The 144,179-nt window shown below is 42.7% G+C and overlaps 2 protein-coding genes across 3 annotated transcripts; one reads left to right on the forward strand and one right to left on the reverse strand.

Annotated features, from left to right (window-relative positions):
- The first annotated feature begins 667 nt into the window (after positions 1–667).
- Positions 668–83,825, forward strand: LOC115138295 (leucine zipper protein 1-like). Of its 2 annotated transcripts, none has more exons than XM_029674994.2 (5): positions 668–946; positions 30,171–30,269; positions 58,589–61,845; positions 74,554–74,834; positions 75,239–83,825. In XM_029674994.2, the coding sequence occupies exons 3-4, from the start codon at positions 58,828–58,830 to the stop codon at positions 74,791–74,793; spliced, it is 3,258 nt and encodes a 1,085-aa protein (XP_029530854.2). In that variant the 5' UTR covers positions 668–946; positions 30,171–30,269; positions 58,589–58,827; the 3' UTR covers positions 74,794–74,834; positions 75,239–83,825. The 2 variants fall into 2 exon arrangements, with proteins under 2 accessions (XP_029530854.2, XP_029530855.2); XM_029674995.2 differs by lacking the exon at positions 75,239–83,825 and adding an exon at positions 75,077–75,232.
- A 2,570-nt stretch (positions 83,826–86,395) lies between these two features.
- On the reverse strand, positions 86,396–117,960 carry LOC115138296 (lysine-specific histone demethylase 1A-like). Its single transcript, XM_029675000.2, is given in 22 exon segments — positions 86,396–87,480; positions 90,674–90,820; positions 91,109–91,236; positions 91,699–91,813; positions 92,931–93,118; positions 96,203–96,335; positions 101,422–101,533; positions 101,779–101,852; positions 104,369–104,503; positions 104,654–104,744; positions 104,907–105,049; positions 105,413–105,430; positions 106,556–106,650; positions 107,828–107,893; positions 107,896–107,908; positions 108,179–108,285; positions 111,841–112,012; positions 112,112–112,245; positions 112,370–112,535; positions 112,649–112,948; positions 113,526–113,577; positions 114,442–117,960. Coding segments are annotated over 21 exon segments (2,568 nt in total). The 5' UTR covers positions 113,571–113,577; positions 114,442–117,960; the 3' UTR covers positions 86,396–87,294.
- Between the last annotated feature and the right edge of the window lie 26,219 nt (positions 117,961–144,179).

Consider the following 144,179-nt stretch of genomic DNA (forward strand, 5'->3'; position numbering starts at 1 on the left):
TGGCCCCTATTGTCACATGCATACAGTGAGATACAGAGATGCACTTTGGCCTCTCTGGATAGTTGATTATATAAGTCTGTGGTGATGACAGTTATGGTCCTCTTTCTGGGTCCACATTGATTAGCACTGTACTGCTGCTTTTCCATTGACAGGACAGATAGGAACCAATACAGGGCCAGCCAATTATTTTGAAATGTGGTTGCCAAGCTGGGCAACCAGGTATCAGCATTTTGATTTCCCCCAAATTACCAGGTAGGTGGTTGCCAAAAAAAGTTGCAAGACCCATGGCAAAAAACCTATTCCTATTCCCAAAAGCATGAAATATATGAGTCTTTCATGAAAGGAGACTCATTCATTTGTAAATGATATGATATCCCATATTGTTCATTGACAGACCAAATTCATACACACGCTTTTTTCTGCAAAGTTCTCTGAAACTGATGCCTTCCTTTACATTCCTTCCACTTAGGTCTGTTGCTCTGTCATAATTTTGAAAGCAACGCAATGTGTTGAAACCTATGCACTAATATTCAAAGAGTCTCCTGTCTCATGTTCTTTTCCCTTTGAATTCGGCATGTTTCACTCTTTTATTCAGTTAGACTTCAGGAGAGGCGGGACTCTACAGCAGGGAAGGGCGTTCTTGTCACGGTCAGACCCTACTAGTCATGTAGGGGGTGTGGGTCCACCGGCGCAAAGGAAAACCCACATTTTTCATTGTTAGGGACACGGTGGAATGTGATGGTTTGATCCTACAGCGCAGGGAGTGGAGGGAAGAAACAACGAAGGCAGTTCAGGAGGAAAACAAACCCTGTCCCGCTGGTGTACCAGTAAAATCTGTGAAATAACTTGTGTTCAGTCTGGTTCAAACCTACAGTCATCTTGTCGGAACTCTTCGACACAAAGCGAATCAATTTGGGGACTATCGCAGATTTTTTTTCATGGCAAGGTAGGTGAACTAGTGTTTTGATAAATACAACTACTTGTATTACTAAATCAATGAACAAATGTAACGATGGCACTGCAACTTCCTGAGTTCGACATGGGCAGGCATACTCCGAACTGCGGCAAGTTTTTACCCCTCCTCCCCCCGATCTTCTGCCGCAGCTAAAACGAAGCCTCCATGAAACACCGGACTGCAGCTAAAAACTCGGGCCACGTTCAGTAGTCAAACGTGTGGAATGTTGCAGAATGAAATGTCACGAATAGAAGTGATGTGATTCCATATTATTCAAGTCCGAGAACATGTTTATACAGTGCTACATATTTCCAGATCCATGTATTTCAATATTTCTATCTGAACTTTCTACAACGTTGTGCCTTGCTGAGCAGCCAAGCTGGTTAAAAATGTGTAGGAGTTTGAAGTTCTCGTTTTAAGCGTTTGTAGATCACTGTAACTAAATGTAGCCTTTTATCATTGTTGTTACGAGTGGCTAGCACACTTACGTTCAGTGGGGATGTGCCACTCTGTGTGGAATGTTGGGGTTTCTGAACAGGAACATAAATATTTTCCTCGGAACAATGTATCATCCGGCTCAGGCGATTTCTTGAAATTAATTTGCAACACTAGTAGCCAGTCACCTTTCCACAATTCAAAAAATCCAACTGTCCACTTAAGGCAGCTACAGTCCACTGTCACTTTGAAGATTTAGTTCCCAGTATAGCCTAAAGTAGACAGTAAAATAAAAAAATTATAGGTCAACTGGTCTGAACAAGATTACATTTAAGTCATTTAGCAGACGCTCTTATCCAGAGCGACTTACAAATTGGTGCTTTCACCTTATGACATCCAGTGGAACAGCCACTTTACAATAGTGCATCTAGGTCTTTTAAGGGGGGGGAGAAGGATTACTTTATCAAGATGGCAGTAAAAGCCTGTTATCTATATTGACACTTGACTGACAATATTTTAGCTGGTTCCCAAGTATCCCAGTATTGGACTAAAGGAGCCTAATGTTACTTCTCAGTCCAAGGAGCTTACATGTTCTGTTATAAGGGGTGAATTGGCTCTGGAAGCCATAACAGCTAAATACTCCATCTAAACGTGAATCAATTCTCAATTGCGGCATGGTTCTAGAAACAGAAATCCCTTTACTTTCATATCACATCAAAATTTCACAAATGCAAAATACACACTTACTGTAAACTGTTTTAACACCGCAGCCAACATTATTTTTCAGTGACAACACTTTTGTGGCGTCTTGTCACCCCCCTACAGAAGAGCCTTTGTCCATTGACTTATGTGTAATGTAATGGAACTGAGTCATGATCAAGGGCTAGTTCCCAAGTAGACTATGTTGACAGCCATAATTGGAATGATCTTCAAAAACCTGACCTCTATGGATAAATCATCAAGTGTATTTAGGTCATTGCTCAAATTGTGAATACAGCAGGGAATGATCAGCCTGAAACATGATAGACAACTTTGAATTGCCTTGATTGATGGCAGGCGTCGTCCATTATTATTTGCATAGATCTACTTCACATGGGAAGGGAGCTTTCCAAAGATTCCACAAACTGGCTACAGTTACGATTTAACTTTACCAATAGAGTAAGCTGCACTAAGAGAGTAAGGTGGTGCCGACAGACATAGCAGCTCTGCTTCTAGCTCGTAAGCAACTTTGCAGTATTTTTTTGTGTGTGTGTGTTATTTCTTACATTATTAGTCCAGAATGTTTTTTTGTGTTATTACATACAGCCGGGAGGAACTTTTGGATATTAGAGCGGTGGTAACTCACCAGCATTATGACCAGGATTACGACTTTCCCGAATTGGATCCTTTGTTCGTACCCCCAAGGCAATTGAACTTATCCCAGAAACTGCTCCAAGACGCCACCGGCGGAGAAGAGGTATTCGGAGTGAACTTCTTGTCCGAATCAGGAGGCAAGCACACCATCCACTACTTCAGAGTATATTACTCACTAATGTTCAGTCTCTAGACAATAAAGTAGCCAAGCTCAGGGCGAGGATCTCCTTCGAGAGACTTCAGGAACTGTAACATACTCTGTTTCGCGGAATCATGGCTCTCTCGGGATTTACTGTCCCTGTCAATACATCGCGCAGACAGGAATAAACAACTCTCCGGGAAGTAGAAGGGTGGTGGTGTATGTTTCAGGATTAACTACTCATGGTGTGATTGTGATAACATACAGAAACTCAAATCCTTTTGTTCACCGACCTAAACACGGCAAAAAAAGAAATGTCCTTTCACTGTCAACTGTGTTTATTTTTAACAAACTTAACATTTGTAAATATTTGTATGAACATAAGATTTGACAACTGAGACATAAACTGAACAAGTTCCACAGACATGTGACTAACAGAAATAGAAAATTGTCCCTGAACAAAGGGGGGGTCAAAATCAAAAGTAACAGTCAGTATCTGGTGTGGCCCACAGCTGCATTAAGTACTGTAGTGCATCTCCTCCTCATGGACTGCACCCGATTTGCCCGTTTTTGCTGTGAGATGTTACCCCACTCTTCCACAAAGGCACCTGCAAGTTCCAGGACATTTCTGCGGGGGAATGGCACTAGCACTCACCCTCCGATCCAACAGGTCCCAGACGTGCTCAATAGGAATGAGATCCGGGCTCTTCGCTGGCCATGACAGAATACTGACATTCCTGTCTTGCAGGAAATCACGCACAGAATGAGCAGTATGGCTGGTGGCATTGTCATGCTGGAGGGTCATGCCAGGATGAGCCTGCAGGAAGGGTACCACATGAGGGAGGAGGATGTCTTTCCTGTAATGCACAGCATTGAGATTGCATGCAATGACACCAAGCTCAGTCCGATGATGCTGTGACACACCGCCCCAGACCATGATGGACCCTCCACCTCCAAATCGATCCCACTCCAGAGTACAGGCCTCGGTGTAACGCTCATTCCTTCGACGATAAACGCGAATCCGACCATCACACCTGGTGAGACAAAACCACGACTCGTCAGTGAAGAGCACTTTTTGCCAGTTCTGTCTGGTCCAGCGACGGTGGGTTTGTGCCTATAGGCAACGTTGTTTGCCGGTGATGTCTGGTGAGGACCTACCTTACAACAGGCCTACAAGTCCTCAGTCCAGCAGACAGTCTGAGCACTGATGGAGGGATTGTGCGTTCCTGGTGTAACTCGGGCAATTGTTGTTGCCATCCTGTACCTGTCCCGCAGGTGTGATGTACCGATCCTGTGCAGGTGTTTTTACACGTGGTCTGCCACTGCGAGGACGATCGGCTGTCCGTCCTGTCTCCCTGTAGCGCTCTCTCACAGTATGGACATTGCAATTTATTGCCCTGGCCACAGCTGCAGTCCCCATGCCTCCTTTCAGCATGGCTAAGGCACGTTCACACAGATGAACAGGGACCCTGTGCATCTTTCTTTTGGTGTTTTTCAGAGTCAGTAGAAAGGCCTCTTTTTAGTGTCCTAAGTTTTCAAAACTGTGACCTTAAAAGCCTACCGTCTGTAAGCTGTTAGTGTTTTAAGGACCGTTCCACAGGTGCATGTTCATTTATTGTTTATGGTTCATTAAACAAGCATGGGAAACTGTGTTTAAACCCTTTTACGGAAGATGAAGATCTGGGAAGTTACTTGGATTTTTACGGGTCCTGAAAATGGGAAGTTTATTTTTGTGCTGAGTTTAGAGTACCTCCCAATCAAATGCTGACCATATTACCTCCCAAGATAATTATCTTTGATTATAGTCACAGCCGTGTATATTCCCCTTCAAGCCGATACCACGACGGCACTCAAGGAACTACACTGGACTTTATGCGAACTGGAAACCACATATCCTGATACAACATTTATTGTAACTGAGGATTTAAGCAAAGCAAATTTGAGTGAAACGCTACCGAAGTTCTATCAACACATTGACTGTAGTACTCGTGCTGGTAAAATACTAGATCACTGATACTCCCCTTTCGAAATGCCTACAAGGCCCTCCCCCGCCCAACCTTCAGGAAATCAGATCACGACTCCATTTTGCTCCTCCCTTCCAATAGGCAGAAACTCAAACAGGAAGTACATGTGCTAAGATCTATTCAACGCTGGTCTGACCAATTTGGAATCTCTGCTTCAAGATTGTTTTGATTATGCGCACTGGGATATGTTCCATGTAGCCTCTGAGAATAACATTGACGTATACATGGACACGGTGACTGAGTTCATCAGGAAGTGTATAGGTGATGTTGTGTGGCAGGGTCTACAGACAATCAGGGATTACAAAGGGGAAACCAGACACGTCGCGGACACTGACTTCTTGCTCCAGGACAACCTAAACACCTTTGCCCGCTTTGATGATAACACAGTGCCACTGACGCGGCCCTCTCCCAAGGTCTGTGAAATCTCGTTCTCCGTGGCTGACATGAGTAAGACATTTAATCGTGTTAACCCTCACAAGGCTACCGGCCCAGACGGCATCCCTAGCCACGGCCTCAAAGCATGCGCATACCAGTTGGCTGGAGTGTTTGAATGTCTGTAATCTTTCCCTTTCCCAGTCTGCTGTCCCCACTTGCTTCGATATCTCCCCAATGGTTCCTGTACCCAAGAAAGCAAAGGTAACTGAACTAAATCACTATTGCTTCGTAGCACTTCTGTCATCATGAAGTGCTTTGAGAGGCTAGTTAACCTCTTGCCTCTAGTTGGGACGCTTGCGTCCCAACTAGAGCTCTGGAAATGCAAATGCGCTACGCTAAATGCTAATAGTATTAGTTAAAACTCAAAAGTTCATTAAAATACACATGCAGGGTATCAAATTAAAGCTACACTCGTTGTGAATCCAGGCAACAAGTCAGATTTTTAAAATGCTTTTCGGCGACAGCATGAGAAGCTATTATCTGATAGCATGCACCAATACACTACAACAGAAAAGCACAGCAGGGGACGTAAACAAAATAATTAGCATTTCGGCGTTACACAAACCGCACAATAAAATAGAAAACAGTCATTACCTTTCACCATCTTCTTTGTTGGCACTCCTAGATGTCCCATAAACACTATTGGGTCTTTATTTCGATTAAATCGGGCCATATAAAGCCAAGATATCGTTATATGTAGACTGTGTGATAAACGAAAAAAACAGCGATTTCACAACGTAACGTCATTTTTTAAAATTCAAAAAGTAGACGATAAACTTTCACAAATCACTTCGAAATACGTTTGTAATGCTACTTTAGGTATTAGTAAACGTTAATAAGCGATAAAAATCATCCATAGGCGATGTAGAAATCATTAGCTGTCGTCTTGGAAAAAATTTCAGGAGAGAGCTCTTCCGGAATGATCTGGGCGGAGACCGGAGGTAAGTCGTGCCCCTCTTTCGGTTCAACCAAGAATCAAAGAGGATTCAATTCACAAGACTCTAGACAACATGGGGATGCTGTGGGAGTTGAATGCTCGGTCTTATCTAATTCGGCTCACTGTTAACAATTGCTGGAAGTGGCGCAAGGATATTTATTTCCATTTTCTGTGATCAGGTTTTCCTGCGCTTTCCGATGTAACGCACGTTATGTAATAGCCACAGTCGTGATTTAACCAGTTTTAAAAACGTCCGAGGGTTTCCTATCCACACATTCTAACCATATGAACGTACTATATTCCTGGCATGAGTAGCAGGGCGCTGAAATGTTGCGCGATTTTTAACAAAATGTTCAAAAAAGTAGAGGGTCGACTGAAGAGGTTAAGGATCATATCAACTCTACCTTACCTGACACCCTAGACCCACTGCGATTTGCTTAACCCCAACCCTCAACTCATGAAGCTCGGGGCCCTGGGTCTGAACCCCACCCTGTGCAACTGGGTCCTGGACTTCCTGACTGGCCGCCCCCAGGTGTTGAAGGAGGGAAACAACACCTCCATTACGCTGATCCTCAACACAGTGGTCCCACAAGAGTGCGTGCTCAGCCCCCTCCTGTACTCCCTGTTCACCCATGACTCTGTGGCCACGCACGCCTTCAACTCAATCATCAAGTTTGCAGACTACACAACAGTAGTCTGATTACCAACAATGACAAGACAGCCTACAGGGAGGAGGTGAGGGCCCTATCAGAGTGGTGCCAGGGAAATAACCTCTCCCTGAACATCAACAAAATGAAGGCGCTGATCATGGACTTCAGGAAACAGCAGAGGGAGCACGCCCCTATCCACATCGACGGGACTGCTGTGGAGAATGTGGAAAGCTTCCAATTCCTCTGCATACTCATTACTGACAATCTGAAATGGTCCACCCACAAGGCCAAAAAGATCATCAAGGACATCAACCACCCGAGCCACGGCCTGTTCACCTCGCTATCATCCAGAAGGCGAGGTCAGTACAGGTGCATCAAAGCTGGGACCGAGAGACTGAAAAAGAGCTTCTATCTCAAGGCCATCAGACTAACCGGCTACCACCCGGTTACTCAGCCCTGCACCTTAGAGGCTGCTGTCCTATATACATAGACATGGAGTCACTGGCCACTTTAATAATGTTTACATACTACTTTACTCATCTCATACAGTTGAAGTCGGAAGTTTACATACTTAGGTTGGAGTCATTAACTTGTTTTTCCACAACTCCACAAATGTCTTGTTCACACTATAGTTTTGGCAAGTCGGTTAGGACATATACTTTGCATGACACCAGTCATTTTTCTAACAATTGTTTACAGACAGATTATTTCACGTAATTCACTGTATCACAATCCAGTGGGTCAGAAGTTTACATACACTGAGTTGACTGTGCCTTTAAACAGCTTGGAAAATTCCAGAAAATGATGGCTTTAGAATCTTCTGATAGGCTAATTGACATAATTTCAGTCAATTGGATGTGTACCTGGGGTTGTATTTCAAGGCCTACCTTCAAACTCAGTGCCTCTTTGCTTGACATCATGGGAAAGTCAAAAGAAATCAGCTAAGACCCCAGAAAAAAATTGTAGACCTCCACAAGTCTGGTTCATCCTTGGGAGCAATTTCCAAACGCCTCTGAAGGTACCACGTTCATCTGTACAAACAATAGTACGCAAGTATAAACACCATGGGACCACACAGCTGGCATACCACTCAGGAAGGAGATGTGTTCTGTCTCCTAGAGATGAATGTACTTTGGTGCGAAAAGTGCAAATCCATCCCAAAACAACAGCAAAGGACCATGTGAAGATGCTGGAGGAAACAGGTACAAAAGTATCTATATCCACAGTAAAACGAGTCCTATATCAACATAACCTGAAAGGCCAGACTATGGTTTGCAACTGCGCATGGGGACAAAGATGATACTTTATGGAGAAATGTCCTCTGGTCTGATGAAACAAAAATATAACTGTTTGGCCATAATTATCATCGTTATGTTTGGAGGAAAAAAGGGGGAGGCTTGCAAGCCGAAGAACACCATCCCAATCGTGAAGCATGGGGGTGGCAGCATCATGTTGTGGGGGTGCTTTGCTGCAGGAAGGACTGGTGCACTTCACAAAATAGATGGCATCATGAGGCAGGAAAATTATGTGGCTATATTGAAGCAACATCTCAAGAAGCTAAAGCTTGGTCGCAAATGGGTCTTCCAAATGGACAATGACCCCAAGCATACTTCCAAAGTTGTGGCAAAATGGCATAAGGACAACAAAGTCAAGGTATTGGAGTGGCCATCACAAAGCGATGGCCTCAATCCTATAGAACATTTGTGGGCTGAACTGAAAAAGCCTGTGCGAGCAAGGAGGCCTACAAACCTGACTCAGTTACACCAGCTCTGTCAGGAGGAATGGGACAAAATTCACCCAACTTATTGTGGGAAGCTTGTTGAAGGTTACCTGAAACGTTTGACCCAAGTTAAACCATTTAAAGGCAATGCTACCAAATACTTATTGAGTGTATGTAAACTTCTGACCCACTGGGAATGTGATGAAATAAATAATTCTCTCTACTATTATTCTGACATTTCACATTCTTAAAATAAAGTGGTGATCCTAACTGACCTGATGGGGAATTTTTACTTTGATGTCAGAAATTGTGAAAAACTGAGTTTAAATGTATTTGGCTAAGGTGTATGTAAACGTCTTACTTCAACTGTATGTACAGTGCAATTGGGAAGTATTCAGACCCCTTGACTTTTTCCACATTTTTGTTACGTTAAAGCCTTATTATACAATTGATTAAATACATTTTTTCCTCAATCTACACACACTACCCCATAATGACAAAGCAAAAACGGGTTTACAAAAATCTTGCAAATGTATTAAACAGATCCCTTATTTACCTAAGTGTTCAGACCCTTTGCAATGAGACTCGTAATTGAGCTCGGGCGCATTCTGTTTCCATTGATCATCCTTGATGTTTCTACAACTGGATTGGAGACCACCAAAATAAATCTGTAGCATTGACGGTTCCCTAGAACACAGTGGCCTCCATCATTTTTAAATTGATGAAGTTTGAAACCACCAAGACTCTTCCAAGAGCTGGCTGCCTGGCCAAACCAAGCAATCTGGGGAGAAGGGCATTGTTCAGGGAGGTAACCAAGAACCCAGTGGTCGCTCTGTATCAGCTCCAGAGTTCCTCTGTGGAGATGGGAGAACCTTCCAAAAGGACAACCATCTCTACAGCACTCCACCAATCAGGCTGCAGAGATGGTTAAAAGTATTCAGACCCCTTTATTTTTTTCCACATTTTAAGTTTCAGCCTTATTCTAAAATTGATTTAAAATGGTTATTTCCCCTCATCAATCTACACTCAATACCCCATAATAACAAAGCAAAAACAGGTTTTTAGAAGTGTCAGTATTTCGGGTTTTGTTGTTAACATTTTTGTACTTTGAAGCACATTTTAGCAGGAATTATAGCTTAGTCTTCTTGGGTATGATGCTACAAGCTTGTCATACCTGTATATGTGTTTCTACCATTCTTATCTGCAGATCCTCTCAAGCTCTGTCAGGTTGGATGGGGAGTGTTGCTTCACAGCTATTTTCAGGTCTCTCCAGAGATGTTCGATCGGGTTCAAGTCTGGGCTCTGGCTGGGACACTCAAGGACATTCAGAGACTTGTCCCGAAGCCACTCCAGCGTTGTCTTGGCTGTGTGCTTAGGGTTGTTGTCGTATTGGAAGGTGCACCTTTCCCCAATCTGAGGCCCTGAGGGCTCTGGAGCAGGTTTTTATCAAGGATCTCTATACTTTGCTCCGTTCATCTTTCCCTCGATCCTGACTAGTCTCCCAGTCCCTGCTGCTGAAAACATCCCCACAGCATGATGCTGCCACCACCATGCTTCACCGTAGGGATAGTGCCAGGTTTCCTCCAGACATGACGCTTAGCATTCAGTCCAAAGGGTGTTTAGGTGCCTTTTTGTCCAAGTGACAGCCCAAGTGGGCTGTCATTGCCTTTTTACTGAGGTGTGGCTTCCGTCTGGCCGCTCTACCATGAAGGTTGTAGACACATTTCAAGGATGATCAATGGACACAGGATGCACCTGAGACCAATTTTTAGTCTCATAGCAAAGGAATACTTATGTAAATAAGGTACTTCTGTTTTTTTATTTTATACATTTGCAAAAATGTCAACCTGTTTTTCGTTTTGTCACAATGGGGCATAGTGTGTAGATTGAGGAAAATACTAAATATTTAATTAATTTTAGAATAGGGCTGTGACGTTACAAAATGTGGGAAAAGGGAAGGGGTCTGAATACTTTCCGAATGCACTGTAGGCTACATATAACGAGTGTCAAAGGAATGAGGTGCAAAGCTGAGTCTGAACAGCAATGCTCCCCCAGCTGCAGTACAAGTAGCAGCAGTGGAATGGTAATCTGGAAGGTGGGGCCTGTAAAAAGAGAGTGAGGGAGAAAAATAGAGGGGACCTGCCTTGACCTGTTTCAGACATGAAGGCAATTCACTGATCGCTTTCCAGTAAGTCCCAGAGCCAGTTACCAACTCTGCTACTGCTTTCACCCCTTCTGATGGTGGGAACACAAGTACAATCAAGTTGGACTGGGAGAGGCACAGCTGCATGCATTGGAGGTTCACTGTATCTGCATATGGGGCAATGACCTATCCCTTTTGGTGTAAGTAGGAATTCAGAAGTACACAGGCATTAATGTTGTAGATACAAACCGCTTCCTACCTGGTAGACCTTACAGCCAAGGAAAAGGACATTTTGTGTCTTCATGCTAAACCATTGAGTTTACAATGCCAAAACAAAGCAACCTCTACACTTGAATTGCAATCCCTTCATATCCTGCCTGTGTGAACATTGGCTAAGTGAACATGTTTTAGTACTCTACTTGGCCAACTAGTGCTGTCCTGTTCCACCTCCCTTTTGGACTCTGTGCCAGTCTACTGTATCAAACTTTACTTTCACCTTTGACTGGTCACTTGGTAGGTCTCTGGTGTTTTTCCTTTGGCGTTGTGTCACTCTTTCAGTTGACTTTTTCTTAGTGTACATAACGTAGTGTGAAGACTATTGCTGAGAATTTGAATCCTTAGAGTTTACTATGTAGAATTGACTTTTTATGCTATAGAGTGAAAGAAAGCGACGGGGCAGAGTTTGTTCAGTGGCCAAGTGTGTCGCCCATGCAAAGTAATAATTTCCCTCTCTTTTTACGAGCTGGGTTTACACATGATTCGTTTTCCACTTGATGGAAGCATGCAATGAAATGGCATCTGCTGCCTTTGACTGAAACCAAAGGCTAATCATTATGGGTGTCCAATAAGTGTAATTATCAGACTTACTAGGCGGGCCTGAGGATTACGGAGTGGCTCAATGACTAGTGTGGGGATTAAATTGAAAATGGTGGTTTTCTGCCTTTTGGGCTTTTCAGACCACTTGGCACATTAAGGAGAAAGTGCTCTGGAGTTGGGGTATTATTGAACTGCCCTTAATTGTATAAGTCTAAAATTGTATTTTAGTGAAGTGCTTTCACTCCTAGAATGCTACCCCTCCCTGGGACGGCATAGTCAACGATACAGAGGATGTTTTTTTTTATGGTTCTCCCTGAAATAGCACAGATTAGTCATATTGAGTTTAATGAAGCACACAGCCCACATGTATTGTGATAATGTAATAATGGCCTGAGTATCCGGGACGGGCTCGTGTTGACGCTACACAGGCCAGCTGGACACTGCTGACTTAGCGCCGGCAAGGGGAATGGATTTATGCTTTTGACATTCCGTGTGTGTGTGTTAAGGAGGGTTATAAATGCCTCTATGGAATCTGCTAACACTGGTTTCGCCTGTTGGGCTTTGCCTTTTGGGTCTGTTTATTGGTGTTTTTCCCCCAATGGTGCCTCTATGTTCAGGACCCTGGGAAGTGTTAGTGGCCCTTAACCCTTTTCCTGCCAGCCGCACTTTTATCAGTGGCGGGTGGGTGACGGGGCTTGTCTCTGTGATTTCAGCTGGAGTTCAAACCACTTGTCTGTACTTTCTTGCAGCGCCGCTGATCGGTCTTCAGATCCTAGAGATTGAGAGTGTCAGTAAAGCGTTCCCAGTTCACACCGCTGTTCACTCACTCATTAAAGAACGCCCTTTGACCTACTGGGGCAGATCCGTTGTCACTCCAAAGATGTCACCCCGGGCAGAACTACGTTATATTTACCCTGTACTAATCTACAGTATATTCCTGTATAGGCCAGGGTGACTTTGGCACTGGCAAGACTGATTCAGAATAGTTTTTTAAAAGTTACTATACTTTGTTGTTACCAAACAAACCAGATATCATTTTAGTGTTACTTTCCATTTCCACTACAACACAGTGAACTAGCCTCTGGACACTGAAACCCAAGCCTGTGTCCATAGAGTCATGCAAAAGACTAATCAGGTATTTATCTCCTTTCCTCCCAGACCCCTTTATTCATTATGATATGAGAATAGGGCCGTTCCATTTAATTTCAATCACTTTTGGATTGAACCCCTTTAGATTTCAACAAAACTTAACCATACATATTTTCCCATGGTAGAATTGGTCAAAAAGTAACTTTGTGGGCTTGAATGCAAAACCATTTAAGAGATAGAGGTGCTCAAAGTTGTCCCATTTTTGCATTCCCCACCCAATCATCAGACATCCATGTCTTAATCGCTGGAAAATATAAACGGTTGAGTTTGATATAATTTAAAAGCTTACAAACAGGAGTCATAGAAATACATTACCTAAAGTATGTGGACACCGGCTCGCCGATCATCTTATTCCAAAACCATGGGCATTAATATGGAGTTGGTCCCCCCTTTGCTACTATAATAGCCCCCACTCTTCTGTGAAGGGTATCCACTAGATGTTGGATCAGGCAGTGATGTTGGGCGATTAGGTTTCGCTCGCAGTCAGCGTTCCAATTCATCCCAAAGGTGTTCAATGGGGTTGAGGTCAGGGTTCTGTGCAGGGCAGTCAAGTTCTTCCACAATGATCACGACACCATTTCGGTATAGACCTCTCTTTGTGCATGGGGGCATTGTCATGCTGAAACAGGAAAGGACCTTCCCCAAACTGTTGCCAGAAAGTTGGAAGCACATACAGTGGGGCAAGAAAGTATTTAGTCAGCCACCAATTGTGCAAGTTCTCCCACTTAAAAAGATGAGAGGCCTGTAATTTTCATAATAGGTACACTTCAACTATGACAGACAAAATGAGAAAAAAAAATCCAGAAAATTCACATGGTAGGATTTTAAATTAATTTATTTGCAAATTATGGTGGAAAATAAGTATTTGGTCAATAACAGAAGTTTATCTCAATACTTTGTCATTGCCAACAAAGGGTATATAACATTTTCTATAAGTCTTCACAAGGTTTTCACACACTGTTGCTGGTATTTTGGCCCATTCCTCCATGCAGATCTCCTCTAGAGCAGTGATGTTTTGGGGCTGTTGCTGGGCAACACGGACTTTCAACTCCCGCCAAAGATTTTCTATGGGGTTGAGATCTGGAGACTGGCTAGGCCACTCCAGGACCTTGAAATGCTTCTTACGAAGCCACTCCTTCGTTGCCCGGGCAGTGTGTTTGGGATCATTGTCATGCTGAAAGACTCAGCCATGTTTCATCTTCAATGCCCTTGCTGATGGAAGGAGGTTTTCACTCAAAATCTCACGATACATGGCCCCATTCATTCTTTCCTTTACACGGATCAGTTGTCTTGGTCCCTTTGCAGAAAAACAGCCCCAAAGCATTGTTTCCACCCCCATGCTTCACAGTAGGTATGGTGTTCTTTGGATGCAACTCAGCATTCTTTGTCCTCCAAACACGACGAGTTGAGTTTTTACCAAAAAGTTATATTTTGGTTTCATCTGACCATATGACATTCTCCCAATCTTCTTCTGGGTCATCCAAATGCTCTCTAGCAAACTTCAGACGGACCTGGACATGTACTGACTTAAGCAGGGGGACACGTCTGGCCCTGCAGGATTTGAGTCCCTGGCGGCGTAGTGTGTTACTGATGGTAGGCTTTGTTACTTTGGTCCCAGCTCTCTGCAGGTCATTCACTTGGTCCCCCCGTGTGGTTCTGGGATTTTTGCTCACCGTTCTTGTGATCATTTTGACCCCACGTGGTGAGATCTTGCGTGGAGCCCCAGATCGAGGGAGATTATCAGTGGTCTTGTATGTCTTCCATTTCCTAATAATTGCTCCCACAGTTGATTTCTTCAAACCACGCAGCTTATCTATTGCAGATTCAGTCTTCCCAGCCTGGTGCAGGTCTACAATTTTGTTTCTGGTGTCCTTTGACAACTCTTTGGTCTTGGCCATAGTGGAGTGTGACTGTTTGAGGTTGTGGACAGGTGTCTTTTATACTGATAACAAGTTCAAACAGGTGCCATTGATACAGGTAACGAGTGGAGGACAGAGGAGCCTCTTAAAGAAGTTGTTACAGGTCTGTGAGAGCCAGAAATCTTGCTTGTTTGTAGGTGACCAAATACTTATTTTCCACCATAATTTGCAAATAAATTCATTAAATCCTACAATGTGATTTTCTGGATTCTTTTTCTCTCATTTTGTCTGTCATAGTTGAAGTGTACCTATAATGAAAATTACAGGCCTCATCTTTTTAAGTGGGAGAACTTGCACAATTGGTGGTTGTCTAAATACTTTTTTGCCCCACTGTATGCTGTAGCTTTAAGATTTAGCCCGAACCAGGAAAAATAGCCCCAGACCATAATTCCTCCTCCACCAAACTTTACAGTTGGCACTATGTATTGGGGCAGGTAACGTTCTTTGAGACTTTCGAACAAAAACATGCAGGGCTTGACATTTACCTGTCAATCGACCTTTCCTTCATACAAGGATGTGACTGAAAATGTTGTTGTGGTGTTTGATGAAAACCATCATAATGTTTTTCTTTGGAGATTGCATGGCTCTGTGCTCGATGTTATACACCTGTCAGCAACGCGTGTGGCTGAAATAACTGAATCCACTCATTTGAAAGGGTGTCCACGTACTTTTGTATATACAGTTGAAGTCAAAAGTTTACATACACTTAGGTTGGAGTCATTAAAACACGTTTTTTCAACCACTCCACAAATTTCTTGTGAACAAACTATAGTTTTGGCAAGTTGGTTGGGGCATCTACTTTGTGCATGACACAAGTCATTTTTCCAACAATTGTTTCCAGACAGATTATTTCACTTATAATTCACAGTATCACAAATCCAGTGGGTCAGAAGTTCACATTGACTAAGTTGACTGTGCCTTTAAACAGTTTGGAAATTCCTGAAAATGATGGTTCTAGAAGCTTCTGATAGGCTAATTGACATCATTTGAGTCTAATGGAGATGTGGCTGTATTTCAATGCCTACCTTCAAACTCAGTGCCTCTTTGCTTGACATCATGGGAAAATCAAAAGAAATCAGCCAATACCTAGGAAAAACATTTTAGACCTCCACAAGTCTGGTTCATCCTTGGGAGCAGTTTCCAAACGCCTGAAGGTAGGACATTCATCTATACAAACAATAGTATGCAAGTATAAACACCATGGGACCACGCAGCCGTCATACCGCTCAGAAAGGAGACTCATTCTTTCTCCTAGAGATGAACGTACTTTGGTGCGAAAAGTGCAAATCAATCCCAGAACAATATATATTGATGCAACATCTCAAGACATCAGTAAGGAAGTTAAAGCTTGGTCGCAAATGGGTCTTCCAAATGGACAATGACCCCAGGCATACTTCCAAAGTTGTGGTAAAATGGCTTAAGGACAACCAAAGTCAAGGTATTGGAGTGGACATCACAAAGCCCTGACCTCAACCCTATAGAACATTTGTGGGCTGAACTGAAAAAGCGTGTGTGAGCAAGGAGGCCTACAAACCTGACTCAGTTACACCAGCTCTGTCAGGAGGAATGAGCCAAAATTCACCCAAATTATTGTGGGAAACTTGTGGAAGGCTCCCCGAAACGTTTGATTCTACCAAATACTAATTGAGTGTATGCAAACTTCTGACCCACTGGGAATGTGATGAAAGAAATAAAAGCTGAAATAGATCATTCTCTCTACTATTATTCTGACATTTCACATTCTTAAAATAAAGTGGTGATCCTAACTGACCTACAACAGGGAATTTTTACTAGTATTAAATGTCAGGAATTGTGAAAAACTGAGTTTAAATATATTTGGCTAAGGTGTATGTAAAACTTCCGACTTCAACTGTATAGTGTATAATTGATAGAATGGACATATCCCTTAGAACCATAGCAATTTAACTGGTACATGGAAATTGAATAGTAATGTTTACTTCTAATTACTACTACAAAGATGGCTGCCGGTCCACCCACTGTCAAATGTCAACTTAAAGGGGAATTTCTATTTTCTATATTTCAGTATGTTTCCTATGGAAGGTTGACAGTATAGATCTGATCTTCCCATCCAAGTCAACATTCTCCGATGTGTGGATCTCCAACCTTCTTTGTGCTACCTTTTTTGAAAGTTGACATTTTAAATTGTATTCCCATTTTAGTACATTTATCAGCCAAAACATGACACCCATCCTGTATTTAAGAGCATGCTGTGTCTCAACTGGTGGCGGATACAACACACACCTCAGATTTAAAATAGGATCTAAGCTACAACATATGCGGGGATAATTGACATTTAAAAAAAGATTTTTATAAAATAGGTTGACAACCTTGTTTGTAAGCTTTTAAATGACATCAAACTCAGAAGTGTATCTTTTCCAGTGATGAAGACATGGATGCCTCATGGTAGGGTGGGGTATGAAAATGGGTCAACTTTGAGCACTTCTATCTCCTAAATATTTTGGCATTCAGAAAAAGTTACTTTCTAACCACTTCTACCATGGACAAATATGTATAGAAAGTTTTTTGTTTGTTTGTTGTTCAAATCAAAACGGTTGCGGTCAAAAAGTCATTGAAATCAAATGGAACGACCCAATATTCCTGTGAGGGACACAATAGATTGCCTCTCGTGGTGTAGCTTTGCGTTGTGGCTTAATCTAGGTCGCCTGTCACTGTTGTCATGCTGTAGCATGTTTTTAAAGTTTAACAGGGCTGTGACGTAAGGCCCAGGGGGGACTTGAGTTTCATTTGGTGTAAGTTAATTTAGCCAACCCTGGAACTGAAACATTTTGGTTTGAGTATGCCACAAGCGGCGAGGTGTGTGTGTGTGTGGCAAGATAAAAGTTACAATACGGCTAAGGGGCCAACATGATTGAGTCGTGAGTGGCTTTGTGTTGGCATGTCCTTTTTGCTGTGACTTTGGCCTCGTTGGTGTTAAAGCATGCATGGGCTGCTCATTATTGGAAGTTCCGATTGGATCTGGCAAATCTCATTCAACTCACTGATGGGGGATTGGTGCTCACCCAAGCAGCAGGTGATTGTGGGTAGGGAGGGAAAGGACTCTTTGAGGAGCGACGAGCAGCGTTTTCTTGGTGGCCTGCTTTGATGGAGCACGTGGCTTTGTGACATCAGTTACTGTCAATATAGTCCGAGCTCTGGGACCACAAGGATCATGATGAATCAACAAGTTGATCTGACCAGTTGAGCAATTAACTATTTTCTCAATGTAAGTGGGGCGGCAGGTAGCCTGGTGGTTAGAGCGTTGGGCCAGTAACCGAAAGGTTAAATCCCAGAGCTGACAAGGTAAAAATATGTTGTTCTGCCCCTGAACAGGGCAGTTAACCCACTGTTCCTAGGCCGTCATTGTAAATAAGACTTTGTTCTTAACTGACTTGCCTAGTTAAATAAAGGTTTAATAAATAATAAAAAAAATATATAAATTTAAAAAAAATATATATATATATATATAAGTGCCTGTTCCTGGAATTCAACTGGATCAGAACTACTACATGTCAAGTTCCTCGTACACATTAGTGATGATGGGAGGGGTCGATAGTTACATTTCTGGATATTATTTTTGACTATATATCATATTGTTTTTACTATCACAAAAATTTTTGGAGCTAATTAGCTGTACCTGCACAAACTCTAGTAATTTATTTTCATAGCTGCTTCTCCTTTTTTAAATAGGGAGACGATTTGTTTTCTGCGCTTTTATTTCCATGACTGATCCAAACGCGTTTTCTCATGGCTCTCTTGTCCTACTGTGAGCAATATATTTGGAACATCGGATTGCAATAAAATCACAGTATCAAATCACAATACATATAGAATCGTGAGAATCACAATATATATCATATCAGCACCTAAAGTATAGCGATATTGTATTGTGAGGTCCCTAGCAATTCCCAGCCTTAGTATACATGTGGCTCTTTCTTACTCTTGTGACAAGCTAGCAACCCAGTATGTTAATACTAAGCTTTGGCAGATAACTGTTGTCCTTCCTTATAATTATGAGCAACCTCATGGCTCAAATAAAAGGCTCTATTTGAGTGTGCCCAATTGTAATAGTAAATAATGTATTGCCTTTATGTGACAGGCTGTCTGTCTGACTAAACTGTTAGCATTAGCTGGCTTTTGCTAAATTGACCTAAACCTACCTATCTCTCTGAGGGGGAAGGTAATAAACCACTTGAGCCAATAAATACTTCATTTTCACACCCTGCACTTTGTAGCCTTTCCGTTTCCCGTAGAAGGTGCCCTTGGGAAAATCTCTCCATGGCTTCCAAGTTTGTATTGTGAATCGATACAAGCTTTTGACAGAGCGTTAACGGCTAGCATAACAGGTGTGTTTCATGTGTTTGAATGTGGGGAATTGGTCAGAACAGAGATTGTAAAACATACCTTTCTGGATTATTTACCCATATGATCCAATAGCTGTAGGCCTACTGTTGCTTGGTCCTTCTTTTGGTCTCTACCTCCACCTCACTTGCTTGTTACTGTTTTTAGTGTAAGTTTTTTACGGCCTACTTTTTGGTCAGTACAAGGAGGCTACAGAAACATATTAAAAACATATTGCCTCAGATTTTTTTACTGAAGTTTCTCAGGTATCTTTTTTGGCACCTATATCTGAAATCGTTATGGATTATCCCAAAATTGAGGCTCACGCATCAGATTTAAAACACGTTTCGTTGCCCCAGTAGTTCATATTTATGGACCTCCAAAGCCTGCTATCCTCCATCATAGCCTAAATGAACCGACCTGTAAACCACGTGAAGGCATTTAGAAAGTAAGGTATGTTCAGAAGGGGGGTAAACTTTAATTTGGCCTGTTTCGCAATCCTCCATTTCTTTATCATTGAAACGGACACATTTTGTTGATCTTGCTGCAACACCAGAATAGAATGCGTTTCCTGCTTAGTTACATGATGACCCGTTTATGTTTGAGATTTTTCTGTGTTGGTGCATTTTAAAAGGGCAATAAAAAGCAAAACATTTCCCACCCATTATCTGCGGCTCCCGACGTGTCCCTTTCGGCTGTTTTTCACACGAGGAGTCCACCCTCCTTTTCAGCTTGTTCCAGTAGTATTTTTGGAAGTTATTGAAAATAGGAATCTGAACTGTTTATCCTTAAAAAGGATGTGTGGATAGAAACTTGTTATTAATGTCCTTAACATTGTGTGTAAGGTTGGGCGACATTACGATAGCATCGTCTATCGACTATGATTGACAGGCATCGTCTATCGATGGGGATGACATCGTGATGTGACAGGTGACTGTTCAGCCTATTTGAACTTGGCTGGCGCCCCACAATAAAGATTGGCGTCTCCCAGCACACAAGTGACACTCCAAGTAATTTGCCTAGTCCTATTTGCTATAGTCTATTTCAATAAATATGTGGTACAGAGGGGCGGCAGCGTAGCCTAGTGGTTAGAGCGTTGGACTAGTAACCGGAAGGTTGCGAGTTCAAACCCCCGAGCTGACAAGGTACAAATCTGTCGTTCTGCCCCTGAACAGGCAGTTAACCCACTGTTCCCAGGCCGTCATTGAAAATAAGAATGTGTTCTTAACTGACTTGCCTGGTTAAATAAAGGTAAAATATATATATTTTTTTAAAGAACACAATAGAGGAATGTAGGCCAGAAAGAATGGAGAATTCCACCAATGTCCAGTCAGATATCGTTTCTATCTGTCGGATGCATGGGCTTTAGGCAATAGTCTAAACCTATTATAACGGACACTCCTTAGCTACCTTGTGTTTGGCTGTAAAAATGTCATAACTTAGCCTATATTCCCTTCTCTCTCCATTCGAGAGGCTATATGAAGGCTATGCGTCATTGTTTTATTCATGGCTTTCTCCCGATCAAGTTCCATTCAAAATATTATTTGAATAGGCTATTACCAATCACAACTTTATAATACCTAGAACGAACAATATTATTTATTTTTCTATTTTATGAGACAATACCATTATTTAGTTCTGAAGATGGTAGACTACTTCTATCCAGCCCATGATGTCACTATGATAATGTTCCTCATCAAACAGTCACTGCTCCATGACTGTGTGCCTCAGACACACACACACACACAAACCTGCTCCATACTGAAGCTACTCCACCAGAAAGGAAAATTAGAAAAGAGATTTGTATTATTTGGGGCCTCTCTCACTAGAATTGTACAGTTTATACTCTGACCTAGAGCTGGGACGATAAACCGCAAATGATCGACACCGACCATACTGATCACTTATCAAAGGCATTTTCGCTGATGACGTTCATTACGATAAGTAGCCTGTACTAGAGAAATGTGAAGATTGATACGTTTGCTGATATGGGTGGTTGTTAATAGGACAATAGATGACTTCCACCATTAGTAGTTTTAAAGTATAATAATTTAAAAAACTGGTGCACAATGTTATAAAGTTATCGTTCTATTTGTTATCGCATCAATTCAGGCAATTTATCGCGATATGGATTTTTGTCCATATCACTCAGCTCTACACGGAGCACGATACCATTTTGAGTATTGTAATTGGTCTCTTTCAACTCCCGCACCATGGTATTTGAGCTAGACAAATGTTCCAAAGTATCTTTATTTTTTTACTTTTACGATATTTGGTCTCTTACTTTCTGCTGCCTTTTCGGGCGAGATGGTCCTCTGTTTTTAGTTCTCCGTGCCTGCTGTTGGCAGAGGGCAGGTCGGTCCAGCCTCGCCAGGAGTTCATCTGGGGGCTCGTGTTGGAGTTTGGTCTCTTACAGCGCTAGCTAGCTGCTGCTGTGCTTTCTTAGGAACTCTGAGAAGACATTGACAGCAAATGTGTGGTTGACTGACTTTGCCAGAGGTGCCTCGAGATTGTACTCGCGCTTCAAAATGTGTGAGGTGAGGATGGATGGTGATGGATAGGGAGAGACGTGGGTAAAATGTGTAATTTTCCGTTCTTGGCGGTTCCTCCTTAACTCGTTCCACGCCTTGCTGCTATGTTTAGTTTTTTAAAACTTTTTGGGCAGCTGCATTCTAGTCTTCACCAGCGGGAAAGAGGGAGGATTGGAGAGAAGAAGAGAGTGGGCTGTGATTAGTGTATTTGGTGTTTGAGAGCGTGAGAGGGCATCTGGTTAACAACCTGGAGCAACTATCAACCAACCCACCTCATTATAATTTAGCCACAGAGAGAGCCCTGCCTGCTATAGCCAAGTAAGCCCATATAAATAGAATCTGGTCATTTTATTTATGTGGCGTACAGTGCCTTCAGAAAGTATTCACACCATTTGATTTTATTAAAATTAATTGTAATTTTTTTGTCAACGATCTACACAAAATATTCTGTCAAAGTGGAGGAAACATTTTTACATTTGTAAAAAATGTATGAAAATTAGTCCCCTGAGTTAATACATGTTATAATCTCCTTTGGCAGTGATTACAGCTATGAGTCTTTCTGGCTAAGTTTCTAAGCGCTTTGCACACCTGGATTGTACTAAATTATTATTTTTAAAAAAATGTTCAAGCGCAGTCAAGTTTGTTGTCGATCATTGCCATTTTCAAGTCTTGCCATAGATTTTCAAGTAGATTTTAAGTCAACTGTAACTAGTCCACTCAGGAACATTCAATGTTGTCTTGGTAAGCAACTCCAGTGTATATTTGGCCTTGTGTTTTAGGTTATTGTCATGCTGAAAGGTGAATTTGTCTCCCAGTGTCTGTTGGAAAGCAGACTGAACCAGGTTTTCCTCTCGATTTTGACTGTGATAATCCATTTATTTTTATTCTGAAAAAACTTCCTAGTCCTTGCCGATGACAATCATAACATGATGCATGCACCACCATACTTGAAAATATGAAGTAGTATTCAGTGATGTGTTGGATTTGCGCCAAACATAACGCTTAGTGTTGAGGATAAAATGTTAATTTCTTAGCCTAGTTTTGTGCAGTTTTACTTTAGTGCCTTATTGCAAACAGGATGCATGTTCTGGAATATTTTTATTCTGTACAGGCTTCCTTCTTTTCACTCTGTCATTTAGGTTAGTATTGTGGATTAACTACACTGTTCTTATTCAGATTTTTTAAAACTGCAATGTTGGTTTTGGGCTTGTAAGTAAGCTTTTCACTGTAAGGTCTACCTACACCTGTTGTATTCGGCGCATGTGACTAATAAAATTTGATTTGTTGATCCATCCGCAGTTTTCTCCTATCGCAGCCATTAAACTCTGTAACCGTTTTAAAGTCACCATTGGCCTCATGGTGTAATCCCTGAACTGTTTCGTTCCTCTCCAGCAACTGAGTTAGGAAGGACACCTGTATCTTTATAGTGACTGAGTGTATTGATACACCATCCAAAGTGTAATTCATAACATCACCATGCTCAAAAGGATATTCAATGTCTGTTTTTATATATTTTTATCCATCTACCAGTAGGTGCCCTTTGCAAGGCATTGGAAAAACCTCCCTGGTTTTGTGGTTGAATCTGTGTTTGAAAGTAATTGTTCGACTGAGGGACCTTACAATTATCTGTATGTGTGGGGTACAGAGATAAGGTAGTCATTCAAAGATCATGTTAACCACTATTGTTGCACATAGAGGGAGTCCATGCAACATATGTGTCTTGTTAAGAACATTTTTACTCCTGATCTTTTTTAGGATTGCCGTAACAAATGTGTTGAATACTTATTGACGAAAGACATTTCAGCTTTTCATGGTTAATTAATTTGTAAAAATGAATTCCAATTTGACATGGGGTATTGTGTGTGGGTCCGTAACACAAAATCTCAATTTAATTGATTTTAAATTCAGGCTGTAACACAACAAAATGTGTAAAAAGTAAAGGGGTGTGAATACTTTCTGAAGACACTGTAAGCCAACAAAAGCCCCAGGTAAACATACCGTCTTGGTCTTACACCCACTCTTCCTCAGGTCCTCTCTGTTATCAGCCGAACGGGGAGCAAGAAGGAGGGAGAGCTGCTGGACTGCATGTTAATGAGTCCTCATTGAGTGATGTCACTCGGCCCCTGAGATAACAGCCGTGGCCTCCGTCCAGCCTTGGGGTCCAGGAAGAGGGGGTGTTTATGACCCGTTGGCTCACGTTGCCGTGGCAACCACCCTGCGTGATTTACACATCCCTATCAGGCCGTGTGTGTGTCAGTCGCACTGTAACACATGCGTGTGAAAGAGGGAGAAAGCGAGGGAGCGCTTCTGGACGCCGGCTTAGTCTGGCTGAATGACAGAAATCCCTCTTCTGGCCCGACCCTGCAGATAGAGAGAACGAAAGGGGGGAGAGAGAGCAGGAGGGTGGGAGAGGGATGACACAGACACCTGTATCAACATCCACCCCCATAACTGGTTTCATAAATCCACTGCCTCTGTTGGTTCGCAGGCAGGCAGTGCCATGGTTTGTGCTGGTTGCCTGGAGGGGGAGGGGGGGCAGAAGTAACAGAACACTGAGAAAGTACCTTCAAAGAAAATAGGGTGCTTTCCCTATTCTTGTCATTTGTAATACTCCTACTCCAGATCATGTATCCAAGTCTTCGGAGGCTAGCAAGGTGAAAGAGCAACTCTGCCACTTTTCTACCTCATTCATTATCTCCAGCGCCAAACCAATGTCTACCTAGAGTACCAGTCAAAAGTTTGGACACACCTACTCATTCTAGGGTTTTTCCTTTTCTTTTTACTATTTTCTACATTGTAGAATAAGTGAAGACATCAAAACTATGAAATAACACATGGAATCATGCAGTATCCAAAAAGTGTTAAACAAATCAAAATATATTTTATATTTTATATTATTCAAAGTAGCCACCCTTTGTCTTAATGACAGCTTTGCACACTCTTGGGATTCTCTCAACCAGCTTCATGAGGTAGTCACCTGGAATGCATTTCAATTAACGGGTGTGCCTTAACAAGTTCATTTGTGCAGTTTCTTTCCTTGCGTTTAAGCCAATCAGTTGTGTTGTGACAAGGTAGGTGTGGTATACAGAAGATAGCCCTATTTGGTAAAAGACCAAGTCCATATTGTGGCAAAAGCAGCTCAAATAAGCAAAGATAAATGACAGTCCATTACTTTAAGACATGAAGGTCATCAATGAGGAAAAGTGCAGTCGCAAAAACCATCAAGCGCTATGATGAACCTGGCTCTCATGAGGATCGCCGCAGGAAAGGAAGACCCAGAGTTACCTCTGCTGCAGAGGATACATTCATTAGCGTTACCAGCATCAGAAATTACAGCACAAATAAATGCTTCAGGGTTCAAGTAACAAACACATCTCAACATCACCTGTTCATAGGAGACTGCCTGAATCAGGCCTTCATGGTCAAATTTCTGCAAAGTAACCACCACTAAAGGTGGAAGAAGAAGAGACTTGTTTTGCTGGTGACACTGTCAGTGATTTATTTAGAATGTAAGGCACACGTAACCAGCATGGCTACCACAGCATTTTGCAGCGATACGCCATCCCATCTGGTTTGCGCTATCATTTGTTTTTCAACAGGACAATGACCCAACACACCTCCAGGCTGTGTAAGGGCTATTTGACAAAGAAGGAGAGATGGAGTGCTGCATCAGATGACCTGGCCTCCACAATCACCCGACCTCAACCCAATTGAGATGGTTTGGGATGAGTTAGACCGCAGAGTGACGGAAAAGCAGCCAACAAGTGCTCAGCACATGTGCGAACTCCACATATGCTGTTGGAAAAGCATTCCAAGTGAAGCTGGTTGAGAGAATGCCAAGAGTGGCTACTTTACTTTGAAGAATCTGAAATATATTTTGATTTGTTTACCACTTTTTTTGGCTACTACATGATACGACGTGCTTTTCATAGTATTGATGTCTTCACTATTTTTCTACAATGTAGAAAATAGAAGAAATAAAGAAAAACCCTTGAATGAGTAAGAAATTGTGATTTTCAAAACCTGCAATGAGTTTCTAGCCAGAGCGAGGGTATTTTCTTGCTCCCCACTTCACTGAGATCTCGTAGGGTTTGAAAATCGCTGTTAAAATGTTTAACTTTCGTTGATGTCATTGGGTAAAACATTGGTTTGGTGCTGGAGATGATGAATATGAGGTTGGAAAGTGGCAGAGTTGCTCTTTAAGGGTCTTGTACTGGCTCTAAAGGGCTGGGACGTTTCAGGTTGGTTTGAACGGACTGACACATCTTTCTTCTAGTCTGAATGTGAACTGTGTAGAACTAGCCTTGTCAATTATGTTTGCTGCTGGCTGGACAGGGACGACTCTTTTTGATGTGGTATGGCAATCCTGTGGGATAATGGATGTGGACCTGTATTTCTGTCGTTCTCCCTCCAGCACTGTAACGTAGAGCCTACATGTACAATCCCTGTACCCGTCTCTCTTCCACCTGGGATCGAACAGGCATCTTTCAAAATAAAATTCCTTCTCCAGATAATTTCTTGTGATTAGAAAATGTTCATGTTCTCCGGGTAAGGTATTTTCAGACGCTAGGGCTACCCAATCCCCTTTAACTCCCCCCTCAACTCCGAGGGTACTCCTATTTTCTTCTGACGCATAAGCATAAGCGCTAACGTGTATGGGTGGAAGCTTTCGTCAATGGCGTGCCCATACGTCGCTTTCCCCCCCCCCCCCCCTTCTGTGTTATTTTCGAGACGACTCATCTCGAACTCCATCAGCGCGTTGAAAAGGGCCAGCGTGTAACGAGTGGGTTGGGTTTCTGTCTTTCCAGCCAGCCCATTGCTTTTGAAACTCCTCATGCGAGCAGTCTCGCAGCGCAAGCTAAATAGCCATAAAAATAGAATGGTTGGTGAACCACACTTTTTTAGCTCTGTTTTAAATGAATATTTCGAAGCTGCTGGCTTGTTTTCAAGTCACAGGGTCTTGCTGTATCCAGGCGTTGGGGGACAGAAATAGGGCCGTCATCACTGTTTGATCCGTTCTCTCCAACTTCTCTGGTTGGAGTGCTGTGTTGACTTTGGCCCGTTCTGGCGAAGGGGTCTGCTGAGGCAACACATGGTCCATGTGTGAGGCATCACTCTCCCGCCATCTGGAGGGCCCTCATGCTTCCTCTCATATACCACTCCTTCATCCCCTTCTTTTTTCCCCCATGCCCATTGGTAGCTCACTCGCATCACGTCACATTTGCTGTTTAAGTTCCATATTGCGCTTAAACGTCCTACTTGACAGAGTTAAGTGTGAAGTCTCTGTTATAGGGTTGGTTTCCCATACACAGATTGAAGCCTTGTCCTGCACTACAAAGAAAAGTAATAGAGAATCCCAAAGAGTTGTGAGAGCATTTGAGTGTTTTCTCCACCGTCTTTCTAATAGGTTTCATGAAATGCTCACCATCGCCACTTTCCCTGTACAGTAGCCAACTTTCGTCATGTCACAAGGTGATTTACACAGTGTGTCGTTATGATTGTTTAATTGCACCTGCATACACCCATATTAGGATATGTCAGGCACTTCGTCGTCTGGCATTCCTGCCTCTCCCTCCCCGCCTCTGTGACATGGGCCTGCCTTTGTCCTGAGTAATAAGGCTACAGGAAGGCCTGGCTACCACGGTAGCTAGCTCCTGCCCCACAGGAATCCTTAACACTCCCAGACCTGACTAGCTCATTTGTGTTCTGGAATACCAGGCTTTTTTATGATCCAAAATTCTGGTATTTTTTGTGTGTGGTTCTGGATTTATTTGTCAAGCTGGCCCTCCTCCTCTTTGCTGTGAACTGAACAATGCCCTGTCATGGTTCTACACGTTGGATTCAGTTACTTAATTGAGCCACAGTTTGCTCATTCTCATTTTCCCACTGTGGCATGCTGCTATACTCAGCATCCTCGTTCCTTCCCTCGGTGACAGACATCTTTAATTTGACTGTGTTGGTGCCATTGATTACTTTGATAACTCACATCTGGCACGCAGAGGCATGTTTTTCCCCTCCCTGGTCAAACAAGGGCACAGTGACTGTTCACCCACCCACTTGGACCGACCAACTTTTTTGTAACTATCCCCTTTTCACATCCTCCCCTTTTTTCTTGATTTTTTTCCCCTTTCTCCGTCTCTCGCTCCCTCCTCCACTTTTCTCTCCCTTCATTTCCCTCTCCTCCCCTCATGCTGGTCTGAGGATGGGTGTGGATAGGTGGGCCCCAGCTCTCGGCCATGAAAGAATGCAGATAAAGTACTGTTTTATCTGCTCTCCCTCCGAGCTGGAGGTCTAAGAGACATCTGGTCCCCCAGACATGCCAAATACAAAATCCCTGAATGGGCAGCATTCCTTTATAAGAAAGCAATACCAATCAATTCTGAATTGTTGGTAAAGTCCAAGAAATACCTTTTCTTACCCAAGTTAGTCACCCTGTTGAGTGCATTGGCCTGGGGAATGTACTGTACGTATTTTGAAATGAATTGGAGCAGCAATAGCAGTAGGCTAGTATTACTGCTGTTGGTGATCACGATGTGAATTGAAAGTACTGTACTTTCATTTGTTGAGATTCGCTCTCTTCCCTATGTTTGGGCGTACAGTGCGGAAACAAAAGCCGAGCCTTTTGAAAGAGAAGAAGACTTGAGGGTTACTTTTCATCTTGGGATATTATAATAGCACATTACAACAAGCCCTTCAGGTTTTGAGTGAAATGAAGGAGCTCGCAGGCTGCTTGCCTTCGGGGCACATGACAGCTTTATCAATATGGTACAACATTGCTGTCCAACTTCCCTATCTGATGGAATGCAAATATACGAGCAGGAGGCATGCACTTGCGGTTTGTAAATCGCCTGCAAATGACATCTATTTGGTGTTCTATTTTTTTTCATGTTGTACTCCACCCTCCCGCCTTCGTACCTCCTTAGGGCGTCCTGTTCAGCATGTTTAATTTGGGCATTCCTTTACTTCGCTCGCAGACAAAACAACCCGAGAACTTTGAGTGTGCCACAGCCCCCCCCCCCCCCTAATCACTCGCAGGAAATGGGCTCCCGTGCAAACTATCCCCAGCGCAAAATAACCCTGCGTGTATTTTAAGGCCATGAAATGTTGAGTTAAGGAAATACTACATGATCTCTTCCCCCAACACACTTTCTTTCTCCCCTGCTCTCGTCCCCTTAGTACAGCCTTTCTCTGTATTTTACTTGTGCTTTAAGGCATTTCATTGGCGTAATCATGGAAAGGTACAATTTCAGAAGTAACTTGATGTACTTTCTCAAGCTGTCTTTCTGCTAGTGGTCGTAGTTTAAATTGTTAGGCAAATGGCGTAATAATACTCCCTACTATTCAGCTGACGTAGACGGGGGATGCATGTTTTTGCATGTAAAGGATGAGGGCCAAGGCCGCCTTCGAGAAGGATGTGGCTGATGTTCAGTTTACCATTTGGTTTTCAATGATTTAAGGGAAACCACACAGAGCGAGGAAAGGGCCACTTCACTTCAGAGTGTTTGGGGCTTGAAAATAATGTCGTCACGTCGTGCGAGCCTGTTTACTTCTTTATTTGGTTGTGAAATGGAGGGTTTGTCCCTGGTCAATGTTTGAGGTCTTTTGGGGTGTCTGAAATATCTGTAAGGACCTGCCAACGAACTGGGATCCGAAACATTGACGTTGTAGTAACAGGAGAGTCAATTGGTGGTTACATTTAGGTAAAAAGATGATGTACTTCAGCCATGACAATATCAACACTACAGTATACTTCTCTGAGGTCCTCGTTATCACTGTCTTGGCATAACCCACACTTTTGAGTAGAAATTCCATGTTGAGTCGAACATTGAGGCAACGTTGTGTGTAGTGATGGGGGAAAAAATGTATAGAGTTGCGTATCGCAATATATAATTTTTTGACAATATTATAACAATATTTGACTCCAGTATCGATTTGATATCGTTTAGACAATATCACAACATTATTTTTTTGCGCTAGTTGACTGTACCTGCACCAAAAGCAGTATTTTTTTCCTTCATAGCTTGTTTTCCTTTTTAAATATGGAGCCAATTTTGTTTTCAGCACTTTTATTTCTTTCTTTCATTGTCTGATCAAAACAAATGTTCTCATGGCTCTCTCTTGTCCCTCTGCAGCAGACCATATGGTGAGCAATATGTTTGGAACATCAAATTGCAACAACATGACAGTATTGAATCACAATACATATGGAATCGTGAGAATCGCAATATATATCGTATCGGCACCTAAGTATCATGATAATATTGTATTGTGAGGTCCCTGGCGATTCCCAGCTCTAGACATAGGGCCAGAATGGAATGAATGGAGCACTGTTGGGCCAGCCAAAAACAAGTTGTCTGGTCATGCATGAGACAATTGAGGCGCAACGAAATGTGACACATATCTGACCGACTTCTCAGACCACCTCGTAGCCAATATGCCTCAATATCAATGGTTAATTTTACACTGAAGGCATTGTCAGTTGACTGACCTTAAGTGTCAATACCAAGCACAACAATGGTGAAATGAAGCTATGAATCATTACTATGGTAGAATCATGAGAAACTCATAGTAATGTTTGTCCTCTGTGTTCTTCCTCTGGTTGTAGGGCTTGTGGATGGAGCTCCATAGTGAAACCATCTGGTGACCGACGGGCTGCATTTACCAGCTGCTTAGCACCCAACACAAGAGGATGTCTCCATAGAAAGTAAGTTTACGGTATGTTTGTTTTGAATGTCTTTGTCAAGGCCATGTTTACACATAAGCTTACAGTATCTATAGTTCAGTCTTTATATTATCATGTATTAGTGTGTGTGTGTGCGTGCGTGCCTGTCTGTCCGTCTGTAAACACCCTCTCAGGACCGTCTCTATCTAACCTTGACTGGTCTTTTTTGACATACTGTTTCATTCAAACTGTGACCGAATATCTCTATTTGACAGTCGCAGTTTGAGAGAAAGTCTACCTTTGACTGGCTGTTTCTTTCTAAAAAATTTTTTTTTTTTAAACTGACACTCTTGTGTGTGTTGTGTGCGCGTGCGTACGCTCCCATACTGTGTGTAATGGCAATGAGTCTGCATCCAGCTGCTCAGTTGAGAGGAAACGCAGAGAAAATGTGGTGGGGAAGGTTCCGGATTCCAAGGCTGTTCCTTACCTCTGAACCCTTTGTGAGCTGGTTTCCTGGTGGGCCAGGTCAGTGTTGCACTAAAGCTGGCGCCGCGTTTCCTTCCCTGTACCCATAGGTCAGCAAGGAATGGCAAACTCGCACATATACAGAGTGCACGCACAGAGTGCCGGCTCACCTGGAGGCCCTTGGTAACACCCTCCCAGTAATGTGCTCTCTCTGTCAAACTTACTCAGCACTGGGAGAAGCCAAATAAAATCACTGAGGCAGCCCAACTCTGATATTTGTTCCACTAATTTGTCTTTTGACCAATCACTTTTTTTTTTTAGCTGATCTGATTGGTCAAAATACCAATTAGTGGGGGAAAAATAAAAGAATTGGGGCTGCCTCTCTAAACGCAGCCTGACTGGTCAAGTCTAGTCAGGCTACAGCCACTGTCTTCAGCATGCTAGTAACTGTGCGGAGTGTCTGACTATTTTCTACCTGTTGTGAAATTATGAAGTATACAAAGGAGACAGTTTAATCCCATAGAGGCCTTTATTAATTAGTCTTCCGATTGAGGTTGTTGTCGTTATGGTTGGGTGGTATCCAGATTTTTATACCGTTGCTGGACCATACCGGGGTGTAAGGGCACTGCGTTCATCCACCTCTGGCCTGCTCGCCTCCCTACCACTGAGGAAGTACAGTTCCCGCTCAGCCCAGTCAAAACTGTTCGCTGCTCTGGCCCCCCAATGGTGGAACAAACTCCCTCACGACGCCAGGACAGCGGAGTCAATCACCACCTTCCGGAGACACCTGAAACCCCACCTCTTTAAGGAATACCTAGGATAGGATAAAGTAATCCTTCTCACCCCCCCCCCTTAAAAGATTTAGATGCACTATTGTAAAGTGGCTGCTCCACTGGATGTCATAAGGTGAATGCACCAATTTGTAAGTCGCTCTGGATAAGAGCGTCTGCTAAATGACTTAAATGTAAATGTAAGTATTACCAAATGTGCACACAAGGGGCACTATTTCTTTTTTTACCGCACAAAACAATTTAGGCAACGGAGATCTTGATCCAGGAAGGGATTGAATGTCTTTTGAGAAGCTTGATCTTGACATCAAGCCACTTAGCTAGCATGTTAGCAAACCAAATGCACAGCTGGAGCTCTGAGCTGGATATAATTTATTTGACACAGATTTTTTGCGGTATTGAAAGTCATACTGTCTGTATTTCGAAATACCCCGGTATATGGTATATCTCCCAAGCCTAGTTGCCATGGTAAAGGGCATAGACTGTATTTGAGTAAAGAGACTGTATGAATGTGATATGCTGTATCATATCTCCTAGTGGTAGAGGCTAAAGTGGCTATATCCCAACATATATTGTAATCAGCTATATTTTAAGATGGCTCTGACAGTAATGTGTCAATCAAGCTGTTTCTGTGTGTGTATCCTAGACACATTTATGAGGCTGTCTGTCTCTGTGGACTCGTAGCAGGTAAGCTGAAACCTTGAGTCCTCTCCTCCTCACTCTCTGTATGGTTCCACCCCTTTCCTCAGTTTATTTCCATGGGTTTATTACTGTATGTGTCATTAAATACCGCTGCATTATAGGCCAAGAGGGGGAGGGGGGTGAGGCTCCCGTCTCTGCTCTGTCGCAGCGGCAGAGCTACGCCAGCCAGTGTGACGTCTGTTCCCCATTCACCACCGACAGCATTACATTACTCCGCCTCTGTTTCTCTCCCTCTTCTTATCTTCCTCCCTCTTTCTCTCCATCTCCCCCTCTCTTTCTCACTCTCCTCTAGCCTGTGATGATGATGAGTGCAAGAGAGTGCTGCATTCCTGCTGCAGTGTTCCGGTCTGGCAAAGCCCTGTTCAGCATTCTGTGGGCTAACTCCCCACCGCGTTGTAGCTCACTCGCTCTCTCACATGCTGTCTCGCATGCTGTCTTCCCCCCTCTCACCACCACACTTAGTTACTCACCCCTCTCTCTCGGCCTCTCGCACAGGAGATGCAGTGAATCTGATGCGCCCACAGTGCCACCTTGCAGCCGCAGCGGGTATCTGATGCCAACACTCTGGCTGCCAGGCTGTGCCAACCGGGGAGGGCTGGCACCCAGACAGATTGACAAAAGACAGCGACGGAGAGAGGGAGGAAGAGGGTATATGTTAATCAACCTTAAAAAAAAACAAAGATTTTATTTGTCACATGTGCTGAATACAACAGCTGAATACAACCTTACTGTGAAATGCTTACTTACATGCCCTTAACCAACAGTGCAGTTCAAGAAATAGGGTTAAAAAAATATTTACTAAATAAACTAAAGTAAAACATTTAAATAAAAGTAACACGGTAAAATAACAATACCGAGGCTATATAGAGGGGGTACTGGTACCGAGTCGACGTGTGAGTTTACAGGTTAGTCGTACATGTAGGTAGGGGTAAAGTGACTATGCATAGATAATAAACAAGTAGCAGCAGTGTAAAAACAAAGGGGGGGGGTCAATATAAATAGTCTGGTTGCCCTTTGGTTAATTGTTCAGCAGTCTTATGGCTTGGGGGTAGAAGCTGTTAAGCAGCCTTTTGGACCTAGATGTGGGGCTCCAGTACCGCTTGCCGTGCAGTAGCAGAGCGAACAGTCTGACTTGGGGGACTGTAGTCTTGAACAATTTTTTGGGGTCTTCCTCTGACCCCTATAGATTTTATGGACACAGTATACATTAGTTATCTTGTTTTCAGTCCCAACCTTCAGCTCCACTCAACCCCTCCCATCTATCTCTTATTTCTATATGACATGTACAGTGCATTCGAAAAGTATTCAGACCCCTTGACTTTTTCCACATTTTGTTACGTTACAGCCTTATTCTAAAATCGATTAAATTGTTGTTTTTCCTCATCAATCTACACACAATAAATTGCAAATTTATAAAATATAAAACATTTAAATACCCATTTACATAAGTATTGAGACCCTTTACTCTGTACTTTGTTGAAGCACCTTTGGCAGCGATTACTGCCTCGTGTTTTCTTGGGTATGACACTTCAAGCTTGGCACACCTGTATTTGGGGAGTTTCTCCCATTCTTCTCTGCAGAATCTCTTGAGCTCTGTCAGGTTGGATGAGGAACATTGCTGCACAGCTATTTTCAGGTCTCTCCAGAGATGTTCGATCAGGTTCAAGTCTGGTCTTGGCTGTCTGAGGTCTGCCCCAGTCTGAGGTCTGAGCGCGTTGGAGCAGGTTTTTTTTATCAAGGAGCTTACTCTACTTTGCTCTGTTCATCTTTGTCTTGATCCTAACTAGTCTCCCAGTCCCCAACTAGTCTCCCATGATGCTGCCACCACCATGCTTCACCGTAGGGATGGTGCAAAAAGTTCTTTTTTTTTTACATCAAGATTGTATTATTTCAATTCATATGTTTCATACAATACATTTATGGAGATATCATTTTTTTATCCCCCCACCGGCAATCTGATAACATAAAATGTCAAATAAATGAATTAATCATGAGAATTCGTTTTTATTATTACATAGTAAATCTACTGAACAATATATCATAGTCTCAGAAAGAGGCTCAAATTATTGATACACATTCATGGATGTAAAGGCCCGTTGGTTAAGAGTTCAGAAATGTCCGCTGCTTCTTTTTTTCCCATGTGTCCAGAGTGGACACCTTGACCCTGTGGCATCCTGGCCCGTGGAGAGCTCCATTAAGTACCATTTCCTTTAAATGCGAGCAGCCATTGTTGCAATGGTTAACCGACAATCGTTTTCTTAGCTGCTGTGGTTCTTGACAACCACACTATCCGTTGGTGCGTTCTGACAAGCCCAAGTCAGTCATCACAAAGCAACATCACTATAGGATTTAATGGCAATATTTTATCTGTAAGTACAGAGTTGACATTGTTGACTTTCCCCCAGAATCCAACCACCTCCTGGCATTTCCGCAGCACATCCTGAAAAGTACCAACACACTGAAAAGTACCAAGGTCCCCTGTGGTGCAGAACTCACATAATGGCGATGGACTAATACCCACGTGATGCCTTTTTTGAGGTGTTAGATGGGTTCTATGGCATATTTTGTAATGAATGAATTAGTTCTTTGGGTTTCCAGATGATCCTAATATATTTTTTTCGAAACTGTCTCCCATTATTTGTCTGTCAGCAAGTGTAAAATCCTTTTCCCATACAGTGGATAAAGTTGATGGTTTTTGTGCTGCTAGAATTGACTGTAGATATCAAAATCAACTCTCTTTGAGGGCTGTCTGTTTGTTATAAGTTTGATCAATGGGTGTACTGCTTATTCTGCTCCCCGGGGGAACACACAGGCTTGCATGGATAGGCAGAGTTGAAGGTAAAGACTAAATGATGAACCTGGGACATTAAAACACTGGTGGATTTCACATTCACATTGAATATGTCTTTGAAAGTATAAATACCTTTCTTAGACCAAGAATCTGATATAACAGGTTTTTCACACACTAAGAATTATTTTAGGCCATATTGGAGAGTATGAATTCCATTTAAGTAGTTTTCCACACGTTTACTGAGTATGCTATAATGTGTCCAAACAATAATGCAAATATTTTTAGGAGTCAATTCAGAAAATAATAAATATTGTAATCTAATTGATGAAACGATTGACTCTTCTGTAGCACGCCAAGGAACAGAAGCCTCTGGGTTTAACCAGGTCTTCAGGAAATTCATCTGGAATGATGGGTGATAAAAGTTTAGATTAGTCCACGTGATGCTTTTGTTCTCTGTAGTGTTGCATATTTTAATCTGTGGTCTCTTTCTCCCCCAAATGAACTTCTTCATGACGGAGTCAAGTTTAGACCAATTGTCTATAGGAGGAGACAGAGGTAACATGGAACTCATAAAATTGATACGAGGGAGGACATTCATTTTAATAATTGAGATTCTAGGATGCAAAGAAGAGGCCATAGCGGACCATCTTTTTATGTCTTTTAGGATATTTTGAAAGGTTTCTAAGTAGTTCTTCCTGCAAGTAGTGTGATTAGAGGGGGATATAGTAATGCCTAAGTATATATTTGTTTCTTCATTGAGATCATGGGTGGTAGTTGCATGCTTCTCATATCTGAGTTAAGAGGTAGTAGAGCTGATTTTGTTTTTTCATGGTCTGAGAGTCCTTTAGGTGCCTTTTGGCAAATTCAAAGCAGGCTGTCGTGCCTTTTACTGAGGAGTGGCTTCCGTCAGACCACTCTACCATAAAAGACTGATTGGCGGAGTGCTGCAGAGATGGTTGTCCTTCTGGAAGGTTCTCCCATCTCCACAGAGGAACTCTGGAGCTCTGTCAGAGTGACCATCGGGTTCTTGGTCACCTCCCTGACCAATGCCCTTCTCCCCTGAATGCTCAGTTTGGCCCAGGAGGCCAGTTCTAGGAAGAGTTTTGGTGGTTCCAAACTTATTCCATTTAAGAATGATGGAGGCCACTGTGTTCTTGGGGACCTGCAATGGTGCAGAAATGCTTTGGTACCCTTCCCCAGATCTGTGCCTCGACACAATCCTGTCATGGAGCTCTACGGACAATTTCTTTGACCTCCTTGCTTTGTTTTTGCTCTGACATGTACTGTCAACTGGGGGACCTTATATAGACAGGGGTGTGCCATTCCAAATCATGTCCAATCAATTGAATTTACCACAGGTGGACTTCAAGTTGTAGAAACATCTCAAGGATGATCAATGGAAGCATTCGAGTCTCATAGCAAAGGTTCTGAGTACTTATGTACATTTTTCAAAGATATCTCAACCGGTTTTCGCTTTGTCATTGTGGGGTATTGTGTGTAGAATAATTTCATCAATTTTGTAATAAGGCTCTAACGTAACAATGTGGAAAAAGTCAAGGGGTCTGAATACTTTCCGAATGCACTGTACATGTCATATAGAAATAAGAGATAGATGGGAGGGGTTGAGTGGAGCTGAAGGGTGGGACTAAAATCAAGATAACTAATGTATACGGTGTCCATAAAATCTATATAGGTTCTGAACTTTTTGTGAAACAGTACAGTTAGAAATACACTACCGTTCAAAAGTTTGGGGTCATTTAGAAATGTCCTTGTTTTTGAAATAAAACACATTGTTTGTCCATTTAAAATAACATCAAATTGATCAGAAATACAGTGTAGACATTGTAATGTTGTAAATGACTATTGTAGCTGGAAACGGCAGATTTTTTTTTTAATGGGATATCTGCATAGGCATACAGAGGCCCGTTATCAGCAACCATCACTCCTGTGTTCCAATGGCACGTTGTGTCAGCTAATCTAAGTTTATAATTTTAAAAGGCTAATTGATCATTAGAAAACCCTTTTACAATTATGTTAGCACAGCTGAAAACTGTTGTTCTGATTAAAGAAGCAATAAAACTAGCCTTTAGACTAGTTGAGTAGCTGGAGCATCAGCATTTGTGGGTTCGATTACAGGCTCAAAATGGCCAGAAACAAAGAACTTTCTTCTGAAACTCGTTAGTCTATTATTTTTTTTAAGAAATGAAGGCTATTCCATGCAAGAAATTGCCAAGAAACTGAAGATCTCGTTCAACATTGTACTAATCCCTTCACAGAACAGCGCAAACTGTCTCTAACCAGAATAGAAAGAGGTGTGGGAGGCCCCGGTGCACAAATGAGCAAGAGCACAAGTACATTAGTGTCTAGTTTGAGAAACAGACACCTCGCAAGTCCTCAACTGGCAGCTTCATTAAATAATACCTGCAAAACACCGGTCTCAACGTCAACAGACAAGAGGCAGAGTCGCAAAGAGAAAGCCGGGGGGGGGGGGGTAGAGTTAGGGAAATAATTAAGGTAGAGATATACGGGTTGAATACTTATTTACTCAAAACATTTAAGCTTTTAATTTCAGAAAACACAATTCCACTTTGGCATTATGGGGTATTGCCTGTAGGACAGTGACACAAAATCTCAATTTAATCAATATTCTAGTCAGGCTGTAACACAGAAAAATGTGGAAAAAGTCCAGGAGTGTGAATACTATCTTCTTTCTAATGTTATCAACTTCATTTCTCAACTCCTAATGCTGAGGAAGTTATATTCATTGGAGCCAATTAAACTTACTAGAGTATCTGACATATGCTTTGAAAAAGCACCCACAAATAGGCTACCAGTGCGACAAGTGCCGCTGGCTGCTGGTAAGCTTTCTTCACTTGGACATACATGTTTGGCTAACCTTTTGTTTTAACAGCATACAGCATAAAGCCATTTTAATAAAAATGCTCAATAAGAAATCCACACAAATTAAAAACAAACATAACTCCATATCTAATTAAGACTAAATGGTATTCAGTATCCAGCATGTGCGTTTGCTGGTTTGCCTGGGAGTGAAAAGGTGGAAGGCCCCCGTATTAGAATGTCCTCTCACTGTCCTTGATGGTTATATTGCTGTATTGTATTGTCCCTGCCTTGTGTTGTGCTGTAACCTTGAGCTGGTATAACGATTTGAGCCTCAGTGCCAGTGTGCCTTCTCTGTAACCCCCCCCCCTCCATTGATGCTGACAGGCACATCTATTATGGCTGGTGGTGGTAGTGCCTGTGGAGGCTGATAGCAGAAATAGTGGGCTGATGGTGGGGGGGGGGGGTTGATGTTTGGAGGAGGTTGAGATTTCCGTGGTGGCTGGTGCTCACTCAAGTCCAACACAACTCTTAAAACATTTTTTTCTTTAATGTGTCCTAGTGTGTGTGTCAACGTAGACAACGTATGGAAGCAGTCAGTTAAGTGTCAGGAGACTTGGTGGTTCGTAAAGACTCACATCCATCATTGTGGGTCACCTAACTGATTAGCCCTCATCTCCTCTCTGGCCTAGTGGGAGAGGGGGAGGAGAGATTGGGGGATGGTAGGCGGAGGTAGAATCATAATGAGGTTGTTCTCTCTGTCCTTGAACGTGGATGGTAGTCAATAGAGGAGAGCAGAGATGATTCAGCTGCCTTGGATATAGAAAAGCAGTGGAACCGCTCACCATTTTTTAGGAATTTATTTATTTGACAAGGGTAGTGGACATTTAATCAACAACATTTCAGTCTTCACATCAAAAATAAATGTGCTGGATACTGAATACCATTTAGTCTTAATTAGATATTGAGTTATGTTTGTTTTTAATTGGTGTGGATTTCTTATTGCGCATTTTTATTAAAATGGCTTTATGCTGTAAGAGAAGTGGAGCATTTTCAAGCTGTGTGTGTCTCTAGTCTAATGGTAAATGAGTAGAGACCTTGGTTGTGTTGGTACGAGTTTGAATGTACACCACAGTTTGGAATTCAGCGTGTGTATTTATGCATGTCAATGGTTGTTGGTTGTCAGACAGTCTGTGGGGGGTAGAAACTAAGTTATTGTTCTTTCAGTGAGTGAGCTCCCAATGTCCCTTCCTCTGTAAACCGTGTATTTGCTGCCGGCCAAAGTAAACAGTAGGTTGCCAGTCAGTGGCCTACAGTGGGAATTTCTCTCTTTTCTCGCTGACTCTCTCGTGTGTGTGTGTGTGTGTCACTTTCTCCTTTATCTCTCATTTTCTCCTCCATCTCTCTGGCCATGAGTACGGTCTCCAATCACCACCTCTCTTGTCGACTAATTTAAGTGCTCCTCCTAGTTACAGCGTGTTCAGGCACCATAATGTTGCCATGTTCAGCAAACATCAGTTATCAGCACCACACAAGGTGACACATGTTGCATTCCTGCCTGAGCACGTCATAGGCAGCCAATCTGCCATTTAGTCTCCATTAGAGCTCCAGTAGAGAGGCTCTTACCTAACTGTGATGTGAACAGTGTACACGAATTAAGTCTGTTTGAGCAAACCCATCCAGGGCCCTGTTTATTTGGTCACCAATGTAGCAAAACGTTTTGAAACGGAGAATGGAAATGAACTTTTCCGTCCCGGTTTAAAAATATGTTTTTAACCTGATCATTGCTGCGTGAGAGGCTTTCGCTCTATTGCGGCAGCTGCCTGCAGAGGTTGTAGTCGGCGGTGTGTAGCGATCAGACTACGGGAGAGAGAGGGATGCAAAGGCAACACGGCTACAGCCATTTAGCTAGCTAGCTTGTTGTAGCCTACTTCTTTTCATTTCACAAACTTTTAAGTCCATCTTGTATTGCATTGCATTGCATTGCATTAGTGAACTCTCACTATACTTGCTGTACATTGTGGCTCTTTGCCGCTTTGCTTGTTTTCTTGTTGTTGGCTGGGCTCCCTGCCTGTGCCATTAAACCCCTACAACTCATCCAGAACGCCGCAGCCCGTCTGGTGTTCAACCTTCCCAAGTTCTCTCACGTCACCCCGCTCCTCCGCTCTCTCCACTGGCTTCCAGTTGAAGCTCGCATCCGCTACAAGACCATGGTGCTTGCCTACGGAGCTGTGAGGGGAACGGCACCTCAGTACCTCCAGGCTCTGATCAGGCCCTACACCCAAACAAGGGCACTGCGTTCATCCACCTCTGGCCTGCTCGCCTCCCTACCACTGAGGAAGTACAGTTCCCGCGCAGCCCAGTCAAAACTGTTCGCTGCTCTGGCCCCCCAATGGTGGAACAAACTCCCTCACGACGCCAGGACAGCGGAGTCAATCACCACCTTCCGGAGACACCTGAAACCCCACCTCTTTCAGGAATACCTAGGATAGGATAAAGTAATCCTTCTCACCCCCCTTAAAAGATGTAGATGCACTATTGTAAAGTGGCTGTTCCACTGGATGTCTTAAGGTGAACGCACCAATTTGTAAGTCGCTCTGGATAAGAGCGTCTGCTAAATGACTTAAATGTAAATGTAATGTAAATGCTTGGCCAACATAAACAACAAACTGCACACATGAAGGCTACCGGTCTTTTTATGGGGCGCACCGTGCACATCATAAAAACGTTTGTTTTATTAAATTAATCATATGAAATGTTATGGTATATCCTTGTATGTGACAATGTCAAATGGATATTTTGATTTAATTTAGAAAAAGCTTTTTCTGGGTTGAAATCTGGTTAAAAAGGCCTATATTAGGCTATATTTTTTTTGTCTGTCAAAAATGTATGCTCACAAGTATTCGTATACTAATGTCCGTTTTAAATATTTGAATAACAGTGCACATCCCTAGTTACGTGTTGGTGGTATTGAGGGTTATTGAGGCTGTGTATGTACGATATGTGTTCATTGAACCTGTCGAGTGTGTGCATGCGCTAAGCGCTCCCGTGTGTGTGCTAGAGACCATGTCAGTTAGCATGTGTGTTCATGAGCGATCATGTAAGTATGTACAGTATGTGCCTAGCACCTGTACGGTGTGCTCAGACAAGTAGCCTTATGTGAGCGATGCAGGGTCAGGCCTCCCAATAACGACCATACTCTCTCTCCCTCTCTTCCCGTCTGTTCCCACTTAGCGATTCTGCCTGTTGCGTAAGCTCTCTCTCTCTCTCCCTCTCCTTTAACTGCCCAAGGCTGCTTGCTTCTGATGACGTCATTACTTACTGAAGGGGAGGGGGTGTTTAGTGCTGAACTCACAATGGCTGGTACACTTCCTCTACCTGCTAGTTTCACAACATGACTTCCCTCTGCTCAACATTCCTACATTCCCAACACTTCCTTAATTAAAAGCTATCTTTCTTACTCACGTTCATCATCCCCATTTTGTTACAACAGCTACACACACACACACAAATGTGCCCATCTCGAATGTGGGCCTATGAATCATTAATAACTATAACATTAATAATCATCACACTTCACACTTTTTGTGATCAATGTCTGTCTGCAGGGATGCAAACTAGTCACCTTTCGGGGAAATTCGCAGTTTTTAAACTACGTGATTTGTGTAGATCCGTTCACATAACAGAATGCAGCATGCGACTGAAGATAGAATAGACAGCCTACTTGCTAGTTATGGCATCATTGCGCGCTCTGAAAGACAGCAGAGAGTGAAAAGGCAGTTTGCCAGTTACAACACTAGCGCATCCCTGACAACGAAGAGGTAGGTGAGAAGGTGATGAAGCATACTTCATGAGCTGTAACTGCAAAACAACTGGCATTTGGAAAGTTTGAGGTAAGGGAGCAAGTGTGGTGGAAGAAGAATTGTTAGCATTGTGAAAATTTGCTAAATTAATGTTTCAACATCAGATAAGGTAACGTTAGCTAAACCAATTAGCTAAAATACTAACTGGTATACGACTCCTTGCCGTTCCTCAAGCTATAAGACACACACACACACAGTCTTGATGCCTAGTCAAGATGTCTGTCTGTGACTCCAATGTGACCTGGGGACAAGGGCCTAAGAGGCATGTGGAGTCTCCGTGTCAAAGAGTGTCGTTCACTGGCCTTTCGACCCCAGACTGTATCACGGAGTTGTAGAGTTGGGAAATAGCTCAAGAGACCCTGGCGCCATGTCATCTCCGAGCACTGTAAATAAGTCTCATCTTATATTTAGATTTAAGTGGGTACCATCACAGACCCTTGCTGCATCCCAAATGAAACCCACTATTTCATAAGTACCTATGTCCTAACCCACTCACTATTTAACTGTTTACAATGTTTATGACACTTAAGGGCCGACGCTCCACTCACACCAGTCGCTGTTTGTTTTGCTGCCCAGTTCCCTCGAACAGTTCGTTTTTCGAGCGTTTAGGCCGACATTCCAGACGTGGTTAAAGTATGGAGGGACAAATATTTTGATTGGGAGCTGAGAGGCCATGAGGGGAAACGGCAGCCATTGTTGCATCACTGTCCCCGTGAGGTAAACACATCCCATTGGAGACAGTGACCACGAAGGCTCTTAAGAACCGCAGTCGCCCTCAGATGCACACAAGCTGCTGCAATTGGTGTGCCAAAAGGAGGAGCGGCCAGTCGTGTCAGTGCTATTCATGTGGTACTCACGTCCACCCACTCTCCGCTTGATCAAGTTGTCTGTGTCCTGAGCTTCCCGAGATCTTCATATCTCTTCCTCTATGGTCTGCTATTGCAAGAGGACTATCTAGCAAAGGGCAAATGTTTTGGTGCTTTCTTTTGATGGAGACATGCGCTAATATTGCTGCTGTTCGGCTGCCAGCCAGGCTCCTAGGGGCTCTGAGTCATATTGGTACTGTTTAAAGTCATGTCCTTGATCCGGTCGTACATTTTGGAGAGCCAGAACCATCTCTCACTTGAAAGCTGACAGGGCTCATGTTGTAAATTGCACTCTGTTTATATCCCTCTGTCTTTCAGTGTTAATTTTGGCAGCTATTTTAGATTTAGTCTTAAAAAATATTTTAGTTTTCACATTTCGATTAATTTCCTCCTTCATTCGTTTTAGTTATTAGATTTAGTTGTCAGTCGAGGGTTTGTCTTAAACAAAATTTGGACGTTAAATCCCTAACCAATAAAACAAAACTACCACTAACAGGTCACCATCAAGGGAAAAATAAAAAAAAGTAACAAATAATTAACGCAACAATGCTGCAAGGTTAGTAGGAGAATATGCATCTTTCAAATGATTTGCCACCGATATAAATTGCTCCGCACATCAAAAATGGCAGAGAAAGGCAACCGCCTGCTTTGTGAGTCTGCTGCTTCACTGTGCTTTTAGCTGACCCAACGTTACAACGTAGTGGTTGGTGCTTTGGAAACATGCTGAAGTACAGACTGACTGCTGGGAACATGTCTACAACTTTATCCGCAAGTTGTCAAACTATTGTAAATAAGTGACAAGCTACACTGTTTATCAGTGCCGTGCCCAACATCCCTAGCTAGCTAGCTAGCTAAAATTCCATCTCTGTGTTTGTCATTGAAGCTATGCTAGCAGCAGGCACTCTACAACAAGCTAAGTCAATCCACAGCAAGTGGCTACACAATAAAGGACTAAGCAGCCAAGTGTTCAGTTTGCGATTCAGCCTATGACTGTAGTAGATAGAACTTTATTGCCCCCTAGCGGTCATACACAATAGGACCTTCATATTCTGCGTTGTGGAATTTTATGAATTTAGTTTGAATGTTAAGAAAAATTTAACTTTGTCACATCTCTAATTTAGTCACATTCATTGCATTTTATGGGGGGGGGGGTTAAATAATTAATATTTACCTTTTAACTTCCATCGTGTAAAAAGTTTAGCCTTGTCCAACTAGACCGACTATCCCCGTGTATACCTTAGCTGGCATCGTTGCAGATTTTAACCAATGTAAGTTCTAATTAACCATGTAGACTATATAGCCTTGGCTAGCGGTTAAATAATTTACAGCTGATTTTTCTCCCCATCGTAAGCATTGGAAGGTGGTAAATAACCATTGATTTCCTTGAAAGGGGGATCTGAGAATTCCAACAAATCCAACAAAGTATTACTGTACTCCTAATATTCAGCAAATAGCATTAGAAATATGAAGGCAAAGATTATCAAATACAAGTGTCTTGGCTGTAAATCGGTTCAAAAGAGACACGAGTGATTGAAGTTTGTGTGTGTGGGAGCAGCCCACACAACTGTAAGATGTTATCGGCCAATGACAGGATTGCATTAAATATTCTGCATGCTTATGATTGAACAGCATTGATGAAAAGGAACTTCATATGAAATTGACTGTCCATTAGTCTTACATGGAATTCTCCTAGCAGAACTCGGTTAGATGATGTGAACATCTGTACCTCGCATACTCCCTTAACACCTTTGCTTGGAAATACGAGAAAAAAAGCGCCAATAGTACTGTCTGTCCCCCTTGAGGCACCGTAGCAAGTATATACTTCCTCAAAATAGTCAGAATTAATCTGATGACTCAAATCTTTAATACATTTTGACATTTTTGCCGAGAAGGATTTATTTAATCCATTTTAGATTAAGGCTGTAACATAACAAAATGTGGAAAAAGTCAAGGGGTCTGAATACTTTCCGAAGGCACATTGTATCTAAGATGTTTGATGCAGTATTTCTCAATAGTGAAAATTAGCATGAAAACAATTTGTCTCTGTCATTCAAACATTTAATTTGAAGAATCCTTACGGTTGACCAAAAACAGACGAAGGGGCGTAGACTTCGACTACCGAACTTTGCCTTGCCTCAGGAAAAAAATGTTTTGTGTGTGTATAACGGATGTGAAATGGCTAGCTAGTTAGCATTGCTGCGCGCGAATAGCATTTCAATCGGTGACCTCACTCGCTTTGAGACCTTGAAGTAGTGGTTCCCCTTGCTCTGCAAGGGCCGTGGCTTTTGTGGAGCGATGGGTAACGATGCTTCGTGGGTGACTGTTGTTGATGTGTGCAGAGGGTCCCTGGTTCGTTCCCGGGTAAAAGTTATACTGTTACATGTGCACGAACAGCCAAAACAAACAAAAACATCACAAAATGTCGGATGGGAAGCATGTGAACGCCTGTACTCTCTATCCTCCCTGCCCATATCTCTGTGAGTGATATGCTGTTGGCGGGTGGAAGCAGGGCCTGGTTGTATCTGTGGAAGGGCCTTACCACCCACAGCAGGGAGGCTGCCTACCCAGGTTGATTGGGGACCCAGAAAAAGTCTGGGTTGCTGGGGTGGTATTGAAGAGGAGATGGGAAGGGAATGATGGCAAACAGTTTGATCATTATAACCTTGTAAGGCGTTAATCCAGACTGTTTTTGTGTCTAGTGAATAGAACTTTGAAGGAGCTAAGTCAAACAACACAAGACCACTGCAGAACGTTGTTGTCCTGTCTCAGTATGTGTCTCTGTCACCCGCTCTCACCTCTCTTTTGATTTTGATTCACCTCTCAGACTCACACACACATCAGTGCATGTGCGCAAACACTTTTGAGACCAATGCAGACGTTCTGACGCGCGCGCGAACACAGAGAGCTAGATGGTTGAAAACAGGCCACCTGGGTCCATGGAGACAGTCACCCACACCCAGGCAGATTATAGTGCACGTGCTGGGCATAACTACTCTGATTAGACTGGCCTCTTTCTCTCCTTCTGGTACCATGCAAATATTTATCCAATAATCTCCCTTTCCCTCTTTTCTTTGGAAGGACAGCCGTTTCGGCTTTGTGACTCAAAACAAAACACTCCCTGAATAGCAAAACCTGAAGTAAAGAGGCCAGCTTGTTCTTCTTAGAAAACCCCAATGTATTCAGAAAACTTCGAACGACTCCAAATCCAAAACCAGACTACATTGAATGGTTGCGTTTCAAGAATGCCGCACACACTGAATGGGAGATTTGGAAAGAGATGGGGGGGGTAATGATTTACTATTAAATAAGCCTTGAAGGCATTAGTTTAATATGTGTGTTTGCTATTGTCTATTTTATATTTTATTCAGCATTGGTTTGTAGCACGGACGGACATGTTATGAAAATGTGAAAGTAGTTACTTTGTTTGTATGTTGTTTTGTGAAAGGGCACAGGCAACACGGAAGAGTTGTTATTGATGTCCTCGCAGAGAAGCGGCATCATCTTTAGTCGCCATGTCACTGTGGTCAAAACAGATGTACTTGAGCGTAAACAACTCTATTTGTCTATGAAGGAGGACATTTCATTACTCATACTGTATACAGTCATTTCACGAGGAGAAAAGATCAAATGTATTTTTTGTCCCATTTCAGTTGAAATTCACGAACAGTTAGTCCTGAACCACGATTCTATTGAAACATCAAACTTACTTTCATAAAAAAAAAAATTTTAAGCTGCAAGAAAAAAGAGACATGACAGCACAAGAAACGACAAACCGAACATTATGGGATGGTTTTCTCTTTCTTGGAAAAACAAAAAAATGCAGCACAAGCATCAGGTTTCAACCATCTTGTTGCTTTCACTGGCCTGCCAGTATCCAGCAGCGCAGCTGAGGACAGCCAAGAGTCCCATACTTCCAGGCCTCGGTGTCTTAGCTACTATCACACCACAAACAGACACACACAGACAGACTGACCATGTGAAGATGAGGTTGAGGCCATTGTCATTGGCTACGGGCACCGAGCCGTCGGTTATTAACAAATGTTTGAGGAACATGAACCCGAGGCTAGACTTCCAAAGTAAAGTCAAGTGCAAGGGAAAGTTCTCAAAAAAAAAATTCTCTCCCTCCCTCTTTCATGGAGGGAACAGAATGTACTGGGAGCTGCAGGCAGGAAGAGAGTGGCTAAGGCCCTAATGATATGGTGCATGATTGTAACCTTGGTGCAGCACAGAACAGCGGCTCACTTCGCTTCTCCAGTGACTGGGAGCGCTTTCACTTCCAAAACGCTTTGGTGTTGTTGGCACCAGTACACAATCTGACCCCTATCTCACTCTTTTCTCTCTTTCTACTCCTCACTTTCTCTCTGTCCTTTTCCTTGTCTTTATGACGCTGTCTTGCTCCTCCATTGTTTTTTTGGGGGGGGGGGGGGGGGTTGTGTGTGTGTGTTTTCTATTTTCCACTTGTTTTATCTCCTTTGTCCTGTTCCCTCGCTTTTGTCCTCTCCGGCTTGTCTTCACCTCTCTGCTGCCTCTTCCTTGTCAAGTTTGCAGTGAATCTTGTCCTCTGCCACTCTGTAGATACCGATCCTTACTGAGTCCCACCTCATATAACCCTCTGACCTGGACCCCTTTCAACCAGGGCATTTCAAGGCTTGTATTTTATTTGACCCAGAATGCCCTTTTTCTCTTCCTTTTTGCAGTTGCTCAGTGCCCCCTTTCCCCTTATCTCAATTACATTAGAGTAAAAAAGGGGGAGCCTGAAAGTTCAGGTGTTCTATTTGAAATATTTCCCTTGTTGTTGAGTACAGTACAGAGGCAACACGAGGTGGGGACATGTTTTTAAGAGGTAAGAATGACTTCAGATGGTGGGATCTCGGTTAAACCAACGTCTGTCGATCAATAGCCCCGAGGGCAATGGTAAGTGTTCTCTTTCTGTCCATCCCTCAGTCTCTTGTTTTTCTAACTGCAGTGTTATGGCTGGTTATGAACAGACCTAGTTGTGAGGAATGTGCTCAGGAAAACAGGGGCATTTGTAGCTTCCCCCTTCAGGTTTTTCATAATTGACGAACAAAGCAATGTTCTCTCAGGAATGAAACAGCGTGTTCTATTTGGTCGCCGTTGTAATTGCCTCCGCAGCACCCCCTTCGTCCCACCCCCGACTGCTTCCAAACCTGTTCTTGCCAAATCAACTCCACACCTTTGCCGTTGTTCGATAATAATGAAGACAGATCTTGTGACCACATCGCCTAATCATTCAAAATGTTTGGCATTCGGCAAGGTGTAGCAGGTTGGGCGTCTAGAGAAGCCAAAAAACGAAAGGGTGTAGCTCCTCTCGTTCCTCGTGGGCACCCAAGTGTGCAGTCTTGTCGCTTCACATTGTGTGCCAGACTCTCATTCCTTTGCCCCTCCGTTAGGCTGGCATGAATGCAGCTAATGAGGCCATAGCTCCGATAAGCGCAGGTATGTTGATTGCCTTGGCAGATGCTGCCTTGCCAGAGTCGCTTTGCACGCACTGCTGGTTCTTAAAAGCGTTTAGCTGGCGCGGTTGGCGTGCGTGTCTGAGAGTGGGGAGGCTGGGACCGACCTGGCACAGCAATATGGGGGCGACTGCCAAGACGGGAGTCCAGCCCACTGGGGCCATTTGGACCAGGCCTGGCCCGAGATCAGAGCACTTTCAGCTGTTCTGACCCAAGAGACTTGACTTTATGAGACACACTCAAGAGGGAATGGCATACGTGAATACCAGACTAAACAGGCAACATCTGAATGATGTTACACGAAACAGTATAATATAATCGAAAGGTGTTTTGGCCTAGGACTGGACAGGCAGTTCTGGGAACCATGGCAAATACAATCTGCATTATTTTCAATTGACAATAATAGACTCCCAACAATCCCTAAAAGATTACAAAACCACCAGACCTCATGAAAGAGGAGAATAATTCAACTGCTTTAGCGAAACTCTTTGATTTTAAAATGTGATGTTTTATGAAATAATCACTGCCATATTTACGCTCCCTGGAAATTCACTTGATTCATGTTGAACAAGGCATTTTAATGAATTGTGGGCAGAGTGGTTGGGGCAATACACAACATGAAAAGAGATTAAAAAGAGAAAAAAAAGAAATGGGCTCTGTTGAAACAGGCCCTAATAACAGTTTTACCCATTGGAATACAATAGACCAACATTAAAAAGACAGTTGGAAGGATTCAAGTAGGCTTAAGTGTGTTACTCATACACACAGACACAAGATTTAGGATTATTATACTTTGATGCCTAGTTTGTTGGTCATTGACGTTGGTGATTCAGAAAATCAATCCCTTTAGTAGTCATTTTTCTGTACTCCCAAGTTCGGACCCTTTCCGTCTTCTGGCTATCTCACTGCTAGAAACTGCTGTGCTTTTAGAAGTGACGATCATTGAATGTGGAGGAGGGGGGCCAGAAGGAAAGGTATGGAGGAGGGTGGGGGGAGGGTGGAGATGGTTGTAGACCAGGACCTGAATCATGCATGAGAGGAAAGCACCAACGATTTCATAGGAAACATGCGGACAGGCTGACTCTCTGTGTTAATGTCCCATGTTCTCATCATCAGAGAGGCCTGCAGCCCACCAGGGGTTGCCAGATACCTGTTTAGTAGCTTTGTATAGGTGTCACGTGGATTATTTAATAAAAACAGTGTTGTGGTAATAGGTTGAGGACTAATCTCCCCATTTTTAAAGTTTTAACATGCAATACAAAAGCCTGCTGATATTCCTGGTCTGACCGAATATATGGACTGCATTCATGACGTGCAGTTGTAAAGCTTGTACAGTGCCTTCAGGAAGTATTCACACCCCTGGACTTTTCCCACATTTTGTTGTTACTAAGTGGGATTAAAATGGATTTAATTATTTTCTATCAACGGTCTACAAAAAACACTGATAGTAGAAGAATTCAAACATTTGTAAAAAAAAAAAAAAAAATACACTAAGTTTGGACACACTACTCTTAATTTTGTTTACTATTTTCTACATTGTATAATAATAGTGAAGACATCAAAACAATGAAATAACACATGGAATCATGTTGTAACCAGAAAAGTGTTGCACACTCTTGGCATTCTCTCAACCAGCTTCATGAGGTAGTCACCTGGAATACTTTTCCAACAGTCTTGAAGGAGTTCCCACATATGCTAAGCATTTATTGGCTGCTTTTCCTTCACTCTGCGATTCACCTCATCCCAAACCATCTCAATTGGGTTGAGGTCGGGTGATTGTGGAGGCAAGGTCATCTGATGCAGCACTCCATCACTCTCCTACTTGGTCAAATAGCACTTACACAGCCTGGAGGTGTGTTGGGTCATTGTCATGTTGCAAAACAAATTATGTACCACTAAGCGCAAACCAGATGGGATGACGTATCGTTGCAGGATGCTGTGGTAGCCAAGCTGGTTAAGAGTGCCTTGAATTCTAAATAAATCACAATGTCACCAGCAAAGCACCATTACACCACCACATCCATGCTTCATGGTGGGATCCACACATGCAGAGGTGATCTGTTCACCTACTCTGCGTCTCACAAAGACACGGGGGTTGGAATCAACCATGCGTGAATCAGGTCTTCAGTCTCCTCTGAACAGTTGATGTTGAGTTGTCTGTTACTTGAACTCTGAAGCATGTATTTGGGCTGCAATCTGAGGTGCAGTTTATTGCCTGTTTTCTGGGGTTGATACCTCTGCTGCAGAGGACAAGTTCATAAGAGTTAACTCTGGGTCTTCCTTTCCTTTGGTGGTCCTCATGAGAGCTAGTTTCTCTGTAGCCCTTGATGGTTTTTGCAACTGCACTTGAAGAAACTTTGTAAATTCTTGAAAGTTTCCAGATTGACTGACCTTTTATGTCTTTAAAGTAATGATGGACTGTTTCTCTTTGCTTATTTGAAATCTTCTTGGACTTGGTCTTTTACCAACTATGGCTTGTGACAACACCACTAAATGTCTCAAACGCATAAGGAAAGAAATGCCACAAATGAACTTTTAAGAAGGCACACCTGTTAATTGAAATGCATTCCAGGTGACTACCTCATGAAGCTGGTTGACAGAATGCCAAGAGTGTGCAAATCTGTCATCAAGGCAAAGGGTGGCTACTTTGAAGAATCTTCCATTTTTTTGCTTACTACATGATTTCATATTTGTTATTTCATAGTTTTGATGTCGTCACTATTATTCTACAATGTAGAAAATAATAGAAAACAAAGAAAATCCCTGGAAAGAGTAGGTGTCCAAACTTTTGACTGGTACTGTATATGAAAAAAAAAAACTGGCTCTTGATTACATAAGTATTTAGTCAGTACATGTTAGAATCACCTTTGGCAGTGATTACTGGGGCGAGTCTTACTGGGTAAGTCTCTATGAGCTTTCAACACCTGCAACATTTGCCAATTTATGTTTTGCAAAATTCTGCAAGCTCGTTCAAATTCGTTGTTGTTAATTGCTGGACAACCATTTTCCGGTCTTGCCATAGATTTTCAAGCAGATTTAATAAGTCAGAACTGTAACTCGGCCAGTCAGAAACATGAACTGTCTTCTTGTTAAGCAACTCCAGTGTAGATTTGGCCTTGTGTCTTATGTTATTGTCCTGCTGAATGATGAATTCATCTCCCAGTGTCTGATGGAAAGCAGACTGAACCAGGTTTTCCTCTAGGATTTTGCCTGTGCTTAGCTCTATTCTGTTTCTTTTTTTATACTGGAAAAACTCATCAGTCCAAGCATACCCATAACATGATGCAGCCACCAGTATGCTTGAACATTTGGGGTGTGGTACTCATATGTTTGGGGCAAATCCAATATCACTTTAAATTCAGGACAAAAAGTGTATTGCTTTGCAACATTTGCCACCATGCTCAAAGGGATATTCAATGTATTTTTATTTTTACCCACCTACCAACAAGTGCCCATCTTTGCGAGGCATTGGAAAACCTCCCTGGTCTTTGTGGTTGAATCTGTGTTTGAAATTCACTGCTCAACTGGGGGAACTTAGATAATTGTATGTGTGGGGTACAGAGAACAGGTAGTCATTCAAAAATGATGTTCAACACCAGGGGATAAAATGAACACCTGCAAAATCCGGGTAGATTTAGCGAATGGCGGGTAAAAATGTCTACTTCACCAGCCACATTGGCGGGTGGTCTATTTGTTGGGCTCTACAGTGCAAGCATTACATTCGTATTTGTGAGTCAAAAGCAGTGGTGGAAAAAGTATCCAATTGAGTAAAAGTAAAGATACCTTTAATAGAAAATGACTGAAGTAAAAGTGAGTCACCCAGTAAAATAATACTTGAGTAAAAGTATTTAGTTTTAAATGTATTTAAGTATCAAAAGTAAATGTAATTGCTAAAATATAAATCATTATTAAGCAAATCAGACTGCACCATTTTCTTAATTTACGGATAGCCAGGGGCACATTCCAACACTCAGACATAAGCCCTGTTTTTCAATGTTATTTTGAATCTGCTGCTTCAACTGATAACGAATAAACACGGTCTACTACTAGTCACATCCCAAATCTCACAGACAGTGACATGGCTCAAGTGGCTCCGTTACCACGGTAGCCTCCCACCCTTAAAGGGGCGGCTGAAAATTCTGTCTGATATTTTGGTTAAGACTCAGATCTGAAATGAAATTGAGCGATCTACCACATTTGCTTCTTACGAATACATTTCTTGTTTTAGAAACATTACAAAGCATGGTCATCAGTTTAAAAAAAATGTTATTATGGCGTACAAATATTTTGGCTGGTGATAAAAACAGATTGTCTGGTGGGGCAAAAATTACATTTTGGGCCCTGTTAAACACTAATATTGCACACAGAGTCCATGCAACTTATGTGGCTTAATATGCACATTTTTACTCTGGAACATATTTAAGCTGACCATAACAAATTGGTTGAATACTTACTGACTTCAGACATTTCAGCTTTAGGCCAGTGACACAAATCTCAATTGAAAATGATGTCTTAACACAACAAAATGTGGAAACGGTCAAGGGGTGTGAATAGGGCTGTTAAGGTGACCATATTACCGCCACACCGGCAGTCACTAGTCATGACAACAGTCAAATTCCACTTGAGCGTTTTGTCACGGTTATTAGGCTTCTCCAAGCTCTGATGCTGCTGATGGTCATTAGTAGCCTACCAAACTCACTAACTACCTGGTACTCAGCACATTTAATCCGCTTTACAACTGGTGTAGAGCCTAACTGGCATATATGCACAGTGTGTGAGTTTCCAGTTTGAGGAAGATAATTCTCACCATAAAAATGCAACTTTACAATAAATGCATTACATGCATAATTACATTTGCGGTCACTTTTGAGAATGGTGTTTTCCTGCTAATTGAACATTCACGCTTATAGCCTACTGCCGTGTGTGCATTGCTGTGCTAATAATGTGAAGAAATAGCTTTAATAGTTAATCAACATTTTTAGCTAAACGTTCTGATCTGTTGCGTCAGACTCATTGCTTAAAACGTTTTTTTTTTAATGCTAGTGGTTGTATTAATTTGGGGTCTATCGCATCCCACAACTGTCCCAGACTATTTTGGAGTATTTATTTATTGTTCAGAATATAATAGGTCAATGTTTGTTCTATGGGGGATAGTAGATGGACAGAGGCTAATGCTTTTGCTGTTCGTTAGCCCTACTCATGTTCTTGTCTGACAAAGTAAATGTGGACAGTTCTTCCAAAAGCTTCAATACATGCCTCGGAATTGGATAAGGACGTGCGCAGTTGCATTCCTGATGTGTCTGTCTTCACTTGTAGCCTGTGAGAAAGACCCGATCGCGTGATTGAGAGCCGTGTGAGTGAGAGGTGCTTTGACACGCAACTGGGAGAAGGGAATTCTAATTATTATATTCAGACCAAGGGCACAACGAGCACTGCTGTAAAAAGGCATGGATTTTTTTAGGGTGCATTACGGCACCCAAAGGGAATGCAGCCAGGAAATTCGAGGCATTAAGTGCATGTCAAATTGTGAATGAGAGACTGATGAATTGTGTACAGCTTGCGCAACAAAAACTAAGCAAAGCTCATGCCTTATCATAAAACTTTTTTCAAATCCTCATTAGTCACATCACACAGCCTTAGAATGTTTTAAAAATCAAAACGTATAGCTCAAACTTTGCATCACAACTAAAGTTGCATACAGTGCTTCTGGAATGTATTCAGACCCCTTCACTTTTTCCACATTTTGTTACATTACAGCCTTAATGTAAAATTGATTGAATAATTGTTTTCCCTCATCAATCTACACATTACCCCACAATCACCAGTTAAAAAATAAAAAATGTCCACTTTAAAAATTAAATAAACGGATACCTGCTATGAGACTCGAAATTGCGCTCAGGTGCATCATGTTTCCATTGATCATCCTTGAGATGTTTGTACAACTGATTGGAGTCCATTTGTGGTCAATTCAATTAATTGGAAAGGCAAACACTTGTCTATATAAGGTTCCACAGTTGATAGTGCATATCAGAGCAAAAACCAAGCCATGAGGTCTCAGGAGTTGTCCGTAGAGCTCCGAGACAGGATTTTGTCAAGGCACAGATCTGGAGAAAGGTACCTAAAGAAAATCTGCCTTTTACTGAAGAGTGGCATCCGTCTGGCCACTCTACCGTAAAGGCACATGACAGCCTGCTTGGAGTTTGCTAAAAGGCACCTAAAGGCCTCTGCCCATGAGAAACATTCTCTGGTCTGAAGAAACCAAGATTGAACCCTTTGGCCTGAATACCAACTGTCACGTCTGGAGGAAACCTGGCACCATCCCTATGGTGAAGCATGGTGGTGACAGCATCATGCTGTGGGGATGTTTTTCAGCGGCAGGGACTGGGAGACTAGTCAGTATCGAGGGAAAGATGAACAGAGCAAAGTACAGAGAGATCCTAGATGAAAACCTGCTCCAGAACACTCAGGACCTCAGACTAGGACAAATGTTCAACTTCCAACAGGACAACAAACCTAAGCATACAGCCAAGACAACGCAGTAGTGGCTTCCAGATAAGTCTCAATGTCCTTGAGTGGCCCAGCCAGAGCCCGGACTTGAACCCGTTCGATCATCTCTGGGGACACCTGAAAATAGCTGTGCAGTGACGCTCCCCATCCAACCTGACAGAGCTTGAGAGGATCTGCAGAGAAGGATGGGAGAAACTCCCCAAATACAGGCATGCCAAGCTTGTAGTGTCATACCCAAGCAGACCCGAGACTGTAATCGCTGCCAAAGGTGCTTCAACAAATTACTGTAATCTGTGTTTTTATTTTTTATTTTATACATTTGCAAAATGTATGGGGTATTGTGTGTAGATTGATGACGAAAAAAACGATTTAATCCATTTTAGAATAAGGCTGTAATGTAGCAAATTGTGGATAAAGTCAAGGGGTCTGAATAATATCCGAATGCACTGTAACTAAATGAAGCATATAGGAGTACTTGTTTCTTTGTTAACCGCTCAACACAGAATAGCCGCATGTGCGCACTTCCTCAAATAATTTGGAGAAAATATCCTTTATATTTTATTGAGCTATGTTCAATTATATTCTTCATGCTATAAAACAATGCCACAGAATTCTAAGCCAGTCTTACCTTCTAAATGAACTAGTGAAGCCCACAGCCATATGGCATTGCCAGATCCGGGCCTAACATCAGGACAACTGAGTATGCTCTTCTGTTCTTCTGAAATAGGTCACATTTTTCTTCATATCATGTTTCCTTAGACCTGTTTAAATAACTAATGGATTTATTGTGATGGTGTAGGCCAGAAATATTATTTGGGCCCCCGACAGCCCCCCAAATTAATTATGAATATTTTTTTTGACCCCAAATGCATTGTCCCAAGAAGGAAGTACCTAAACAATGCAAAAGTTACATTTGAACTTGCTTCATGAGGAGAGAGAATGCAGGAGTCAACTAATAAAGCAGGCAGCGGAACATTTTCTGGTGCTGCTGAAATGTAAAGCTGGAACCGCAGCGCAATCAATAGGTGAACAGCGCCTGGTGCTGAAAATATAGCTGACTTGTTATATCAGTGTTGCCCAGCAACATATGGAGAAAAACTACACCAGTCAAGTAATTCATTTCAACAATCTTCATTGTAATTTGACTTTACAAACAACAAGAGGGCTTATGCCTATATAAAATAACTAAACTGGCTGAGGTAGGCTTAGACTATGAGGCTTAACAGAATCTTTCACAAAAAGATATAGCCTAATAGAAGTGGGCTTTTTTTTTTAAATAGGCCTACTTACAATTTGTAACTGGCCAAAACTGTAGCATACATTTAATAAACAGAAAATACTGTCAGATTGAGATCTAAATATTCCTAGATAAGCACTCACAATAATGTTAGTATTGACTAAATACAGCCATATAGGACGCTAAGTTACTTACTCACTCAATGGGAAAAGTTGCATTTCCCCTCGGACACGATCTTGTGGATGTCTGGTAAAGATGGATGTGATTTTGACCTCGATTGACTTGTGAAAGCCGGTTCCTGTTGTGAGTCTATATTGTGTTCATAGAGGAAAATGAGGACTTGCAGAGATGTAAGTCGATTCAAACATTGTTAGCACATAAAATGCACATTTATTTACTGTGCTGTATTCCTCTGAGCATTCCACCCAAAACACACACAAGCACTCCTGAGTGCATTCCCTGATTTGGCTCGATGTCTGGAATTAAATCATTTCAGTTTGAATTGCGGCCTCATTCAGCGAGGGTATCGGACTGAGAGGATCACATACAAACACTATCTTTTAGCATGATGTCGTCTTCAAATCTGGTGGAGAAGTTTGTCAGCTGCTTGATGAAAATCTTCCACCTCCGTGACAATGCTGCGGCCTGGACCCTCTGCCTGTCGTTTCCAAATCGAATGACTCAAGCTTCCTAGTGAAGGCCTCAAGTTTTTCCACCATGTCCACAACAGTTTTCCCTCTTCCTTGTAACTACATATTTAACCTGTTTAAGTGACAGAATATGTCAGCCAAAAAAGGTGTGTGTGTGTGTAGCTTGCAGTTAAGGCTTCAATGTTTCTGTGTTGGGCCTCTGTCTGGGACGGGAAGGCCACTTTGAAATTCCATGCTTCGACTCAGAATGACGTCTGAGATTTAATAATTTGCTAACAGCAACATAATCATTGCAAATACGACACACTTGCTTGGCATTGGGTAAATATGGAAAGATGAACGCATAAACTCTCTGTACGTTCTTCCCAGAAACTTCCATTTTCATTTTCCGCCTTTCTTTTGATACTTTTTGAGAGCGACATTTTCTCTTGCTATCCAGCTAATTGTTTTGAAAGAATGTTGACGTTAGAAAAAGTAGTGTAGCCTACTGTAGGCTACGTAGACCTGTTTTTCCCCACCAATCAACGCACTTAGAAATAGACAAAAATAATAATTGAATAGAGACCATGGTGATTTTATGAGCTTAATCAGATTGAAATTATTATGTTATTGTCACTGAATGTATTATGTACTAATCATATGTGTAAAATGTTTTTCAATTTGTAGTGTAGGCCAATTAATTGTGGTAATATTATATACTAATTATGATCTGGCCCGCTGACTATTAGTTGATAAAATTGTTGGGACAAAGGCGAAACCTAGTTGACCAACACTGGTGTAGGCTATATTGCATGGATTTATTAGACTTTCTGACATGAAAATGTTCCAAAGTTCTGCATCAGGCTGTGTGTGATAGCAAGGAGATGCTAAATGTGTTTGTTAATTAATGGTAAATTACTGTGAGACCGGAAGTTATTATTATCACTGGCTGACCAAATTTCATGACCGGCACAACCCTAGGTGTGAATACTTTCTGAAGGCACTGTACACACTGAGTGCACAAAACATTAATTAGGAACACCTTCCTAATATTGAGTTGCACCCCCTTTTGCCCTCAGAACAGTTCAACTCGTCAGGGCATGGACTCCACAAGGTGACGAAAGCGTTCCAATTATGCTGGCCCGTGTTGACTCCAATGCTTCCCACCGTTGTCTCGTTGGGTGATGGAATATTATGGATAATATGGCAAAACTGTTGAGTGTGAAAACCCCAGCAGCTGCAATTTTTAACACACTCAAACCAGAGTGCCTGGCACCTACCACCATACCCTGTTCAAAGGCACTTAAGTATTTTGTCTTGCCCATTCACCCTCTGAATGGCACACATACACAACTCATGTCTCAGGGCTTACATATCCTTATTTAACATGTCTCCTCCCCTTCATCTACACTTATTGAAGTGGATTTAACAGGTGTCATCAATAAGGGATCACAGTTTTTACCTGGTCAATATGTCATGGAAGAGCATGTTCCTAATGTTTTGTACACTCAGTGTATCTCTCCATGGTCCTGATCATGAGTGGTGTTTAGCAATGCCCTATGCTTGTTGCCATGGTGACAGCCATGTGAGTGGAAGCTTGTCATTTTGATATACTGCTGTCAGCAGAACGGCAGAGAAATCAATGCTGGGACATTGGCAGAGGCTGCAGGAGGCAAGAAGGGGGGAGTAGTGTTCTTTTGAATGCTACCCTCCAGTCTCCAGTGGCCATACGACAAGGCAAGGTAAAAGGTATCTTTGTAGAATTGCTGTCATAGCATGTCATTTTGGTTGTAGTGATCTTAATAATCTGTCTAGGTTACAGTGTGCATTTACTATGTATGAGCACTTGCGTATGTGTGTATGTGCTGAATTACGCTGGTCCTCTTTTTTTTCCACCCATTTGCCCCAGCCCTTTGCATTACTGGGTGTGTTTGGGCCGGCCCAGCTCTTCTCATGGTTTGTGTTGCAGTAATCAGGCGGAACTGTGAAATCCTATGCTGAGTATGCAGGTCTGCTACACGGTGCAATCAAGTACAGTCGAACCATTTCTCACTCTCTGTGGACTACACTCTTTCACCATCTTCTCGGTCCTTATGTGTTCTCAACAGTTACTGAAATGTTTGCTGATCCTCAGAATCACTTTGAGGTCAGTCAGTAATCATTTCTAATTTTGTTGCAACTCTGTTCTTTTTTTCTTTCAGGTGATAGACACCCATGTTGACCATCAAGCTGAGGGGAGTTGAAGGAATAAGAACCAACCAAAGAAAAAGGGAGAAGACATTGTGTGGAGAGGAGAAAGGGACTGAACATAACTCAACATTACGGACTTGTGACTCATCATTTTAACCAGAGAAGGACTGCCACACAAATGTGGACCTCCCAAAAAGTAGTAAAATAATTTCCCCTTTCCATATAGAAGACAACAGCAATAATATCTGTGATGTCTGAAAACAAAGACATAACGAATCGCCACCTGCGGCACAAGCTGCAAAGCCTGGGACGGCGGCTGGATGAGCTTGAGGAGGCCACCAACAAGCTCCAGAAGTCTGAAGATGAGCTGCTGGATCTGCAGGACAAAATCATCCAGGCAGAGGGCAGCAACTCCTCCATGCTGGGCGATGTAGAGGCGCTGCGCAAGCGGCTGCTGAGGATTGAAGGCAAAGACGAGGAGGTGTGCAAGGCAGAGGATCTCTGCCGCACAGTGAGGGAGAAACTGGAGGAGGAGGAGAGCTTGACCAAGGACCTAAAGTCTGAGATTGAGCGCCTGCAGAGGAGGATGGCTGAGTTGGAGAAGTTGGAAGAGGCCTTCGGCAAGAGCAAGTCAGACTGCAGCCAGCTCTGCCTCAATCTCAATGAAGAGAAGAACCTGACCCGGAAGCTCTCCTCTGAGCTTGAGGCCCTCAAGGCCCGTGTGATGGAAGTGGATGCATCAGAGGTAAGGCTGGACCGGGCTGAGAAGTTTCTGGCAGGGGAGCTGGAGCAGCTCAAGGGTCTCACTCAGACTTTTGTGAGTGAGAGGAAGAGGCTCCTGGAGAAGCAAAGGGAGGATGAGAAGCTTATACTAAAACTGACAGAAAAGCTGGATTGTCAGAAGAACAGGATCGGCCGAGCAGATCCCAGCCGCACAGACTTGAGGGACCTCCGCATTGAAGATGACCTCTCATCTGGCCTGACTAGCAAGCTGGGGCGCAAGAAGAGTGTGGACTACCTGAAACTGGGCGATGACGTTGGGCTAAGGAATAAGTCAGAAAACGAGAAGAACAGCCTTGATGGCCAGGAAGACAACAAAGTCAAGGAACTCACCCAGGAAGTTGAGAGGCTGAAGAACCGGCTGAAGCAACTGGAACTAGTGGAGGAGGATCTCAAGAACACAGAGTCAAAGAGCGGAGAGCTGCAGGAGAAGTTCCAACAGGAGAGGTCCCGCAGCCGAGCTCTCAGCGATCAGGTGGAGCAGCTTAGAATGCAGCTGTGCAGTCACGGCAATGGAGGGCTTAGCAGTCCAGCAAAGGTCCTTGAGAATGGCAAGGCAGAAAATGAAGAGATCAATGTCCGGGGTGGGTTCAGGAAGGACAAGCCTAAGTACAGGAGTGCTGCAGAGCCAGCCGCCCCCAAGTACAAGAGCAGAGAGCTGTCCCCGCAGCACAAGAGGGAGACCAAGCTGAGGAGCAAAGAGCTGAGCAACTCCGAGGAAACTTCTCCAAAGTCTGTCAGGAGGGCACTCAGTCCTTCACACAAGAGCAGGAGGACACCAAAGACTGGATCCTCAACTGCCTCTGACAATGTAGTGAAAGAAATAGGTAGAAGGGTGGAGGACAAAACAACAAGGGGAGGAGCCCATACTCCTGTTAGCACGTCTTTGAGTGACAGCAAGAAGGTCTCGGTTCTTAATCGCTACCCTCCAGCAGCTAATGACCAGAAGCCATGGAAGACATCTCAGAAGCCAAGTGAGAGTGAAAGCAAAAAGAGCCAAGTGGATAAGTTTTCTAGATTGAATGTTGGTTGTGACAGTGAGTCAAACAATTCTGTTGTGGTGCCTGAAAGCTCAAGCAAGACCAACACAGTCTCCCCTCCTGAAAAGGATGCTTCTGCGTCTGACCTGGTGTCTGTGGACCTGGTTCAAGAGGCTCCTCCAGTGTCAAACCTCTCACAGGCCAATGGGTCGTACACTGCCTACAAGTCCCATGTGTCCCCGCTGGTCAGTGATCATGGCTCTGAGGGTCACTCTTCAGCCTCTGAGACTGAATCCACTGGGTCCAGGCCCTCAGAACCAGAGCCTGTGTCTGAGGTGGCAGCACTGAGTAGCAGAACCTCCAACCCTCCGAAGTACTCTAGATACTCTCGCCTACAAGACTCCCAGTCAGAGGGTTCCTCCACCAGGAGCTCGATTGACGAGGAGCAGAACAGGCTGTTGATGGCTGAAGGAGGATATCTGGAGCCCACTCACGCCCCAGCAGGGATGGAGGTCCGCAGGGTCTGCAGCCCACGGGAGGCCCTGAGGTCAAAGGCAGTCATCAAGCCGGCCATTGTGGAGATTGATAGGAAGGAAGTTATGATATCCGGAGTCGGGGCAGAGTTCTTGACCTCCAATGGCAAGCCCAAAATCTCCACGAAACCTGTCGTGACCACCAACAAGATGACCAGCAGCATCACTATCTACCCCAACGATCCCAGCTCTTCCAGGACCAGCAGCCGCAGCAGCAGTGTATCCAGCGAGCCACCAGTCAAGGAACGCCACACGTCCACTAGCAACATTGTCATCGGGCCCAGTGAGCACAGGGGGAACATCTCCATCCCCTATGAGATCTCCATTCCCAAGAGTGAGATCACCCTCCGGCCATCCATAGATGGCCCTGACGAAACAGATCAACCAGGGGTGCTAGGGATGGCCCGTGCGGAGACGCACCTACGCCCCCGAAGCAGCTTCAGCCTCCAGTCACCGGAGACCATCTCAGACTTCAACAACGACACAGAGTCAGGTTTCGAGAGCAGCAGTAGCAGCACTACCACCGTCACCAGCTGGAGGAGATACCACGGCCACCACACCTCCCAGGACGACGGTCTCCCAGAGATGAGAAACCTGACTGTGCGGAGCACCTGGAGGAACAGGGGGGCGGCATCTGTGGACGAGCCTGGCCAGGGAGCCAGGCTGGAAGGGGTGGGTTCTGAAGATGAGTTAGAGTCGGCCACCACGTGGAGGGCGTACCGAGCCACCACTGTCCTGGACAAGGAGGAGAAGGTAAATGCCACAGGGGCCTCTACATCACGGGCAGCCAAGCCATCGCCAGCAGAGCTGTACATGCGCAGGATTAAGAACAGTGTGGTGACCACCAGGGACATTGCAGAGCCGGTGCGCCGGAGCAAGAGCTCTCTGTCACCAACTGAGGGAGTTATGCAGAGGAGTATCCCCCACGAGCCTGTCAGTTCTCAGGAGCTCACGCCCCGGCAGACACAACCCATGGTGAGTTTAACTTCTGTACAAACTGTCTTTGAAAAGTATTAGCAGACCTTGTGGAGGCTCCACAATTTAGTATCAAACATGAGGAAATAATTATGCTCAGTGTTTTTAGATTTCTGTCACTTCACTAATCTGACTCAAACAAAACACCATTTGTTTAATTTCAGATTAAAGGTGAACAGCAGATTGTTACCAGCATTTGGCAAATAATACATACTCAGGATGTTTAGTCTTTTGAAGAATGGAAAAAATACTCAACAGAAGCTACTGTTCTTATACCATCTGCTTACAATAATAGTTCTTAAGCCTGTTGCATATCTGGTCATTGAGTCTTGACAAGGACATGTACAGGGATACTGTATTTGGCTCTATTAATATGATAAAAATGTCCTTGAAGTGGTGCTCAGTATAAAGTAAATATTACAAATACTGAGCTATATTTATATGCTCAACATTTTTTCTAAATGATATTCGAATAGTGAAATAATTCAATTGCTCAGAGAAATATTTTGTTTTACAAGTAATGCATTTTTTTCCCCAAAAAAATGTGGCACCCCTGTTTTCAATACCTTTCAATACTTCACCTTGCGAGGGAATGGCACTGATCTTTTTTCTAAAATGTTTCATGAGATTGGAGCACACGTTGGGAGGGATCTTAACCTCGTCCCCGGGATTGAATTGCAGGTGCATAGAGGACTAGTAACAGTTTGGGACTATTTGGAAGTTAGGGGTTGTGGATTTACTGAGTGGCATGCTAATCAATTCAAATTCTGAGTGAATCAAACAAATAAAGTGTGGCTCTAAATCAAGGCGGAGGAGGGTGGTCACTAGTTAACACAGCCACAAAGTCATAAACCGTGTGTATTTCTACAATATCTCTTCTTAAAATCTGATTTTAAACCTAACCACACCTTATCCCTCACTTTAAACTAAGACCAAAAAGCGTTTTGTTCTTAATTTTTTTTTTACTTTGTGCCTCTGGAATCTGTGGAAAGTTAGTCGAAACCTTGAGGGAGCGAGCCTATGACAGTTGTATTAGATTGCGAATATCGCCAATCACCCTAACCATATTATTTTTGCGAAGCCAAATTGATTCGGAGTTCAGGCATATAAAGTTGATATGTGAAAACTATTTCTAAGATGCGTACTTCCTTTTTAAAATTACTATCGCTGCTTTGCTTGCGCTTTGAAGTCCACAATGTAGGGGGAACTTCTAAGGGGTTGAGCCTGATGGTGATGAACTGAGAAAAAATCGGCGTCTGTTTTCGACTATCCTGCCATTTTCATATAATCCAACAAATGTAAAAGCCTGGAGTTTGAAATGGCATTGGCACTTGGGTTGGAACCGGTGCTATGGTTAGATGACATGAAAATAGAGCTCTTTGGCCATGCACACCAGTGGTGGGTTTTCCATCAAATATGGATCAATAAACAGAAAATAACCCCATAATAGGGATGGAAAGGGCATTTTAAATGCTTATTGAATAATATATATACACTATCGGTCAAACGTTTTAGAACACATACTTATTCAAGGGTTTTTCTTTATTTTGACTCTTTTCTACATTGTAGAATAATAGGAAACTAAGACATCGAAACTATGAAATAACGCATATGGAATCATGTAGTAACCAAAAAAGTGTTAAACAAATCCAAATATATTTTAGATTTTAGATCCTTCAAATAGCCACCATTTCCCTTGATAACAGCTTTGCACACTCTTGCCATTCTCTCAATCAGCTCCATGAGGTAGTCACCTGGAATACATTTCAATTAAGAGGTGTGCCTTCTTAAAAGTTAATTTGTGGAATTTCTTTCCTCCTTAATGCGTTTGAGCCAATCAGTTGTGTTGTGACAAGGTAGGGGTGGTATACAGAAGATAGCTCTATTTGGTAACAGACCAAGTCCATATTATGGAAAGAACAGCTCAAATAAGCAAAGAGGAATGACAGCCCATCATATCTTTAAGACATGAAGGTCAGTCAATATGGAAAATTTAAAGAATTTAAAGTTAAAGTGCAGTTGCAAAAACCATCAAGCACTATGATGAAATTGGCTCTCATGAGGACCACCACAGGAATGGAAGACCCAGAGTTACCTCTGCTGCAGAGGATAAGGTCATTTGAGTTCCCAGGCTCAGAAATTGAAGACCAAATAAATGCTTCGCAGAGTTCAAGTAACAGACGCATCTCAACATCAACAACATCAACTGTTCAGAGTAGAGGTCGACAGTTTATGATTTTTCAACACCGATACCAATTATTGGAGGACCAAAAAAAGCTGATACCTTTTAATCTGCCTATTTTTATATATATATATATGTGTGTGTGTGTGTGTAATAATGACAATTTACAACAATACTGAATGAACAATGAACACTTTTATTTTAACTTAATATAATACATCAATAAAATCAATTTAGTCTCAAATAAATAATGAAACATGTTCAATTTGGTTTAAATAATGCAAAAACAAAGTGTTGGAGAAGAAAGTAAAAGTGAAATATGTGCCATGTAAAAAAGCTAACGTTTAAATCCCTTGCTCAGAACATGAGAACATATGAAAGCTGGTGGTTCCTTTTAACATGAGTCTTCAATATTCTCAGGTAAGAAGTTTTAGGTTGTAGTTATTATAGGAATTATAGGACTATTTCTCTCTATACCATTTGTATTTCATATACCTTTGACTATTGGATGTTCTTATAGGCACTATAGTATTGTCAGCCTAATCTCGGGAGTTGATAGGCTTGAAGTCATAAACAGCGCAATGCTTGAAGCACAGTGAAGAGCTGCTGGCAAACACAGGAAAGTGCTGTTTGAATGAATGCTTACGAGCCTGCTGCTGCCTACCACCGCTCGCTCAGACTGCGCTATCAAATCATGGACTTAATTATAATATAATAACACACAGAAATACGAGCCTTAGGTCGTTAATATTGATACGGAAACTATCATTTTGAAGACAAAACATCAGTGAAATACAGAACCGTTCTGTATTTTATCTAACGGGTGGCATCCATAAGTCTAAATATTCCTGTTACATTGCACAACCTTCAATGTTATGTCATAATTGCGTAAAATTCGGGCATATTAGTTCGCAATGAGCCAGGCGGCCTAAACTGTTGCATTATACCCTGACTCTGCGTGCAATGAACGCAAGAGAAGTGACACAATTTCCCTAGTCTACTATGGCCTGCTAACATGAATTTCTTTTAACTAAATACGCAGGTTTAAAAAAATATACTTCTGTGTATTGATTTTCAGAAAGGCATTGATGTTTATGGTTAGGAAACATTCGTGCAACGATTGTGCTTTTTTCGCAAATGCACTTTTGTGAAATCATCCCCTGTTTGGCGAAGTTGCCTGTCTTTGTTAGGAATAAATAGTCTTCACACAATTTGCAACGAGCCAGGTGGCCCAAACTGCTGCATATACCCTGACTCTGTTGCACAGATTGCAAGAGAAGTGACACAATTTCCCTAGTTAAAAGACATTCATGTTAGCAGGCAATATTAACTAAATATGCAGGTTTAAAAATATATACTTGTGTATTGATTTTAAGAAAGGCTTTGATGTTTATGGTTAGGTACACATTGATGCGCATGCGCTTGTTAAATCACCAGTTTGGCGAAGTAGGCTGTGATTCAATGATAAATTAACAGGCACCACACCGATTATATGCAACGCAGGACAAGCTAGATAAACTAGTAATATCATCAACCATGTGTAGTTAACTAGTGATTATGTTAATGTAACCGATGTGAAATGGCTAGCTAGTTAGCGGGGTTTGCGCTAATAGCGGTTCAACCGGTGACGTCACTCGCTCTGAGACCTTTAAGTAGTTGTTCCCCTTGCTCTGCAAGAGCCGGCGGCTTTTGTGGAGCAATGGGTAACGATGCTTTGAGGGTGGCTGGTTCGAGCCCAGGTAGGGGTGAGGAGAGGGACGGAAGCTAAACTGTTACATTAAGATTGATTGATTTTTATAAGATATGTTTAATGCTAGCTAGCACCGTACCTTGGCTCCTTGCTGCACTCGCATAACAGGTAGTCAGCCTGCCACGCAGTCTCCTCGTGGAGTGCAATGTAATCGGCCTATAATAGTAAAATGGCTTTTCATGTAAAACGCATTACTGATGAGTGAAAATTACCTTGAAAATTAAATCTCTTTGCGCATCCTCAAAACTCTAGGTTACATTTACAGTCCGCGCTGTAAACAATGTAGGCTACTGTCAATGCCACGTGATGTCTGAAGGAGCAGTAGCTCAATGCGCCATACATAAATACAACATTCTAAAGTGTGTTGTTTTTATTCAATTAAGCATTTCAAATGTAATGGTATCCTTGTGTACCATGGACAATTCAATTTAAACTAATCTTTTTCATGGTTAAAATAGGCCTTTTAACATCTGGTCGAATATGGGCATTTCCATCTAAAAGGACCCATAAGCGCCAACGGGAAGTTCATAGAAGCATGTGCATTTTGGGTGTCAAGTGAAAGAGTCCCAAAAAAAATTCAGCCCTTTTCCATCCCAAAAATGGAGTAAGCAAATGTTTGTATTTTCTGGTTGAACAGATGGAAAAGGGTCTACCAGAAAAAGTCTTAAAAGGTATTATAAATGCATCAACACACAACAATCCTGAAGACCCCTGCCAACTAATATCAACAGTTATATTTGGACTTTTTTTGCCTTCTGTAAGTTTAAGAAACATTGCCTTGAGCCTTGTAATTCCGTTTACGAAAAACCCACATATCTTTAAGATATTTTCTCATATCTATCCCTCATGAGGAATGAGGATAATAAAAGTCAGAAATAAAGGTAGACCTACCAATTAGTTAGTGTTTTTACTGATATCAAGTTTGTTTCTGAATTAAGTGACTAAAACTCATTCTCTTACCAAATCGGTAATGGAATTACCGACAAATCAGTAATGGAATTTCTGCAATTTTAATTGGCTACAATGGGAAATCATAGTAGTCCACTACTGTCCTACCTTCCACTGGCATACTGTTATGTTCAGCTCCTCCTTTTTTTCTCTCTCTTTCTTGTGAAAACAGTCTGGGCCCGGTTTCACGATAGCTTACCCAATAAAAATACACTAAATCACTGATTTGGCACATAATTGCACACATTAGACTGCACATGAAATACACTGAGTGTACAAAACATTAGGACCACCTTCATAATATTGAGTTGAACCTCCTTTTGCTGTCAGAACAGCCTAAGTTCGTCAGGCCATGGACTCTACAAGCTGTCGGAAGCGTTCCACAGGGATGCTGGCCCATGTTGACTCCAAAGCTTTCCGTAGTTGTCAAGTTGGCTGAATGTCCTTTGGGTGGTGGACCATTCTTGATGCACACAGGAAACTGTTGAGCGTGAAAAACCCAGCAGCGTTGCAGTTCTTGACACACTCAAATCAGTGTGCCTGCACCTACTACCATACCCTATTCAAAGGCACTTAAATATTTTTGTCTTTCCCATTCAGCCTCTGAATGGTACACACACACAATCCATGTCTCAATTGTCTCAAGGCTTAAATATCTTTCTTTAACCCTGTCTCGTCCCCTTCATCTACACTGATTGAAGTGGATTTATTATCAATAAGGGATCATAGCTTTCACCTTGATTCACCTAGTCAGTCTGTCATGGAAAGAGCAGGTGTTCCTAATGTTTTGTACGCTCAGTGTATATTGAGACATTATAGACAGTAGCCTACAAGTAGCAAAATAGAACTCAATAGATTGAACATGAAATGGTTTTCAATATGATTGAATAGGACTATTGCCTACTGTTTTAAATGTTTTTTTGTCGACTCTGTTTTCATTTGAACCACATTGTTAATCAATTGCAAAAACATTGGCAACTTTGTAATTATAGTCAACTTTGTTCTAAAGCTATTTCACCTCCACCTTACCTGACACCCTAGCCTAGACCTACTGCATACTGCCCCAATAGGATGCAATCACCATCGCACTGCACAAGAGGATTACCGATGTAGGAATGCGGTTAATTGACTACATTGGGAGTAGAGGTCGACTGACTAATCTGAATGGTCGATTAATTAGGGCCGATTTCAAGTTTTCATAACAGTCGGTAATCTGCATTTTTAGACATCGATTTAAGAATCTGTTCTTAACTGACTTGCCTAGTTAAATAAAGGTTAAATGAATGTAAAAAATGTTAAAATACTCTTATCGCAGTCATTCGTCTGTGAGCTGCTCCACGGGACAACCAGTTGTTTGAGCTGCGTCTGCTTGCTGCCCGACCGATAGTTCTGCTCAAACTAGGCTTTATGCGTCACACACATGGGGAATTGTACAGTATGTTGATAGGCTACTGCTGTTACGATTGACCCTTTTCTCCTCCCTCCTCTCAATCAGGCCCAGCTGTCGTTTTGTCTCTGGAGTACCTTTGCTAAGGATTTTTTAGATTTTCACTGTAAAAAAGAAATACATTTTAAAAAGTGCTAAATCTTAGTGGCACTTCATTCTCCTTTTCACCTCATTTAACACCTGATTTACTAACAAAAGGCACATCTCAATAGGTGGTACAGGTATCCTCATGACATGGCACAAGTGGGGGGGGTGGGACTTTTTTCTCTCTCTTGTTCTCTATTGCTCTGCTATTTTTCCTCAAGCAAAGGTGAAGGCCAATTATTCCTTGAATGTCCTACTCCTTGAAGTTTGCAGTTGTCTAAAAAAAACTCAATATTTGCTCAAAACATATATTTTTCCTTTAGTGTCTGTACTTTACTGTATTTATAATTGGGATATTGCTTTTCAACAGGAAACGTTAACAAAATCACTGGAGGACATCTTTAAGCTAACACAGGGGTATGGCACACACCCCCTCAATTAGAGCACTGTGTGTACCTACTTTGCTATTTGGAAAATATAGTCCAGGAAACACCAACTCTAGCTTTCTGATGTGTCCACTTTGCATGAGTGTTCAGACACTCTTTTTCACTGACGCCGGGCCTAAAACTTCATGCTTAGCATAGCAGTTCTCTGAGCCTGATTCCTGGTGCTGAAGTCAGCACAAAGAGAAAAGGGTGGGACAAAAAAGAGAGGGAGGATGAAAATGAAAAGACCTCAACAGGGAGGATTTAATTTTTTTACAAAAACCTCAAGGCCCCCCCCCCCCCCCCCCCCTTTGCTTGTATTTTTGTGCCAGAGCTTACCAACTGTGACCTGCCAGCCGGTGTGCTATTCCTGACATAATTGAAGATGGGCATTGTTCAAAGGCACACCTCCGTGTAGCTGGCCTCCATTTGACTCCATTTCCCACAATGTAGTGCAGACAACTGGTGTCAGATATTTAGCTGCTTATTAAGCATGGCATGTAGTCTGGTCAGTTACGTCTGAGAGAAGGCTGACTGTCTTGACACGTTCACTTTTATTAAAACGGACACGAGAGACGAGCTTGTTCACATTTACTGGTTGAATGTGAGTCAATCTGATATGTACTGGCACGCACGCAGATAAGCATGCGTTCGATATAAATAAAATGTCAAATCACGTAGCTATAATGCTTTCTAGAATTGTGTTTTATTTATGTTTGTGTTTTTTGCCCATAGATGTTGTTTTTTTTGTCACTCAAATATCACATGAAAACCTCTGCTCTAGCCAAAAGGACCTCATTATTCCTCTCCCTCTCTTATCCACATCCACTTGCAGTGGGGAGGCACATCTATACGTTATACAGCTAAAGGTTATACAGGGCCTCAAATAGATTGACAACTGCCCCCCCCCCATGCCCCCTCATCCATCAGCCATGTTCATATTTATCTTCCATGGCGCATATCTTATGAAGAGGAAACAACAAGCTTATTGTTAAAGCTGTCATTGGAATGGTGTGTCTGGGCTGTTTTGTGTCTGCTTCATAGCTCACACTAGCTCAAGTTATGCTTCTTTAATACAAGCACTAAGCAGGCATGACTAGATCTATGGGTTGTCACACAACAGTGATGCTTGTTGTGGTTGTAGCCTCTGAACTGTACATTTCTGAGTCCAGCTAATTATGAGGGGTCTGGTCAGGGGTCAAGGAGGTCAGGGCTCCCTCTTTAACAGAGCTGCGGATGTGTCATTGTCTAATCTGCTGGTTGGCCGACGAGGCTCTGTTTGATCGTGTGCAACTCAACTCACCCAGCTCCTCTCGCAGTCAAAACAAACACAGGGCTCCGATGCTAAGGTCACCAGCCCTCCAGCAACCTTTTCATCTCCCGCCGAGCAAGACATTAAATAAATAACATGCCGGCAACACGGCCCTTAGATCTATAATTGCTGTCACACTCTGCTTTATAATGCCCCCTATAGCCCCTCGTTAGCCGTCAGTGTGTGTGGGGGGGGGGGTGGTGTCTTTCCTCTTTTGTTTTCTATTGCTCCTTAAGCAAAGGGGGCTGATGACATCACATTTGACCATCAAACCAACTCCTTGAATGCCCTGCACCTTGAAGATTGGGGTTGTCTAAAAAAAAAAGCCACTGTTGCTAAAAACATATATTTTTTTACCCATTTAGTGTGTGTACTTTATTGTATTTATAATTGGGATATCCCCTTTATATCAGGAGCGGTTAAAGAATCGCAGGAGGATGCATTTTAATGAAATCAGCCTAACACGTAAACCCCCCGCCCCCCAAGAGGCCCTTTCAGCGTCCCATACCTCTATGGGCTCTCTGCCCTCATCCCTACCTGAATGAGTCCCATTCGTTTAACTGAGCGAGAGAGCGAACCATCAGGGTCATTAACTCAAGTTAATTCCAGCACGTGAACTTAACATTAACACGGTCCAGTTCATTCATCTTATCCCCTCCATCCATCCTCTTTCCCATTACTCACATTAGCCCTCCCTGATAGGATGAACTCTTTCCATGCAACCGACTTGTTCCTGAAGTGCAAAACCAGCTGTGTGCTGCTGATGAACTACCTAATTTGTTGTGATTTTTTTTTTTGTGTTCCAATCCCTCATTGTTGCCTCTGCGCCCTCCCAAAGGGAATATTGTTATAAATCAACAGTGCTTGTTTCCAAAATGCCTCTCTCTCTGTTAACTTCACCAAAGGCAGTCGTCCTCTCTTATTCCAGTTGTGTCGTTAGTATTCGTTAGAAAAGGGCTTGAGGCATCATTGTAGTGTTTTTACAGTTACAATGAGCCATTGATTGGGTGAAGGGCAATAGGATGGACAGTAATTGCACATCTCCATGACAGTTGACAATATAGAAGGGAATTACAGTTGACCATCAAAACCACCATGGACATCTCTCATTTTGTCTATGCTAGGGCTGTCCCAGACTAAAATATATATATATATTGGTCGACCCAGGGTCATCCTTTTCTTTCGACCAATCGATTGGTCGAAAAAAAGTCCATATATAGACAGACCCTATGTGTTTGAATAAAATCAACTACATATGCACTGAGTTGTCTGATGCTTTAAGCACACTATTTGATTTAAGATTAAATAATGAATTACTGTTTGGAACAGTGTAAACAACACTAAAATTATAAGTAATACCAGTCTGTTCTGTCAAAATGTGTAAAGCCTTTATTACAGCAGAGCAAATATTAAAAACAGCAGAATCTGTGAAATTGCTTTATCTGACATTTTGCCGTTGATTGAGGCTTGGTGCTCACGGAATCAGTAGTCTATTAAACAATCACTCAAACAGACAACAGATTCAAGATCCGTCTTTATTTCTGTAGATATATTTGGATTATTTATAAAGCCAGGCACATTTAAGTTAGGCTATTGATTATAGACCTAATTAAGTTGGTTTCCTCTCCTAAATTTTCTTAGACACGTAGGCTAAAGCAAGGGTTGTTTCCTCGTCTCTGCTGCTGCCGCCGCATTGTTCTCAATCCCAATATGCTGGTTAACTTTGCTATTATGCACATAGCAACATAGGGAAAGGTGCCAATTCTACGGCGCGCTGAAGATTATGATTGAGGAGCGCGGACAGCGACCGCATCCAATGCGGGAGAAAACACATTTGTTATAAAATAATATTAGATTTATTAGTGTTGCACAATTATTTTTACTTAAATTGTATATGGTTATATTATGTATCATATGTCTTCGAGTGGTGGACTGTGCCACCCCCGTAGCCTGGATCAGTCAACTTGAGACGGGCGCGAATCAGACCGGTGTCTTGTGCACCTGGTGTCTTGCAACTGCTCGACTAAAGAAATCTCGGTCGACCAACAGCCTATCGACCAAACCATTGACAAAATAGTCGGCCCTAGTCTACACACAGCTCTGCTGTCCCAGGGTGATGTTTAATTTACAAGGTTTGCTATTTCAGTGAGTGTTTAACAACAATGCACAGTAGCTCTGCCTATCATGAGGCCTCTTTCTCTGATCATTGATCAGCCATAGTTTTAGCGTCCATTTTTCTATCAGTTGTTTTTATAGAAATTGATCTTGAGCCAGACGTTTTAACCTCTGCCTGTTATGACCTCTGTCAGGCTAACTCCACATAATCAATAGCCACTGAAGAGAAGACCCAGCAACTTAATGTCCTTCAGTACAGAGGGTGACTATCTGTCAGTAGATGGCTATTTATCTCATATCATTTATTTGGTTGTCATTTGTTTGACCCTCTCATCATAGAGATCCTAGGGGACATCTCTTATTCCATTGAAAGGTCACATTCGTAACAGCATTATAGCATCAGATTATAAGGGTCTCTGTGTGGTTTTAATGGCCAGTGGGAACATGGCGACTGACTGCATACAGCCTCACTAACTCTCCATTCTCACCTCCAAGTACAGCACAGAACGTCAGTGTTGTTTTCTGCAGCCCACTGTAAAACTAAGAAACCTCAGATGGTATGTGAATGGGCTGTGAACTTATGGTTGGCTGTGGACCATAGCTCGATCTGTCTGATTGCGATACGAAAACATCCTTTGTGTGAGTCAGTCAAACTCAGTGGCAACAAGGTGAAATGCATGGCCCATGCTGTCATTCTGGTTGGTTTTTGCCCGACTTGACCTAAAAAGCCTGGAAAAACAATCTGCGCTGAGCTAAACTTGGACGATTCCACGGAGGAGAGCTGGTTGGTGGTTTAAACATCAGAGGAGATCCCAATGGCCTGTAAGAAAAGTGATTGAGAAATGGGTTTCCACAAGGTATGTTAGAGCTATTAAAGTCTTCTCTGGACAAAGACCTCAAAACATAAATTTTAATAAGCGGATTGAATTAAGGCTTCTCTGAAAAGTATTACCTTGGGTGTAATGAGCATTGTCTGCTTGGAGACTAGCTTTTGGCGCACTTCGCTTCTAACATGGAACGTAAGTGATGTACTTCTGAAACGCAACCAAAATTAGACCGCTTTCATGTCAAAGCAATGGCATGTTTTGCAAGGCATGTAATGCATGTAACACTCCATGTGTGTTGGCCTCGAGGTAACCTGGGTAGTTGGCCATGATTCTGTGCTGTAATATAAGCCAAAATGTTTTCATGACTTCTGCCTGAAGGGGTGTTTTCAGAACTGAGTGATTTTCTGAGGCTTTGTCAAAAGTCTATTGTCTTAACTCCAGAAATACACCCCACCCAAACTTTTTCCTTTTATCTCAAAACAAAAAGTGGGGCCAGATTTGATGTCTAGTTTTTTTGTTTTGTTACTAAAAAAACATATCAGCCCCCAATCATAAGGTATTTGAGTGAAGCGGGAACAAAGCAGGTTTGTGATGAGGGCTTCAGCACTTGGCGTTCCCAGTACATTTCCTCTGCTCATGTGGCAGATCAAATTGCCTAACCAACATTTATAACGTTCCGACATTCCACAAGCAGAAATATTTTCTGAAATTAAAATGTAGTTATGGGAAAATGTCCCTAGTAGCTTCTGGGGTTTTTACACTCACTGCCTTATTTAAGCAACTCAGCTGAAAGACTTAAATAACCTATATTTGTAGGCCCATCCAACCCGGAACCTTTTTAATAAACTTTTTCTAGAATAAGGAGTAATCTCCACTATCCACAGGAAAATGTCAAGAGTTACAGCTTCAATGGCTCAGAAAATAATCCTGTGGTTTGGTGATGAAAACAATTCCCCCAAAAAGAACATGACCATTGTACATTTGGTGTTCATGAAGCATAATATACATATGGTTACACTCAAAACACAGTATAACCCAACTCTTCAGCTGTAATTCTGTAGTAAATGCAGAATGTGCTCTGGTCATTTCTTCCCTTTGGGATGAATAGAACAGGAAGTTGCCATCTTGGATCTGCCCTGCCCGTTTGGCAGCCCTTCGCATTGTAACAGGCTTCTTGTCTGCCTGCCCGTCTTCCCCAGGAGACGCAGAGCGGCCATTAAGGGCAATTAGCAACGTTCTGCTGCGGTAGGCAGGATGGGATTCCAGCGGCCTGTCATTAATTACAGTACTACAGCCTTTTTAAAACTGAAATCATAGGCCTTTGCTTTCAGACGTTTACTAACTGCACTGTCATCTCTCACTTTCCTAGAACAAGGTCATTGAGGTTGCGTGAAGGTATGCAAGCAAGTTTTATAGGGTGCTCATTTGCTAGTCGAGACCCATATAAATTATAAATTCCTCACTGGGGTGTCTTGTTTTCGGTCTTAAGGTTTTTTTTCTCCCTCTGTTTTGTGGCAAAATCCACAGTCGCAGCGGCTTGCCAAGATTTCACTTCTTCTCACAGACTGTTGAGTTAATGACCTATAAGTGTTTGTTGTTTCTGTTTCACTGTGACTAGGCTGCTGACAACACTAACCCCAGCTCTTGGTCACGGAGGACGAGGCCGGCGCCCAGTGACCTGGGTACCTACGAGAGGGAGAGAGTGAGGAGCTCCAGGCCTGACCTAGGGGCCAGCAGAGGAACGGGAACCACGGCTTCCAGACCAGAGCTGTGGTCCAGTAGGGGTCAGGCTGGCCATACGGAGAGGATGACCGGGCGCGGCAATCGACCATGGAGCAACCGTCAGACCGACAACTAAACCGGCCAACCGTCTTAGTAGCTCCGCTTCATAATGTCCAGGTAGGATTATTACATTTGACATTTTTTTCATTTATCCAGAGCGACATGTCAGAGGAGCCTGCTTTCTAATTAACAAGAGTATCTTTAATTTTTTATATAGTTTTTGATAGTGTATACAGGTTGATACTGTATAGTGTTATCACCTGACGATAACATGAAAGATTATCTTCTCATCTCACTGAAACTGTGTAATAGCCATGACTATTACAACTACTGTATTTTTATGGTGGGAATCTTTTTAGAACTCCGTCAGAGGATAAAAATGTGACTCCAGACTGAGCCACTAGTGACTGCTTGACTGCACTTCTTACTTTAATCAAAGCAAGTATAAGTTTTACTCCTACTCGAATGACGCCGCCCAGCCCTCTCTTAGTATACGACTTGTGCACTCTTTTTTTTCCCAGAGCTCTCCATGCCCCCAAACTGCTTGGAGCCCCTCAACAAGGAGAAATGTACTGTATCAAGCATATCTAAATCCCCGAGCAACAGCAGTCACAGCCATACAGAAGAATAACAACTCTCAAGTCCCTGTCCAGCACCTACCCATGCTTCTCAGAGTGCAAAAACAAGATTGCCGCCCTCTGAAACCTTCAACCACACCCTTCCATTTGCACAGACACAACAGCAGTTGTATTATAATATGCCCATATACAGTATCGCTCTGGTGTGGACCTCACCACCAGTGAATGTATCCTCTTCCGCATCTTCTCCTACCAGATGTATTATAATGTATTCCTCAGACTCGACAAGGGAGAGATGATCACTTGGGTGACTGGGCCTAGAGGTGTGTGGGGGGGGGGAGGAGAGACACAGGAAGGAAGGATTTGTTGTCTTTCGGAGTGGACCGTTACAAGACCTCACTTTGGAACTTCCCAGCGGAGCTGCACAAAGGATGGACCCATGTGACCAGAAACGGGGAGCGAATTACTTGGATTAAAAATAAATCTACTCTGATCTTTGATTTATTCAAACTTAATTTGATGAGCGCTTAGACCATGCATTTGCTTTATACTGACAACAAGAGAACGACCAATATGGGTTTAAGGGCCTATACTGATACTGATTTTTGGAGGTCAAGGAGGCCGATGGACAATGTTTTATGCCGATAATTAATATAATTAAATTTTAGCATTTTGATAAATTCCCAGAGACAGCCATAAATCAATTATACAATCAATTGTACTTTATAAAAAAAATCTATCTACATAACATAATGGTAATCAGTTTTGAAGGCTTAATCTCTTGATAAACTGGGTAAATCAAGATGGCATAGGCTTGCATACTCACAATACAGATCAAATCATACCCAATAAGACTGTATGCATTCAGCTTTTGAACTAATTTGGGCTCATTTCAATGATCTATGGGTCTACAGATGACAATCTGTTTTCCTTCCATTTGGGACCATGTTAGCCTCAGGGTTGGGGAGTAAACTTGATTACTTTTAAATTCAGAAATGATGTTTGTGGGAAAAACATACATAGTGATACCATTCTGTTTTTTCAATGACATTCAATGAATCATTGAAAAAAGGTGCAAGTGTTAAGTTTGTTCCACTTGAGGGAGTCTGACCAGAAGTCAGAGACCACTATGATGACACACCAAATGTGTTTGATGGATCCTTTTTGTCTTCTTCGAATGCCTCTTAAGAGGGAAGTAATCCAAAAGTAATCATATTGTTACTGATTACAATGTTGGACAGGTAACTGTAACACATTCCATTTAGAAAGTAGTCTACCAAACCCTGTTAAGGCCTAGTGATCAACAAAATGTTAATAGAAGTAGCCTATTGTCTTCTTTTATAAAGACGTGCGCTGCCTCTTTAAAGGTGCTCCATAGGATTTTTCTGAATTGTTGCAATGTAATTACAGAAAATGTTCATAATAGAGTGGAATGAAAGTGTTTCACAGTATTACTTATCCGCCAGTGTTGTGATTGGCTGTGATATTCGCCTAGTGATTTCTCCCGCCAGAGCTGCATCTGTTGTCAAAATGGGAAAAGCTGTTTTGACTTTGTGTCTGTGTTATCTAGTGGAAAAGGGGTCAATCGGGCAATGTAGAAGTCGCTCCGTCATTTACTGGTTGTTAAAATTCTACACTGTTCGCTCAATTTCAGTTTGTGCGAAAACAAGCACTTAACAGTGTAGGGCAGTGGTCACCAACCTTTTCTGAGTCGAGATCACCTTGAGTAAAAAATGCAACCGATCTACCGCTCTTTTTTAAATATTTACATTTACATTTAAGTCATTTAGCAGACGCTCTTATCCAGAGCGACTTATGACTTTAAAAAAACGTACGCCTATGCAACATTAACCAATTAAAAACGGTTATGTAGCAATGAGGTTTGTGCAGTAGGCTATAGGCCCAATACATTATCACTGCATATGGACTATTCTTGAATTGCCGTGCCAATGTTGTTCTTCTCATTTTGGAATTATAGGTATATGATCACACTGGTAATAGATCATTTGTCGTATTACTCGAGAGGCTGAGTGAGCATACTTTTTTTTTTTTACTGGACTGATTGCCTGGATCTATTGGTCAGTCTGAGGAGGGAGCGAGCAGCCGTGAGGTTGACCCTCACCCGACTCACCGTCCCTTCGCTCTCCCTCCCTCTGCTGTGAAAATGAGACACAGTCTTCCATCTGATGGCGAAACTCAAGTCGCACTGCATTATTTCTGCTTCATGCAATATTATTTCACGTTGCCAGAGAAAATGAAATATTCCTTGATATTAAGAAAGACAAGCCACTACTAATAACAATGCAAGCTTTGCTGTACTCATTTATTGCAGCAGCAGTGCTGGTTGTAGCGTGAGTGGAAGTAGGGAGAAAGTGCATTTTATGGCTTATAAAAGGTGTTGAACAGTGTGTTGACAGTGTTGAATAGCAACTTAAACATGAACTTACTCATAAAAACAGAAACTCTTTGATGTATTTGTTGAGTCTCTAGTCCATGGTTTTAAATGTTTTTTTGAAATCTCACAGTATCAACTTTGCTTCTTTTTACAGTCTATTGCTCGGGGAAACAGTGCAGTGATCTGAGCTATCTGATTGGACATCGGTAGGCCTATAGGTGCACTTGAATTTCTTTCTGGGCCTGCCGGGTAGGTCGGCGTTCTACTTTCAGACACATGAAGTGGTTCAAAATGGGATTAATTTGCCTTCCCATCGCTAGGGCTGCTGAATCAGGTAAACTTACCGTCAACAGCGAGAAACCAATAAAAAAATACAAATAGGAACGCAAGGCTTTATCATTGTTTCTTTTACAGAAATGTTTGGTGATTGACTAGAAATGCTTGGAGATCAACCAGTCGCTCGCAATCGACCGGTTGGTGACCACTGGTGTAGGGAATCATTGTACCATCTAAATCGCTGTGAAATATCTTTTCAAAAACAAAGAATATATTTTTTCCAGCTGTTTGAAGCTGGTGGACGAAAACCAAAAGTTAAAGGTGTGAGAAGTAAAGTGTGAGCCTCCACCTTGTTATAGGGAAATGGCATGCTGGGGAGGGGGAGATTTGTTTTGAATGCGGCCGAGTGCTGTTACAATTCACCTAGCTTCCAACTTGGGAGAAATTCGAGGTGTAGCACCTTTTTAAGAGAAAATACACCACTCAGGACTCATGTAGCCAGGCAGTTCGAGAGAAGAAACCACTGGTCACTCATGTAGCCATTTAGCAGTGAATTATTAACCCAATTTTTGGTGACAATCAGCTTTAAAATGAGCATGTCTTGAGGTTCCTTGAGGACATGCTAACTAGCAATGGGCGGTGCCGGCTGCAGGAGTTTCACACGAGAGGCAAGTGCGCTGAGGCTTTAAAGGGGAAACCGGCTGCGCCGATAGAATAGGAAAGGCTAATATCGGCACAAAATATTGTCCCGACCGACTATTGGTCGTTCTTTACCGACAACCATAGCATTTTTGCAGGGTTTTATTTTGCACCTTGCGCACACACACACGCACACCTAAAGCCATTTTTAACCCACAAAACATGACTATCGTCCCAGGGAATGCATAATGTCGGCCTAAAAGAGGTTTGAATGTAAGGGCTTTGCGGAGGTTTGCATGTTTCTACGTACTGTATAAGAGGAGCATTTTGAAGTTGTGTGCCTCCTGCATGCCCTCTGCTTTAAGAACAACAAAGATAAGGACCCTGTCGTAGATGCACATTCTTATTTACTTATAGGCTGCATACAACATATCATCTTCAACACCAGTACCTAAGCATTACGGAAGTTGGTAGCCAAGGACTTTGATCAAACCTTCAAAATTGTGCTTCATTTTGTTTCTCAGTCATTCACTCCCTGTTGCTCACCATCCCCCCCCCGGATTGTCTGTTTGGACAAATGGCCGAAAAGAAGGTCCACCCCTTTTGTCTACACTCAATGAATTATTGAATGCACGTATTTTAGCTTGGGGGGGGGGGGGCATATACTGAATATTAGTCATCTGGAGGAGGACTACTAGTCCTAGGGTGCTTTGCTTCAGCACACCTCCCTCCCTGGACTGGACACAGAATGGAGGCTCTGACTGGAACTGCTGACCTGGATCTAGCTGTAAACTCTGCAGCGCTGCTGTGAACAGCCAATCCAGCACAGGAAGCAAGGCATTGGGCTCGTGTTGTCCAATATCCACAAGGAACAATCAGTCCAAATGTACGCGACTGGGTTCGCAGTGCGAATCGTCTCAACTCAACTTGTTTTTTTGTTTTTTTCTATAGAAATGTATTTTGTTTTAATATTAAAACTGGACTTTTTGTTGTTGGATAAGGGAGGGTTTGGTGTCACTCTGGCCAGAAACCTAGAAATCATGGAGGTGCCATAGAAACACCACCAGCCTAGTTTTGAGGTCTGATATACTCTTACATATACACACTGCAATATTCATACAGGCAATACTCTGTGAACTCTAAACTCCTAACTACAAACTCTGGTAGGAGGGGTACCATATCGCTTCAGGAATGGCAGCTGCACCTGAGAATGACCTTTGCTTGTTGGCTCCCCCCTTAGATCCTATTGGAGAGTCACTGTATTATTACGGCATGCGATGACTAGGACGTTGGATCCAGAATGGGGTAATGCAGGTGTTAATACGGTTTGTATCGTTCTATGGCCAGCTTGTTCACTAGTTCTCTTAGAGGTCTCACCAGTCAGATCTCAAGTTTCTTATGCGAGATTGACCAGAGAGGTAGGAGTTTCCCCATGATACCGGTCAGTTGTTGTAGTTTAGCTTTACCTGTATAGTACCAGCCAACCAGCATTTTCACTGTAGCTTTCATATTTATTAATTATTTACTACAAAATGCATATACCTATTTTTCATTGTGAACTTTGCAGTTTGGTGATGGGGACCTATCATTTACAGGCCTTTTTAGATTTCATAGCGTATTGAGAATGGGAAATGGAAGAAGTCATCACACAGAATACAAAAATAATGACCCCCGACCCTGAAATCACCACCTTGTATTCCTCTAACCCTGTGGAAATTGGAGGTGCAATTACCCTCCTGCTATCTAGCAATTTACGTGTTTACCTTTTTAAATAATTATTCCTCCTCCACTTACTGTCAATGCTGTGTGTGTGATAATCCTGTTCTAGAATTATGAGAGGAAGTTTTAGTCAAGGTTTGTCTACTGGTTATTGTGTGGACAAGTATAATGAATGCTCATTACACATTTGCAAAGATTTTTACATTTGGAGAGAATATTTTATAGAAGAACATTTTCCAGAAAATACCAAGAACTTCCAATCTTTTGAATTGAAAAGTTTTGTTTTGGGACCCATAAACAAATGTTCGCTGCCCAAAATGTTCTGCCCTTTCGATTCGCCTGTTAGAAGGGCTCCGGCTCAGCTCAGCTCAGCATCATAAAGCATTAGTGTTGCCATGTGGTCCCTTACACGGCTACTGGCCCGTCTGCGAACATGTGTTTAGTGCAAACGCACACCGCTTGATGCTGTTCAGAAGCCCTGGGCTGATGTGCCAAGGGCTACGTGACGACTTGGCCCCGCGACCAGTCCTCCTCGGTTACCAGCATGACGACCGCCAGCCGGCCACTCGTTCCAAATCTGTATTTCCGACCTTGTCACTTCTGTCCTGCACAGTGGTTCTGAGAAGGGAAGAGTACAGTGGTTCCAGTTTCCCCCCCTTTCTCTCCTCCTTCCCCTACCTCAAGAATGCCTTGATTCTTAACGCCCATGATAAGCAATGCTAGTTCTGAGAGCCGTTTTACAGGCTGCCAAAGCTTGCCAGCAGACACTGATATACAGCTCCCGGGTAACCGAAAGGTCGAAGGTCAAGGCTGGAGCTAATCGCGTCTTTCCCTTTGACTTTGGAGGGTTATAAATACTGGGGGGGAAATCGAGACGATTTGGCAGCGTCCAGCACTAGCCCGAAACAGAGGCAGTCGATGGGTGTCCAGTCAAAACTGGCCCGCTCTGATGTGCCAAAATCCACATGCTAGTGGTTGTTGTCCATCATAGCCAAGGGATTTATGTATAATGCTCATATTAAAGTGTCTGTGCAGACTCTCGATGCAAATCACTCACTGGGGATATTTTGATAGTACCGTAGGTTAAATTGAGCTTGAGCTCCTTTTTAAGAAGGTACGGATTTCGGAGCTCCGTGTCAAAGTTGAGCCCAGAACACGTGCACATCAACGGTCATAGACGTACGTCGCCCTGGGTCGGGTATCATCATATCATTAATCCTATGATGCAAGGCCAGCACCCCTTCCCCCGCCATACAGTATCCCCTGCCCCCCGACACTCTGAGGGGAGGGGGGGGGTCCCCAGGATGACAGCAGCTGTCGGAAACCATAGGTTTAATGTGCTCTCCAAGGGTCGTCCCGGGGATGGGCTTCAAAGAAAGAAGTTTTTAAAGGGCAAGGCTAAAACTCCCCCCCCCCCCCCTACATGGCCCCTGTGTACATGAACACTTCACTGTAACGTTACCATAACTTCCACTGCTGACTGGCCTCGCTATGCCCATCTAAGGGTTAGCAAGAGGAATGGATGTGCGTTGAGGAGCTCTGATTTGGGGAAGAGGATGTGTCATCAGGACCCCTTACCACAGAACGTCCTCAAGTGTAAACTGGGTATTAACAAATGTTTTGGAGTCTTTCCAGGCTCCACACGCAGCTGGAATTGAAAATAAGGCATTGCAGGATTTCAAAAGGGCAATGGTTCTGAAGTCTCCAAATGTCTCTGTTTGGGTATAGTGAGTATCACAGATATTTTGTCTGCTGTATGGAGATTGTCCGATTAGGTATGATAGGAGAAAGACTAGGTTTAGACAGGAAGAACCTCCCACCATTTTGAAATGAGAACAGAACGGTTAACTCTCCTCATTCTGTAACTTCTGGTGTATAAACATCTGTTATTTTACACGTCATTGTTTTTTCCTCTCTTACAAAGTAGCGGAGAATGTACTTAACGGAGGGAGGCTAAGAGACCGGAAATGGCTCTTTGGAATGAGTTGGCATTGGTCCTCAAAGGCCTCCTTTGTAATTGGAGGGTTCATGGTGTCAATGGACTTCAGAAACGGTAATCTGCACTTAACCAGCACTTAACTTAAGACCCTACATAAGTAAGCCCCCTTTTGTCAAAAGTCACTTTTGCGTGTGTCCCTGACAATTTTATTCCACTCTTTGTGATTATTTTTCTTTGCTGAATGTATGGTCATCAAAGGGTGTGTGTGTGTGTTTTTTTTTTTTTTTTGCACCGGCCAAATTGAAATTGATTGAAAGCAACAACTCGTCCGATAGCGTGAGGAGTTGTAGACTGTTATTGTACAAATTATTATGGAGTCCTTCATATTTAAAAAAAAAAACAATTGTGATGATTTCGTGAGGCATGGCACTCGATCACATCCGTGTCTTTGCCTTCTAACATTGTGCCAAAATCATTCCACAGTGTTTCCATTTTACAGTCCGTGAGGCAGCGCCAGTGTTTTCCAAGATGGATACCCTGGTCTCTTCGACTATTTGTGCTGAAATAAGGGGAAATATTCAATTTGAGGGTTTTTCTTTTGTTTTCCGCCCATGTATTTTTGTGTCCGTTTTGTAAAACAAAAGATGTCTTATTTTGGAAGCTGTATCAGAGATTTTATTTAAGAAAATCTTGTAATTTTGTAAAGTGGGCCTTATTGAAATATATTTAGTATTTGTCCTCTTTGATTGTAACGATTTCATTTTTGCTAGATACTGTATGCATCTTTCTCATTAATGCATTCCTGGAGAGTACTTTCCCCTTTTTGTTTTAGTGCGAAAGATGTCTCATGACCTTGAGCTATGAGATGGCAAGAGGAGAGAGACATGTCAGAAGCCAGCCTTGTGTCATAGTCATTGAAGAATGAGAGTAATGTACATTTTATCAGGAGTGGGTCTGCTAGGAGTCAACAGTCTTAAGTCATTTGCCATGTGGCGTCCTGTTTTATTAGCGGTTCAGGAATCATTCAGTCGGTCCAGGTTTTTTGCTACTCTGCCCCCCCCATAAATTCAGGGTTTGTTCATCTTGTGTGCTGTTTGCAAATGCTGCCAAAGAAAAAGATGTTTAGGCCTCAAGACACACACACATACTTATGAAGAACTGGAGATTCTCCAACACACACCCACTCCCACACACACAGGGGAATTTGGCCTGTAAAATCAACTAGGGGGGGTTGGAAGTCATGTTTTTATATTGCAGTGTGTTTATAGATGGATAGAAATGCTTCTGAAATGGGGGGGGGGGACTGAACATTGTAACGAAAAGAGAAATGTACGTTATGAAATCAGATCAAAAAGGTTATTCTGGGCGTCGCTGCGCCAAGCTTTTCTGTGCCGGTAATACACAGCAAAACGGTGCGGGATGCTTTTCTGTCCTCGAGTAATAATACATTTGTGCATGTTTAACCTTCCCGCACTCCTGCATGTAGGTCTCTCAAAGCTGCCAACTGTACAGCGGACTATGTATTCCAATCAAATAAAAAAAGCAACTTGTTTGTAACCTTGTTTTTGTGTCTGTGTCGACTATACTTTGCACCTGTACTGTGTATGCCTCTGTGTTACGGGAAAGTGTAAAAGTCCACTCGACAGTGTTTTTAGGTTTTTAAATTTTTGTTTCAAGGCCTCTGCATGCTTGGATTTGACAGCGCCACTCCCTAGCACGTGCGAGTGCACTGCACGCGAGTGTGTTTTGGGCGAGAGCAGCAATTCCATTGCTTTTATATCACCTGCAATTGAGATTTGGCTAAAGAGAGGCTTTTGACGACGTGGAAACCACAAACCCTTGTGGAATGCCCAGTCAGCACACTCACCTTGCTATTAAACAGCACTGCCTGGCTGTGAGAAGGCTAGAATTGTTCCCCGACGGTCTTGCATCAAGAAGGTCTAGTGACAGGGTTATAGTGGGGCTGGTGTCTTGGCTCAGTCACGTCGGCTGCAAACTTGATGGGTTGGCCTAGCTCAGACTAATGGGTGGCACTTTATTTGAATGGTATGCAGCGCATCTACAGATGGACTGTCAGTAACATTTCAACTCTCTACTCCCCTTTAATCGTGTCCTAACCATGAACTTAACCCTAACCAGCAGTTGCTTATCAACAAATGTGATAGTATGCGCAATCTGGGCTATCCAAATGAGTGCATTTGACACAAGTTGTGATAGCATGGATATTTCTTATGAGTTTGTCTGCACACAACAAAAAATCTAAACCATTGTATAACCTGAGTGTGAATTAAGCCATGGAAAAAAGTGGGTCACAATACAACAACAAAAAAAGGTTCCGGGGGACCACCGAGTAGGTTAAGGCCTCGATTCAATCCGTGGTGCGATTGAATTTTTAAAGGTAAATTCCATTTTGAGACGCCATATGAAGTGTTTACAGTAAATGCAGTCTTAGCGAACGAGGGAACATTGCCTTTAAATTTCAATCGCGCGGATCTTTAGTGCTACGGATTGAATCTAGCCCTAAATCAAGACCCGTATCCGCAAAATATCTGAGTAGGATTGCTGATCAGGACCCCACCTGTCGATATAATCGTATCAATTTGGATCTGAAAGGCCAACCTGATCCTAGATCACTCCTACTTATATGCTTTATGGATATGGATCTAGGGGTTAAAAGGTCTCATTCGAGGTCATCATTTCTCAAAAGGTCATGTCGTAGGGAGGGACTTGTGAATTTCTGAGCAGGTTTTCCTATGAGTATACTGGCATGGGTGACCTAAATAGTATGTGTGAAGTCAAGCATGCAAATAAATCACTATACAAAATGGTAATTATGCAAGTTGGTACGGAGAAAGAACTCCATTTCAACCACCAAATTTTGAATTTGAAAACCATGGCAGTTTAATTTAGTAAATATCGCTAAATTGTTAAAACAGGTTGTTATACGGATGTGACTGGTGTTACAAGTGGTTCCAGAACTAAAATGAACGTAAGCTTACATGACTCTTGCAACATGTTAGTACCTGCCTTTTGGCATCTACTACAATGTGATCTAAGGCTTTTCCATCAATTCTACTATCATCCTGACTTGGGTTTGAGTATTAATAGTGTAGGCCACGTGTCAAACTCATTCCACGGAGGTCCGAATGTCTGCGGGTTTTCACTCCTATGTACTTGGAATTACAGTCACTGAATTAGCAAGGAACCACCCTCACATGGTTGTCGAGGTCTTAATTCAAATGAAAAAAAAATAGGCCCCCCATGGAATGAGTTTGATACCTCTAGCTGACTCTTGGAACTGTCACGTGACAAGAGTCTGGGTACATTTCCAGGCTGCTGTGTGAGTCACACAGGTGTTGGAGATTTGTTCAGACACGCTGAAGGCAGCCTCCTTCAAAGCTTTGTGTGACATATCTCGCAAGCAGGAAGACATACACCTGCCCATAGGAGAAGAAAGTTCTGAACTCCAATGGAAACAGTGTGTGTATAGATAATACAAAGCCCACCAGCCACCCTGAGCCCCATGGTAAACCACACATGGAAATAACCCAGTGCCAACCTTGAGAGCTATTTCAATACAGTTCCAACCAAAGTTACTATAGTTAAGTCAAACCGCTGTGGTCCACAGTTCTATGCACAGGAAAAAATCCCTCTAATATAGAGATATTGGCATTGAGCTATGTTCCCAAACTTCCCAGTGCAATTTTTCCATTGGTCCATCAGACCCCTACAATGGCGTAAGCTGGCAAAGCCTGTCGCAGCCACCACACGCTCCAGGGAGCAGGCCAATGGTCAGGAAGAGGACAGGGAGTCAACACTACATAAAACACTGTGGCCACCCAGGTCAGAGATGTGTGGCTAGTGGGGAGTCCCAATTATCTCTCCTTCCTCCCAAAGTCTGCACGTGTTCGCGTCCCTATATTGATTTAAAAGGAAATGATTGGTATAAATATGGCAGAAACTCCCACTAGCCCATGCCTACAATCCAATGCTTTTAGATTTGTGGGTAGTGAACGAGTGTACACTTCAGGAGAAAGGAGAGATTGTCTCCTCCACCTGGATTGTGTTAACTAGGAATGAAACAATGCAGATACCATCTGAACTTGTTCAATAAGAAACTAGTTCTCTTGACAAGATGGCAAGATGTATTTATTTTTATACCCAAACGACAAGTTTTTTTAAGTATGTATGTAATGACAACAAAATATCAAAACTAGCTGTTAAAATAAGAAACATTCACAACTGGAATTTCTCGCTCAACAATCATAGTATGTATCTTTTTGCATTTCAATACAAACTTGTCTTTACTCCAACCCTACATGGTACAGATCCTCTTCAGCAGGAGGCATACAACTAACATTAACGACAGTAGCCTTAAAATCAATACAATGCACTTGTAGGCTACAACATTGCAGCAACTAGCGTTTCAATGGGAGTGAGTGCAATTGTGTTGCTAGATAGGGCAGGTGTGCACCTGCCCTTTACAAGTACAGTAGGTAGGGAGCAGCGTTTGATCGGCTGCCCTCTGTTGTTCCTCCTCTTCAGCCCATCCATCTTTATCACTGGAACAAGGTCAACTATGACACCAGTGTCATCCTACTGGGGTAGGAACTGGCTACCCTGCTCATAGTAGACCCTGGTCCATCCAAATAGGCCAATTCCTACCCTCATCCATGACTGATCACCTTCTAGCAGCACGGAGGTTAGCTAGCAGAGCCAGAAGGGAGACTGAACCATCAGACTTCCATTGAAGGTTCCACCTAGCTGAATCAGCTATGAGGACTCACAGCGTTGACTTTGAGGTGGTGGTGGATGTGGTCATATTAAGGGGACAAGAACAGGCTAAGTAATGTGCTGGTGCTGGCTCGTCCTTTGGGAATGTACATTGGGGTTTCACTGTTCTGTCCATATATTAGCATTGGTGGGGTTAAAACAAAAATACAGGCACATTCTTTACATCTAAATAGTCTTTGTTAACAGGAGTCACTGACATCACTTGAACATGGAAGGACATTGTAAAGGGAAAGGGGTCTAGACGCTGGGGGAGGGCTGAAGGGCGGTGGTGGGCGTGGCCTGTCGGGGGAGTGTGTACATGGCACCCAGGAACTGGTCTGCGATGCGTCCCGCCTCTCGCAGGCCGCTGAGCAGGGCACCATGAACCGTGGCCGGGTAATTCCGGATAGTGTGCTCCCCAGCGAAGAACAGACGAGGGACAGGCTGCGAAAAAAATGGAGAGAAAAAAAACACAACCATCAAAACGACAAACTCATCATCCCAAACATAAATTTGAGTGTTCCCGTCAATTAGTGTGTCAACATCAGAACGACCCTAAAACATCTGTCGGGAACCACTCTGTTTGGTCAAATAATTGTGGGTTGGCTAAGGAGGATGAGATTTGCACACATGCTCTGGTGGTTTAGTGAATGGGATTGGCCAAAAAAATGCATGAAATGTGCAGAGCGACTTTCTAGCGTGTGGTAATATTCAACATTCTCATTGGCTTAGAGCAACGGGCCGTTTAATGATTCAGATGGGGGGAGGGGGTGTTATCGTCTTTGTTTATAAGGAAATTGTTTAAATATCAAGGTAACGCATCTTAACGGTGACCAACTCTGTTCTGATATTTGTTGATCAAACCTTCCCTACCGAAGCGCTCATATTATGGGCAGTAGCATGAGACAGAGCAGAGAAGCGGATGAAATGTTACAGCAGTATTTTGACATACACAGGTGAGACTTGCTTTGATAATACAGAACAAAGTAAGGACTTTTCATGCGAGACAGGAGTCAAGATTTTGGGTTTCAGTCAGATTGGGACGATAGATGAGCAAACAAATAAGCTACCACTTCCACCCGTCCAGCCAGAGATCAATTAACCACATCTACAGACCGATTCAGTGAAACAAAAAAAATACATATAAACATTGATTGATTATCAGAAGTCACAGGCTTTTGGTCATGAGTAGGACACGCTGAAGAACAAAATCCACTTGTATAACATAATAGCAAAATGTTCTGATCAGTTAACATATGATCAAACTAGAAAATGTGATCATTAGCGCTCACCTCCCTAGCCTAATTGTTACCGAATATCCAAACAGAGATGCAGTGAAAAATCAATCCATGTCAGTTTAGTTATCTAGTCCCCCACGATTGTTTCAAAGCAGCGCGATGGCACTGTCCCAATCAAAACGGTGCCGGAATGATCATCTAGGAGACCACACACACACACACAACTATTGCTTTAAATATTTTGATAGGACTTTGGGAATTTCAGTATAAGGAAGAATTTGATACATGCCTTCAATTGCATTAGCCTACTTTACTCCAATATTTTCATCCTTCAGTTCATAACTAAATAGTTTCTCTCTGCACTTTTTCTATGCCCAAAGGCTGTTGTCTCCTCACTCTGCTGCCGCCCACATCCGCCACGTTGTCCTCAACACTAGTTTAAATTAATACAGTGCCTTCAGAAAGCATTCATAGCCCTCGACTTTCTCCACTCAATTTCTCACGCAACACCCGATAATGACAAAGTGAAAACATGCTTTTAGAAATATTAGCAAATGTATTGAAAATGAAATACAGAAATAAATAATTTAAAGTAAGTATTCACACTTCTGAGTCAATACATGTTAGAATCCCCTTCGGCAGCGATTACAGGCTTTCTGGGTAAAGTCTAAGAGCTTTGCACATAATATTTTCAAAATTCTTCAAGCTCTGTCAAATTGATTGTTGATCGTTGCTAGACAACCATTTACAAGTCTTGCCATAGCTTTTCAAGCAGACTAACAAGGCCAATCAGGATCATTCAATGTCTTCTTGGTAAGCAACTCCAGTGTAGATTTGGCCTTGTGTTTTAGGTTATTGTCCTGCTGACACATGAATTCATCTCAGTGTCTGGTGGAAAACAGACAGAACCAAGTTTTCCTCTTGGATTTTGCCTGTGCTTAGCACCATTACATTTTTTAAAAACCTGAATAACTCCTCAGTCCTTAACAATTACAAGCATACCCACAACATGATGGAGAGAGTGGTACTAATGTGTTGTATTGGATTTGCCCCAAACATAACACTTTGCATTCAGGAAATAAAGTGAATTGCTTTACCACATTTTTTGCAGTATTACTTTAGTGCCTTGTGGCAAACCGGATGCATGTTTCAGAATATTTTTTTCACTCACTCAAATGGGTTAGTATTGTGAAGTAACTACAATGTTGATCCATCCTTAGTTTTTTTCCTATCACAGCCATTAAACTCTGCAACTGTTTTAAAGTCACCATTGGCTTCAGAGTGAAATCCCTGAAAGGTTTCTTTCCTCTCCAGCATCTGAGTTAGGAAGGACGCCTGTATATTTGTAGTGACTGGGTGTATTGATACACCATTCAAAGTGTAATTAATAACTTCACCATGCTCAAAGAGATATTCAATGTCTGCCCTTTGCGAGGCATTGGAAAACCTCCCTGGTCTTTGTGGTTGAATCTGTGTTTGAAATTCACTGCTTGACTGAGGGACCTAATAATCATTTTATGTGTGGGGTACAGAGATGAGGTAGTCATTCAATAATCATGTTAAACATATTTATTGCACACAGAGCCCATTCAACTTATCTGGCTTGTTAAGCAAATGTGTTGTCTTGAACTTTGGGGGTTAAATAGTTGCCTCCAGACATTTCAGCATTTCATTAATAAATTGGTAAAAAAGTTCAAATTCCACTGACATTATGGGGTATTTATTGTGTGTAGGCCAGTGACAAAACATATCAGTTTAATCCATTTTAAATTCAGGCTGTAACACAGCAAAATGTTAAAAAAAAGGGGTGTGAATACTTTGAAGGCACTGTATACCCTGTTTTCTCAAAATGTTCAGGTTCATTTAATTTTTTGTGATGTCAGACTATGGCTCAGACTTCAGCTCACTGGGATTGGGTTGGAAAAGGATAGAATTTTCAGTTCTAATGAGAACTGCATTCAGGTCGCGTGTGCAGTCAATGATGCGTGTGCTTTGAATTTATGACAACTGTGTGTGAAATAACTACGTTAGGCTAAAGGCTTCCATGGGATAACCTGTTCGGGATAAGGTGCCATTACATTTTTGGCCAATTTGCTGCTGCGCATGTTGTGAATATTGTGGAATTGCATTAGTGCGACATTGGGGGAACCCCCCCCAGGTGTCTTGTCATAGCATTTTTTGTGGAAATGTGAAGTGGTCCCAGGATCCTGGTTACCGGTGTTAATCCCTAATATGTAGTGTATAGAGTACCGTTTCCCAGGCACAGACTTAGACTAGTCCTGGACCAGAAAGCACTTTAAGGAGATTCTCCACAGCATGCTTATTGACCCAGGACCCAGGAGTTTAATGTCTATCCGAAAAACTGTCTCGTAATGTATCACAGTGGTCAGATGTGTTACCTGTGACGCTCCGGGTATGGCGGGGCCAGGGGTGATGGGCTGGGCCATGAGGTCATAGTCGTTACCAGAGGAACCGGCCGCCACGTACGAGTAGGAGCCCCGCGCCCAGGGGTCGGCACGCCAACGCGTCACCACAGTTTCCTTGGGCTGCCGTGACAACAAACAGCGGTGAGTCTCCATGCCAATATCAGATTCCAGTAAATATGGCTGGTAAATACTAAACAGTTCCAAAGCTAATCAACATGAATAACTACATATGATTAGCTTACATGACACCTTTTTTCATGACGTATTTGACTGGTGGTTTGAGAGGACTCATAGAAACATAACTAGAACAAAAATTCTGATTCAAGTCAACATTCCGTGATGGGTGGCCCAGCAGCCATAGAGTGTAATTCTATTTCTATGTTTCAAAGAAAGCCAATTCGCACATGCCTGCGGTACTGCACTGCTTCCAAAGATGCCTTTGAGGATGGCGAGGCAGCGTCCGACGATGACATCATCACTGATGTTCTCCATGATGCCAGCCGCCTCTCCTGCCATCAGTGCCAGCAGTATGGGGGCTGGGGGGGGGGAACACATTGATGAACTTCAGAGGCATAGGTGAATGAAATACTGCCCAAGTCAAAATGGGTGACTTCATCCAAAATGCCACCACGTCTCGATCTCAATTGCTTACAAATCCAGCCTCTCCTTGCGTCCTCCCTTTTATCTGCACTGTGGACAACTTGACAATTGAAAACTACATGGTGGAAGAAGATCATTAGGCCGCCTTTCACCTGGTCAGTTCTTTCAGATCAGTGCAATGAAGGAGATGAAAGGACAGACATTTAAATCTAAGAAAACAGGAGTTTTCCCCCAAGCCACTGTGCTTCTTCATTGCTTACTCTTTGGGAGTTTCAGGCTGGGTATCTGTAAAGCACTTAAAACAACTGCCGTTGTAAAAAGGGCTTTTTAAACTACATTTGATTGAGAAAGATCCCAATTGCCAGTGTTGAGAGAATCGCCTGGTTCACTGTGCTCACCTTTGTAGAGGTTCCAGAAGAGGAAGAGTTCTCCCCTGCTGGCTGTCGTGCTGCCCACATGGCCAAACAGGTTCACACTAGGGTCCCAGAAGACACGGTCAAAGCACAGCACCACCTAGTGACGGGAGGGACACACAATATCAGCATGAGTGATTCAACACACACTAATCTAGTCAGGGCAGTTTCCCAGGCAAAGTTTGGAGTTGGGCAATAAGTCTGGTTTGATGGCCTGTGGCGAGGTAACAAAAACAGGTCGTAGCATGGAGACTGGGAGGAATTCTGAGCTCTGGGCCTTTCTGATGATGCTAGTGATCTGGCACGGCTCACTATATGGAAAGAACCCTGAAGAGTCGGACCAATCAGAAGAGAACGGTTTCATAAGAGACACCCGAGGGAAAGATGGAACTTGACCAAATGTGAGAAGCCTGTGCGACTGCATTTCATCATTGCACTAAACACAGAATTAGATAGCGGTTCTATGGTTCCAACCGACTGTTCTATATTCGTCTAATTTGTTTAAGACCCACTTCACACACAAAAAAAATGAATCTTACAAAATGCTGTCATTAGGGTGTTTTGCTGATAAAAAGGTTGTGGAGTTTAGGCTCTATTCAATTGTATCCAGAGGCAGCGCTCCCTCTGGTGGCCACGAGGCACCACAAACAGGTCCCACATTGCATAATGATGCAGCATTTTCTGCTGCAGCCGAATTAGGAGATCGAAACTCTGCAGCAGATGATGCACATTGGGGATTAGTGAGAAAAGAGGGAGGGAGAAAGTGGAGATTGGATTCTGATCTGATTACTAACAGATTGACAAAACCCTCACTCACTCACCCACCCACCCGTACACACTCCCCAACTCTCCCTCCCAGGGCTGACATAAACCAGGATAAAATTATATTTTGGAGAGAGGTAACCTTGTTTTTTTGCACTGTGTATCTACAAAACACCTGGGCTGATTCATGCTGGACGCAAAGTGGTGCCTCAGGATGCTAATGAATTGACAGGGTGAGTGAATGAGTGAAATACATGTATTGACAGCGGGAAATATCTCTATGAATTTACTTTGCTTCCTAGTTGTTTACTAACAAGTGAGCAAAGAGGCTTTTATTTTTATTTTTTTTGACATCGATTTTGTACAGCAGCAAGACTCAAGTCTTACATTCATCTCAATCCACATGGATAAACACCTAAAATAAGTGTGGCAAAGTCAAGAGGGGTGTTCCATACCTTGTTGAGGTTGCCAAAGCCCATCCTCTGGATAGCAGAGGTCTTCCACTCGGGCAGGGGGGGAACAAACTGTACGGCAGGGGGCTGTTGCTTCATGACACCCAGGGGTAGGGTGCACAGAACCGCGTCGCACTTGTAAATGAATGTCTGAGTGGTGGAGCGCGTGTTCACCGCAATCACCTCACAGCCTGGAGATCCGAGAGACATACACGCAATTAGTCAAACAAAAACACACACAGGGCCCCCCTCCCCCCCACAAAACAAATCTGTGCACCAGATGCAAGTCGATGCTTGGTACATTTCCTGTTGAAGAAGGCCCTTTATAATAAAGCCATAATATTTGCCATGTGGCATAGGCTACAGTTCAGGGTTACCACACATGGGATTTTTGTAGTTGTTGAAGGGTCCAAATAAAAAGCTGCCTTTTAAAAACGCATTTCATGCAATAACTATGTCATTTACATGACAAAAGACATAAGCTGAATCATTTTTAAATACAACACAAATTGAATTCAAACAAAATAGCCCAGCGCAAAGAAGCAAAGAAGCAACCGATTGTACAATATTAGGGGGCAATATAAAATGCAACAATTTCAAAGAAAGGAAATTAGTACAATAAAAAATAAAAATAAATCATTAGGCACTAACCTACGGATTTCACATATGCATCTGTTGATACCCTTAAAAATAAAAAAGGTAGGGTGTAGACTCGAAAACCAGTCAGTATCTGGTGTGACCACCATTTGCCTCATGCAATGCGACATCTCCTTCGCATAGAGTTGATCAGGACGCTGATTGTGGCCTGTGGAATGTTGTCCCACTCAATGACGGTGCAAAGTTGCTGGATATTGGTGGGAACTGGAAAACGCTGTTCTACAAGTATCCCAAAGCATTCCAAAGAGGCTCAATAAGAGGCTCAATGGGTGACATGTCTGGTGAGTATGCAGGCCATGGAAGAACTGAGACATTTTCAGCTTCCAGGAATTGTGTACAGGTCCTTGCGACATGGGGCTGTGCATTATCCCAATGAAACATGGGGTGATGGCAGTGTATGAAGGGCCGACAATGGACCTCGTCACGGTATCTGTGTATTCAAATTGTCATCGATAAAATGTGTTCGTCGTCCGTAGCTTATGCCTACCGATACCATAACTCCACCACGGGGAACACTGTTCACAACATCGGTAACGGCAGGCAAACAGCTCACCCACACAAATGGACTGCGGATGTGAGGCCAGTTGAATGTACTGACAAATTCTCTGAGATGAAGTTAGGAGGCTTATGATAGAGCAATTAACATTCAATTATCTGGCAACAGCTCCGATGGAAATTCCCACAGTAGGCATTCCAGTTGCATGCTCCCTCAAAACCTGAGACATTCGTGTGTGTTGTGTCAAAACTGCACATTTTAGAGTGGCCTTTTATTGTCCCGAGCACAAGGTGCACCTGAGTAATAATCATGCCGTTTAATGAGTTTCTTGATATACCACACCTGTCAGGTCAGTGGATTATCTTTGCAAAGGAGAAATACTCAATAACAGGGATGTTACATTTCTACAATCTGTTATTTCAGCTCATGAAACCAACACTTAACATGTTGTATTTATATATTTTTGTTCAGTGTGTGCATTAATATAAAAACATATACAAAGCAGAAATACCTTAAATATTCAGACCCTTTGTTATGAGACTCAAAATTGAGTTCAGGTGCATCCTGATCCTATTGACCATGTTTGAGATGTTTCTACAACTTCAAGTCCGCCTGTGGTAAATTCAATTGATTGGACAGGCACACACCGGTCTATATAAAAAAAAAAGGCCCCACAGTTGACAGTACATGTCAGAGCAAAAAATAAATAATCAAGCAATGAGGTCGAAGGAATTGTCCGTAGAGCTCGGAGACAGGAGAGTCGAGAAACAGATCTGACGGAGGATACCAAGAAGTTTCAGCGCATTAAAAAAAGGTCCAAGAACACTGTGGCCTCCATTTTTAAATTAAAGAAGTTTAGAACCACCAAGACTCTGCCTAGAGCTGGCTGCCAGGCCAAACTGAGGGAGGTGACCAAGAACCCGATGGTCACTCTGACAGAGCTCCAGAGTTCCTCTGTGGAGATGGGAGACCCTTCCAGAAGGACAAGCATCTCTGCAGCACTCCACCAAACAGGCCTTTAGGGTAGAGTGGCCAGACAGAGCTCACTCAGTAAGACATGACAGCCCGCTTAGAGTTTGCCAAAAGGCACCTTAAGGACTCAGACCATTAGAAACAAGATTCTTGGTTTGATGAAACCAAGATTGAACTCTGGCATGAACTCTGCCAAGTGTCACGTCTGGACGAAACCAGGAACCACCCCTACAGTGAAGCATGGTGGTGGCAGCGTCAAGCTGTGGGGATGTTTAACAGCAGCAGGGACTGGGAAACTTGTCAGGATCGAAGGAAATATGGAGTAAAGTACTGTGAGATCCTTGATGAAAACCTGCTCCAGAGTGCTCAGGATCTCAGACTGGGGTGAAGGTTCACCTTTCAACAGGACAACGACCCTAAGCACACAGCTAAAACAATGCAGGAGTGGCTTTGGGACAAGTCTCTGAATATCCTTGACTGACACAGCAAGAGCTCGGACATGAACACCTCTAGAGAGACCGAAAATTAGCTGTGCAGCGACGCTCCCCATCCAACATGACAGTGCCTGAGCGGATCGGCGGAGGATGGGAGAAACTCCAAAAATACAGGTGTGCCGAGCTTGAAGTGTCATACCCAAGAAGACATGAAGCTGTAATCGCTGCCAAAAGGCGCTTCAACATAGTACCGAGTAAAGGGTCTGAATATTTACTTAAATGTAAATCAGGTTTTTTAAAACCTTTTTTTAACCACTTGGAGAGAAAGAAAATAACCTTTGACTTGTCATTTATGGGGTATTGTGTGTAGATTGATCAGGGAAACAACTACTTAATACATTTTAGAATAAGGCTGTTACGTAACAAAATGTGTAAAAAGTGAAGGGGTCTGAATACTTTCCGAATGCACTGCATTTCATCAATGTTATAATTGTTTGCCTCTTGGGCCTCCCACAGACCTTGGCCCAGGGGCTTCAGCCCTGGTAAGTCCCTGCACACACAGGTTCCCCACCGCACACATGTTAGTGTGTGTTAAACAGGTAACACATGAACAAAGGAATACACCGACTGACACACCCAGACAGACAACACAAAAGAAAAGACAGATTGACAAACGAGCATAAGCGCAGCTACCCACAAATATCCTGTAAACTTACCAGAGGCGGTGTATCGGACCTGACGCACCGCCGTGTTCAGTTTGATGTCCAGGCCCTCGGCCAGAGCCACGGGGACACAGGAGTAGCCATTCCTCACTGTCAGGTGGCTGCCTGTGAACTCAAAGTCGTCGTCCTGGACAGGAGAAAAAAAGGGAGGGAGAACACAAAATGTGGGTTATATATGGTTTACAAGGGACAAGGAGAAAACAGCACAACAAATCGATACATTTTAAACACTCAGAAAGTGAATTATGTCTGGCTTATTATTTGTGGTTTCTGCCTCTGCATTTTTAAAATTATTTTAGGCTAGGTATCTGTAAAGCACTTTCTTTGTGACAACTGATGATGAAAAAAAGGGGGTTCATAAAAAGACATTTGATTGATTGGTTTACAAGGGCTTAGAAGGGTACTTGCAGTTTACGGGGGACTAAAGCCTTGGTGGTTTGAAAGGAATGAATTCAACAAGATCTGGTGTCTAATAGCCGTGTATAGTACGCGTTTGAAATCGGATCTAGTATGGATGTGCATACTAGGAGAGAGAATTGCCAGGACAAGATGGATTGGTTTAGGGTAGGGAAAGTCCATGTACTGCAGGAAGAAATCATAAAGGCGCAATATATAGGGCTAGAACGGTAATTGTATAAATTGTGTAACCGACAATTATGGATGAAGCTCATGAAAATAAAATAGATAAAATGTATTTATCAACTTTAAGGCGACAAACTTTACTCAAAACAAAAGATGCAGAAGGGGATGGCTGCCGTTTGACGGGCTCCTAACCAGCTGTGCTATTTGTTTGTTTCTAACTTATTTTGTACACAATGTTGCTGCTACTGTCTCTGTGACCGAAAAGAGCTTCTGGACATCAGAACAGCGATTACTCACCTCGAACTGGACAAAGATTTTTTTTATTTAATGAGTCTGGCGTAAAAGACATACTGCTTCCCCGAGACCAGGCCCAAATCCCCATCCTTTGCATGAAGAAAATACTGAAATAGAGGTGTGGCGGAGGCCGGTGTGCCTTGTGAGAATTAATCCGCCTCTGCACGTTGGCCAACAGAACAGATGGTTATCACTGGATGATCTACGATCGAGACCGTCCTACCAAACAGGGCATTATGTAATATCTTATGTTTCACAGAGTCGTGGCTGAACGACGACACGGATATTATAAAGCTGGCTGGGTTTTCCATGCATCGGCAGGACAGAGCAGCTATGTCTGGTAAGACGAGGGATGTGTGTATATTTGTCAATAACAGCTGGTACGCGATGTCTAATATTAAAGTCTCGAGCTATACACTATTAACCCAGAGAGTCAACTACATTTTTCGTAGCTGTCTATTTACCACCACAAACCGATGCTGACACTAAGACTACACTCAACAAGCTGTATAAGGCCATAAGCAAACACTAATCCAGAGGCGGCACTCCTAGTGGCCGGGGACTATAATGCCATTTATATCCGTTGTACCTAATTTTCGACCAGCATGTCACATGTGCAACCAGAGGAAAATAAACTCTAGACCACCTTTAGTCCACACATAGAGATGGATACAAAGCTCTGCCCAGCTTCCATTTGGAAAATCTGACCATGATTCTATCCTCCTGATTCCTGCTTATGAAAGCAGGAAGTACCAGTGACTCGCACATTACAGAAGTGGTCAGATGACGTGGAATGTACACTACAGGACTGTCTTGCTCGCACAGACTGGAATATGTCCCGGGATTCATCCAATGGCCATGAGGAGTATACCACCTCAGTCACCGACTAAAACAATAAGTGTATCGACAACGTCGTCCCCACAATGACCATATCCCAACCAGAAGCCATGGATTACAGGCAACATCCGCACCGAGCTAAAGGCTAAAGCTGCCGCATTCAAGGAGCGGGACACGAATAAGAAATCCCGCTATGCCCTCAAACGAACAGTCAAAGTATCAATAAAGGACTAGGTTTGAATCCTACTACACCGGCTGCGACGCTCATCGGATGTGGCAGGGCTTGCAAACTATTACAGACTACAAAGGGAAACCCAACCAAAATTAACAAGGCCGCGGGGCCAGACAGATTACCAGGACGTGGCAAGTTTACCAGACCAACTGGCAAGTGTCGTCAATGACATTTTCAACCTCTCCCTGACAGAGTCCGTAATAACATGTTTCAAGCAGACGACCATAGTCCCAAGCGAAGGTAACCTGCCTAAATGACTACTGCCCCATGGAACTCACGTCTATTGCCAGGAAGTGCTTTGAAAAGGCTGGTCATGCCCTTTTCCACCTGGACAGAAGGAACACCTATGTGAGAATGCTATACATTGACTACAGCTCAGTGTTCAACACCATAGTGCCCACAAAGCACATCACTAAACTAAGGACCCTGGAACTAAACACCTCCCTCTGCAACTGGATCCTGGACTTCCTGACGGGCCACCTACAGGTGGTAAGGGTAGGCAACAACACATCTGCCATGCTGATCCTCAAGACTGGGGCCCTTCAAGGGTGCGTGCCTAGTCCCTTCCTGTATTCCCTGTTCACCCACGACTGCATGGCCAAGCACGACTCCAACACCATCATTAAGTTTAGTGGTAGGGCTGGCGCGGTTTCATCACCACCTGGTATGACAACTGCTCAGCATCCGACCGTAAGGCACTACAGAGGGTAGTGTGTACAGCCCAGTACATCACTGGGGCCAAGCTTCCGGTCATCGAGGACCCCAAAAATTGTCAAAGATTCCGGTCACCCAAGTCAGACTTTTCTCTCCGCTACCGCCATGGCAAGTGGTACCGGAGCCCCACGTCTAGGTCCAAAAGGCTCCTTAACTGCTTCTACCCCCAAGCCATAAGACTTGCTGAACAATTTACATTGACACCCCCCCTTTGTTTTTAACACTGCTGCTCGCTGTCTATTATTAGTGTCTTGATGCTGTATTCTTTGTCCCTCATGTTCTAATACGTTAATGTTACCCCTTCCTTGTGTTTTTTGTAATAAATAATTGTAAAATATATTATTTTTTTAATGCAGTCACTTTACCCCTACCTACATGTACAAATTACCTCGACTAACCTCTACCCCTGCACATTGACTCAGTACCAGTAGCCCCTGTATATAGCCTCGTTATTGTTATTATATTGTGTTACTTACAACATTTAAGTGTCTTCCTTTAGGTGGTTGAGTAAATATTTTATGAACACTATTTCTTCAATTCTGCTGTTGTTTAAGAGCTTCTACGTAAGCATTTTATAGTAAGGTTAAATCCGGTTGTATTCGGCCCATGTGACAAATCCATTTTGATTTGATAAACAGTCAAATAAAAGTAAAGCCTGGTTATCATCTAACAATCAATATAAGGAGAGACACAACTAGACAGTTTAAGAATTGTGTGTTGTAGAACAAACAGATGTCTTTTTGAATGCCTGGATGGCTTCAGTCAAGTGCACACGAGTCCGTTTCAGCGGTAAAATGGACTCCTCACAACGTGATGAAACTTTGTTGCCCCTTGTTTCAGCAATGTGTTGTGGCAAACAAGTATCATGAATTGCATGCACCCAAATCGCTTTCCAAAAACAGGGAACACTGACTTGATATAGCTATTCCCTCTGCTAGCTGTCAGCTTGGCTACAATAGTAAACATAGATCACCACGTTTCTGCACATGCAGTCAGGAGCGGAGGAGAAAATCTACATTTTTTTTTGTTTGCTTATTCAAATGGTTCTTAGGGTAACCGTGGTCATTTGGCTGACAAAACAACCATTATCCAAAATTCCATGACCATCACAGCAATATATACAAATCAATCTACCATTACCTGGTTGCTAAGAATCATATTTAACTAGGCAAGTCGGTTAAGAACAAATTCTTATTTACAATGATGGCCTAAACCGGCCAAACCCGGACGACACTGGGCCAAATTGTGCCCTATGGGACTCCCAATCACAAACGGTAGTGATACAGCCTGGATACAGTCTATATACGGTTCCACAGTTGAAAGTGCAATTTTGATCAAAAACCAAGCCATGAGGTCGAAGGAATTGTCCGTAGAGCTCTGAGACAGGATTGTGCCTAGGCGCAGATCTGGGGAAGGGTACCAAAACATTTCTGCACCATTGAAGGTCCCCAAGAACACAGTGGCCTCAATCATTCTTAAATGGAAGAAGTTTGGAACCACCAAACGACTTTTCCTAGAGCTGGCCGCCCAGCCGAACTGAGCAATCGGGGGAGAAGGGCCTTGGTCAGGGAGGTGACCAAGAACCCGATGGTCACTCTGACAGAGCTCCAGAGTTCCTCTGTGGAGATCGGAGAACCTTCCAGAAGGACAACCATCTCAGCAGCACTCCACCAATAAGGCCTTTATGGTAGAGTGACCAGACAAAAGCCAATCCTCAGTAAAAGGCATATGACAGAACACTTGGGGTTTGCCAAAAGGCACGTAAAGGACTCTCAGACCATGAGAAACAAGATTCCCTGGTCTGATGAAACAAAGACTGAACTCTTTGGCCTGAATGCCAAGCTTCCCGCCTGGAGGAAACCTGGCACCATCCCTACGGTGAAGCGTGGCAGCAGCATGCGGTGGGGATGTTTTTCAACGGCAGGGACTGGGAGACTAGTCAGGATCGAGGGAAAGATGAACAGAGCAAATTACAGAGCGGTCGTTGATGAAAACCTGCTCCAGAACGCTCAGGTCCACGGACTCCTTGATACAGGTGTGCCAAGAGTGTAGCGTCATACCCAAGAAGACTCAAGGCTGTAATCACTGCCAAACGTTCTTCAACAAAGTACTGAGTAAATAGTCTGAATACTTATGCAAATGTGATATCAGTTTTTTATTTATTTGCTATAATTTCTACAAACTGATTTTGCTTTGTCATTATTGGGTATTCTGTGTAGATTGACAAAGAAAAAAAAAACACAATTTAATCAATTTTAGAACAAGGCTGTAACATAAAATATGTAAAAAGTCAAATGGGTCTAAGTACTATCAATAACCAAAAATAATATTTTTCAGCTATTTGAAGCTGGTGTACAAAACCGAAAGCAAGACGCAAAGGCGAAACTTAAGGATGAGAAACATAGAAGTATTACACATAGAATGGATCCACCACATATCAGAATGGCTTTCATTGAGGATGATAGATATAGAACTCACATTCTATGTGAATTTGGTCGGATCAACTACAAAGCTACATACTGGACCTAAGTGAGTAATGAGTGAGTGAGTGTACCTGGTCCCAGTGCTTGAGTGAGAGAGTAGAGAGGGACGTGGCATTGGCAAATTCCAAGTTGGCAAAGTGCCAGTCAAGGATCTGCCTGTCCCGGGACGATAAGTACACGTCACTGTGGAGAGATCGGCAGAGGGTGTAAAAAAAAAAAGAACAGACGGATGCGAGCACATCTAGCCTGGTCCCAGATCTGTTTGTACTTTTGCCTACTCCATTGTCATTGACAAGCTAAACATTACCATGACAATTCCATAAGAAAGAGCCGAGACAGACTGGCACCCAGGCTAGAACACACCCACATGCTTAAAGAATAGCACAACAGCAGCCCTTTACAGTGGAGCGAAGGTGTTCAAGTGTTACCTGGGTGGGTTGGCCTCCAGTTCCTGAAGCTTCTCCTCCAGTTTGACCTGCGACTCCACCAGCTCATCATACTCCTACAGGAGAGGGGAAGAGAAAGGAGTTTAACACTGAGACATGGGGCCTCGTCGTCTCATCGCGCTCTAGTGACTCCTTGTAGGCGGGCCGGGCACCTGCAAGCTAACTTCGGTCGGCAGTTGTACATTGTTGCGGCTGGCTTCCGTGTTAAGCGAGTAGTGTGTCAAGAAGCAGTGCAGCTTGGCAGGGTTGTGTTGGAGGACGCATGGCTCTCGACCTTCGCCTCTTCCGAGTCAGTACGGGAGTTGCAGCAATTGGGACAAGACTAACTACCAATTGCGGAAAAAAGTGGTAAAGGTACAAAACGAGGAGAGAGCGCATTTATTTTTCTTGGCAAGACACAAAGGCCGCCAATGGAGCATTCAGGAAACCATTTGAAGTCGACTGGTTTCAGACATGGGGGCCAACCTGAGCAATAGAACGGGAAACACTGGAGTACATCTATTTGTGCACACAAGAAGGTTTAAAGTAAAGTAAGAAGGACATCAGCCCACTCAGTTTAATGGACTGAGTCACCCTGTCCAGGTTTCATCACCTACCCCTGCAGCCATTGACACCCACCTTCCCAAGGCCTCCCCAACCCTGTTCTAGCCACACTCTATGTGTGTGTGTGCACACACACACACCATTTCCAGCCAGACAGACCAGGCTAAGTCAAGCCCTAGAAGTGCCTTTTCAGGAGGCAGTCGACCAAAAGACGACTCGAGTTCAGACAGCAGCTGTGTTTAAACTTGCTTCCCAAAAATACACTTGAGGTGGAGCTTTATCTGCACTGAAAGTGATGCTGTACTGCCTTTAATGATACACACAGGCAAAGCATTAGACCACTCAAACACATGCTGCAGAAACCGTCGTGTTTACCATTTTTTTGTCTCTGAGGCACATCCTTAGCTCTACTTATGTCGAATTTTCACTTAGTCGTGCATTGACGTCAATGGGAAACTTGGTGAAAATTAGATTTAAGTGAAGGTTAGGATGTGCCCCTATGGTCTCAAGTACACTTCTGTCTCCTTGGCGTAAAGGGACACTTCGGGATGTTGGCAATCTACTTCCCCAGAGTCAGATGAACTCGTGAATACCATTTTTATGTCTCCGTGTCCAGTAGGAAAGAAGTTAGAGGTAGTTTGGGAGCCGATGCTAACTACGGTTATCAGGTCTATGGGTATCTACTAGCATGCTAGTGGACCGCTAGTTAGCAATTGCATTAGCAACTTCCTTTAAACTGCAAGCAGAGATAAAAATAATAATAATTTAAAAACACATCCACGAGTTCATCTGACTTTGGGGAAATAGACATTGCCAAAATCCCGAAGTATCCCTTTAAATGACCCAAATCCAATCCACCCATTTACTATATTAACATGGTTTGCGCTAAGCTCATACTGTGGCAGAAAGTCAGCTATAATCATTAAGCCCTGTATTTCCCCCTAATAAGTTTACTCAAATGAAGTTAAGACTTGAATGGAAGAGATACTTACTATATAACGACCACAATTATTTTGGAAATCTGAGTAACACTTATTTTATTAGTTGATTGAAATGCAATCAACAGCGGTACACAGATCCTACTTGACCATTTCTATTCACAAATGCGAGTGAATTACACACACCGTGGAGCCCTGACCACCTGCCAATTTTTTACCCCCTTTTCTCCTCAATTTCGTGGTATCCAATTGTTAGTAATTACTATCTTGTCTCATCACTACACCTCCCGTACGGGCTCGGGAGAGACGAAGGCATGCGTCCTCCGAAACACAACCCAACCAAGCCGCACTGCTTCTTAACACAGCGCGCATCCAACCCGGAAGCCAGCAGCACCAATGTGTCGGAGGAAACCGACCTGGTCAGTGTGCACTGCGCCCGGCCTGCCACAGGAGTCACTGGTGCGCGATGAGACAAGGATATCCCTACCAGCCAAACCCTCCCTAACCCGGACGATGCTAGGCCAAGCCTGGGCGCGAACCCAGAGTCTCTGGTAGCACAGCTAGCACTGCAATGCAGTGTCCTAAACCACTGAACCACCCGGGAAGCTGAAATAGACATCTTACCCACATTTGGCAGGTGTTCGTTTTAGGCCCTGGAAAACACTCTGATAATTGCCCAAAAATGGTTGAATTGAAAACACATACATTGAGAACACCTTTAATTGAATCCAATGGTGTCTGGAGGCTAGAAATAGGTGATGCTCCAGCTAATGACTCCAGCTGTTATATGTATGGCTTATTCACGTTGTGTGAGAGTCTGGAGGAAGTACCACACGTTACAAGAATGAAGTTTGTTTTGGAAAAACAAATAAGCAAACGGGAAAGTAATCAAAGTAATGTGCCATTAACTGCTTGCAGCTTGAAGCTATTCGTATGGAACAAGTAGGGCCCTATCAAATCTGTTTTAAGATGTTCTAAGGCCACAACCATGCTTAAACCACATCAGGAGTCCACTTGAGGTCTGGGGAAAAATGGAAGAAACCTATCCTCTGCCTCTACAGTAGGGTGTAACAGAGCACGAGTAGCCTCACCTTGCAGAGTGCAGCGAGGTCGCGGTGCTTGCTCTTGACCAGGAACTCGGCAGTGATATCTCTGGGGGGCTTGACCGCACTGGCCTCCTTGTGCTGCTGATGAAGCTCCTTGACCCTCTCCTTGGTACCCACCATCTGAGAGAATGAGGGGGAAAGAGAGAAAGGTAGATAGACAAGAGGAGAAAACAGATTAAAGGAGGGAAAAAGAGTACATCTACAGGGATCTACATTAAAGCTACTTTTGTTGTTATTTTTGACCTCAGATACAGTGGTACTCATGGTCACCTTGTTCAACAGCTCCTTGAGATCCTCTTGGGTCTTGACTATCTTCTTCCAGTGCTCTATCTGCTCATCTTTCACATGTTTCTCCTGCAACCTATTGGAAGTTACCAGTCAAAAGAACACCTAAGAATTGATATGGGCCATTGAGAAAGAGGGATATTATTTTTATTTTTTAAAACTAAATACAACCATTGCCTCAGAATTTGTGCAAGTTGCCAAGCCCTGCATATGCCTGGACAAAGGGCCAAACACTTACTGAATGACCACCTCCAGGGCCTGTCCCAAGGACACAGGCTTGTTGTTGAGGAAGTTGAAGTCCAGCTGGTGGCTGAGGTAGGAGGTGGCCTCCAGCAGACGGTTGAACTCCTGCTCCACCATTTCGTCCTTCTCCTTGGGCACCTGATGATTAGGTCAACAATGAACATTAGGATTATAGAATTGAAATATTAATAATGAACAATGTGATTATAGCATTTCATGTTATTCATGAACATGCAGTCATAAGGAAGAGCAATCCAATTTAGAAAGGAATCGCTTCCTCAACCATTAGACGTGACCAATAGAAATATACCTCTTGGGGGGGGAGGGAAAGTGGGAAAAAAGCTATTGCTGACTACAAGGCTTCGACAGACAGGTGCCTTTCAGGACACAAGGACAGACCCAGTTCTATTACAGTCTACTTCAATGTGTACCGACATCGGATTGAACATTAATTATTAACAATAGGTGAACAATGTTATCATGTAGTAAAGCAATACATACGCTTGTGCATCGTTCACCCTTTAGCAGTCCACCAGATGATAAACACGGGAGGGGGTCGAGAGGGGAGAGAATTAACAAATTAAATAAACAAACTTACAATATAACATTTTTTTTTAAATGGGTGTATTTGTGCATCTCTGAGCAATGTTGTTCTCTCGATTCCCGGGGTCATTTCATATGTTCATGTGTTTGAGCTTTTCGCTGCACTATCAGGCAGAAATACAGCCAGGTATGTTGTGTCATATGATTCAAAATGTGTGACTCTTTCCTTTAAAATGTTAAACAGATGTAACCACACTTGAAAAAGGACACTTAATTAGCTTCCCCTGCAGAAAAGGAAATCAGTTGCGCTGTGTGGAGAGTGACCAGCTGCCCTATCCCTGACTACCACCTCTGAACAGGGTCATTTTCATTAGGCACTAAACAAAATAAAATGGACTGAGATAGGTAGGGACTACCTCAACTTGTCCAATAAGAAGAGATCATTTCCGTTTTTGCGTTGAAAAACATTTTTCAATGTTTGGCCCTAATGAATATGACCCTGTCCTGAAAATAACCCCAAACATCCTACCGCTGCATGACAGAGGGAGAAAATAATAGTTTGAGGAGAACGTGGCTGGTTATTTCCAGTCTAACGGTATTACATTGGGAGAGTCTGGCCTCAACAAAGAGAGGGCAGAGCTGCTGTTGATGACACGCTAGGCTAAGCGGCTAACTGAATCCACCCTGCTAAGTGGTTAACTGAATCCACCCTGCACTTTGCTCGCGTTCCGCGGAAACAAGCAGCCCCGTGGACAAAGTAAGGGCCCCGCTAACACAGCACATAGTGGTGTGCTGGATGAAATCTAAACATCTTCAGCACAAGAGGTAAATAACAAAAACGCAGAGAGTTAACATTGGGGGAAACAAAATAAATGTCTACATACAGTACAATGGTTGTAGGTTGCATTTGTGGTTAGCAGACACTTCAAAGTCGAGCGTGCTTGCACGAGACACCAAAGTAATACGACAATTCATTTTGTTATAATGTTCTACAAGCATTTCACTCTACTGCAGTGCATTGGCATTATATGGAGTGTGTGGCCTAAACCTCATAACTCAAACTAAGTGAATGGCCCAAATAGCTAGCGATGCAACACTCACAGCTTGACCGTTGGCTTCGTACAGAGGACACTTCTGTTTGATCTTGGCTAGCTCCATGTTAACCTGCTTGCTGACCACCGCCATGGGATTCCCTCCTAGAACACACCAGATAGAACATCAGGATATAGGCCTACAGCCATAGAATCTATAGACTAGTTCTATGCCCACAAGATCACATAAGCTATATTAGGTAGCAATGTTAAACTATGACATTAGTTGTAGTTCTAACAGCCTGGCTGGATAGATAGCGTAGATTTTTTTCTTGCATATATTGAATGTGATAAAAAATATGAATATAATATGGTATCATTTGAAACACATTTGTGGAATCTCACCGTTTCATATTAAATTGTCATTTTTACAGTCTTCCATAAAACAAAGAAAAGTGATAAATCGTAATTTGCCTGTCCAGTCCTATTTCTTCAGACTACATTGATCAGGGCGTCTTAGCAGGAGTGCTGATATAGGATCAGTTTGGCCTTTTAGGTCATAATGAAGACATGTTTATGGACAGATCCTAGATCAGCACTCCTACTCAGACACTTGGCTCATATGGGCCCAGACTACATTTACATGGTCAACACCACCCTCTGCTGGTGAGAAGCTGTCATAGCAGGCCCATTTGAAATTACTGTTCAAAGTGGCTTTCAAATCATGTACATTAGAGGTTGACATAGGAACAGGACTCCCGTGGGTCCAGCGAGATTCCTACAGGAACTGGAGTGAAATTCTAGAGCCAAGTTCGGGAGAGGATTAACAGCCCACAGGAACGGGCAATACAGGAATCCTTTTAAACTGAGTTGTGTGTTATAAGCAGTTTTAGAAGGACATGATTTTACCCCCCTCTGCCCCTCCAACAGGAACACATGTTCTTCTGTTTTCAATCACAACATATAAATAAAATAGGCCCTTCAGCTGAGCAGGCAATGGAAAATTGCTCTCTCTCGTCCAAGTGGAGCCGTTGCTATGGACACACACACACAGAGAGCACATGGAGCAAATGCAGCGTAGGGAAGGCGCGGGGGAAGAGACAGACGAGCAGCTAACGGAGGAAGTTACTTCTGATTTGGGCATGTTAAAATGAGCACGGGATGGAAGTGATTTTTATTGGGACAGGATAGGAAAGTTATCAGGGTTATAGAACTGTTGCGGGGGGGGGGGATTGACAAGATGGCACAGGAATTTATTTTCACTTCCGTGTAATGTTCATTACCACTGGCACTGGCTGTATGTGTGTGTAATTGTGTGTGTGTCTATGAATGAATGCTTTACCCAGTCCTGTCACCACCATGGCCCCCAGATCAGCCACATAGTTGCCCTTCCGGAACGTGGCCACTCTCCCCCAACACGGTCCTGAGGAAACAATAACCAAATTACCACAACAGAGAGGAAAACCCTAACCATTAGCTGTTCCACCAGGCCGAAATGTTGCATTACTGGTCAGTATCACTGTATTAGCTGAAGGTTAGACGTAGGTTGTGTTCAATTGGCACAAAATGGAAGAACACCAATGTCATTTCTCACCTTGTCCAATAAGAAAAATGTTGGTTTTCAATGTGTTTCGCTACAGCGTGCTCCAATGAACTTGGGCTTGTATCGATGTGTGATGCGCTATTGACCCACCCTGGCCTCCAGTACTGTCACATCCATGCCGAAACTCTGCAACTGCCGCGCAGCCGCCAGCCCAGACACACCCCCTCCGATGATGATCACCTTGCCTGTCTTCTTTGCTACATTGACACAGGGGAACTAGAGTGATTAACAATCACATAACCAGCTATTTTGACACATCGATAAAAACTAATTATGTTGAGTCACATGAGGTTTAGAGTTGAACGCCCAAATTATTATAACTCCTTGCTATTAACCAATCAGCATCCAGGATCCAAACAACCCATTTTATAATTGAAAATAATGCCACTGTTGATTAGATGCTTTTTTTCTTCAGTTGCACTTCTCCACTCAGATGAGAATTCACGAAGGAGCATTCAATCAGGAGACAGTGCTCCGGCTGATGTGAAGGTGCACAGGATCGATACAACCGAACATCACATCTGCGGGACAGGTACAGGATGGCAACAACTGCCCGAGTTACACCAGAAATGCACAATCCCTCCATCAGTGCTCAGACTGTCCGCAATAGGCTGGACTGAGGGCTTGTAGGCCTGTTGTAAGGCAGGTCCTCACCAGACATCACCGGCAACGTCACCTATGGGCACAAACCCAACGTCGCTGGACCAGACAGGACTGGCAAAAAGTGCTCTTCACTTACGAGTCGCGGTTTTGTCTCACCAGGGATGATGGTCGGATTCGCGTTTATCGTTGAAGGAATGAGCGTTACACCGAGGCCTGTACTCTGGAGCGACCTGACATGACCCTCCAGCATGACAATGCCACCAACCATACAGCTTGTTCTGTGCGTGATTTCCTGCAAGACAGGAATGTCAATGTTCTGCCATGGCCAGTGAAGAGCCTGGATCTAAATCCCATTGAGCACGCCTGGGACCTGTTGGATCAGAGGGTGAAGGCTAGGGCCATTCCCACCAGAAATGTCAAGGAACTTACAGGGGCCTTGGTGGAATAGTGGGGTAACATCTCACAGAAAGAACTGGCAAATCTGGTGCAGTCCATGAGGAGGAGATGCACTGCAGTACTTAATGCAGCTGGTGGCCACACCAGATACTGACTGACTTGATTTTGACCCCCCCTTTGTTCAGGGACACATTATTCCATTTCTGTTCGTCACATGTCTGTGGAACTTGTTCAGTTTATGTCTAAGTTGTCAAATCTTATGTTCATACAAATATTTACACATGTTAAGTTTGCTGAAAATAAATGCAGTTGACAGAGAGAGGACATTTACATAGATTTTGCAAAAATGACTTTGCTTTTTGATTGTAAGTTCATATACTTGTGTGGCTGTTAGACAAAATAGCATTGAACTTCTGTTGTCACCGGATGAAAATGTAACTATTTTCTGCCTAATGTGTTACACCAATGTATTTTATGTGAAAGAACTATTGTTGCACACCCATCACTCTATTGAAGAAAAGAATGGATTAAGGAATGCGTTTGAAAAAGTAGATTTCTGAACTTGTGCTATATAATGAACACATTTTTAGTTATTCAAATATAACCAAAGTTACCATAGGGATTGCCATAGATTACCTGTTAATTATCAAAATTACCAAAGACTTGTGAAACTTTGGTAAATTACTGGTAGCTTTGGCAAACAAGTGGTGTGTTAACCTTGCTCAGATGGGCAAATCCACAGTAACAGAATGACTCCGATTTGTCACTTTAAAATTTATGCCAAACCAAAAACATTCATTTCCAAGTTTAACAAACCATACAACTCTATGCACAAGGACTAGTTTTAACAATTTCCACATAACATTTTACTCGAAGAATGCAGACGTAAAGTTTGGTAACAGAGTGACGGTCCAAATCTCCCTCCAATTTTTTGTTTGACCACGTTTTCCAAAAGCTCGTAAATATCTACTCTGAATTAAGATTCAATTATGTCTGCAGAAAGAATGGGGTGTCAGCTATGATAAGACACCTCGAGGTTCAACAAATCTATGTTGGTTATTGAACTACAGTAAGTGAAGTGGCTTAACAACCGGTAACAGAATGACATCATGGGTACCTGATCTGTGCTATACAAAAATGCATAAATATAAATTAATGTCATTCCCTTCATTGTGATGTATCCTGAATAGGGTAACAGAGGTAGACAAATGTAATATCCTCCTTTGCATGTTAGGCTATTATTCTAATGAGCATGGCCCCCAAACAAGACCACATTTGGATGGTCAGGAAATACTCAGTACCAATCATAGGTTATTTATATATTTTTCACAAGTTTGGACATCACATTAGAGAACAGCACAGTAGTTAGGTACAGTAAAGTATACTGTACTCCATTGTGCTGTACTAAACTCTGTTCAGTACTGTATTTTACTGCCCTATACTCTACTCAACTTTTCTTTAATGTGCTGACCAAACTTGTGAAACAGACATCTACAATTGCTTCCAATTTGGACTGACCAAATTCCAACTACTTTTCAGCGTCCATGGACGTCCGGTGCTCAGTGGGGGAGATGGGTTGGTTACAGTAAATGGAAAGAGGGGGCTCATGGGTAAGTGTCAGTAAGGGTTGAGACAGGTGACATTAACTGGAGAGAGAGAGGGACAGGGAGAGAGAGAGGGAAGGGTTGTCCAGGCTGTTTTAACACTCTTGCTTTGACCAGCATGCGACAGAAAGAAAAAGAAAATTATTATTAGCTGAACATAACAGTATGCCAGTGGGAGGCAAGACAGTAGCAGGTGTTCCAACTGTGGTTTGTGACTACTATGAATTCCCATTGTAGCCAATTCAGTTGCAGTCATTCTACTACTCATTATATTACCAATTTGGTTGTGGTCACTTAATAAATCATAAACCACATCTTTATCAGTAAAAATACTATAAATAATTGGTAGGTCTACCTTCACTTGTTACTTCTGTGAACTTTCATTATAGTCCCTCGTGATATTTCGACACTACAAGGTCGCACTTTGTGTAAAAATTGTTTGAAAACAAATGCCTGCAATTTCAGCCTGTTCAGGTGGGATGGAACTTTTGTCCCACATCATGACATCACAATGTGACCCGAATATAATAGAACAATGACTGTTCATATGGGAAAGGAGGTGGGCTCTAGATCATCCAATCAGCCAATCAGGGCTGTGTGTTAAAATATTCAACCGTATGCCCTAACGCCCACACAATCAGATTGGAGGAAATAAATGATTACAAATATATTTCAAAGTCATTTTCATTAAATAAACTGATTTATTAGACATAGTGATAATTTTAAAAAAATAGCATTACAAAGACTGCGTGGGAGAGTTTAAAGATATGTGGGGTTTTGGTAACAAAATGACAAGGCAATAGGTAATATTTTTTAAACTTACAGAAGGATAATAATTTCAGCAAAAATGAAATGTTGATATTAGTTCGCAGGGGTCTTTACTTCAGTGTTTTGATGTATTACTAATAGCATTTAAGACCTTTTCTGCTAGTTGTTTTGTAAGACCCCCTTTCCTCTGTATATACACTGCAATAAAAAATTAAAAAACAGTCTCAGCTTTAATTTGACACCAAATTTGATGTGCTCCTATGAACAGCTCTTGGGGCTTTTTTTTACATGGAAATGCCCATATCTAAAATGTGAGCATAAGCATTGTACATGCAGTTACTATAGTATATAAGGCAGATAGTAAAAGGCTAATGTACTCACTTGGTAAAGGCTTGACTCTCTTGTAGATGCCAAAGTTGATGAGGCCGTGTCTCTCCAGGTAACTGTGTATCCTGTGCACCAGCACTGTATCACTGTTGTATGGCGCTTCAAGTTGTTGTGTTGTGGCTTCAAAGGTTAGCTGGATTTTTGGGTTATCAAGCCAAAGTTGGAGCTGAAACAAATAATTTGCCAAAATTTCAGACCCAAATCCAAATGTACAATCTTCTCCAGAACTAAGCAAATATTGTTAATGAAGTAGGTGTGTTCTCACTGTGCGGTTGCGGATGTACAGGAACACTTTCTGCGTCTGCTGGGGCCCGCTGATGATGTCCGGGAAGCAGGCGGCCTCCTGGGAGGTCATGCGATCATGGGGCAGGCGGCTCTGGAACGCAGCTCCCTCCACACCTGGAAAACCAAACACGCCACCCTCAACACCCGTCCTGACACACACACACACACACCTTTCGCTACCCAATGTTACATTTGCGCTCGCAGGCACGCACTTTCGCACAGTCCAACTCACACTCACCAGAGGGCTCCTCAGGCTCGCTGTCCACCTCCTCCTCCATGGGCGGCGCCGGTGGCGGGATCACCTGCTTGCGCTCCTTCTCCGCCTTGGCATTGCGCTCCTCCTCAGAGTAGTATTCGTCCTCAGACAGATTGGCCAGGCTCTCGTCCATCTCGCGGTACTCCACCTGCAACAAGAGGCACAATAAACGCTCCATTAAAACCACGTTCCGGCTCACCTAAGATGAAGCAAATGGTCATGTCTCGCTAAGATGGGTGGACATGTATTATAGGTTGTTACTTTTGATCGCTTGCGGCGGCTTGTCCTGCGACCCTCGGCCGTGTCCAGGTCCACCCCCCCGGGGCCAGGGAGGTGGGGCTGCGGGGGCCCACCAGGTTCCCCACTCGGAGAGGCCCGCTCCTTCTTTTTGATCTCCACGGCGCCTGGGGCCAAGGGAGGGGCCCCCATCTGGGCAGGAGCCTGGGCCTCAAGGGACCGCTCAGCTCCCCCTGGCACCAAGGAGGTGGAAGCGGCAGAGGAAGATGAACCTGCATCTGACTTCTTACTCGACAGCATTATGGAGGAAGATAGAGGCCTCTCCTTGAAAAACCAAAATCGACATCAGCCAAATCCATTCGCTGCTCTAGAGTTGTCTGTGATATGATAATCTAGGATGACCAGAGTTAGTTTTTTCACAATACTGATCCATTGTGGTCAAAAACAATAAAAAGCTATGATATTGAATATTAGCAAAAAGTCTGTATTTGGCAAATATTAAATAAGATTACAATGAATTGCTGTTCATAAAGAGAAAAAAAAAATGCTTCAGCCAGGAAAAAAATATCAACATAGCTAAGAAACACCAGTTATATAGTACAGAGATGAATATTGTAGTTTAGAGAAATATTGTAGCTAGTTTACCAGCTCAACTACCATTTAGAAAAAAAAACTGAATGTTTATGTATTCAAGGTTTCATAACCTTCTGTACAATTAATGCACTCTCACATTCTATATGGATAATATATCATGATGTCAAAATATGGAAATGAGTTCTTACAACTCCACAACAGCTAACTAAATACATGAACCAAGCTATACTTAATGTTGAGGATGCATTAGAAGTGCACCAACTAGATGCGTTGACAGATGACAAATGTAAGAGGGCTCCACAATAACCTTGTCTTGCTTTACCCATTTCTCCGTGGACCTGGTATTATCCATTCAAACACTAAGAAATAAAAGACAGAATCAGAAATATGGTCATGAACAACAGAAAAGTCCACCAAGCCAGGCAGCTAGACAATCAGTCCTGGGGTGTAACGTTAATCAGTTGAACACCTAAATGTTTTGCTACTAAAACGAGTTTATATTGGACAAATTCAGGTAGGTCGCTCCCCGTTTCGTTCGAGACAAGTTTTGCAAAAGAATCGGCGTAATGAATACACACCTGGTTTATTGGCTAACTAGGAGTAGGTGACTAGGAGTTAGTAATGAATAATGAGCTAGCTACACAGCTATCAGTTAGCGACGTCTAACTAGTTACTTCATTTTTTGCTATTGTATTTCAAATATGTGGAGATGAACCATTAGTATATAGGCCAACTACTTGGTTCGTATTAACAGCCTTTTCGATGGTTTCGTAAGAAAACATGTCGGACAGTCAGCCAGTTCTTGGAGCTAACAAGCTAGCTTTCTGCCTGGCTAAACCATACTGCAAACTACCTATCTATATTATAAAACCCTCTGACGTCGTTAAAAACTAGTTAGCCAACTTTGCTTCTATGACTTAACAAGGTCAACGATCAGCGTCGTGGGTGTTGTCTGACTAGTATATTATTCCTGTTGTACTGCATACATAGGGTTCACGAGCTCATCAATTTAACTACGGTAGCTAACGCTAGCTAGCAGGCTAACAATGAGTCTCACTCAGCAGCAACTAAGTGTCTGTGTGTTGGCTAGCAACTACCAGTGAAAACATTGCACTCCAATCACGTTAGTAACTACGCTATAACATCGCATTTCACTATACAGCCAATATTGGGGCCGTGAGTTGAAGAGTAAAACATAACAACATGCATAGGTATTACTGTACCTCTAGATCGCCGCAAGCAATATGTCAACACAAAGACAAATCCCATCCCTTCCTCTCGTTGAATTATATGATCCGCCCCTCACCGTCATGCTATTCAGCTATTGGGACATCTGTCAGCTCGTGAACGCAAGGATTGGTTATGGATATTGTCAATCATCAAGGAGGGGATTCGATTAATGCCCCGGCTCTACATTTGATTGGTTAGCGTTGATTGCATTAGTTTTCGAAACGGGCTGCCTCCCGGGCGTGAGCCAAAGTCGGCTAAAACCAATGTGACGTGGGGTTAAACACGTAGAATAATATTCTGTGTTTTCACATTCAAAAGTTATTGATTTAGATAAAAACACTAACTGCCTTCTCAATGAAAACTGGTTTTAAAATTCGAATATATTTTATGGAAAAGGATGTTGTATGTTTCTGAACAACTCATCATGCTGCTTTGTTGACAGTGATGCCGAGCTGTGCAGATTTCTGTTTAACCGCTTTTGGGTAAAGTGAATACTGTTTTTTAGAAATAAAAAACAGGAATACCTTATTTGCATAAGTATTCAGACCTTTTTCTATGAGACTCAAAATTGATCTCAGGTGCATCCTGTTCCCATTGATCACCCTTGAAATGTTTCTTCAACTTAGAGTCCACCTGTGGTAAATTCAATTGATTGGACATGATTTGGAAAGGTAAACACCTGTCTATATAAAAGTCCCACAGTTGACAGTGCATCTCAGAGCATAAACCAAGCCATGAGGTCGAAGGAGTTGTCTGTAGACACAGATTTGGGGAAGGGTACAAAAATATTTCTGCAACATTGAAGGTCCCCAAAAACACAGTGGCTTCCATTTTTCTTAAATGGAAGCTGTTTGGAACCACCAAGAATCTTCCTAGAGCTGGCTGCCCAGCCAAACTGCGCAATCAGGGGAGAAGGGTCAGGGAGGGGACCAAGAACCCAATGGTCACTCTTCAGGAGCTTCAGGATTCTTCTGTGTGGATGGAAGAACCTTCCAGGAGTACAACCATCTCTGCAGCACTCTACCAATTAGGCCTTTGTGGTAGAGTGGCCAGACAGAAGCCACTATTTTCTTAATTTAAGGTTACGCCTTAACAGGACAATGACCTGATGCACACAGCCAAGACAACGCAGGAGTGACTTCGGGGCAAGCCTCTGAATGTCCTCAAAAGGCACATGACAGCCTGCTTGGAGTTTGCCAAAAGGCAGCTAAAGACTCGCAGATCATGAGAAACAAGATTCTCTGGTCTGATGAAACCAAGATGAAACTCTTTGGCCTGAATGCGAAGTGTCACATCTGGAGGAAACCTGGCAACATCCCTACGGTGAAGCATGGTGCTGGCAGCATCATGCTGTGGGGATGTTGTTCAGTGGCAGGGACTGGGAGACAAGTCAGGATTGCGTGAATGATGAATGGAGCAAAGTACAGAGCTCCTTGACAAACCTGCTCCAGAGCGCTCAGGACCTGACTGGGGAAAACATACGCCTTCAAACAGGACAACGACCCTAAGCACACAGCCAAGACAACACATGAGTGGCTTTGCGACAAGTCTCTGAATGTCCTTGACTGACACAGCAAGAGCCTGGACTTGAACCCGATCAAACATCTCTGGAGAGACCTGAAAATCGCTATGCAGCAAAGCTCCCCATCCAACCTGCCAGAACTTGAGGAACTCCACAAATACAGGTGTGCCAAGCTTGTAGCGTCATACTCAAGGCTGTAATCGCTACCAAAGGTGCTTCAACAAAGTACTGAGTGACTGGTCTGAATACTTATGTAAATGTGATATTTCAATAAATTAGCAAACATTTCTGAACCTGTTTTTGCTTTGTCATTATGGGATGGGGGGGTTTAATACATTTTAGAATAAGGCTATTGTGGAAAGTCAAGGGGTCTGAATACTTTCTGACGGCACTAAGTGTAATGGAACTAAGTGTAATGGAACTTAGTCTTGATCAAGAGTTAAGACCTAGCAAAGCTACAGCTTGCTCAACAGAGCAGAATGCCTCAACCCTTGACTGCACATACAGAGCTAACATCACATGCATGCCAGATTTGCCTGGTTGATGGTTGCTTCTCTTCTAGTTGTGAAATTCCAGATTGTCTGTATGTCAAATGACTTACAGCTCACACCCATCCATACCCCACAAGACATGCCACCAGGGGTCTCTTCACAGTCCAAGTCAAAACGAATTCACGGCAATGCACAGTACTATACAGGGCCATGATCGCGTTGTTGGTTAAGCGCTTGCAAGTAAGTATTTTACTGTAAGGTCTACGTATTCGGCGCATGTGACAACTACAACGTATTTGATGTATGATCGTTTGTGGAAAATCAACTAAATTCCCTCAGTTATTCCATGCAGATGTATTACTCTCCCATCTACAAAGTCCTGCATAGTTAGGGTTGCAGGTGTACACAGATTACGCGTACATGTTCCTGAGAGTCTTAGCTTTCAGGGATGGGGTCGGTCGGTAATAGCTCAACGTTCAGTCTAGAGACACATTCGGATGCAGAAAAACATTTCAAGATGCGCATTTACCGCGCTCCATTTGTCCCAACAGCTAATAAGGTTATTCACAAATAACCACGGTTCTATGTACTAAGCGGTGCATTCAACTAATTAAGAAAAACGCAACAAATTGTTTATTTTTGCTGCGAGCTGCCAATCAAGTTGCCTAGAGACGCGCAATAACTATGCCTGATATAATGTATGCATCTTTAGCTGCTGAGCAATTCCCCGGTAACATAATTACGCTTTGACTGCATTTCTTAAATGTTCAAATGTATGCCAAACAAACCCCATTGATTTCAAAGTTTAACAAGTCATAACTCTACGCACAAGGACTAATTTGACCTATTTCCACTGAAAAATGTACCAAAATGAATTTAGTGGAACAAATGTGCAGATGCAAACTTTCGTAGTGGAATTACTGTCAAATCTCCCTACGGTTTTTATGCCACGTTTCCAAAAACTCTGTTAAACATGGGAAAGAATGGGGTGTCAGCTATGACATGGCACCGTGAGCTATTGAACTACAGTATATTGGATTTACACCCAGTAACAGCATTAAAATCATGGGTTCCTGATCTGTACTACACAGATGCAAAACTATGGATATGAATGTCATTCTCATGTTTCACGTTTTTGGACATCACAGCAGAGCACAGTTGCATACAATACAAAGGGTAGAGGTCAGTACAACATACTGTGCTGGTTAGCACTATACCACTGCCCCAGCCAACCTCGTCCTCCCCAGACCTCAGCAACCTTCAAGAGCAAAGAAAAAAACGAGAACAGAAAACAGAAGCTACAGGACAACACAGAACACAAAATATACAGTGACCAGTCATGTGACTCTAAAGTGTTGTCAGTCCTCTGCTCCTTGATTAGATCAGAGCGGGGCACAGGTAACGGGATAACAGGGAAAGTATTGACAGATTTCTTTAAAATTATCATTAGCCGGCGCAGTGACCAGGTCGCCACGGTTCATGGAACGCATCACTGCGCACGCAGAGGACACCTCTGGGGAAACTCTGCACGCTCTCATCGGGAACGAAGGTGTGGTGGGTGGAGACACGACAGGCCATACACGCTCACCAACCAAGTTATTCCCAGACTCAGTCTCAGCAGAGAAGGGTAACACAGACTAACACAAACGACTCAGAGGCACCTGTGTCCCTCAGGATCTTCACTGACACTGGGTCGTTACTTCTTAAGAGACAGAAAATCTTCCGTAACCAAAGGTAAACCATCTGGGTCTATTGGGACTTTCACATGCCCCTGGGCATGAAACGGAGCGAACGGATGTAGAACCAGTACTGTAAATGTTAGCGTGAGTACTGAATTTACCCTTAGCCCTGAGAACAGGACATTTTTTTTTTTCCAATTACCTGAACCATGACAGTAGTGACACTCTTGACTGAAGTAAGCTTTACCACGGGAGCCAGGCTCAACCCTAAGATCAATGAAGCTCTGCCCCTAAACCAGAGTGTCTCAGTGGGCGATTCCCAAATCTCACTGAACACCCCCCACTCACTCTGAATACGGGGATCTGAAAAAAGCTAGTTTTGTGAGTCAAAACATACCCATCCGCCAAAACCGTTCGTTAATGTACGTGGCCACACAATCAATGATAGTGTCCTTAAATTGCTCTAGCATAATCAGATCACACAGCCCCTGGAAAGTCATAACCGCAGAGGCGGAAAATCAGCGAATAAACTGTGAAGATAAACAACTCTTGCACAAACTCAACATGAGTCTATCAGCCTTTTTTAAATTCTAAATTGTTGGCAGTAAGCCTCAGGAACCTATTCGTAAATCTGTAACAGCCATTTTAACCTTATCATAGCTGACACTGTCAGCTACGCCAAGAGCTGAATATGCTTCCTGCGCTTTACCAGTCAACACACACTGCAACATTATAGTGCGATCAGAATTAGGTCAAGTCCTAGCATCAGCAACACGCTCAAACAACGAAAATAACGTCTCGTGGTCATTCTCATCATATTTTGTCACCAGCCGTAAGTTTCCAACAATATCAAACGTGTTCGGGTCAAGAGCGTGAGGTAGCGACCCCTAGGTAAATCAGGGTCACCTTCCCAAAGCAACTCTCCCGAGAGCTTTCCTTCCCTAACCAATTCTAGCCGCTTTTGTCGCAGCTTGATGTTAGCACGCTCCAAATCCTGTTTAAATTCCAATTCCCTTTCATACTTAACACGATCATGCTCCAGTTTTGCTTGTTCATGCTCTGGCTGTAACAGAAGCAGTTCTTTCTGCTGTTCGAATGGAAGACTACTAGGGCCAACAGACTGAGCGGCCATTGTAGCGAAACGGGAAGACAGCTGGGGAGGTGAGGCTGCCCCAGAGGTAACTTCTAGTATACCACTCCGTCAGATTGGCCTTCAATTTCAACCTATCATTTTTTAGATGTTTATCACTAATTTCAAACTTGTGGTGTTCAGCGATCTTTAACAGCCGTGCTTTGGTACATAATTCTAACCGTTCCTCTGATGGAATGCGAATGAACTCGTCTACGTTAGACTCCATCATCACAAGTAACTACTCCCCTCTGCTGAACACACCAGACACACAACAAGAGAAACACCAATCACACTGGGCACCACAGGAGAGAGATCAGATACATTAAAGAGCTTTCCCCAAATCCTACAATAACTCAACCCTAATCTCTGTGCAGATTTGCAGTGGGTAATTAAGCACTGTAGCCCGCTAGCATGGAAAAACCTCACAGCATGCTGGCGGATTCCCCCCAAGCCACAGATGTGCCCCCAAGACAACCGCTCAGTCCACGGACACCATACAAAAATAACAAAAAAACATGGCCAACGTATTCCAATGTGGAACACGTCGCCAAGCCTATCTCCCACTGAGGTACACATCAGATTGTACTCACCTTCTAGGACCGATGTCCCAACAGCGAGTAGAGCAAGAGTTGGGCAGGGGCCTGGAAACTAACCAATGTTACACAGCACACAACCAACTGCCACAGTGGCAAGTTTACAACAACAAAAAAATGCAACCAACACCGGGCCTACCAAACAGCGCAACTAAAAAAAGAGAACAAAAGATGCAAACAAAGCATCTACAGAGTTTATCAAACATTAACTGTACATTTTCAACCAAACAAAATACACTTACCAGTTAGTTCAACGACACTAGTATTAGGCCTACTGGCATACTTCTCCAGGCAACGCATCGTTTGATGACATCACCGGACAACCAAAATAACTGATACGTCTCTAAGGCACTATACGAACCCGTATAAGACTGCAATGAATATTATCACATCATAACGCAACAAAATACTATACACCAAAATGTCTAGGAACCAACTTTATTATCCCGGTCGGGGTCCCCACTTGTTACAAATCAGCTAGTAGCCCATAACAAAAAGGGAGACAATGCAGAGATCAAGGAATAACACAAATATATTTATTAACTAAAGTAAACTATATACAATTAACAATGGTGTGTGTGATCAGTAATGTGAGTGAGTGGTTGTGTGCATAGATTGTAATAATCAGGGTTGTTGCAAGGTGCAAAAACAAACAAGCCACAAAATGGCACACCCAAACACCAACAGTGAGTCTGCACGGAGAGTCTCCTCAGTGTATTTATCCCCGGGACACACCCGAGCCCAGGTGTGTCCCATTTCACTGACGACCCTCCCAGCTCTGCCCCCCGACATCCTATAAAGGAAAACAAAAGCAAAGAGAAAGAATTTGTCAGACAAAGTGGGAGGGTCGTCACAAGTCGAAGGGAGGACAGTCGCAGGTGATCCAACTGTGGTTTGTGACTATGATTTCCCAGCACAGCCAATAATAACATTTAAAATATCTATATTATTTAAAAACTTTTGTGAGTGCAGTGTTAACAGTACATTTTTATTTCTCTTTTGTTTCTTGTCTATATCACTTACTTTGGCAATGTAAACATCCCAATAAAGCCCTTTGAACCATTACAGCGAAAGCATGCCATGCGATTGTTTGAGGACGGCACCCCACATCTAAATATTTTTACACCGGCACAGGTTTCATAAATTCACAAATAGCAATGAAATATTCATCTACTTTTTGAAAATCTTCCTCTTATTTGTCATCCAAAGGGTCCCAGCTTTCTTTTTTCAGCTTTCATTTCTTGCGTCATCACTGCAAGCTATCATGACTCTCAAACGCCACTGTTTACTTCTGAAGACCACTTTAGCGCCACCCTAAAAACCAATTATATGCATATTCTGGCTTTAGGGCCTGAGCAACAGGCAGTTTACTTTGGGCACGTCAGTCAGACGGAAATTTAGAAAAAAGGACCCTAAGCCTTAACAAGTTTTAACTACAGCAAAGGTCCCAAAATCCTTAATGAACTCTATTCAACAAGCCCTCTATAAACTCTTCCCAGTAATTTCATTTTTTTTCTTAATGAGATGCATTATTGGACTGACACAGCAGTATAATTAAGTCGTTTAAGTGATGAATTCACCAGACTAATGACTGATCTCTAAAATGTTAGAGCAGAAACGTTACTCTTAAGGGGTGATTTAGGTCAAGCTGGACATTTAAAAGCTGTGTAATTTATCCATTTGATTCTAATCTGTTACTCTGAGAAATGCTACATTTGGCAGATGTCTGGTGTAAGTTATTGCATAGTTGGACCATAGGGTGAAAAAGCCATTCAAAGTAAGTTATTTTATTAAATCACATTGGTAACAATTACTTTTATCATGGGCCATTACAATGTAATCTGTTCAGACTCGAGGATGGAGTGATCATGCTTTTTTTGAGACGACATGCAAGCCATAGAATTGTATTGCTATTCGATATAACAGCCTCAATTTGTCGGGGCATGGACACTACAAGGTATCGAAAGCCTTTCACAGGGATGCTGTCCCATGTTGACTCCAATTCTTGCCACAGTTGTGTCAAGTTGGCTCAATGTCTTTTGGGTAGTGGACCATTCTTGATGCACACGGGAAACTGTTGAGCCTGAAAAACCCAGCAGCATTTTTTTTTAACGCAAACCGGTGCGCCCAGCACCTAGTACCATACCCTGTTCAAAATAACTTAAAGATTTGATCTTGTCCATTAACCCTCTGAATGGCACACATACACAATCCACGTCTCAATTGTGTCAAGGCTTAAAAAATATTCTTTAACCCGTCTCCTCCCCTTCATCTACACTGATTTTGAAATGGATTTAACAAGCGACATCGGTAAGGAATTATAGGTTTTACCTGGATTCACCTGGTCAATCTGTCATGGAAAGAGGTGTCCTTAACGTTTTGTACACTCAGTGTGTCTCAGGGCTGTATAGACTATGAAGCATTACTTAAAAAATGTATTTTTGATAATGTTGTATTTATTGCAGTATGTTTCTATTAATGGAATTTTAAAATGATCATCGATTGTGAATTTTCATAATTTAAGTAGTTCTTTCTGAAATAAATCCACAACTTGAGGAATTTAACTGATGCTCTCTGCCATCTCTTTGAGTTGGTATGGAATTATGAGTTTGCATAATAAGTGATTGTAAGAGAAGGATCTCACAGTTCCATGATACTGTCACAATTACAGCTCTGAGTGGAATGTTGCCAAAGATTCTATGCTCAGATTGACATTCTAAATTGTGCTCAATTTCTATTGCCTGTCTCAGCTTCACTGGGTATGGTTTAATCTTGTAAAATGGCCTTTTCTATATGGCCCTTTTCCAGGCCCCCACCCCCCAAAAATCTAATTTTCCCCAGCCTACCCACATGGGCAACGGTGGGAATAGATATAACTCCAGAGGAACTTGTTGTATTTTTCAGACCTGAACCTGCCAGCCGGATTAGCCTAGTTTTCAGTGCAATAGAACCTGTACTCCCATACCTGCCAGTGATCTTCTTGGCATTTTTTGCCTTTAATGTCCACAAAATATTCAAGAGGAAGCTGATCAAGGCATCACTGGTAAGTAACATTCTGCACCTGCTTTCACATCCAGGTTTAGAGGAATATCTGGCATAAAAACTTTGAGGAAAATTGTTAATAATACTAAGAGGATTTATCAGTTGTCAAAATGTTGGTAAAAAAATGTAAGGGGGCCATCTCTGAAATGTGTTTTTCCTGCAGAAGAAGTCTGACATGCTGAACGCATCCACCATGCTGTCAGAGCAGTTCATACATCTGAAGAGTGTGGAGGTTAGGCTGCTGGCCCTGGAGAAGAAGCTTCAGGCGATCAACGAGGAGCGGAGGAGACTGGGAAAAGTAACCCGAAAAACACAGGGGCCAGGAACTAACCCACTGTGAAGCTGTGGAGTCTTCCTCGTGTTGCTACTCAACCATAGAGTGAAGATAAGGGCAACCACTCAGGAGTGCTGACAGCCAAATCTGAGTCAGGAATTGGAGCCTGTTCTATTCTTGAACCTTAAATAAATGCTTCAAAAATCAGTAAAATATGACTTAGTTCCAAACTACATTCAGCCTTCTTGTGTCTTTTGATGCTACTCTGTACTGTGCTTGTTTTAAGAAAGGTGTTAGAGGGAATTTGAAAATTATTGAATTCATTAATAGAATAATAATAAAATAAAACATTATTTAAGATACTTGTTTGCTTGTTACATTTGTTTTAATATGCACCACACAAGGGTGCTATTTTCACAAATGATACATTTCAGAGTTGGTATAGCTGCCGTTTGGCAGTCATGATGCAATCATGGCACAGATGATGTAATAATGGGGCTTCTGAGTTGGTCTGAGGCTGCACTGGCTCAGGCCCTCATTCGTTACTCCTTTACGATTGGATACACATCTCTGGCCGCCAAAGAGAAGGACCCAGAGCTGTTTCTCATAGGAACTTCATTATCTGAAAATGGTCTGTGTTGATATTGGTATGGAGCACTGCAAACACCCAACCTGGTCAAGGATTGGGATGGAAATCACACCCGATGAACTGAGAAAGGTGGTTGAGAGCAAGGAGTTTGACACCTCCTTCTTGGACATGTCCCTGCCCAATGTCATCTGCATGATCATGGCCCTCAGCATGGCCTTTCTGGTCATCTCCATGATTTGCCTGTGGATCAGCAGGAAGAAGAGCCCTGGTCAGGTTGGTGAATACTAGTTGCTGTTAGTCCATTTGTGAATCAGATTATTTTTGGTGGTAATAAAATCTCTGCTCTAGTTTGACATATTATCTACATTGAAAATGTGCACTGCATTTACATATCCTTTATTGCTTACATTGCTGGCAGAGTTCTGGACAGGTTGGTGAATAGTTCTAAAATCATACTGCTCTATGTATTTTTAAGTTTGATTGTTTTGGTGGACACACTCAACATGTATGTTTGTCACCATTTCTATCAGGGCAAAGAAGGATTTCTGCAGTGCAAAGACATGCAGAAGCTGTGCCACGGATTTGAGCTGCAGGAGCAGGTCCTACTCAAGATGGATAGCATGGAACAGCGCATTGCTGCCCTGGAAGGTTTCCTCAGGTCCATGTGGAGGAGGAGTTCCAGAGGCAATGGCACGCAGGAGGCTGCTGACAAGAACACAGATGCCCTGGGCTTCTCCAATGGCTCCGACTAATATCCGATTGACCTCAACACCTGAAGACCTGGTTTATGGACACTTTAATGGTTACTGATTTTTGTTCTATGGACACTATTTTATGGACACGTTAGTGCATTTGGTAAAAGAAAAGGCATTTTAAAAGCGTTTCAAAATAAAATGTGTGAAATTGCATCAATTGTTGAGCTTTTATTTGAGGTCATAGACTATGCTTCTAAACCAAGGAGAAACGCTTGATATAAAACATTAGAAATGGGAAATAAGATAAATAAAGATTTATAACTCACATCAAATAGGCCTAATGATACTGAGGTTTAAAGGAAATGTTTGAGTTTGGCTGTGTTTCCCAAAGATGTGAGAGAGTATGATTTCCAAATTAAGTGACATACACTCAGTGTACTAAACATTAGGAACACCTGCTCGTTCCATAACATAGACTGACCAGGTGAATCCTATGATGCCTTATTGATGTCACCAATTAAATGTTTTTATTTAATTTGAATTTAACCTTAATTTAACTAGGCAAGTCAGTTAAGAAAAATTCTTATTTACATTGAAAGCCTACACCGGCCAAACCCAGACAATGCTGGGCCAATTGTGCACTGTCCTATGGGACTCCCAATCACAGCCAGTTGTGATACAGCCTGGATTCGAACCAGGGTATCTGTAGTGACACTTCAATCACTGAGACTGCTGTGCCACTCGGGAGCCCCAAATCCACTTCAATCGGTGTAAATGAAGGGGAGGAGACAGTTGCTTGAGTCATGTGTGCCATTCAGAGGGTGAATGGGCAAGACAAAATATTTAATGGTAGAATCTGCAAAGGACAGCAGCAGCTGGATGAGGAGGGTTGGGAACAGGGTTTTTTTCTATCTCGATCTGTGGCTCCCTCAAGTCATTTGTGTGTCTTAATTGTTTAATCACAGTGTGCTTAAAGCATCAAACAGGCTGAGTAGCCTACAAATATAGTTGATTTTATTAACACATGGGGTGAGCCTATATAGGGAAAAATACACTCTTTAAGATTTCAACCAATCTATTGGTCAGAAGACGACTTTTGGTCGACCAAGATGTTTTTTGTCAGAGACAGCCCTAGTCAGTACATAGAATCCCAAGAAGACAACAATCTTCATCAAGTCATGCCGATGAGTTGTCCGCTTCGCTTTTAAATGTGAGGAGCAGTAGCACATTGTGAAAAATTGTAGCAGAGTGCTGGTGACATGGAAAATACTGCTGAAATGTTTAATATAAATTAAATGCATTTCTAATATATCATCTTGTGACTTACCCCATGGAGAGAGTCCCCAGCTGACAGCCCAACCTAACAAGGAGACCCTGGTTCCTATCATCAAGAAGCATGTGGAGCGTCAGAGTATGGTAGACAGTGATGAGTGTAGACAGTGATGAGTGTAGACAGTGATGAGTGGAGACATGTGAAGGTCAATGAAAGTCAGAATTATGTAGACCCGAGTACAGGTTTTGCACACTCAGAATATCGAGGTTTTGCACACACAGAATATCGAGAGGGCGTGGCAGACTTGCAAGAAGGAAGTTTGGAGTCTGCGTGGAAAACAATCAGATAATTCCCTAAAGAGGCAACTCTGCTTCATCGAGTGCACATACTATTTGGAGCGGAAACACAAATATGAAGTCCTTGGTAGACTTTTTGACAGCATAAAGAATGTGAAAAACTGAGGCTGTGATCAATATTGTTGCGACCATTTGAAACCATACACACACAATCGCTCTCTTAGTCACCATGATCACACCGGTCCAGTCTTCAACTGGTCATTCAGTACAATAGGCCTACTGTTTCCTTTGAATTCAACGTTGCACACCATTCTGTCAAACTGAGTTCACCCCTGGCAACACTATGCACAGAAAATATGGTTGGTGATAGGCAGGCAAAGGTCACATAAATGAAGAGAAAGGGGGAGTTACTTCCCTTCCATCTAAGATAAGCAGTCTAGAGCACTGCAAGAGGCGTGACTACAGTCCCTGGTTCGAATCCAGGCTGTATCACATCTGGCCGTGATTGGGAGTTCCATAGGGCGGTGCACAATTGGCCCAGCGTCGTCCAGTGTTTGGCCGGGGTAGGCCGTCATTGTAAATAAGAATTTGTTCTTAACTGACTTGCCTAGTTAAATAAAGATTAAATAAATAATTTAAAAAGCGGACAAATATGTTTTCCTTGTTGCAGGACAACAGTACTTAATTACAAAAACAGGTAAACTATACCTGTGTAAACTTGATGATGTTTTACACTCTGTTGTGGACGGTCCCCATTGAGAAACGGATGCCACATAATTCAAAAAAACTTTGTGTCGTCTTTAGTGCAACCAGAACCCGTCAATAGAACGGAAAGTTAAGAAACCACAGAACAAGATGAAAATATGTGGTTTTCTGCGACGGCTTTATGGGATAGCTAGCGACTTTGTTTCTGATGATAATTATGAGGTGGAGGTCGCTAGCAAGAGCATCTTCAGCCTAGCTTTTAGCTAGCGGGTCTGAAGTAAGCTAGCCTAACTTGCAAAAAAGCTGGAGAAACAAATGAAGGAAAAAGTAACTAAACACAACATGTTTTATTTTCACCTGAAACAATATGTTTCTCCTGTCTTGAATGAAAAGGTCGCGTTTGCATTCTCCCAAAATAAATGCGATCTCTGACGAAATGCTTGTCTTGCGTTCTGCTGCTTGAAAATGAGGTACGGTGTAATGAAATACGTCACAATGTGAAAGGGGATATCACTCAGCATGTGTCCATTTTCCCTGCATGATGTGCAGTGAGTGGGCTGATCCTCATCATCGGTGTGGTATTAGTATTACTCTGCGATACAGCTCCATTCATTTCCTGTTTCTCCAGCTGTGTGAAGGCAGAATGGCAGCGTTATTGAAAGGGAAGGGTAAGCAGGGAAGGAGCAGAAGCCATCTCCTGTCACAGCGGATTGTAAGACATATTGGTCTCACTGTGTGTGTGTGAGTAAGTGAGTTCACGCAGACACACACACAGAATGAGAGCGCAATATGTCCTATCTTTACAAAATAAATATAATAAATGGATCGACCTTGCCAGCAGAATGGTGAAGAATAACAATGACAAATATATGAGTCAAGAATTTGGTCAAGTCAATTTGTCCTACACCCCACACAGATACAGGCTCATCACTATCGGAGTAAAAGTAGCTCCTTTTTATACCATATATTCATGAACACTGGCCCTTCTTGTGGTAGCCTGTACCCACATGACTTCTTGTCAATCAACATGTTTTTTCCTGGGTTCATTGCGCATTGTGTTGCTGTTGGACACGTTCACACAGCACTACCTGGTAACCCGGTTGTACCCCACAGTATTATTGATGTGGTGGGAGTTGTGGAGAAAGAGGGAAAAATAGAGGGAGAAAGGGATGTTTATACAGGTGTTTTTAGGGATGGAGCAATTGAAGAAGTGTGAGGCTGAGTTGTTTGTTAGGTGGATGCTTGATAGAGTAAGAAATGGAGCTGGCTTGGCAAGATTGGCTCATCACTGCGGCCAGAGCATGTTTTCTTCCCCCCACACAACTGAGTGAACACAACAGGTGTTGTGCCTTCATTGATTGCTCAACTTCACAAACAGCACTAATGCTGCGTTTGTAACCAAGTCAGAGGTGGGAATTTACCAGTTGTGAACTGATAAATATTAGTTGGATGCATTCACGCGCTTTGAACTACACACAAAAAACAGCACAACGACCCTAATCACACAGCCAAGACAACGCAGGAGTGGCTTTGGGACAAGTTTCCAAATGTCCTTGAGTGGCCCAGCCAGAGCCCGAACTTGAACCCGATCAAACATATCGAGAGACCTGAAAATAGCTGTGCAGCAAAGCTCCCCATCCAACCTGACCGAGCTTTAGAGGATCTGCAGAGAAGAATCAAAGGAACTCCCAAAATAGGTGTGCCAAGCTTGTAGCATCATACCCAAGAAGACTTGAGGCTGTAATGACTGTTAAAGGTGTTTCAACAAAGTACTGAGTAAATGGTCTGGATACTTGTGTAAATGTGATATCATTTTAAAAATGTGTAATGCATTTGCTAAAATGTCTAAAAGCCTGTTATGGCTTTGTCATTATGGGGTATTGTGTGGAGATTGATGATCAATAATACATTTTGGAATAAGGCTGTAATGTAACAAAATGTGGAAAAAGTCAAGGGGTCTTTTAATACTTTCCGAATGCACTGTGTTGTGTTTATATATTTGTTTGGTGTAATTAATTACCAAAATGAAAGTGATATTGATTGCAGGAGCGTTTGAGAGACAATTTAAATATCAATTCAAAACGAAGGACTTTGTATCTATTTATTTGATTTAAGACCATCTCCAAATACAATATAATTTCCCCCAAAATTGCCTACAACAGTTTCAAATGTCAAATGTGTGGCATATTCAGGAATATTGTATTTTCCCCTCCCGATAAAAAATTGCCATATATTATTTTAGAGAAGTAAAATCATAAATGGATTACATCTGGAAACAAAAAATGTATCCTACGCCATGATTTTTTGATTCATAACATGTGTAGGGTAAAACAATGAAATTAAATACTTTATTTCAGTTGTATGGAGTGATTGTAAAATAGATACATCACCCACAGTCTGGTAAAATAGCAGGATTAAATTGTTCCAGTGATAATAACCACCAGAGGGCGAAAAAGTATTGTAAAATGTTGGCAGCAATCAGGACTATGAGTAAATAAATCCCGACATCCGCTTTAGGGAGAGGTAAACCGGTGGCCAATAGTAGTTGCAATTGAGATCAGCTGAGATCAGCTGTGTGGGTCATTTATATTTATACGGGGCTTTCTCCTATAGAGCTCCATTTTTATGGAATGGTCTGCCTACCCATGTGAGAGACGCAAACTCGGTCTCAACCTTTAAGTCTTTACTGAAGACTCATCTCTTCAGTGGGTCATATGATTGAGTGTAGTCTGGCCCAGGAGTGTGAAGGTGAACGGAAAGGCTCTGGAGCAACGAACCACCCTTGCTGTCTCTGTCTGGCCGGTTCCCCTCTTTCCACTGGGATTCTCTGCCTCTAACCATTTACATTTAAGTCATTTAGCAGACGCTCTTATCCAGAGCGACTTACAAATTGGTGCTTTCACCTTATGACATCCAGTGGAACAGCCACTTTACAATAGTGCATCTAAATCTTTTAAGGGGGGGGGGTGAGAAGGATTACTTTATCCTATCCTAGGTATTCCTTAAAGAGGTGGGGTTTCAGGTGTCTCCGGAAGGTGGTGATTGACTCCGCTGTCCTGGCGTCGTGAGGGAGTTTGTTCCACCATTGGGGGGCCAGAGCAGCGAACAGTTTTGACTGGGCTGAGCGGGAACTGTACTTCCTCAGTGGTAGGGAGGCGAGCAGGCCAGAGGTGGATGAACGCAGTGCCCTTGTTTTGGGTGTAGGGCCTGATCAGAGCCTGGAGGTACTGAGGTGCCGTTCCCCTCACAGCTCCGTAGGCAAGCACCATGGTCTTGTAGCGGAAACCCTATTATTACCCTAACCCTATTACCGTCCCTAGGAGGGGTGCGTCACTTGAGTGGGTTGAGTCACTTATGTGATCTTCCTGTCTGGATTGGCGCCCCCCCTTGGGTTGTGCCGTGGCGGAGATTTTTGTGGGCTATACTCGGCCTTGTCTCAGGATGGTAAGTTGGTGTTTGAAGATATCCCTCTTGTGGTGTGGGGGCTGTGCTTTGGCAAAGTGGGTGGGGTTATATCCTTCCTGTTTGGCCCTGTCCGGGGGTGTCATCGGATGGGGCCACAGTGTCTCCTGATCCCTCCTGTCTCAGCTTCCAGTATTTATGCTGCAGTAGTTTATGTGTCGGGGGGATAGGGTCAGTTTGTTATATCTGGAGTACTTCTCCTGTCTTATCCGGTGTCCTGTGTGAATTTAAGTATGCTCTCTCTAATTCTCTCTTTCTCTCTTTCTTTCTCTCTCTCGGAGGACCTGAGCCCTAGGACCATGCCTCAGGACTACCTGACATGATGACTCCTTGCTGTCCCCAGTCCACCTGGCCGTGCTGCGGCTCCAGTTTCAACTGATCTGCCTGTGATTATTATTAGTTGACCATGCTTGTCATTTATGAACATTTGAACATCTTGGCCATGTTCTGTTATAATCTCCACCCGGCACAGCCAGAAGAGGACTGGCCACCCCACATAACCTGGTTCCTCTCTAGATTTCTTCCTAGCTTTTGGCCTTTCTAGGGAGTTTTTCCTAGCCACCGTGCTTCTACACCTGCATTGCTTGCTGTTTGGGGTTTTAGGCTGGGTTTCTGTACAGCACTTTGAGATATCAGCTGATGTACGAAGGGCGATATAAATAAATTTGATTTGATTTTAATGTGTATTGATGGTTTAAGGAGAGATCAGTTGCCGATAATCTGGTGGCCATTGATGGTTGCAATTGACCCTATGTCTGCTCCAAAGGAACAAGAGAGAGCCATAATAAACATTTGTTTTGATCAGTCATGGAAATAAAAGTCCTGAAAACATGTTGGTTCACCATTTAAAAAGAAGTTTGAGGCCAAGACTTAGTCTTAGAATTTATAAAATGTTATACTCTACTGTGTCGATTTCCCCCCACCCCATAGCACAGTCTGATGGTTAAGAATATGTCTCAATGAGAAAGACCTTTGCATCTACAGATAACCATATATTTAATTATTTACAGACTTTGTCTTTTTTACTGAAAAGACAACACACGTACATGGTGTGTGTGTGTCACGTGGCCGATACTCAGCCAACAGCACTGGTGGACATTCCTGCAGTCAGCATGCCAATTGCATACTCCCTCAAAACTTGAGACATCTGTGGCATTGTGTTGTGTGACAAAACTGCACATTTTAGAGTGACCTTTTATTGTCCACTGCACAAGTTGCACCTGTGTAATGATCATGCTGTTTAATCAGCTTCTTGATATGCCACATCTGTCAGGTGGATGGATTATCTTGGCAAAGGAGAAATGCTCACTAACAGGGATGTAAACAAATTTGTGTACACATTTTTGGAGAAATAAGCTTTTTGTGTTTATGGAACATTTGTGGCATCTTTTCTTTCAGCTCATGAAACATGGGACCAACACTTTACAAGTTTGTTCAGGGTAAAAGTTGGTCTTTAAAAACGTTATTTAAGCAAAAGAGTAGTCTCGATGTAGGCATATGGCTAATCTGCAATTAAACATGTTTTTACATATGCTACATATCCAGTCTATGTCATTCTTGTTTGGAACCACCAATACTGTGAGTTACAATGACACTGTAAAGGCAGCATCGCATAATTGCTCCTGTAAATATATTTAATTTTTATAGCAATTTTTTTCATTAACAGTGTATATATTTTTCCCAATTTAAAACCACCATAGCATATTTTTTTTAACTGTCAAGCAAAGCAAAATCAGATAGATGGTTGGTTTGGCAGGCTAACTGGCTAGCTAGCTAGCCTGCTATATTTTGCTTTGAATGTTGGAGGTTGAGTGGAAAAGCCAGAAGCAAGAGGACAACAGAGATGGCAGAGGTGTGCTCAAATGCTCTGGAAGACTACAAGGCTGCTTTGGACTACTGGTGACATGTGGTAAGCCTTCTGGTGCCCCATCGGCTGCTGGGGCATCACCCAGGTGGGTTCTTTATGATCAGTCGTGGTTGCAGAGCAGCTCCAAGACAGGACCACCATTGCTCCGTGACCTGTCTGACCCTGACAAAGCCCCCGAGGCTTTTCCCTGACTATGACCGTGATGCTTCCTTCCTCCTCCTCCCTCCTCACAAGGATATTTATCACTTGAATTTTTTCATTTAGTCATTTGTTTATCTAGGTATGGATTGTACACTAAAATCCAGCTCTTAGCTGCCAATGTTTTACACCATGACAAACTAAACCTTGTGTCACAACTGTTCTATGAGGATCCGAATGGGTCAGATCAGCTTGGCAATGGATGACAGTAACCAGACTCTCTCTCACCCACAGAGGGGAGGAGGGATCTGCTGGGGAGTTGAAGGCTCACACCCTGTCGTAAATTAAAGGACAGAGAGCATCCCTCTCCAAAATCCACACAGGAATGTTCCTTTGTCTACAAAGACAGTCTTCCCGCTGAAACTAACAGTTTCTAAAGCGAATTCTGGAACAATATTTCTCACATAAGACTGTGGGGATTGGTCAGAGATGATCTATAGAAAATGAATGTCATATTGGTTTTTATTTTGTGATGTCCTTAAGTGTTATAAAGGAAATACTGTAACTTGAAAAGTATATACACCACATGTACAAAGTTGCCATCCTTTAGGTTGTATATGAAATATGAAAGTATTTTTGTTAAGATATGAGTGATTTCAGGAGCCATAAGAGAGCATTTGTCTCCTATAAACACTGCATAGTAAGTAGCCACGTCCGAGTGAGGTCTGAGAGCATGTCAGCCTAACGGAACAGTCCCTCTCAAACCAGAGTGCATGAAAGGATTGGTAAAGAAATTAACATTAGACCAGAAAAGCGTGAAGCGGTAGCTACACATTTGAAATGGTCGGAACTTTGAACCTCAACACGAGGTGAAGAAAATGAACTCACCTCCCAAACCAGGAAAGATGGGGAGCTGCAGCCCATGTCTAAAGTGGTTTGAACTCTCAATATCAACACGAAGAAGAGGTGAGAAGCTCACCTCTTAAGACAATCACTGGTACAGCTGATTAGCTGTCCTAGGAAAAGTATATAGAAAAGTGAATTCAAGTGGACCACTGTACTACTCTTCTCAAATCACCGAAGGGAACCATCACCCAAAGGGAACCATCGACACAGCTGGCTAGCCTATCTTCAAAAGGACTATCGTCCAGAGTGAATAACAGTAGAAGAGACAGGTCTGGACCCTTTCGGACAATCAGAGCCTTACAAGCGTGCCAACAACCTTCCTAAGAAGGTCTGCTTCCGACATAGATAAACGGCAGCGGTTTGTGTGCAAAGTATATGATTACTGTGAGAATAGTTTCTAAAATGTATCAACGATAAGTGTCTCTTTCTCTGTTTCTCTCTCTCTCCCACTCCATGTCGTTGTTTAAAAAGCCACCATATTGTGTCATTCCGCTAGGGACCTTGTCCTAATGTATTAAGTGTGTATATCTATTGTATGTCATCATTTAGTAAATAATTAAACCCATTTGTGTAGTACTGAATCATAAATAAGGCTGGGGTTTTTGCAGATCCAAGGAGGTTACGACTGCTCATAAGGATGATATGATAAGAGGTTATGATTAATACGTTGACTGTTTTATGGATGCTATTAGGTAAAGACCTTTAGAGTTTAATTCTTTAAACAACCGCTCTCGTGGTGCCCCAAATTCCTAATGAGTTAATTGTTACATGATAAATTTAAATCTGGTAACAATTAAACATAGTTAGTTGATTCAATAAATAACAGTCATCAGATGAATGAAAGTAAAGTCACAACACTTGAATATGAAAATAAATGTGTTATCACTGTGCTTCATCTGATGCTAGAACCAAATAACCTCGATTGCAGTTGAGATTAGGCCTACATGTTAAAGTGATCAATGCCGTTAGAGATTCTGGACAGATTATAACAGCAATTGTGAGGATCTCCACAGACCTGCGATGACCTATGCATGCTATCTTGAACATGCATGCTTTCTATGATTACAGAAAAATACATTTATAGTTACAATAACCTTAAAATGTGACCATTGGTGTAGCCGACTGTACAACAATCTGTCCTCTAGTGCTCGCCAATTTTTATAGTTGTGTATAGTTTATCATTGTAGTTATCCTCCTTTGTGTGGATGGCCCTCAAGCCGTTGGCTCAGATGGAACTATCCAAGCAGAATATACATCTCCTTCAAATGGTTGCGTCGACAACCAAACACAATTCAATATCCCTCCATATCATTACATTTGAAATCAACCAGAGCTGGGAATCCCTAGGCCTCTATGTATTGTCGATTTTTTGTTAAATCCTGGGTTGAATTGAAACAATATCTGTTGATGACTTTGCAAATGCTACGCTGAACATAAATATAAAAGCATTGTGTAAAGTGTTGGTCTCATGTTTCATGAGCTGAAATAAAATATCCCAGAAATGTTCCATATGCACAAAAAGCTTATCGCTCAAATTTTGTGCACACATTTGTTCATTTCTCAACCATATTTATTTTAAAGTATCTGTGACCAACAAATGCATATCTGTATTCCCAGTCATGTGAAATCCATAGATTAAGGCAATAGATTAAAGCCTAATGAATGTATTACATTTACAGATTTCCTCATATGAACTGTAACTCAGTCAAATCTTTGAAATTATTGCAATGTTGCGTTTCTATTTTTGTTCAGTGAATATATAGGCCTAAATGATATGAGTGAAAAAGTATGGTCACATTTCATTATCTCTGTTAAATCTACCCTTTGGAATGACTTCGATAGCAACAGTGAAACTATTTCGTTTGCAAGTGGAGATCGCTCAACAATCATCCTCATGATAGCACATTGGTAATCGCTAAGCAGGCCTAGTTTTGGATTAAAACCCTGGATGTGAGCCCAAAAGGACAGCTGTATATAAAACAATTCTCCAGTAGGAGGCGTTGCCCAGCCTATTGTTTCATTTTCTTATACTGGATTTAAGGTTGAAGATTTGACATTGTTTTAAAAAGGTACAAATTCAACATATTTTACATAAGGTTAGTCTATATTGACATTTGGTTATCATGACATAATCCTGTGGTAGAAATTGTACCCTTAAAACAACAGTTGACACTAATAACTTTTTTCAAATCCAATGTATTCTCCACATAGATTCCACATCACAATACGTTGACAACAAGAATGATTTAACCAGTTTTTGCCCAGTGGGTATGTGCTTTCAAGTGCTTGAAAGATGCAGACTGAGTTCCTGGGTTCAGGAGGTCAGGTGCCTGGTGGGATTTATTCCCTCCTTTGCTGGGAGGGGATCACTCACTCATCAGCAGCTATGAAGCGCTGAACGAATAGCCCTTCAAATAAGGCTGCTGGAGCTGTTAGCTGGGCGCCTGAATCCCCACGTGAGAGGGTCAAGCCCTTCTACTACCCTCTTTCCATTTCTGAGGAGGAAAGAGAGGAGAAGAGAAGGCTTAAAAAGCCTGTCACAGCTGTCTTGAGAGGGATGTGAGGCAGTCCTCTTTATGCCAAGCCATCAAATGGAAGAGCCATGACTGACACCTCCAAAGACTACCACTCCATTTGAAGATGTAAAATATGTCCACTCAACTCTATCCTGTCTGTGTAGTTCTGACTGGGTTTTACATCAATGTCTGACTGCGTGAGTGAGAGAGTTTGCTTGCTTGAAGACTCTCCATGTTTTTATTATTGTAGTTTATTGGCGAAATGAGAAAAGCATATTATCCTGGTTGCCTTTAGAGGAATATTTAAATCTTCCCTTGGAGTGTTCGCCGAGACTTTGATAAGCCCCGTCATTTGCGATAAAGTCCCATGAAAGACAAGCCCGAAGGATGCCTTTGTGAATTCAAGGCTCCCATAGTTCTCTGATCCCTCTAATACCTCTCTTCTCCTATCTCGGTTTACACTTACCTAGTCATTAATTTTATTGTCTGATCTTGCGCTCTCTCTCTCTCTCTCTCTCTCTCTCTCTCTCTCTTTTAAAGTAAATGTCCAGTGAAAATCTCACTTTTAAAAGTTAATGTGATCCACCACCTGGATTCAGTCCTATGTAGCAACATAAAAAAATAAAAAATAATTAATCATTGGATACAAGTAGAGACTTCCGAGCTGCAAAATGGTATATCATACACTGCAGTTGAGGAACAATGGGAAATTCTGCTTTGAAAGTTGATAAACTTGTAACCCCACTTTTGAGAAAATGGCCCGTGAATATTTTGGTACACCTACTGGAGAGCTCTTCTTTGTCTACACCCATTCAGCATCGTTCACACCCTCTTAAGCCTTAGCCCCACCCATCTCGTTAAGGATTCACAGTGCAATAACCAACCCAAGATTTCAAGAATAAAAGTGGTGAAAGTTGTAGCAAAAAATGGTAGTTAAAATACACTTTATCTAGACCTCGGCCTATATCCTAATCCGACTTTGGTGCAGGTCATGTTGTTCTTCACATTAACATCTCTGGTAAACACACACTATATAAAACATATATACTGGTATTTGTCACATGCACAGGAAACAGAAGGTGTAAACGGTACAGTGAAATGGTTACTTGCATAGCGGAGTAGCCAGCTATCTAGCTAAACAATGAACCATATTCCCAATTCTAATGCCACGTTCAAAAGAACTTGGAACTTGGAAATCTCTGACTTCCGAGCGTTCAAAAGAACTAGGAACTCAGGGCACAGGACTCAGGAACAGGGCTCCGGGCAGCCGAGCGGAAATGGAGGAAAACTCGCCTCCCTGCGGACCTGGCATCCTTTCACTCCCTCCTCTCTACATTTTCCTCTTCTGTCTCTGCTGCTAAAGCCACTTTCTACCACTCTAAATTCCAAGCATCTGCCTCTAACCCTAGGAAGCTCTTTGCCACCTTCTCCTCCCTCCTGAATCCTCCTCCCCCCCCCCCTCCTCCCTCTCTGCAGATGACTTCGTCAACCATTTTGAAAAGAAGGTCGACGACATCCGATCCTCGTTTGCTAAGTCAAACGACACCGCTGGTTCTGCTCACACTGCCCTACCCTGTGCTCTGACCTCTTTCTCCCCTCTCTCTCCAGATGAAATCTCGCGTCTTGTGACGGCCGGCCGCCCAACAACCTGCCCGCTTGACCCTATTCCCTCCTCTCTTCTCCAGACCATTTCCGGAGACCTTCTCCCTTACCTCACCTCGCTCATCAACTCATCCCTGACCGCTGGCTACGTCCCTTCTGTCTTCAAGAGAGCGAGAGTTGCACCTCTTCTGAAAAAACCTACACTCGATCCCTCCGATGTCAACAACTACAGACCAGTATCCCTTCTTTCTTTTCTCTCCAAAACTCTTGAACGTGCCGTCCTTGGCCAGCTCTCCCGCTATCTCTCTCAGAATGACCTTCTTGATCCAAATCAGTCAGGTTTCAAGACTAGTCATTCAACTGAGACTGCTCTTCTCTGTATCACGGAGGCCCTCCGCACTGCTAAAGCTAACTCTCTCTCCTCTGCTCTCATCCTTCTAGACCTATCGGCTGCCTTCGATACTGTGAACCATCAGATCCTCCTCTCCACCCTCTCCGAGTTGGGCATCTCCGGCGCGGCCCACGCTTGGATTGCGTCCTACCTGACAGGTCGCTCCTACCAGGTGGCGTGGCGAGAATCTGTCTCCTCACCACGCGCTCTCACCACTGGCGTCCCCCAGGGCTCTGTTCTAGGCCCTCTCCTATTCTCGCTATACACCAAGTCACTTGGCTCTGTCATAACCTCACATGGTCTCTCCTATCATTGCTATGCAGACGACACACAATTAATCTTCTCCTTTCCCCTTCTGATGACCAGGTGGCGAATCGCATCTCTGCATGTCTGGCAGACATATCAGTGTGGATGACGGATCACCACCTCAAGCTGAACCTCGGCAAGACGGAGCTGCTCTTCCTCCCGGGGAAGGACTGCCCATTCCATGATCTCGCCATCACGGTTGACAACTCCATTGTGTCCTCCTCCCAGAGCGCTAAGAACCTTGGCGTGATCCTGGACAACACCCTGTCGTTCTCAACTAACATCAAGGCGGTGGCCCGTTCTTGTAGGTTCATGCTCTACAACATCCGCAGAGTACGACCCTGCCTCACACAGGAAGCAGCGCAGGTCCTAATCCAGGCACTTGTCATCTCCCATCTGGATTACTGCAACTCGCTGTTGGCTGGGCTCCCTGCCTGTGCCATTAAACCCCTACAACTCATCCAGAACGCCGCAGCCCGTCTGGTGTTCAACCTTCCCAAGTTCTCTCACGTCACCCCGCTCCTCCGCTCTCTCCACTGGCATCCAGTTGAAGCTCGCATCCGCTACAAGACCATGGTGCTTGCCTACGGAGCTGTGAGGGGAACGGCACCTCAGTACCTCCAGGCTCTGATCAGGCCCTACACCCAAACAAGGGCACTGCGTTCATCCACCTCTGGCCTGCTCGCCTCCCTACCACTGAGGAAGTACAGTTCCCGCTCAGCCCAGTCAAAACTGTTCGCTGCTCTGGCCCCCCAATGGTGGAACAAACTCCCTCACGACGCCAGGACAGCGGAGTCAATCACCACCTTCCGGAGACACCTGAAACCCCACCTCTTTCAGGAATACCTAGGATAGGATAAAGTAATCCTTCTCACCCCCCTTAAAAGATTTAGATGCACTATTGTAAAGTGGCTGTTCCACTGGATGTCTTAAGGTGAACGCACCAATTTGTAAGTCGCTCTGGATAAGAGCGTCTGCTAAATGACTTAAATGTAAATGTAAATGTAACTCTGGGGGAAAAAAACAAGCTTCAACTGGATGTTAAAAAATTTGAACGGTCATCCAACTCGGAATCTCTGACCTGAAGATCACTGACGTCATAATTTGACCTCATATTTTTCAGAGTTCTCAGTTGTTTTGAATGCAGCAATACTACCATGAATGAATCTGCTGGTAGCTGAAGCTAACCAACTAGGTGCAATGTTAGATAGCTGTTAGAAAGCTAGCTAACATTAGGCTATAACTAGCATCAAAAATGGCATTCTGAGATACAAATAATATTACTACACAGATCATACATGTAACATTAGCTAGTGAGACAGCCAGCTAGCTAGCTAACAGTATGCTTTAGCTTTCAATGAAAATCACTTGACAACATTTGGAATGTATATTATATCTGAAAATGTATCTAGACTCTTATACATGGTTGAATGCTTTTCCCTCTCTGTCATGTATGTCCTAAATTTGAAGATGTAATCCGGAAACAGGTGTTTTATACAACAGCCTTCTTTCTGTGTTCTCTTTTTGTACTCTCCACATTTGACTACCATTTATCTGCTTCCACCGGGCATTCCACTGATTTCAAAACTTGGTCAACTTCTTCCATGACAACGACACCATTTCTTCCCCACCATTGTTACCTGTAGAGTCTACAATGCCTGGTTCAATGAAAATCATCTCTCGGCATGTCCAGCCCCTCATTATCTCAGCCAATGATGGCTAGTGGGAAGGTTCCTGTATTTTTCCATGGCTAAACCAATTTAACCATTTTATTTGTATTTAAGATAGCATACAAGTTTGTTATTAAGGCACATGAAAGTTCACATGTTCCAGAAGGCATTTCTGGAAAAACTAAATATATATATTTTTAAAAAATGTTAAACGTTCAAATACCACTCCTGTGAAATAGTGATGTGTGATATATGCCTAGTTTCTTGAAACTGGTCAGATATTCTGTTAACTCATTCCCCCAAATTTTTGTTGACTCATCCTATACTCACTGCAAAAACCCCACCTCAAACAGACTTTGTATTTCCTCATAGAGTATTCCAATCAGAGGTCTACTCGCATGAACATTTTTAATGACCGGTATACGCCCACACCATTCTGTTGTTGGGGTACGCCCACACAATTTCAACACAGAAAATCAGCTTTTCAAAATACTTAATAAAACATATTTTGAAGGAAAACTATTTCACTCATATTGTAAGTAATTATAGGTCTTATTTAATAGAAATCTGGAAACACTGGACAGTTCATTTAATTATTCTGCATTCTCATCCCTTATTCAGTTCCTCTCTGCCCGTGAACCATTGAGATTAACACATTAACCTGTGGCCTTGCCTAATCTTCTCACGATCGCTGTCATCATGGAAATGACCGGACCAAGGTGCAGCATGGTGAGTGTACATTTCTTTTATTTGATAAATGTTGCCAACAAAACAAAGAACAAGGAAACGATTGTGAAGCTTACTTAGGCTATAATGCCACTAACAAAGACAACTACTCACAAATACAAAAGGAAAATAGGCTGCCTAAGTATGATTCCCAATCAGAGACAACGATAGACAGCTGTCCCTGATTGAGAACCATAACCAGCCAAAACATAGAAACAAAGAACATAGAGTTTCCCACCTGAGTCACACCCTGACCAACCAAACATAGAGAATAAAAAGATCTCTACGGTCAGGGCATGACAAATCTGGGGAGTACAGCTCGCTGGATAGAGAAGTTGAAGCAAAGTAAAACCTTTTGTTGTGTCTTTACTTTCATTAATCTCATGACTGTTATTTATCTAATCAATTAACTAAGCTAAATTGTTACCCGATTAAATTAATCATGTAACAATTAACTCATTAGGATTTGGGGCATGACGGTTCTTTAAATAGTTACCATCTCCCGAATTAAACTCTTTAAAAAGGTCTTTGCCTATTACTGTCACACCCTGACCTTATAGTTCTTTATCATTTTCTATGTTTGGTTAGGTCAGGGTGTTACTCGGGTGGAAAAGTCTATGCTTTTTATTTATTTGTGTGTTCCCCAATCAGAGGCAGCTGTCTATCGTTGTCTCTGATTGGGGATCATATATAAGTTGTCATTTTCCTTTTGGGTTTTGGGGGGTCTTGTTTTCTGTTTAGTGTTTCTGCCTGACAGAACTGTGCGCTTTCGTTTTCACATTTGTTATTTTGTTTGAGTGTTTTTTGAAATAAAATAATCATGAACACTTTCCACGCTGCGCTTTGGTCCACTCTTCTTACCACCAACGAGAGCTGTTACTATTACATCCATAAAACAGTCAACTTATTAAATCATAACCTCATATCATATCATCATTCTGAACAGTCGTATTCTCCTTCCATCTGCAAAAACCTGAGCCTTAATAATGATTCAGTACTACAGAAATTGGGTTAATTATTTATTTACTAGCTAACTACATGGTAACACAGGATTAACATACACACATTTAATGTTAAATGCGCTCCATGGTCAATCCAATGTACGCAGTGGCTGTACAGAATTTACTGTGATATGGCCTCTGCAGAAGTCAGGGCATTTATACTTCTTGCAGTTCGCAGAGCAGAGCTGTTGTGAAGGAAGTGATTTTCTGTTCATATTGTACCCCCCACCTCCACCTACCGTAAACCAAGCTTGCCATCTTTTTTGTTGTTGTTTTGTCACCTTTATTTAACCAGATAAGCTAGTTGAGAACAAGTTCTCATTTGCAACTGCAACCTGGCCAAGATAAAACAAAGCAGTGTGACACAGACAACAACACAGAGTTACACATGGAGTAAACAATAAACAAGCCAATAACACAATAAACAAATCAATGAGACAGTAGAAAAAAAGAAAGTCTATATACAGTGTGTGCAAAAGGCATGAGGAGGTAGGCAATAAATAGGCCATAGGAGCGAATAGTTACAATTTAGCAGATTAACACCGAAGTGATAAATGAGCAGATGATGATGTGCAAGTAGAGATACTGGTGTGCAAAAGAACAGAAAAGTAAATCAAATAAAAACAGTATGGGGATGAGGTAGATAGATGGGTGGGCTATTTACAGATGTACTATGTACAGCTGCAGCGATTGGTTAGCTAGGGTTACACCAAGCAGTTAAGTCTCCTCAACTTGCTTAATCGCCAAATTCCAAATTTGAACTTGCCAACAGCAAAACTACAAAGCCAATACACCAATTTTATATTGATTAGTGTTCAAATATGAATTACCAAGGTAATTATCTGACCTTGAGAGGGTACTCACGCCTCTTTACTTTTTATACATTTTGTTGCGTTACAGCCAGAATTTGAAATGGATTAAATCGTTTTTTTTGTCAATGAGCTAATGCACCATAATATGAAAGCAGAATGATGTATTTAGAAATGTGATCATGTCTCACATTAATAAGTTTTCAACACCTTTGTTATAGCAAGCCTAAATAAGTTCAGGAGTAAAAATATGCTTAACAAGTGCCATAAGTTGCATGGACTCACTCTGTGGCAATAAGTGTTTAACAAGATTTTTTAATGACTACTTCATCTCTGTACCCCACAAATACAGATAATTGTAAGGTTCCTCAGTCGAGCAGTGAATTTCAAACACAGATTCGACCACAAAGACCAGGTAGGTTTTCCATTGCCTTGCAAAGAAGGGCACCTATTGGTAGATGGGTGGAAATAAATAAAAAACATTGAATATTCAATGAAGACATTGAATATCCCTTTGAGCATGGTGAAGTTATTAATTACACTTTGGTTGGTGTATCAACACACCCTGTCACTACAAAGATACAGGCGTCCTTCCTAACTCAGTTGCCGTAGAGGAAGGAAACCACTCAGGGATTTTACCATGAGGCCAGTGGTGACTTTAAAACAGTTTAATGGCTGTGATAGGAGAAAACTGCGGATGGATCAACAACATTGTAGTTACTGCACAATGCTAACTTAATTGACAGAGTGAAAAGAAGGAACCCTGTACACAATAGAAATATTCCAAAACATGCATCTTGTTTGCAAATATGACTAAACGATGCAACAAAAAATGTGACAAAGCAATTAAGACTGTATTCAGAACAAACAGTTATGTCTGGGGCTTGTTATGGAACGTCAATAAATGACACAATGTAAATGGAACAATATGTTCATGTTGCACACATTTTAGTTGTCTCATTAAATGCTTTCAATATTTCTACAGTTTATAGTTGGTTTGAGGTTAAGAAATAGAAACAGAGATTTTAAAATATTGTCCCATGTACATGTTGTAATTTACTGATGGTCCCATAGGGATATCGATTGTAAAACCAAATTGTATAGTGGGGATTACGATGGAGTGGCGTGCAGCTGCGTTCCAAATTGATGTCTACTTGGGTGCTGCCAGCTGTGGGCAGGGTTGAAATAAACCCAACCCAAGATAAACTTGTATGGTACCCTTCATTCCGTGACATACAATCTTTTCATAATTATCTCCCAAATTTTTACATTTCAGTAATTTAGCACAGTGTTTCCCAACCCTGGTCCTCGAGTACCCCCAACATTACACAGCTTCTTTGTAGTTCTTGATAAACACTCCTCATTCAACTCATTGAGGGCTTGATGATTAGTTGACAAGTTGAATCAGGTCTGATTATCCAGGGTTACAATAAAACTGTGTACTCTTGGGGGTACTCGAGGAACAGGGTTGGGAAACACCGATTTAGCAGACACGCTTATCCAGAGCAACTTAGAATTAGTTAGTGCGTTTATTTTAAGATAGCTAGGTGGGACAACCACATATCACAGGCATAGAAAGTACATTTTTCCTCAACAGTAGAGTTGGAGCTAGAAAGGGAGGGTGGGGTTCAAGTAAAAGTTCCAGTTCAAGTTTTTAATTTGGGGGGCGGGGGGGATTATTTAAGATACTGTTTGAAGAGGTAGGGTTTCAGATGTTTTCAGAAGATGGGCAGGGACTGCTGTCCAAGCTTCAGAGGGAAGCTGGTTCCATCATTGGGGAAACAGCCAAGAGTGAGTTGCAATAGTCCAGACGGGAGAGGACAAGTGCCTGGATTAGGACCTGCGCTGCTTACTGTGTGAGGTAGGGTTGTACTCTATGGATGTCGTAGAGTTGGAGGAAAGGGAGACAGAAAAGGCAACAAAGTAGTGATCAGATTCCTGGAGGGGGGTTACAGTGAGATTACAGTGAGATTAGTAAAGATGAGGCGAAACATATTGCCTGCCTTGTGAGTTTGGGGGATTGGGAAAGGGTGAGGTCAAAGAGGC

This window comes from Oncorhynchus nerka, linkage group LG12 (genome assembly GCF_034236695.1).
Source record: "Oncorhynchus nerka isolate Pitt River linkage group LG12, Oner_Uvic_2.0, whole genome shotgun sequence".
In the NCBI taxonomy this organism is placed as follows: Eukaryota; Metazoa; Chordata; class Actinopteri; order Salmoniformes; family Salmonidae; genus Oncorhynchus; species Oncorhynchus nerka.

What these genes read in the sequence shown, in the direction of transcription:
- LOC115138295 (XM_029674994.2), top strand. Translation starts at nt 58,828, where the DNA reads ATGTCTGAAAACAAAGACATAACGAATCGCCACCTGCGGCACAAGCTG. An exon ending in CCCGGCAGACACAACCCATG is followed by an intron (nt 61,846 to 74,553) that starts GTGAGTTTAACT and finishes CACTGTGACTAG; the next exon opens with GCTGCTGACAACACTAACCC.